The sequence below is a fragment of the Aphelocoma coerulescens genome, chromosome 5 (genome assembly GCF_041296385.1).
Source record: "Aphelocoma coerulescens isolate FSJ_1873_10779 chromosome 5, UR_Acoe_1.0, whole genome shotgun sequence".
NCBI lineage: Eukaryota > Metazoa > Chordata > Aves > Passeriformes > Corvidae > Aphelocoma > Aphelocoma coerulescens.
In genome coordinates this window covers 60033294-60177472 of record NC_091019.1, presented here as the reverse complement: position 1 = coordinate 60177472, position 144179 = coordinate 60033294, and the positions used below count along the sequence as shown (strand labels likewise).

At 41.8% G+C, this 144179-nt stretch overlaps 1 protein-coding gene and 1 long non-coding RNA gene across 2 annotated transcripts; both read left to right on the top strand.

Annotated features, from left to right (window-relative positions):
- The first annotated feature begins 47744 nt into the window (after positions 1 to 47744).
- On the top strand, positions 47745 to 51313 carry LOC138110886 (uncharacterized). Its single transcript, XR_011151142.1, has 2 exons — positions 47745 to 48121; positions 49461 to 51313. It is a non-coding gene; the product is annotated as an uncharacterized lncRNA (long non-coding RNA).
- A 27677-nt stretch (positions 51314 to 78990) lies between these two features.
- NUDT14 (nudix hydrolase 14) lies at positions 78991 to 139970 on the top strand. Its single transcript, XM_069018456.1, has 5 exons — positions 78991 to 79318; positions 107665 to 107708; positions 121990 to 122054; positions 126849 to 127086; positions 137934 to 139970. The coding sequence occupies exons 1-5, from the start codon at positions 79238 to 79240 to the stop codon at positions 138172 to 138174; spliced, it is 669 nt and encodes a 222-aa protein (XP_068874557.1). The 5' UTR covers positions 78991 to 79237; the 3' UTR covers positions 138175 to 139970.
- Positions 139971 to 144179: the final 4209 nt, after the last annotated feature.

Below are 144179 nucleotides of genomic sequence, written 5' to 3'. Positions count from 1 at the left end.
AAACACTGAAGAGGAAGGAAATTGCTATTTATTGAAGGAGGCAAATGAGGCATGGTGCAGCTGACTGACCCCCCATTAGTGATACCACCTGCCTAGGAAGGATCCAAAGATAAGATATGAAAGTGTTTTGCTAAAACAAACACACAGGGCCATGTGGCTTCCAGCTGTTCAGTAAAGTACCCAGTTTGGTGCTGGGAAGGACAACAGGCTGGTACCTAGTGAAATTAATGCTTCATTATAACAATGAAAACAGTAAAGCTTCCTTTCTAATAGGAGGGGACCCTGTTGTGTCCAGTTTCACAACGTTTGGCTGCTTAATCTCTGTTGGACTCTTTGAGCTTTGTGATCCTTTCTGTAAGTACAAAGCTGTAGCCTTGGCTTCGTCCCCCTTTCCCTGGTAATGGCAGGAAGAAGAGCATTTCTCCTTCCCAAGCAGCCCTGCACCAGCCCCAGAGTGTTTGCTCTACTCTGGGCCAAGGCAAGAGGCTGCTGCCCTCTCAGCCCAGCCCAGGCAGTGCTCAGCCACATGTCCTCCCATCAGATGCTATTTTGGAGCCTGCCATTAACAGCTGGCTTTACCCACTTCTCACTCTCTGTGGCCAGCCTCATGCTGAGGGGGTTTGTCAGCCCTAAAGGATCAAGATGTTCCCCATTTCCTCTGGAGCTGGAAGGAAAGGACAGATAATCTGGCCCAGCCTTTGTGATGCAGCTTTTAAATGTACAGGAACCTCACACATCCCAAATTTTTCACAGTCTGTGGTGAGGCCTGGTTCTGCTCTCAGGCAAACCTGTTGTCCCTTTGAAGTGAATGAACTGGCTCCAGATTCACACTGGCATGTGATGCTTCTGGGTAAAAACAAAGGGAAAGCACTGCAAGGTGTTCCACAAGACAATTTAATCTGAGCATCTCAATGAAAAGAAATCCCATGCCAGGCAAAATCCAGTAATGCTTGGGCAAAGCACTTGGCTCCCCACAGCTCTGCCCAGCTGGGCAGATGCAGCATCTTGAGCAGTGTGTGAATATCAGTGGAGAACAGCATCCCCTTCTCTTTTCCTCTTTAGCTGCTCTGCCAGCATCCTCCCTCTCTGGAGCTGTGAGCTGGAGGAGAAGGAGGCTGTCCCTGTCAGGAGCTGCAGGGATTGGGGAGTGCAGGGCAGCAGGGCAGGAACTGTGTAGGCAGCTCATGACCCCGCGCTCTGCCTCTCGTTTCCCGAGCAGGGAACTGGGGAATGGAGGGCAAGGAGCAAATGGGACTGAGGCCAAAGGCTTCAGCAAAGGAGTTGCCTTCCTCTTACAGACCAATTCAATTAGAAGCACCTTTATGGAAACCTGTTTCATAGCTCCCACTCAGCCAGGCAGGACTAAAGGACATACAGGACTTGCTGCCACATTACAAGTCAGGGGTCTTCACCCTGGTCCCCAGAGTTCTCCAAGCAAAAGAAAGAAAAAAAAAAGCACAATAAATGGACTGCTGCTAAAGGGCAGGTTTAGTAACTCATCTGAAGAGACAGCAAACCTTTGCTCTGACCTGGCATACCTTCTAACCCCAATTCTACTCTGTCCTTAATAACAGAACTAATTGAAATATCAGGAGATGATCAGAGCTCTGTCAGATAACATAGCAAAAATGCCCCTGCTTTCAGATGCTAACTTCTTCTGCCCCTGTGTACATCAGCAAAGAAATATATACATGTTTGTGAGCTTTGGACAGTGTATGCTTTTCTGTGCTTAAAGCCCTACAGAAATACTGCAGTCAAGATGAGGAATGCCTTGGAGAAATGGGCGGTTTTTTGTCTTTTGAATATATTCTTGTGTTTTTCCCAAAAGATCTTATTTGGCCTTAATATAAAAAAAAAACAAAAAACCAAACAAAAACAAAACAAATGCTAAACAGCTTAAGGTTGTTTGATAGCAAGCAAAGACATGCAAGAGCTGAGGAAACTGTCTTGTCCAAACTTTTTTCACCCTTTTCCAGACAAATGGCTTCCTTGTACTCTGTACAGTGCTTGCAGACAAAGTTGCAGTATTATTAGTAAGGTTTATTATAGCATCTAGCCTTGAATAGCAGCAGCAGGGGAATCCCCACTGGGTGACCCGGGGTGCAGATGAGTGTAGGAGCTCTGTGATTCATTGTATGCAGCTCAGTGTGAAATATTCACAGCAAACTGTTTGGCTGGGGAAGAACTGGGCCGCTTTCTGTCTTAGGGCAGCTAAGACAGAGAGCCTCTGATCTAGCTGGCATTTCCCAGGGTTAAACTGTGCTTCATGACCCTGCTTCCCAAACACATTTTTACCTTTCAGAAGTGTGTGTACAGTGAGACTGCCTACCACCCCAACCTTTCAACTGAAGTGCTTAAAAGGGAAGATAGGTCAGGTAGTGCTATTTCTGTTCCTCAGCTGCGCAATCAAGTACTTCTAGGACATGGAGTATATAGAATAATGGAACCATAGAATGGTTTTGAGTTGGAAGGAGCCTTTAAGGTCATTTCATTCCACCCCCCTGCCATGGGCAGGGACACATCCACCAGACCACATTGCTCAAAGCCCTGTTCAACCTGGCTTTGAACACTCCCAGGGATGGGGCATCCACGGCTTCTCTGGGCAACGTCTAGAGCATTCATTCATGTGAATAAATTCTGAAATAATTTTCTGACAATATTAAGTTTTTTCCTTTTGTTGTGTCTTCAGGAGTGATTTCAAAGTGGGTTGACTGTACTTTGACAGACAGAGCTTGCACCAAATCTGCTGCATTCAGTCAGTGCTAAAGTCAGTCATTTCATTGCTTAAAAAGTCAGTGATTACTTGATCACTAAGTTGATGTATCAGTGGACTCTAACTGTTATTACTTGAGTTTAACAACAGAAGGCCCAGGTAAGGGTAGACAACAATCTGACCAGTCTTGTCAAAGCTGAGGTGCCTCTGAGTATGCCACAAGAATGAGATTTAAGCACCTGTGAAATCTTAGTGTCCAAACCAACAGTGTTAGGTTTTAGTAGGACAGGTACTTCCAAACAACATCACCAAGAAGAAAGGATTTTCAAGATCCAGTTTTGATCTTATTGGCACTAGTTCCAGAGTTAGCTTCTCAGTCCTCCTCTGAACATGGCAACAAGAACCTTTCCAATGGAATTGTGTGCACTTTAGAGCTGATCCTAAAACATGTCTGAAGAACTGAGCATGCATGGGTAGGAATTCCCAGTGAGGGAGGGGAAAGGAAAATAGAAAGGAGCACTTTTGAAGAAAAATGTAACAAGGCAAAAAAATATGATGGAAAGGAAGGTCTTTCCAAGGTCCTGCCTTTCACAAAGCTTACCTGGGAAAGGTTATCAGAGGTTGGAGAAAAACAGATTATTACAGCCAGCTATGCAAGGCAGGGCCTGTGAGGGATGCACACGTCAGTTTGAGAGGATCTGTCCCTACATTGTGTGTTGTCTGTAAGGAATTAAGAGAGGTCTGGGAGTCACTGGTGCTTTATCACTGTGGTTGAGATGTTGGAACCTGCCCAGGAGCTCACAGGCTGGCTGGAAGGAGGAGGGAAGAAAGAATACCTGTGGCAGAGTAGTTGAGGGAAGGATCTCAGCCAGTTGTGAGAACCAGAACACAGTGATTATGTGGATGATTATGATTAGGTTTATTGCCAATACAGTATTTAAATATTGCCATTTCTGTACATAAATAACAACTCTGTTATCTATTACAATGGATTGTCATATAATCAGGTCATGGTGCTTCCTGTTGATCTTCAGTAAGACCTTGTTCTCTGAGCTTCCCAGAGAAGTCTTAGTGCAGCTTGGTGCCTTTAGTCTCACATTTGGTCAATATCTTTGTCTAAAAGGTTCAAATATAAGCAGGTTTGGCTAGAAAAACACATGCTCGCAGCTTTTCCCTTGGAGAATTACCAATTTCAAAGCACCTATGGAGGTACTTTGGAATTTTCTCTCTGTGTTTTACTAGATCTTTGCATTTTTACTCAGTGGTATATGGTATGGGAGGGAGGGTGGAGTGGGATGGGATCCACCCCAAAGCTGTCTGCAACCTTTCGAGACCAGTTTCCCCAGCTGACCCAGTCTCCAGCAGCATTTTATCCCCCTTTACAGGCCAATATGCACCCAAGTCAATCACAAACAGCTCAACTTCCCCTCCTCTGGAATTCATTAATTATGTGAGCATCCTGACACTTCCTCCTGCAATACCCACCTGGTGCTCTCACCTTAGGACAAACCACATGGCCAATCAGAGACTTTGGAAAGGAAGAAGAGTGTGTGTGTGTGGGTGGGGGTGTGGGGGTGTGTGTGTGTGTGGTGTGTGTGAGGGGAATCATGCATGAGAAGAAAGATTGGACTGTTTCACTGCCATCATAATATCTCAGAAGACAAGATGAGGAAAGTAGGCTGGATGTAAGTGGGACAAGGTGTTGGTGATGTGGGGTGGTACCTGTCCACTGAGGGCTTTTTGTGTCACTGATAATCTCAGGCTTTAAGGTGAAAAAGTAGGCTTTTTGTGTCACTGATAATCTCAGGCTTTAAGGTGAAAAAGTAAAGGAAAGGTTTGCTTAGCATGGGACGGCCCCCTTTGCAATGGCTTCTGTTTAAGTGACACCTCTGCATCCTGCCACCTGTAATAGGAAAGGATGCACCAAGGATTGTGAGGTAGCACTACCCCATCCTAAAAAAACACTAGAGGCAAGCCCAGGGGCATTAATGATTAAGAAATACTCTCCTGGACTCACCTACAACCACCTATCAGTACACACTGCAATGTCCTGAACACACAGCACAGCACCCTGGAGACATCCAGTCTGTGGAAGGACCCTTCTCCTAAAGTGGCCTTATCTGTGTCAGCCCAAGGGGCTAAATTCTGGGGTCTTAGAGATGCTCCTGATCAAACTGTATTCAAGATGTATGGACCAGACTCCTGCTATCTCTGTGAGGGACACCAGCAGGAACAACACCACACCCACCACATTCCTTTCCTTTATGGAGACAGGGATGCCCAAGTTGCCCATAATTCCCATGTAGGCAGTTTAGTCATTGCAGCAGTTGTTTTCCTCTTCTATCAGGTAAGAACACATAAAATTAGTTATATTTCCCCATAATAAAAATCCTTAAAGAATGAGGCCAAAGCAAGAATGACATCCCGTTGGCAGAGGAGAACACCCAGACAGTCCTTTCCTTTTCTCTGTGACCCCCCTGTCTGCTGTACTGCAAATACTTGTCTCAGGTTGAAGTGCTCCATTTCCTTCCTAAAATCTCTTTATTGTACTAGTAATCAGGACAATATAAAATGTTCCTTTTAGACCATCTGGAAGCCACAGGAAACATCAATTAACTGCATATATTTGAATCATAAGTACATTAGGCTAGAAATTTCTACATATTCTAAAAATGAAATCCTATAAAGATTTTAAGCTGTGCAATATTTAATGAAGTGGTGGCCCCAGATTGTGGGGAGCAGAATCATGTCCCTGGGCCATGGAGCAGGGTTTGCCACAAACCCACACAAGCCAGTCCCCATCAGCAGTGCAGCTATAAAGTTTCTTTCAGCTAGTGAGCTCCCTGTGTAGCTGGCGAAGCCACATCAGAAGTATCTCATGTATAGCCTCTTTTGAAATGCAGATGATTCTTTTGGGTGGCTCCAGCTGAGCTGCTGAAAAATAAAGGAAGTGTGCTCCCTACTGTCTGGAAAAGCTCTCAGTGGAGCCTGCCAGTTTGATTCAAGCACACTGGTCTAAAATACCGGTAACAGTTTAAAACTTAGGCCAAGCCCTTTCTTTGTACGCCTGCAACACGTGAGGATGTCTGTGTGCATCAGAGCCCAGCTCTCAGCTGCAGCCAACCCAGCCAGCAGCCAGCAGCAGCCCTTGCGTGGCCTCATGCTGCAGTGGGAAGGTGAAGAAGAAGGAAGTATGCCATTCCCACCCTTCCTGTAGGGAGCATTGCCTTTGGCTTTGCTTGGTGACCTCGAGCCAGTCACTGCGCCTCTCTTTGCCCTTCCTTGTGGCCAAAGCAGGATTTGAATGCTGTCACTTGAGCACAATTCCGTGACCACTCCTGGAGCTCTGACTGTGAGCTGGCTGCTCTACAGGAGCAAAGAGGTTTCCCTGCCAGCCAGGGCAGCACAGGACCCAGCACAGGAGTTACTGGTTGCAGCATTCCCTGGCTCTCTGGAGAGCGGGAGGGAGCTGCAAGCAAAGGGCTGACCACTCCACCACCACTTCCCTGGCAAAGCCTTCAGAGCTCTGCTCTGTGCAGTGAAATGGATAATGAAAAGACACTAAAGTGGAGACTGGATTTGCTGTGTTCTGCCCAATTCACCTGACACTGCCCTGTTCAAAAGCAGGGTGAAAAGTCACCCCTTTTTGGATTTCATTTCACTTGGGAGCAAGCCACAGGAAACTCAAACTACTATTATGGAAACTGTATGGTGGAACAGGAGTGGCTAAGGGGATATGGCAATGGTTGATGTTAAGGTGAGAAACATGTCAGAGAACAGTTGTTGATAGAGATCATCAGAGGTGACAATGACTAATATTTGCATTAGTGAACTCAAATAAAAATTAAGGGCATTATTAATGGCATCTGTTGATGACACAAAGATAAGAGGCATCATCCATGGAGAAAAGAATTAGGGATGCAGTATGAGAAAAACTGAGTGAGTTTAAGAAACTGGAGTATTAATAAAAATACTACAAAATTCACAGTACATAATTCACAGTACAATGTTCAGGGTCTTGCAATAAGGAACTGATGACAAAGCCTTTTCTATACGCCGGGAACTCATCTGCTAGAATTGAGCGAAGCAGATAAAGACCTGTGCATATGAGGTGATTATGGGATGATTACATGCTGCCAATGTGATGTAGCTGTGTAAAAAGAAAATGTGGTCTTAAGCGGTGTCAGGAGAGACACTGACTGTTGTACAAACTGACAGTAAAACGTCACCCCTGTGGTATGCGACAGACCCTGATGGAGACAGATGAACTGCGCTGGGAAAGAGGCAGCGCTCGAGGGGGAGGAAAGTGCGTTCTAAAGGGAGGCTCTGAGCATTTTCCCTCGCACAGCCGGGTGCAATGACGGGAATGCGGCTCTATCTGCACATAACCCAGGCTCCCCACACCAGCGGCGGAGGGGACCTATTTAGGTCCACGCACAATGTTGTTCCAAGGGGGAACGGGTGCAAAACCAGTAGTAAAGTGAAGCTGGAAGTCAGGGGGTCAGAGCTGTGCGGATGAGCGGCTCCCTCAGATGCGTACGTGGCAGCAGGAGAGGAAAGGCGATGCTGGAGTGCCATCGTCTGTCCCTTTACAGCATTGCCGTGATCTCGGGAGCAGGATCGGCGCTGCGAGAATCAGACAGGACTTCTTACTCGATCGGCTAAGAAAGAATCCGTGTGTGCTGTGTTTTGTACCAAAGCAGGGCAGCAGGTCCTGACTCTCACCTGGAAGCGCAGCTGGATGTGCAGCTGTCCCAGGAGGACACCCAGAGGGACAGCACAAGAGGGACTCCTGCAGCTGGCCTCTGCTGATGGCTGAAGAATCTGTATCATGTTCTGAATGAAATCAGCAGAGAGAAATAATAGCTAAATACCTACAACATCTGTGGGGAAGAAAAGGAAAAGGAAAAGGAAAAGGAAAAGGAAAAGGAAAAGGAAAAGGAAAAGGAAAAGGAAAAGGAAAAGGAAAAGGAAAAGGAAAAGGAAAAGGAAAAGGAAAAGGGAAGGGAGGGGAGGGGAGGGGAGGGGAGGGGAGGGGAGGGGAGGGGAGGGGAGGGGAGGGGAGGGGAGGGGAGGGGAGGGAAGAGGAGAGGAGAGGAGAGGAGAGGAGAGGAGAGGAGAGGAGAGGAGAGGAGAGGAGAGGAGAGGAGAGGAGAGGAGAGGAGAGGAGAGGAGAGGAGAGGAGAGGAGAGGAGAGGAGAGGAGAGGAGAGGAGAGGAGAGGAGAGGAGAGGAGAGGAGAGGAGAGGAGAGGAGAGGAGAGGAGAGGAGAGGAGAGGAGAGGAGAGGAGAGGAGAGGAGAGGAGAGGAGAGGAGAGGAGAGGAGAGGAGAGGAGGTGAATAAGCCCAACTCAGTTCATGTCTTTAACATTGACTTCACCATGCAGTGTCTGAGCTGACTGGTTCACAGCAGACCCTCACACACCAGACTGTGTCACCTTTTGCTCTGATACCAGGGGTAGCACAGAATGAGTGTCTTTCTGCCACTCATCTCTTTGATTGTTATCTTACACGAGACTTCGTGTTAAAGAAAAACTGCAAACATTTTTACTTGAAGTACATGCTTTGGCTCATTAATCCTCAATGCATTGATTTTCTGTTGTGTTTTTTTCAGTTAATTGTTCCAAATGGAGAGGAGCTGCCAAGGCTGCAGTGCTGATATATATCCCCCCCAACCACACACCTCAGGAGAGGATGGAAGGTCCATTTTTTAGCTGCTAAGTGTAGCTGTAACAGAACTCATAACCAGCTGTCTCTGTTTTGCATTTGCAAATGTTTTTCAATGTAGGTTGATGTTAGGGCCTGCCAGCATCTGCAGCAATGCTGCCAGCAGCTTATTAACAGGCCAATTGCCAATTGCTCAACATTGTCATATTACATCAGAGCCTGAAAGTCTCTGCAGTCAGAGCATCCATTTTCAACATCCTTTGCATATATTTATAATATTTTCTTCTTATAAAGTGCCCTGCTATGCCTCTGTTAAATACTCCATCAACCATTTGGTGAAGAAAAGCATTAAGAATAAAGAGAACTGTCACTCAGTACCACATTTCTGAAAGCAAACCTGTATGTGATGGATCCTTACTCAGCACTGTCACCGAGTTGGTGCGGCAGGAGTGCCCATCCCAGGAAGAGCTTTGTGGGGTGTGCCAGGCGAGGAGATCAAACCCCCTGAGACCCCAGATCCTGTCACACTGCTACAGCACTGACAGCCCTGGGAAGGATAAAGTGCAAGAGCGGGGGAATATGACCCTCCTTGCAAAGATCTTTGGAAGCCTGGAATGCAAAAAAGCTCCCAACAGCATGCAGGACCGGGCCAAAAAAGGCTGGTGTGTGAGGCTGTCCTGCAGTGAGCAGTCAGCTGGCAGGAGCAGTGGCAGTGCTGGGACACATCAGGGTGCTTTTGGTACGCTGAGTGCCCAGCCCTCTCTGCAGTTGGTTGAGTGAGTGCTGTTTTTCAGAGCAGAAATGCTGTCCAGCAGGAGAGAAGGGACAGCATTTCTCAGTTTTTGCTCTGCATTCATGGCCAGGGCTGGTGTTGGAGGTTTCTGGCTCCCTCAGAGTACAGCCAGTGCCTCTTCTGCCTGTCCACCATCCCTGACACTGCTCCTCCTGACCTCTGCAGCCCCTCCTGCCCTGCCCACTGGGACAAACACTGCACAAGCTCCTGGGCGGAGTTATGGTGCTCATGTCAAAAAGTGCCATTTGGAAAAAAAAATCCACAAAACCAAAGACCCCATGAAGCAGCCACCTCATGCTGACAGCACTAAACTCCCTGAGTGTGGGAGGACACCCAGGCCACTCAGTGTGTCATCACAGCATGGCATCCTTAATGGCAAACCCCCATCCATGCAGGATCATCCCATGGCACCATGCCCATCTCTGCACCGTGAGGTGAGGGAGAGCAGCCCTGGTGACCTGAGGGGAGGAAGGCCTGGATGTCTCCAGGAGAACAGCTCTGATGACCTGACAGGAGGGAGGGCTGCATGTCTCCAGGAGTAGCACGTGCCTCCCTTAGACATTAATTAAACATTGCCTCCTGTGCTGTATGCCACAGATAATTGCCCTTAATTTCACATACTTATGTAAAGGAGAAGTAATAACTCCAGTGCCTTTGTTACCTGCCAAGGGCCTCATTACTGTCAGGGGATGCAGCCCTGGACGGGTGGCTGTGGTGCACCATGGCAGTACACCCTGCTGGGCTCCACTCTGCACACCCTCCCCTTCCCCCAGGGCTGTTGGGAGCCTGTGGGGACTGATGGTGTCAAATCATCCCCCATGGGGGCCCTGAGCTCCTACTGGGACATCAGCTCTGGAAAGAAGGCAAGAATTTGCCAGTAGGCCTCTGGCTGGAACCACCAGTGTCAGAGTGGGATGTTTTCAGTCAGTGAGCAGAGAGCTTTCTCCAAAGCATCCAAACAGAACCACCTTGGTGGTGAGGGGAAGAGGGCTGTAGGACATCCCTTCCAAGGATGCATGCCAAGTCCACAGGAAAAGGGCTTCACACATTTGTTCACAGTGTTGAAAGTGTAAGAGACCACACAGCGACCCCCTTATCTCACCTGAGTGAAAACACCTCACAGACATGGATCTAAGACATCAGCACTGCTCCACACGCCTCACCCTTCTGGGTCCCACATAAGAGGGTTTATACACCCCAGCAAAACCAGAAACTGGACAAATTCAGATTATCCACGCTCCTTAAATCCTTTTCTCTGTCTTTTACTCACTTTTTACACCCAACAATCCTCTCCACCCTACCAGGCATTCCTGTTGATCCCTTCCCTTCACAGCAGCCCCATGCTCTCTTCCAGCTCTTACTGCTTTGCCTGTTAATCTGCTTTCTGGTCTCTCATCTCTTCATCCATGACCATGCAGGTCATGACATCCATGAACAAAAGGTGTGAACCTTGAATTATGCTCTAGCCTCAGAATGGGTCAGAAAACAGAGAGATGTTCCACAGGTAGTTTTCTCAAGCTTAGTATCTCTGCCTAAGCTAGAACAACCATTCATTACTATACTCCTGGCTGATATGAATGACATCTCAAGCACACAGAGATCCTTCCCTGGAGACTATCCTACTCCCCTCTTGCTTGTGATGGCTCGGGAAGTTCCTGAGCCAGAGGTGGCTTCTTTGTGATAGGACTCATCTACCAGGCACTGTCACTTTTTTGCTAAGGCTGTGAGAGAGCAGGCAAAGAGGTTAAAAATACAGTTAATACTCTTTAATAGGATTTTTTACTATCTTTTTTTCTGAAGGTGTATCATGTTATGCATGTTAGGAGATAATTGGGTCTTAGCTGCCACAGGTAACAGAGCAAAAATCTCAATCACGAATAACAGAGCAAGGTGAAATACACAGAAACTGGCAACAAGACATGCTTACTACAGAAGGGATCCAGTACTGTAATATCTGGTCAAAGGATTGGGATCTTTCTGCAGCCCATGTTTACAGCTCAGCTCAAGCTGCTGAGATCTGTGGCTGTGATCCAACAAAGCACATATTTATCTCTCAGTATGCAACTAATCCCATTCACTTCGTTTGTACCACTTATGCACCTCAAGATAAACAAATATTTGTGTGACTTGTCGGATGTGGCTCTCACTGAGCCAGAAGGAAAGAGAGAGAGGTGATTATGCAGTTCCATGGGGAAGAATGTTTTGAGATGTTTTTGGCTTCTTCATCCTTGCAAAGGATGCTGTATGAATTAGAACCCCAGTAAATGCTCAGTTAGTGTTCATAGTTACTGCCACTGAGTCTGTTTTGGCTGATAGTGACAGGAGTCTTTAGGGATTGCTTTTTTTAAAAAAAAAATGTTTGCAGTGTTAGGTTTCTTTTAGTTAAATAGATCTCAAGACTGGAAGAAGTCTTCATGGCTGCTTTTCCTAGTGTTCTGTCACTCCTATAACTAAGTAAGACCCCTTCTTGAGCCCTATAAGAGCATGCTGAGCTGGTCCTTGCAAAATGGGGATTTTTTTAATGCATTAATATAGGTGCCAGTGTTCACACAGCTGTAGCTGGTGTGTGTGTGTGCTTATGCAGATAAGTATTTTGTGCTGGGAGAAGCCTCTGTTGGCTGCACACTTGATCTCCCTGCTGAAATGAATGACATGAAGTGCTGTGAGACACATTATTCCCATTCTTGCCCCAGACTGAGCTTGCCAATGTTCACATTACAGGGAGACCACTTGACCCATCTCCACTTACGACGTGTACACAAAATACACTTCATGATTTTACTACAGAGTATATGATTTGCCTCCATGGGCCAGCCTATCATCTTTCATAAATTCCAAAAACACCTTCTGGGCAGCAGCCAAAATAAGGACTGCTGGGGAATCTGATATTTGTTTCATGTTTATATCAGGAGGAGTCAAGCAGTGATAGATCTCCTATCACTTCACTCAAGTTTCTTGCTCTAGGTTATGGGATGAGAAGAGAGTTTCTCCAAACAAAGTTGTGTAAACTTGTAGAAAGCAGTAAACTCAGAACACAGTAGAATATAAAGAATTATTAAAAATCTCCTTTCTTGATTGGTCTTTGTGCTTAAAACGGAACATTATCTCTTTTACTTTCCCATTTTCTTATTTCAGGGAAAACAAAAAAACACATAAAACCAGATTTTGATATATTTTGTATTCACTTTGTGTGACAAAGTTCATTGTAGCCACTTGTTGGGATCTCCTGACTTCTCTTTCTTCTGGAAAGGCTCTTTACACTCTTTGCAATTTAGTTTTTCTCCATAGCTACATGATTTCTTGGTGTTTGCCCTAAAGACCAAGGAAGAATGCAAGACAGCTACATCCTGATAATAGCTTTGCTATCTACTGCAGCTGCAGCTGGCATAATAAGAAGTGATTTCTTCTGGGGTACATAAGTTAATTTTTCTCCAAGAGCTCAACGATGTACAATTAAATTTGTGGTTTAATGAGACAGAGAAATGTCATATCATTGCCATGAATTAGAAAGGTATAAAGCACTTCCCAGTGGGCCAAGTCAGACTTATCAAATTTTAAATTAGCCATCATTATAGTTCAGAAATTATCACAGATTGTTCTTCCAAGACCTTTTAAAATGAAGATTTAAAAGATCACATAAATAATACCATGTGCACATTTTAACCCCCAAACTGTAGGCCAGTAAAAGACCCTGGATGAAGTCTAATTAGGCACATGGGCCATAAGTGAAATGCAAAACCCCAATCACTGTCAATGGAGCCAAAATTCCAGCTAAAAACTCTGACACTTTGATCCTTATAACAAAACTCTCATTTTAACCACATTTTTTTTCATTCATTTATGGTCCAGTCTAAGTGTCTTATATAACCTGGGCTGCTCTCTTACTCAAACATGACTAATTGCCCTAATCATGCCAAGTTCCTGATTCAAGAATGTCTGGTACAGTAAGTACCACAGGCCAATCCTACAGTACATGAAAGCTATTTTTACCAACCTGAGACTTCTGACCAAATGAAATTTTTCTTATAAAGTACCTTCTGTGTCAAAAAAAAAGTTGACTGTCTACATAGAAAGCATAATTGGCATGTTAACTGCCAAAGTGGGTAAGAAGAATGGTCATTTCATAGAAATTTGTTTGCATTACTCATACTTTAATTTCTCTTCCATTTCTTCTAACTAGTCTATTAATCTATTGTTACTCCTCAGATGTCTTAAACACTCTTTGCAATGCTTTTGTTCAAAGGCAGACCAACATCAGTATAATTCAGTTTACCCTATTGCCAACAAGTAGACAATATTCATTTTTAGTTCTTTTCATAGCTGGATAGATATCTTCATCTTACACGTTGAAAAACTAAGTCTCTGGTATTTCTTTTTGTCTGCTTTGCTTTGCTTTAATCTACTATGTTTTCACACGTACAATCTGGGTTTTAGCTGCCAAAACCATAATTATTCCAGGAACAGTGAGAGTTAAATAGTGAGTATTACAAGAGGAAATTTAACCTAGAGCTTTCTTCCTTGACATCCCACCAGCCTCCGCTTTTCACATGAACTTTTCTCCTATTATCCCAACATTACCCATGTCTGACCTGTTCCCCACCCCAGACTCCCTCAGCAGGTAGTTTCCACCACGACATGGGCAATTTGCAGGCTGTGCAACCACCCCATGAAGGAGAGAGTGAGTCAGCCTAGAAGTATCTGAGGGAAAATTAATCTTCAAGATATGGCACTTTAAAAAGGATAGATATGGGTTATCTGAATCGTAGGTCATACATATAAAAATATGGCATCAAAGAAGCTCCCTTAACAAACATTCTCTCCACCTCTGCTTGCACCCCTTATCTGACTGAGGAGCAAATTAAGCTGCAGCAGCAGGAACAAGCAGGAGAGCTGTTAGTACCACACTGAGCACCTCTGAACCACCGAAACCCCCGGGGACCACCGCAGTGTGAATGCTCAACAGCAAATTCCAGATCAGATGTGCTCTGTTGCCCTTTCAGAGTCTGCACAGATCTTCAATACTCTCTTCAGATCTCTTGGATAGCAAATTCCCCAGACCAGATCTGTACTGGTGTTGTGTGGATCAGCTTTCTTCACGTTAATGGGGATTAGGCACATAGGAATAACCAAACCTCCTAGGTTACTTATTCCATTCCCTTGCCATTGCTACTAACCTTGCCATCCAATCACCAACACAATCTGTTGTAAGAGCACTTATCTCATTTGTGAGAATATTCCAATACTTTAAACAAACTAGGTTTTTTTAAATTTTATTTTGTAAATTTCCACTATCTCAGTTTTTCCCTCCTGAGACATCCTGTACATGCAGATTATGATTTCTCAAAATGCTTTCCAATGACTTTCCTTTCTTTTTTTTTTTTTTTTAATTTAGGAAACATTATCCCTAGCCCTTTAATTAACCACGCTGCCCATCTGCTCCAAGCTCTCATCAAATAACACCACTCTTGTGGCCGTGCTCTTCATCTAGTGTTCATAGCTCTCCCACTGTCTGGCCTCCACGATAGCCAGCCTGCTGTTCCAGGCCAAGGAATCATCTCTGCTTCCATTCCCACGGCTGTGTTACTCGCAGGCACCTTGCTATTAAAAGCTGCTTTCTCCAGTGAATCATTACCCCGATTGTGAGCGCAGGCAGGATGCAGCCTGGTCCTGAGGACCCTTCCGAGGAGCAGGGACAGGCACTATCAGTGTGAGCAGTAGATGGCTCTGTTACAAGCCACTGCAGCAGGTTTTGGGTCTGTGTGCGTCTGTGTGGGGTGATCTTGCAGTCCTGCACCTTTCTTTTTGCAAAGTGGGTTCATATCCAAATCCATTTCTCCTCTGAATGTGTCCACTGTAGATAAACTGTGCAAAGAATAGAGCCCATCAAACCCAAAGCAAACCAAATATTTCAAAACATGACAATCCCCATATACTCTGTGTACAAATGCTAAGAGAAAGTGCTGTGACACCCCTGAGTATTAGGTCATCAGAATGACAAAATTAATTTCCTCCATCTTCCCTCAGTTTGTCCTTGCTGATGTTGCCTGGAGTTTGAAGGTGCTCAGAGAGGTCACAGCCTTCTAGTATCACACTAGAGACACTGTCCTTTGTTGCACAGTATAATTTTTAATTGCACTTAACTATAAGAACGGCCATACTGGATTAGATTAGTTAGTGTTTCCAACAGCAACTAACAGGGAATGCCTAAGGAGGACTATAGGAATGTCAAGGACCTATGAGATACTCTGAGTAATTGCAGCCCTCAGCCATTCCTGCTCCAAGGATATTCTAAATTGGAGTAGTCTTTACCTAATCAATAACCTTCAACAGATTTTTCTTGCCTGACCTTGTGCAGATTCCTCTTGCCCCCATTTAAGGCTCTTCTATCAACAACATCCCACACCAAGAAGTTCCACAGCTCATCTACACCATCTGTAGTGTGCCTCCTTTCATTTGTTCAGAGCCTTTCCCTGCCATCTTCGTATGCCATCCCTAGCTCCTGGATTAGAAGTCTGAGGGAACAGGCAGGCTCTGCTCCCCTTCCTTGTGTACCTCCTCATGTAAAAGATTTGTGCTGCATTTTGTTCAGTCCATGTACTTTCTGCCCACGTCCCCATCACACGGCCAGTATTAGGACTGGAGATGTACCCTGGCCAGGTAATTCACATCCCTGGGTGCCTTGCTCACTTCCCACAGCTCAAAAATCAGTGTATTCTACAGCTGTGCCAAGAGACTGAGAGGACCTGTGGTACAGACATGGCTTAGAAACCCATTGCTGCCAGCAGCACGGCCCTGTCTAGCCCTAATAATGCTTTTTCCCCCCCATTTTCTGCCTTGGGCACCTGTTCAATTTGATTTTGTCCCATCAGCAAGAGTAAGTCTCACCACAAACTGGAACTAGGTCTTAGACTGTGCTTCTTGTCAGGCCAAAATGACATTCAGTGTCATTAAAAGGCCATTTTAATGGTAGTTCCTGCTGAGTAATCATGGACACCAGGCACCTTGTACTTTTGGAAATGTCTCACTAATGGTAACCTGGGGGAGGAAGGAAGAGCGTTCCCTGTGGAGCCTGACACATCACTGATTCAAGTATGATTAAGTCTGCCTGTCCATCAGAGCCCTGTTCCCTGCACTGTGTCCTCCTCACTCCTCTGGCTTTGCCTGTTCCTTCTCTTCTCCAGGTTTGTGCCTGACTCTGCTCCTTGTTGTGGTTCTGTCCTTTGAGAAACATGCATCTTTCCTCAGGCCCTCTGGATTTCTTTGTATAGTGTATTGATAAATTACCAACTCACTATCCTAGGTCTGCCTTTAGCAAGTGAAATACTAAAGTTCCCAAATCTAATCTTCTGCATGGTAAAAAAGTCTGATCCAGAGAGATATGGTTACTCCAAAATCCCTCTGTGAAGTGCTCAAACTAATATTTAAATACCTGGAAGGAGGGGGAAGTGGCACTGGGCACGCTGCAGATATTTCAGTCCTTGTCTTTCATATGAGAAACATGCAAAAGCTAGCAAGAGACCTTTACTAAAAAGTGGTTCAGCTCCTCTGGCTGTTTTGCACTGTGGACAGGCTGTAAGGCTTTGTGCTGAACTGCAATAAACAGGAAGCATTAACAATAGCTCTGAGACAAGAAGGCTCCCCTGAAAGCCTGTGGCCCAGATATTTGGCTGGTGCTAATCAGAGCCATTCAACTGGGCTTGGGGACCTGCATTGATTACATCAGAACTAGTCCCAGCTCACATGTCTCTCGTGGAAAGCACAGGTGACAGCAACAGAAGGTGGTGGGGAAACGTTTTATTGCCCGGCTGGATGTTCCTCATAGGTCAGAAATGAGCTCGCTTTCCACCCTCATTTCAATCTATGCAGTAAATATCTGCTGTTTTGTTGGCATTTTTGAATCACCCAGAGGAGATGATGGCCTGGTGCATCCTCTGGAAGGTTGGATCCCTCAATTAATCATTTCACCACAGGAAAATTATTCTTTTCTGTGTTAATTCCCAGGCAGCATCTGATTCATAGTCTGCAAAACAAGCCAAAGGGGGCCTGGTACCCATGGACAGCTTTGGAAAGAGTACGAGTGCAAAAAGTGCAAGGCAGGAAAAGTCCTAATTACTGAAGTAAGTAAATAAACACACATTTCCACTTCCCATGGGTCAGCTTGCTCAGCTCAGCCACCACTTGTCCCCACAACAGCCTTTTATCTTTCATCTACTTCATCTAGAGGCAAGGGATTTTTTTATCTTCAGGTAGATGCTGGTGCCGATCGCAGCGCGGCTCAGGCTCTTGTCTGCCCTTAGGTGCCGCTACAGCACAAATAAATACAGCAGGGTTCAGCTTGGTCGCTCTCATGTGTGGAACCCAGCCCTTGCCCAGGCTTTCCTGCATGTCAGAGTCACGGGCAAAAAGCACCGAGTCCCTCACAATTACACCAAGCAAGAGTCATAAAACTCTCACGGCTCCCCGTGAAAGACGCTGCTGGTTTTTTGTTTTTTTTTTTAATTCCAAAAATTGTTAAATTCAAGTGGCCTGATCATTCCCAAGCTATTCCTTTACTATGTGCTTTTTCCATACTTAACATGTTTGGGTCGTGTCTCCTTCCTAGAAATGGGGCATTGCAGTTCAGCTGTCGTGTCCCTTGTGTGGGCAGCCCCACAGGTGTCCAGCTGCTTGATCAAACACTTCCCTACCTCCAGCCTTGCAGGTGCTTGCAGGGGCTTCAACTTATTCCTTCAGGGAAGTGACAAAGTTACTCCAGACTTTACAAAATGTGCTAAAAGCAGTGATCCTTCACTCTCACCAGTGCAAGAACCGTAAAGATTGATGTGAAATGGTAGAAGAGCAGGATGGAGCTTCATGCTGAAGTTCACCACTCTTGAGACTTTAGTAGGTGTTGGTCAGTGTCCCGAGGTGGCCCTCACTGCTGCTCCTGGCTTTTCCCATGGATCATGGATCTCAGTTTCTCCATGCTATGCAGCCAGTTTCTCTGATCCCCTGCTGTGAAAACAGCTCTTTTGCTATAAAAGCTTACCCTCCTGTTTCTCTCTTCTGCCCCAGTTTCTTCTCCCCCTTTACATTTTCTTAAAGTGAGAACATCCTGGTTTCTTTTTTTCCCCGAGTATTCTCCCTTTCTCTTTGGACTGCAGAGTTTCAAATCTCAGGCCGGATTCAATCTCTGAATCTCTGGCATTCAAGCAGAGCCTGGAATGAGAGCCTTTTTCATTACTGCATAGCATTTTGCAGTGATATGGACAGGAAGAGTGAAAATGTCTCAAGGATACATCCAGGCTGCAACAGGCTCAAACACAACATTCAGTAATGCAGCAATTTCATGAAAATAACCCAAATTCATCAGTTATGCAAAGCCTCTCCACAGCACCCCAGTGAGTACATTAACCAGTTTAAACCCAGTGAGGTCAAACCAGAACAAAACTCTGTCCCTGGGATAGGCAGTGACTTGCCCACAGGCCCGGAAAGAACAAGAGTGAGATTTGTTTTGTGCCCACGGATATACAGTTTCTGCTCTTGAAATCATTTCCTCGAAGGAAAGGGATGAATTAGAGGCCCTGCTTCCCTCTCACGATGGGGAAAACTCTGATGTTGTTTTGCCCGAGGCGTGTCATGAGCTAGGTTGGAATTGTTTATGTGGGCATCTCCTGCTCACCTGTAGGACCAGTCCAGATCGTAGGTGCTGCCAGGGGACACCTGGGCAGCAGCAGTGGCCAGACCCAGACACACCAGCCCATGAGCACATGCCAAGCAGGTGTGGCAGAAACCAATCCTGTGGAACACTTCTTTCTGTGAGTTCAGCCCTCTGGGTGCATCCCCGAGGATGTGATGCCAGAACCAAGGCAATGGGGCCTGTGGATATGGAGGGAGCCTCTCTCAAGAACCAAGTGCAAGTATTGGGCTTAATGTTGTGCACCCAGCTCTGTAAACTGTGGCCAAAGCATTTTAACTAGGCTGGGTAAGGGCTTGCTTCTCATATTGCTTCCTGTGCTTTTGTGCATTGTTACTTCGCAAGTTATTCAAAACATCTAAAGGAGGCTAAAGCAATTACACTGCAACTAAAATAAAATCCTAATTTTGTAATCCACTTCCCCCCTCACCCACACAGAAAAAATCCACAATGAAATATAGTGCATGAGAAAATACAGAATATTCCACCCACCCTTCAACAGAGCATGTATGAGCACAACCCTATCACAGCCAGCACCAGGCTAGAGAGTTTTTCATTAATTCAGAATATATATGGACAGAAGCTTGATAAGCAAATAGCAGTGTTCCCAGCACACCAGCCAAGCCCCAATGAAAACTAAAAACAATAAATTTATTGAAAGCTTTTTCAAAATAGGAGGAAATTATTACTCATTTGAATTCTGTTCATGTTAAGGTCAATGGTCTTTTTTTCAAATTCTGATTGTTAATATTAGATGAAAGGACATTTCCTTTACATTGTATTTATGAACTCTAGTGGCACAAGGAGGATAACAGCCACATACATTGCACACCAGAAACATTTCTCAATTTTGCATTGTTTAAGAATTAGTTCATTACTCATTTTCCTTTGACCTTTAAGTTAAAGCCAGGGTTATTTAAATACATTGGGCCTGATTCTGGTTCTAGAATTTGTGTATGTGTGTGTGGATACATGATTTGCATTCAGCCAATGCAACTTGGACTGTAAACTTGGATAAGACTATGGTTTGAAAAACACTGGTCTGAGGGGGTTCAGTTTCTCATATTCTGTCTGATGGAGACATAAATCCCAAGAGGTTGTAGGATGTCACGTGTCTTCTGTTGAGTTTGACAGAACAAGCCCTGTTTATACCCCTAAGGTTGAACACCACAGCATTCAGCTGAATAAGCCTGGCTTTGCATGCTACAAGTTGCCTGCATTGCATAATACTGTGGGTATTCAGGAGGAAATTTTTGATTGCTCAGGTGAGAGCTTCCACAATGCTGCACGAGCACAAAATTATGGTCTTAGATTTGCTGCGGCTTTCTGCTAACAGCAGACATAATTTGACAACTGAAGGCAGCCCCAGAGCCTTTTCTGTGGTCTGTACCATGAAATAATTATCCATAAAACAATATAGTCCTGGTGACACCTCCATTGCCCCCAAAATTGCCTCCTTTCCCTTAGCTGGTGTTACTGTCATTTCACAGAACGACAGTGACACTAGTCAGAAGCTTTCTGTTCCTGTGGCAGAAAAAAAGGAGCAAAACTTTCTCAGATTTGCCTGTGTTTAGGTGCTGGATATTGCTCGAGGTACATCCTTGCACTCGGTGATTGCTAACAGGGACCAAAGAAATATCAACATTGTCAAACTTTCACTCAGCAGTGGAGCCATGTCAGATCTGCCCTGATGTCTGCGAGAACCAGGTCTGGCTGTGGGTTTTCCCTCCCTTTACATCAGCTGCCCACTGTGTATTTTTGACAGCCAGACAAGAGAACTGTGTGCTGAGCTCAAGCACTGCTGGCAGCTCTGCGACTTCCACCAAACACCTGTGAGCAGTGGCTTCCTCCTCACGTGGCTGCTGAGACACTGCTCTCATTTTTCTGGTGAGAGTCACACCAGAGTATGTCCTTTTCCTCCTGAAGGCATCACAGCCTGTGAGCAGCATGGCTGAAACACCATAACATTTTAGTCCAAATCCTTTCCCCCCATCTTTTCCTTTTCCTTTAATGATAGGGTGAATGTGGCCTTCTCTTGCCATGTCCTCTTGCACGCGCCTCCATCCCAGCTTTGGCAGTTCTGAAGGAAATGGAAAGTATGTTGACACTTGTGAGTGGCTTGGAATGATTTAGAAGTCTCAGAACCATTCTCCATCACAACTGATACCAACACAGCAACAGTTCAGTCTGTGTCCTGCAGTAATTTTTAAAGGCTTCTAGAAAACGCATGAAATTAGTAAAGGCATTTTCTGGTTTGATTCAAAAAACTCTTGTGTTCTCAGATTCAGAATTCAGCAATAAACTCTATGTTTGGGTATCACTGAGAAATGTTAAAATATAGAAAAAAAATTATCAGCATTCTAACAGAATGAGGCAGGCAGCCTTCTCCTTCCACTTTCTAATCTCCTGTGCTCACACATGATGCACAACAGCAAAGCTGCACAGAATATTTTGAACAATTCTAGTTTGTGAAGAACTCCACTAAAATTTTAGTCTCAAGTAAAGTTTTAGGGCCTCATTCATATTTCAGAGTTTTGGCCTAAAGAAAACACAGGTTGCTAAATTATTGGTAATGATCTGGATAGCCACAGCTCATTTCAAATTTGCAATAATATTGCCTTTGTGATGAACAGTCATAAATTTTATGTGAAAATTTGCAAAAAAGGCATGTGGGGGATGCTTTGCAGCCTTTTGAAACAGGGCAAAGAACACTGTTTTTCCCATTAGCCTTCCAAACTCACATGTCTAAGGGCAGATTAAAGTGAAAGACACAGTGAGGGTGTCCCGAGGCCGCCCCCGCTCCAAAATAACAATAATACACAAATAGTTCCGCTATTGAATAGCTTTGGGTAATCCTTTGTACTTTTAGTATTCCACCATCTGCCATGTCTAAAAAGAAGTACATGTAGCCAGGAGCACTGTGAAAGACAGGCAGGCGAGGGATCATGACCCCTGCTTTTGACCTTGATGCTGAGAACTCCCATCTCAAAAGAGATCTAGGGCTGCAAACCTGTCACTAGTCCTGCCCTTCGGAGCCAGACAATTGGCAGGGCAGATTCGTCTCTAAAAAAGAGAAACTGTTGTGGGGGGCTTAAGGGGAGGAGAACACCAGAGAACAACTGCATTTCAAATAACCTCACTTATTCCTCTCAGCCCTCCTATCAGCATTTCCCTTCTCTCATTTCCATACCGAAGGCAGATATAAAGCTGTGAAAGATGTTCAAGATGTGGCACCCATTTGGAAACCTCCCAGGCAGCTGTACTGACATGTTTTTAAAGACTGCCTGTAGGTCTTTCATCTGGATTAGCTGCACATTCTTCCTTTGGCTTCTTTTCTGTACTGAAGAGCTCCCTCACTTTTATCCACTGCAGGACAAAGTTCCCCTTAAATCCCCACCTTAGAACTTGCTAATTTACACAATAGAAGAGACTTGCTTACCACCACTTTGCATCTGTATTTACACACGAGGGGCACCTGGATCCCAGTGAAGTTCCTTTTGGGGATTGACTTCCCTTTGCAAATCAGTACATTCCAGAGCTTCACTCACTTTAAGTTCACACCAAATATGCAAGTTCAGCTGGCTTGTTCTTGAGAGTAAGGCAAGCAAGAGCTGGCCTCCGACTCGACCTCACATATGACCAAGGCCTGTCTTTCCTTTTCTATAGGTTTTTCTTGAGTGCCAGAAGTAAGCAGAAGTTTCTACTTCTGGAAAGGAAGGACTGGTGGATACAACACACTGATCTTGCTGTCCTGGTCTACTTCTCTTTCATTGGGTTGTTTTTTTATTACTGTAGAGGAAAATAACATAGAAAAAAAAATCAGGAAGGTCTATGCCAGACACATAAAGCTGAGGTGTTCATGTTTTGCAAATTGTTTCTTCTCCTGCCTACTCATAGATAATGGAGTTTTTGACATTGAGCCACAGAAAAACAGAAAAAAATGTTGCTTGCCTTGGCCAATCTATTGAAAGAAATCATCTCCTCTTTCCAGTTTGTTTCCATTCCCCTCATTAATCCTTCTTTCCTGCCCAGCTTAACTCTCCCATTCTGTTATCTTTGCTCCAAGACAAGGCTGATGCCTACCATAACAAATTCCTCTGAGAGACCTGGCAAAAAGAGAACATGACAAGAATCTGCAGGCAGATAGAAACCTGAATGGCTACCCTTAAGCTATATTGATATTTCTGTAGTGATATATACAGGGACTGCAGTAAAAACCTAGAGCTTTGGCTCACTAGGGCCAGTTACTTGTTTTTAGATGTGGCTGCTAATTGGTCTTTCAAAGGAAAATGAAAAGTCCCAGTATTACACCGAGCTCTGGTGTACTGCTATAAAGAGGAATTTTTTCTTGACCTTACAAATCAGCAAGATATGTCATGTTATTCTGATATTCTGGTATCCAAATACCTACAAATATTATCAATCAATATCAAATAAGAGAGTCCTACTCAAAACCCAGTGTAACAAATATGTGTATGAGACTATGTAATTGGGTCATATGTTGTCCTTTAAAAATGTTGTTTTCCCTTCATTTTGGAAAGGTTGAAATAAATGATCTGTCTCTGACCTAGCAAAGGGAAATGAAATAAGAACAGCTGGGTAGGTCAAGAAGGAGATGAGTCATGTTACAGTCAACTCATCAGGAAGGGCCAGAAATCTGGACTACAGGAATTAGGACAGCTGAGTGGGAGTAAAGCAATTGCAAGTGTATGAGACTCTTATCCAAATCCCTTAAAATGGCCTTTGGTTCTCGCAAAGTCAGCAGAAAACTGGCAATACATTTTTGGAAATGCTTGACAAAAGTGGAAAAGAAATTGCTTTTAACACAATGCTCAGTGGAAAATGTCAGTGCTTCATTTGAAAATATGGGCTGCTGTCTTAAAATCTGGAAGGTTTTAGCAGAGAAATTGTTGCGGCAAAATATAAATTAATTTAGGTGAAATCAACAATCTATCAGAAATGTCAGAAGATTTCTCAACCTGACTTGATGTAGACTTTTCGGATTTCTAATCCCTGAAATATATTGTGCAGTCCTAAATCAATACGCTGAAATACTGGCAAGCATCACCAACAATACATATGCTTTCATTTTACTATTAGTGGCATTAATGTTAGAAAGAGCAAACTTTCTCTTTTATATGTATCTGATTACTTCCATTTACAAATATGGATTTGCTCTAATAGTGTTCTTGTAGAACAGGGCACACCCTGCAATGCTTCACACTTTTCCCCCTATAAATCATGCCTAAACTCCTTCCCAAGGCCAAAACTGACTGTATAACTTTTAATCACTTCCACTATTTCTGCTTCTTATCCACTCACTTGATTCCACAGTGTCCCGAGGTTATGAATGTCCTAGTGATGTCTCAAACCCAAACCAAGCCACTGTGGATGAGTCAAAAAAGCTCTGAGTCCCCAAGACCACAGATAATGCTCTAAATACAACTGTGAAGCAAGACAGTAAAAGAACTGAAAACTTTTTTTAGGTCAATGAAGATCAGGTAAAATTGGAGGCAAGCAAAGACAGGCAAACAGTTTTTGGATTAAGCACATGGGTTTTTTGCTCTATGATTTTGCCTCAGGTTCATTTTGAAGTTTATAAGTTTTTATTTTTTTTAATTATAGCACCAGTGTTTGAGGTTTGATTGGAATTTGGGGGGTTCTTTTCCTTTTTTTTTTTTTCCCTGGGTAAAAAGAATATCAAAATAGGATAAGTGCTCAGACAAACTGGCAGGAAATATTTTCTGAAACCAAGTGGAGCAAAGATGAAGATGAAAGTACCAGCTATTCACATTGTCCTTACTAGTCACTCCAGTGCTGAGGGTAGATGTTTTTTCATGAGGAACAGGAAGGAATGCAAATTCTCTGCAGCACCAAGGACTGGCACTGTGTTGCCCAGTACAAGAACTCCCAGTAGCTCACTGCTAAATAGCTGCATGGTGGGATGTATTCAGGCATCCCACGGCATCAAGAGAGCAATGAGTGCTTCAGAGAGCGACTGTGGAGTCTTCATCCTTGGAGGCACTCCAGACTCAGCCAGGTATGATCCTGAGCAACCTGATTTGGCTTTGAAGTTGCATCTGACTTTGAAGTTGGCTGTGCTGTGAGTGGGCGTGTGACCAGGTGACACTGAGAGGTCCCTTCCACTCTAAGATGTTCTGTGATTCTCTCTAAAGCTGCTCAAATTAGTTCCCTGTGCAGCCAGGGGGACACAAAGCAAGACGGTGATAATGCTTTAGCACAGACTCTGTAGCAGCAACACCAGTAGTGTCTCTCTTTCCAAGGGTGAAGACAAGATGTGAGCATTGCTGAAGTAATGATGATCTAACGACATAAACAAGGCAGTTGTTTGGAAGGTGAGATAGCATCTCTTTATTAAGACAGCTGATAACAGTGGAAAAACAAAGATAAGGTTTGGGGAATGTGAGCTTTTTTCAGGTCTGTTTTTTTCATGTCAGGTCATCTTCAGTTGATCTTGTAAATAATCATAATTACTGCATTGCTGAACTATGGAGAGATGGTGATTCTATGCATATAATTACTTGAGAAAGTGAGGAATGTGAGATTAGGCTTTAAAGTGTGCATTAAGGAGACATACAGACTGATGGAAAAGGAAATTTGAGTTTGTTTTGAAATAAAATACAGTGTAAAGGGAAATTGTAAAAGGTGGATTTTTAACTTAATTTCAAAAGTAATTTTAATTTTCATGTCCTTGGGATACTCCAGTTTGCACAGAGTGCAAAACTACAGTTCAGTTCATTGGAAATGGTGGTATCTGGTGAAGAGAACCTCTTGTCTGGGACAGCAGAGGACATTTCAGGTCAGAACTAACAAGTTCTTTGCTAGCAGTGGTGGCCTTCAAAGAGCTCCCGAGAGATGCACTTGCCTCATGTCAGCCCTGTGAGTCACTCTTTTACACAAGTAATAAATGTATCCAGATTATATACACTTAATGCAAGAAGCCAGGCTTTATATCTTGTTTTGTTAGAGATGTCTTATTTCCTCAACTGTTAAACATGAAGACATCTCCCCAGTGCTGCGTGGCAGCCATGTGTATCCTGCATTCAGAGAGCTGTCTGACCCAGTCAGGGCAGGTCTGTAGTTCAGACAGATCCAAACCTCCCATAGTTTTGCCCTTAGATAACCCCCTAGATTATTTGTGAAAAAGTCCCTGCCATTCAGCAGCAGAATAAATTATTTGTTTAGTGTTTGAGGAGAACCCCAAAGCTTCCTTTCCCCTCGTTCCATGCAGCTCAGCACCTCTCTTCTGCTGCCTCTCATTCTGTGTGGATTAACTGAGGGTGAAGTTATCTTGACAGGGTCCTGGGGGACCTCATGGGCCTTGTTTCCACGTGTTGGTATTTTTAAAGAATCCAAGGTTATGTGAGGGGTGGGCTACGTATGTCCAAAATAAGGCAGGGATTCTGAGAAAAATCGAGGTGTGATGGTTGGAAAAGGCACAAAGGACCCACATCCAAAGCCCAGCGGATCAATGGAAGGATGTGCAACGCCCTAATCTGATGGAGCACAGGGCAATGAGATGCTCAGAAGCTGAAGCCTTTGATACCTGAGCCCTGTAGCAAAGATTCCCTGGATGCCACGAAGGTGAATTGAGGTTAGCAGGGAGCAGATAAATACAGGAGGGCGCAGACTTCCATGCACCTGATGAGGGAGCACAGTTTGCTTTCATCTAAGCGGGGCCCTGTGTTTTCTAAACACTTCAGATGCTGCGTTCTTGTTTTGGTTTGGTTTCCATTATTAAAAACGCAGCAAATGAAACCCCCAGAGAAGAAGCTGGAGGGAGAGCTGCTCCCACATTTTCACCTCTAGGTGGATTGCTTGACCCTGCCCACAGTCCCACCTCTAGGGAGTAGCAAAAACATAAATCCCAGTGGGACATGGGAAGATACGGGTTTTACGTACCAGCAGAGTGTGCCTCAGGAAAAGGCATGAAATCATTGCCAAAGAATTCCAGCGTTTATGTGCAGCTCCAAAGTAATCATCTTCTGTTTATTGCCTGGGTAAAACCCTTTCTTTCTTGGGGGCTGCATATTTGAGTTCCTACCTATCACAGACAAAACAGGCATTTTGTCTTGCAGCTGCACTCTATATACTCAGAAGTGCCCTGTGCTCTCTCAGATTTTCCCTTATTTTCTCTTTATTGGCATAATTTCCCTCACTGAAGAACTATGGCAACATATTTTTTGCACAGGAAACAATGACATGTACCAGGGCTACCATGAACATCCTGTTATCTGTAAGCAATGCTCCCTATGCTTATTTTTCACTAAGAATATTTCCAAATTTTCAGACCAAAATGGCTTGAAAACTCATTAGTTTACACGAAGCTGTCCAGACTTATCAGGCCTGATGTTTCTCTGAGTATAAGCCTCTGAAATCCATCCTCAGTGAATTATGTCTGCAGGGCATCAAAGGCCCTGTAGGGAGGGATGAAAGTTCCCTATAACTCTCAGCTCATGATTTAGGCAATGACACCAGTGCCAGGTGCCCTGCCTGAGGAGAGCAGAGTCAGCAGCACAAAGCACTCTATTCCCTGTGTACATCTATTACATGTCCCAGTAATGCACCAGGTGCACGTTTTCTGCAAAGCAACAGCTGATGGAGAACATCTTTTTGACACCTCCACAGACTCCAAATCTTTAAGAACATGGTCCCTTCAGTATGGGATGAGAAGCAGCATCTCAACTGACACGTGATTTGTGACTATCTAGCCTAGCTTGTGACTGTCAGCCCTTGGGTTCCAAGGCAAGGAACACTCAGGCTAGGAGCGTTGTTCATGTCCTAGACACAGACACCCTCAGTCCTAGCAATGGCAAATTAAATGAGTTGAGGATGTTACAGACAGAAAATCTGTTCCTGGGTGCCACAGCATACCTGATCCAGGGTCAGCACAAAACACAATTGACTGGAGAGATTTACTTGAGCAAGAAACCCTGGTATTTCTTATCACAAGCAAGTTGTTCTCGGATAGAACTTTAAAAAATTCAAATCCATCTATGTGGTTAGTGCCTCCTGCACAGCCACAGTATAGTCCATCCCCACATGGGCTCGTGCACACCATTGGAATGACTCAAGCTGTCCGAGAAGTTTGCTGATTAATCTCTGCATGCCAGCTAATGAGAAGCCACTGGCTGGGTGCAGGTGGTGGGTGCATTGGCTCAGACCACAGCACTCAGGATGACTTGGATCACCTTTTCAGCAGTGTGCTACGATGGGAACCCTGTAAAACACTTTGGCAAACATGAGTGTGCACTGTGTGAATGTTACAGCCACCAAACCTGTTGTGGGTCCCTGTGACTAACCAGAGCTCTACTAAGATTTTAGTAGGGATTTAATTTTGTAGTATCTCCTAGGGGCATGTGGGAAAGGCATCTTTCCTATAATTCCTTAGACCTTGGGGGAAACTGAGACCTGTATAAGTATTAATCCTACGTAGTTATTGTATAGGATTTTGCTAGAAGAAGGTACAGAGGTTTCATACTTGAGCACTCTAGAGCTAAGGAGAGCTGAGCTAAATATCCAATCTTCCATAGATGCTGACTCACAGGTTCTAAAGATGTGCTGGGGACTGCTGAATGGCACCATCTCTTCTCTGGTTATACCCAGGAGTCTGTCAGGAATGACATGGCATCCCCTGTCTGCCCTTCTCCGCCTTCTCCTTCATCCTTCACCTTCCCAGCCCAGTGCTTGCATCCTGCAGCTGGCAGTCCCAGGAGCTGGGGCACAGCCTCCATGCTTCATGGCTGGACTCCTGGACATGCTCCTGCTTTTAGGGAGCTGCAAAAGGCTGCTGTACCAAATTCATGTCTCTTGCAGTCTCACTCTTCAGCTGTGCCGCTTCCGAAGCACAAAGAAAGGTTTGTTAACACAGCACCAGCTACTGTGATTTTCAAAAATCACACCTTTTGCCTTGTGCTGGGAAATCTGTGGGCATTGGGGCGAGATATATACACACATACACATGTACTGTGTGTGTGCATGTTATAGAGGTTCTGCATATCTATGTATATATGGATCTGTGTCAACTTACATGTATGTGTACATGCACAGGTTAAGCCTTATCTGTAGAACAGGGTAATATGCCCTCTTTTTTTTTGAAAACCAAACATTTATTGCTGACTTGTCAAGCATATTCCTTTTTGTTGTTTTTTTAACTTGGCCAGTTCTTAGAGTACAATAGTACATTGGCCATCTGTGCAGAGGAGAAGAGGGGTTTAATGAATAGACAAAGCAGGGAATGATTGACTGATTGGGACTGTTTCCCAGTCTCATTCATACCAGCCATACAATGGAATCACTCCCCATTTACACTGCCAGAAGTGAAAGGAGAATCACGTCTGTTTTGAGTTCATTCCTCAGAAGCTCAGATCATCCTCCTGGGCAAAAGACTTTAAAGCACGTGCTGCTGAAGCCAGGCTATCTGGTTTATTCAGAACATGCCCCAGCCTTTTATATGTGCTAGTAAAATTAGCTTCTCCTCGGCCCCTCTGATGGTGTCACGCAGCAGACGTGGCCTTTGTATAGGGCTAGGACAGTTTGTGTCCGGACAAACTTGTTTATGCAACCCAGTATGCCCCTTCCTTTTTTTGTCCCCATGTATAATGACAAAGTTCTAGGCATGTGGGCAGATCACTTACTTTCCCCTTTTGTCAGAGTACAAATTTACAACAGCCTGTTTGCATACCGTGCTCTGGATTTTAATCAAGTTCACTGTAAGGAGAGATAATAAAAATGAGAACCATGATTACTTCACAGTTGATTTCATTTGAATAAAGAGCTGCTCAATGACAGATGGTTTCTAGAGCTGCTCTATATGTGAGCTGCCATGATGTTGAATAGTAAGGAGAACAAGAAAGTATGCTGCTGTGGTCTTTGGGTCCTTACTTTGTCTTATCTATATTCATGTTTTATTCAGAGAGGAAATTAGACTCCACACCATTTTTTATTCAGAAGAGAAGGTTGGAAAGGGATAATACACAGTATGCAAACCTGCCAGCTTCTCTCGGATCAGGTCCACATCCCTCTACTGTGCCAATACAGCTTTAACAGTATTCTCCACCAGCAAAATGCCTTATTGTGAGTGTAGCTCATATCAGGGGAACTGCGCTTTTGGCAGTGTGACTTGTTCCACCCACAGCCCAGAGCCAAATGTGTTATCCCAGAACAGCAAAGCACGGGGTTTTGTTTGTAAAGACCTGTGTGAGGAAGGGGTGTCTCTGTGCACTGCCTGATGTGGCTACACCAGTGACTGCAGCACAGAGAGCTGAGAGTCTGTTTCCACTGGCTTTGAATTTGGCTACTTCGGTGGGTTACTTTTGCCATATGTAGTACAGTGTTTCACAAAACTGCTGAGGACTTTGTTCTCAGAGTTTTACTCTGTGGCAGAAATGCCCCTCTGGCATATATTAAGGGAGTAGATATAGCCTGTACAAACCAAAGATGCTCGATGACATATCCTTGTACGAATGAGTGGTCTTTCATCAGCAATTTACAGCAATTTTAATCCCTCCCTCATTGCATGCTTACCTGATCCCACCTGCATTATTCTGAGCTGAAATGGAAAATTATTGACTTGATGAATTAAAATGCTAAGATTGCTTTGCATTTGGAACAAGTTTTCCAGAAAAGACAAAAATCTACAGTTTCTAGGAACCAATGAATAGCTAGGAATGTCAAAATTTGTCAGGAGCAGGAATAGCTTTTCTTAGACCACCTGCTGTGCTTGGAAGGGTTGGACAAGTTTTTAAGGACACCACTGAGTTTCAGAAAGTTCCAATCTTCAAAAACAGGAGAAGGGTTGAAAAGTACTGCTTTGAAATCTGTTAATACACCAGGAAGAGATACTGCTTGAGATGAAAGGTAGCTGGTGCCTGTGGCTTGTTGGTGTCAGAAGGGACTGCTACTAAAAGTGGATTCCCAAAGGGCATTAGCCCATGTGGTTCAGAGGGAAAGAAGCAGGTAATTTATCACCTCAGGAACACAGAGGTATTTGCTGAGAATAGTTACTGAGGGATTAGAACATGCCATAAAACCACCGTCTTTACTGCATCCACAAATTTTGCATCCAATAATGATTAAAGCCAAGAGGTAAATATTTCAGCTCCTCGGGCCTCATTAATGGGAGTCTTTCCAGTGGCTTTTAAATGCTTTGAATTGTGCTCACATAGAGCACATTCATCTTGTAAGCTTTTGGACTAAACTTTTTTGGCTGTTGAGTCATGGGTTCAGCTAGTGACCACCTGTGACTCTTGAGATCACTGTGATTATTAGCTTAGGCAAATGCACTTGTCTTCCATTCCTCCTTCCTGTCTCCATTTATCCTACCGGGGTATTCACCTGTTGTGTACTGTCTAAATCCTTGATTAGGAGGTCTCTGGGTCAGGGCTTGTCTTTGTTTCCTTTGTTAGATCTCTTCTACATTAATCCCTTTCACATTGGCAGTATATGAAAGGTGGATTCCTCACAAATTCTTATGAAGTGCCCAATTAATAAGAGCAAGAGCATGTTAAGAGCACAGCATGGAGACAATGCTCCATTCAGATGCTGCATGAAATCTTGATGCTGATACTGTCACTTGAGTGAAGTCTGTCTAGGGCTGGGAAGAATCCCATTATAAGCACTAGGAAAGGATTATTAACAGAGCTGGACATATTTTATTTATTTACTTGGAATCTGGTGGGTGTGTGTATAATAAAATAAAAACAATAACTGCTTTCTTTGTTTTTCACTATGCACCATTTTTACAGATTTTAGAAATTCAGACACAAATTGATCCTGGGTAAAAAAAAGAAAAATTGGTCTAAACATTAGCCCATGAACTTGAGCATAATCTGGGGCTTCATTCTGCTTTACACCTTCTCTAGAAACATACCACAACACATAATTCTATGGTCATTTGGAGAAACAAGCATCCTCTCCTGGGATAGCTCTGTATTTCTAAGGGACTCATCAGTTCCCATGTGCCAAAGGATTAGTGAAGTTTGGACATCAGACCCAAAACGTGAGTAGAACAGAATATCTAAGAGGATCAGTGATCTAGTGAATAGCAACCTAGGAAACAACATCCCTGCCCACAGCAGTGGGGTTGGAACTAGATGATCTTCCAACTCAAAGCATTCCATGACTCTGACAAGGAAGAATATTGTGGCAGACAGGCACTAAATAAAAGAGGGTTGTATTAGGCTGAGAGATGAGCTGGGAGCAAGATGGCTCTTTGGGGCCAGTGACAACAGGGAATTGGCAAGGGCGAACTGACCATGAGGACAAGCAAGATGAAGGAGAAGGTTCTGGTATTCCTAGTTGAGAGAAAAACCTGGGTTTTACATGAAATGCCAAATTAAATAAGGTGCTGAGCTACAATATTTGCTTTTACAACAGATGGCTACAAATTCCCAGAACAAGGCTCACATCTGGTGGTCCGGTGGGCCCTTACTGAGAGGGCTGAGAAACCCGGCTCTGCTTCCAGGATGCTTCCCCTTGCAGGGCTCCAGGCTTCCTTCTTCCCTCGCTCCACATCACACACACAAAGGTCAGAAAGCACAGCCACACATGGAGTGCCTTGAGTTTCTGACTCTGCCATGGCAGTGCCTCAAACAAACATTCCCACGGTGCACCTCCGGCTGTGGATGCGAGGTGATGAAGGCATGCCTCTGTGCACTCCCAAAAGGGCTCCCAAAGATACTGGGTGCTCCTTTTGCCATTCATTGCCCTATAGAGCAGCCTTTAGGCCGCTCTGAATGGTAACAGGTGCTTCTGGCCCCATTGTGCCGTCCCAGCTGTCAGGGATTTCTGGGGACCAGTGAGTGAGATTGTGTAGGAGTTGCTTTAGTGGCTCTTTGCCATTCAGGAATTCTTTTTCGCCAAGGGAATCCTCCAACAGCTGTTTGGGCTGGCTTGGTGACAGCTTTGTGCTGCCGGAGCTGGGCAAAGCGGCCCCAGCTGGGCCAACTATCTGGCTCCTTGCGTGTAACTTGCTTATTTAGGCCTGTCGCCCTGTTTTGTAGGTAATTGCTGCTACTGGTGGTGAATGCAGCAAGCTGCTGAAGCCGGTGGCCTTTGCCAAGGAGCAAAATACCGACTGATGTAATTGGAATGTGAGATCTGCAACGCTTGAAAATTCTGCCAGAAAGCAGTTAAATGGAGATGGCATCTCATTAAAGGGAAGAATGGGGTCTCTGTGCATGTGTTCTCTCCTTAGACTGGGCAATGGATCCCCAGCAAGTTTCCACTGCAAAAGATAAGCATTTGAAAGAGAGGATGGGAAAGAACTGGATCTGTGGGTGCATTGGGTAGGTGCAGAGCTACTGTATTCAAGGATGGGACATCCAGGTGCAGCAAATGAAGGCCTGGCTGAAGGCTTACGAACAAAGATAAGCTTTGCCATGCCATGGTTTTGGTTGTGCATGTGACCTGAATGTCTGTCCTCATGCCTTTGTGCTACTGCCTATTCAGGAGCCACGAGGAGCAAATCATAAGGGCAGCTAGCGACTGTCTCCATATCTACTGAGTCACGATTGGCAACGCACGCCCCGAGGATCAGCTGTTTGATTATCCAGAGAGCATGTGGCTTTACTCAGCTGCTCCAGGCAAAAAAAGCCAAGAAGGACAACTGACTGATTGTCAAGGAGTGTGGACAATGAGGCAGGAGCGGGAATCCATGTGACTGGTTCCTGAGTACGGTCCTTCAGCACCCAGTCAAAACAGAATGGGCCTGAGCTGGCTGATGAGCTGCATATGTAAAAATATTTGTCCTTATTCAAAACGGAGTGGGACAACATATACTGTGAATGGAACAATGCATGCAAGCATTTGGAAATCCAAGATGTGCCTTGCAGCTAAATCATATGAAATGACATTATCTCCCCCAGTGTATTGTTGGTTGGGTAATCAGGTCCCAACAAAGCTGCAAAGAAAATAAAAGTGGCACAGAACAAACTCCTTGCTAATGAGCAAGCAATTTGTCTGCTGCTAAATATGTAAATACTGGAGCAGATTAAGCAACAGTAGCTTAAAAATAGGTATTTTTCTGTTCATTTATCTGTATTTTGTAGCCTAATGGATTAAAGCGTAAAGCTGACAGGCTGCTTTAAAGAGATGTTCCTTGGGGGACATTAAAAAGTCTTTATGCATGACACTAGACAAAACACCCACAGCACTGTCTTTGAGTGAAAAATCAGCAGTTTTTGTCTGCTTTTTATAACCAGCTGTTAAAGAATACTCTTTATTTTGGTAACTAGACAAAGAAAGGATGTACAAGAGAGTTAGACATCACCTAGAAATTACAGTATTTGCCATTATTTGAAATACATTTCCCTCAGGACCATTCACTTCCCTCACCTCTGTTGCAAACACCGTTACAGAATTATTTGGCCTGGGTTCATCCAAAATAATGCCTTGAAGGGACTTTCCCAAGGGAGGAGCAGTAAATGTGATCCCAGACTGCTCAGCTATTCCCTTCTGGACCTTAGTGAAGGCACTGCCTGCAGTTGGTGCTCCTGAGGGATGCCAGGCTGGATGGGCCAAGCAGGTCTGGACAGCGTTCCAAAGCTTATCTAGAAAAGAATGGAGCCCCAACACATCTCCATGTCTGGTGGGGAGCAGGAGGAGGCATGTGGTGTCCAGCCTGTGTGGACTGTTCCGTCCAGCTTCCCACAGGAGGGGAGAGAGGCTGGCTGGGTTTGGAGCCTGGGCTTGCAGCTATTCCAATGCAGGGGTAAACTTCGTTTGCCCCCAGAGGCAGCACATGGTGGGGTTGGAGGGAGGGAGGATGGGCTCTCCCTGAGGTGATATCCTCCCTGCAAGGGACTCTCCAGGGTTCTTAAGCGTAGGCTGCAGAAATCTTTTTTATTCGTAGATACATATTGCTCTTCCTTAAAAGAGAACAACTGCCTTTTTTATTTTTCCCCTCTCCCTCCCTCCCTACTTTAAAACCTTCTTCTCCCATGAAGACTTTATCCAAAGATAAAAGATTCCTCATTTTATTAAAAGAGCCCCTCTGGGTATGAGCCATTGCACCAAATTAAAAACAAACCTGGAAAATATTGGCAATAATAATAATAAAGAGCCTGTATGGTGTGAGAAAACACTCTCTGAACATATTAAAATAAGAAAGTAAGGGAGAGCTTTCCTAAAATGGATCTGCAAGGATCTCTTTGGGCAAAGCCTGAGCATTGCTGGCCCAGCTCCTGCTCCTCCAGTCCTACTCCAGTGCTGTACAGAGTCCTCCCACATCTCCTGGCTCTTCCCCATCACACAGGGACTCCTTTGCCACATGAACTGGCGTGCCAGACCCATCCCATTGCCCCCACACCAGGAAATGTGGTGGTTCTGTGCATTTACCCTGCTCCAAAGCTAGAGCATAGCGCAGATTAGGAAGAACAGCTCCACACTCCTCTGAAAGTCTGTGTCATCACAAGCTGCTACTGAAGGGAGAGGGACAGCTATCTGTTAACTTTTTGCAGTGCTTTTTGTCAGCTTGAGCATGAGTAATGTCAGCTCACTGATACTTTTCATGCTTTAATAAAACGCATCCAACACTTGTGGGAACAGCATGCATCTACATTTTTTTCCTTCAGTCTCAACCACCCTAAAGATCAGCAGTACCAAACACTAGGCAGTTACCACGACCAACCTACAGTCACTGGTGATGATGGACCTAATAGGAGAGAGAGAATATTGTTTTCTCAACACCGCTTTTGTCTCACACTTTAAACCCCCATCAAAGAATTTCATACATACTTCTCTACATATTTCAACTTGTTGTAGGGGCTGGACTTGGATTGCCTCTTTAGTTAATTGCTACTTCACTTTATATTTTATCTAAAATACACCAGTTCTAAGAAGTTCTACTAGTACTTTGTCTCAGGTACTGCACAAATGTCAGCTATGTTTTCATTTGCTCCTTTACTTCCTTTTTTTTTGTTAGGATTTTCCTCCAGGCCATTCCTTCTTGAGGTTCAGAATCCTCGAACCTCTGTTCCAGCTCCTTCACTTTCCAGCTCAGCATCCTACTCTCATTCATGATGCAGTTCCAAAATGCACACATTCCTTACAGCTGAGATAAGAATCGCTGGGGTTTTCTTTGAGGAGCTCGTCTACCTTTGGCCTCACAGGAAAATGCTGCCCTTCATAGGAAATAAATTTGCACCACTTTGATTCACAAATTCATCTCCCCTGTCCTTGTGGACCTAATCCTGTAATTGGATCCAGACACAGAAGCTACATGTACACTGGTAAATTAAACATGGACAGCAGCACTCCCGGGCACTACAGCCAGTGGGAAAAGGCAGTGCCTGTGCTAGTGAACTGCCTGGTTAAAGCTGTTCACATGGCAACCACTCACTGGAAGTCCAGACCCTGGACTGGTCTAAGTGCTGTGCCTGAGAACAGAGTTAGAATGGGCAAATGGCCAGAGAAGCCGTGGATGCCCCATCCCTGGGAGTGTTCAAGGCCAGGCTGGATGTGGTTTTGAGAAACCTGGTCTGTTGGAAGGTGTCCCTGCCCATGGCATGAGATGATCTTTAAGGTCCCTTCCAACCCAAACCATTCTAGGGTTCTATGAAATTCATGTCAGGAATGCTCTAACAGTCTGCTAGTACAGGCACAGCCCAGCACTGCCATGCCATATGTGAATTTACAAGTGCTGCTGCCTGAGTCTCTTGCTACAGAGCCCGTGCTGTGTGAGCAGCCCATAATGACCAGCTCACTACTTTATCTGAGTGAGTGGTAGTATTGTGGTGCAAACCACGTCTGCTGGATATTACAGCACACCACTGGTGTCTCAACTGCATGTGAAGGTGTCTTAAGTATTGTAAGCTACACCATGAAGCTTAAACCATTGCTAAGCCACACATATTATCTGGATGCATAGGTAGGCAGGTAGGCAGGTATGCAGATAGCTAGATAGATTGATAGATCAGGATTCTTCATCCTTTGGCTCTTCTCCAAAGTCTAATTAGAGAAGATGATGTGGAAGGGACTTCAAAGGGATCTCAGTCTCACTGCAGAGCATTGACATAACCCTTACACAAGGCTCCCCATGAGGCCAGGTGCCCCAGGACCTTCTCTCTGACAGTGACCTGCAGTAGGTTTGTAGAGTCCAAAGCAGGGCACGATGCAGTAATCCTCCTGTGGGCATGGCCTCCTCACAGCTTTTGGCAACCAACAACTCCCTCAACTTCTGCATTAGTAGACTCTTAAAGGAATTTTTCATCGTGAATGTTTCTGTTCCTTTTCTGAAACCAGTTATATTCTTGGCCTCCGTAACACCCTCGGCAAGGAGTTCCACCAATCCATTAGATGTGGTATGAAGCAGTATTTCTTCTTACTTGAGTTTGCTGCTTGATCATTTCTTTGCATGTGTCTCAGTTCTTCTATTGTAAGAACAGCTGTCTTTATTTACCTTTTCTATGCCATTTGGGATGTAAAACATTTTTTTCTCAGATGTTGCCTTTCATCATCACTTTTTTCCCCCATAAGGTAGATTCCTTTCTACTTGTTCAGCCTTTGCATTGAAGTTATTTCTCCATAAATATCACACCATATTCTGTCACAGTTACAGATGTAATACAGTTCTGCTCTGCGCTGTTGAGATGGGGGAACCAGACTATTTGAATGTACTTGGATTGGAGTAATGGCTTAATAACATCCTTTTTTTTCCCCTCTATTCTCTTTCCTGTAATTACCAACATCCCATTTGCCTTTTTGATCGCTACTGAGCACTCACTGGTGGTGTGATAATCTCATAGTACTGTCCCCAGTGACCCCAGTTTCCCTTTCCTGATTGGTAATTGGTATATTAGAAGCCCTCATTACCTATGTAATATTCAGATTGTTTTTCTCTGCAGTGCATTACCTTGCTTTTTCCAACACTGAATTCCATTTCTGTTTTATCATCTGGCCACTCAGTAACACCAACTTCTTCTGCAATTTTTTGCTGCCAGCAGTAGTTTTGACAGGCAGGACCTACCAGATTTGGTGGAAACACCCAAAGCAGACTCTTTATGGCACCGTTAATTCCTCTCTTTTAAAAAAAGTCAGTTCACAGAGGAGCCCTCCATTTCTCTGCAGACTCTCTCCAACCTACACGCCATTGCTGTTGTCCTAATAGAAATCTTGACGTTGACTTGCCATTCCTCTCCAGTTGAGGTTGAGCTAATGGATTAAATCTCTTACACAAGTTGCTGGGAATGGGACTGGACTTCTCCTACTCCTGAAGCCGTGTTCCATCGGCCCCCTGCAGCAGTTTTCATTTCCACACATCAAAGTACTTGCAAAGATGGGGGAGTATCAATGTCTCCAGGTGACAGCCAGGGAAACTGATACCCCTTTTAGCAGTAACAGTATGCAGTGTTCTAGAGTGGCCTGAATGCTATTTGTTGAATAAATTAGTTAATGAGTAACAGCAATAGTTGCTAATTAACATACTCAATGAATATTTATACTGGCACCTTGCCAGTTGTACATCTTATACAATGTGTCTTTCACTCTCACTTTCCCCTTATTTATTTCATACCGTGAGCTCCCATCGGAAACGACCTATCCTGGCTCTGCCTCCCCAGCATCTGTCACAAGGAAAGTCAACGTCTTGCCACCCTGCAATGGCCAATTACAACCAAATGTAAGCCTCAAAAATCATCCCCAGACTCACTCTTTCCCTTCTCCCCATTGCAGCAGTCCAGTCGATCAACGGCTCCTCCACAGCACCCCTAGGATTTAAAGAGTCAAATTGTACGGAGGAAAGAAGACCCCAGCTCATGAAATGAGGCAGAACCAACAAGTGACCTGAGGGATAAATTAGGTGTTGGTGTCACCTCTCCTTTTTAGATGTCCAACACACTTTTGGTCCTGCAAAGAGCATCCTACAGGCACAAAACCCAAAGCCTAATGGCTTTTATCCAGTACTTTCCTTAAGGATGAGACCCTAACTATTAGCTCTGTATTAATCTTGCCCAGTTGCTAAAAAGTGAAGGCAGACTTTGAACAGCAAAACAACTAATGCTGGTTGTGAAGAGTCACAGAAAATCTTGCTCTACCAGTGACTGTGATCTGACATTAGCAAATGATGAAATAGCAAATAAAAGCTTCATGATAACAAATGCTAACTCACAGGGAAAAAACCTCACCCTAATAATGTCTATATAGTAATGGACATTACATTAGTTACTTCCCCTCAGGAAAGACACTGCAATCAGTGTGGATAGTGCTGCTAAGTACATAATTCAGGGTCTAGCAGCACTCAGAAAGCAAAACTGAGCATCAGGAACTATCAGGAAAGAAAGAGAGGAAAAAAAAAAAAAGACACCTGTTCTCATCCCTGTGTTGCTGTGTACATTGATGGTGTGTACCCCTGCAGGCAGGGCTGCTCTCTGTACCCAGAAAAAACAGAGCAGGGCCAGAAATGTTCACAGGAGATCAAGAGGGGCGATCAAAGCTATGGAAAGTCTTCAAAATAAAGAAGCATCAAATGGGCTGGGACTTCTCAGCTGGGAAAGAGACCACTGGGACAGCACATGAGAGAGGTGTGTGAAACCAGAAATGGTCTGGAGAATGTGATAAAAATGTATCTCTCATAGTGTGAGGACTGGGGAGACTTTACATGATTGAGTGTCAGGTTTAAAGCAAACACACCCAATGCATCAGCACTTTGTGACACCCTTTGCCACAGGACGTCATGGAGGCCAAAGATATAAGTGGGTTCAAAAAGCAATTAGAAAATTCTTGAAAGAAAAGTCCATCAAAGGGCCCTAGATTGCAGAGATGAAGATACAGCTCTGGATCAGGAAGTCCCTAAACTCCAGACCGCCAGAAGTTGGAAGGATGAAGTGGAGGAAATATCTCTGCACTTGCCCTGCTCCTGTGCTCTTTTGCTGAGCATTCGCTACAGGCTGGTCAGAGACAGGATACAGTCTAGGTGACCCCTCAGCCTGACTCAGCACTGCCCCTACTGCAGCCTGGCTCCTTTCCAGCTGGGCTAATTCACATGAGGGCTGCTCAGAGGCTGCATTTCTTTGTGTCCTGCTGTCCTGTGTAACTTGGGTGTCCTGGGTTGCAGTGTATTCTATTACCATCCTCATGAGCTGTGGAAATCAGGTGGGGCAGTGTTTCCTTGCCTCCTCCCCCCAGACTATCTTGCTGTTAATGGCCCATCAGTGTCCTGCTGCATGACTCAGAGATAACTCCCTCCGGACTATCTTCTGTTAATGAGCCTAATCAACACTTGGCCTCATGATCTTTACCCCATTGTGAGATGCTCCACCCAGAGGGAGGAACCAAGCATCCCATCGCGGATATAATCTGGGACTCTGAGCACCAGAGAGAACCCTTTCCACTGGATTCCCAGAGGACAGGAGCTACACAGGCACACTGGACCTTCTGAGGAAGAGCAGACCATTTCTGCAGGACCACTGCTTCAGGAGGACTGCAGCCACCATTTTATCAGACTGCTACCACCACCCTGACTAACAGGGTGTCAGGTTGTATCTACACTCTGTCAGTTTGAACCAGTGTTTTCTATCTTTCACCCCCCCCCACCATTAAATTGTTATTCTGACTTGGTACCTTCCCCTGGTTTGCTTTCAAACTAGTACATTGGGTTTTCCAGAACACAGAATTTTCTCTACCAGCTGAGACAGACCCTCACTGGGATCAAGGCAAAGGGACACAAGTTTTCAGACACAATGATCAGAGCTGAGAAACTTGGTACTATGATGTCAAGGGTTGTGATGGAGCTGCAAAAGAAAAGCAGTGACAAAGAGCTAAAACAGGCCTGCCACAACCTGACCAGCATTCTGGCAGGACCTCATCAGGGCATGGGAAACCGCACTCAGAATCATTTCTTCTGAGACAGCCCCCATCACAAACCAGTGCCATATGGAGTGGGAATATGGATGTGTAAGGGATTTTGGATCCATGCCATGCCCAGAACTTAAACAGTTTCTGCCAACTTCGGGTATAACAGGGTGTATATATATATAACAGGTATAACTACCAGGGTATAACAGCTCTGGGTTTTGCACTGGAGTTCCTCACTAAACAAAGGAGGGGGCGAGTGTTGCTCCAGGCTCTCACCAGGTCCTTCTCTGAGACTTCCCAGCCTTCCCATGGCAGATGCATAGGGCTGCAGGAGGTTCAGATAAGGCCTCACTCCAAAATTAAAAAAAAAGAAAAACACAAAAACCCACCAAAAAACCAAACTGCTTGAGTACCCAGGTAATGAGCAGCACCTGTGCACCTCAAGGCACACAGCATTTCCCAGCCAAGCACACAGAGCTGCTCCCCATGCTGGAGATGGAGGTGATGCCTGCATTTCAGCATTTTGCAGTATCAGGGTGTAAAATAATGCAGAAAATCCCTCCTTTGGCTCACTTTGCAAAGCTACAGCGTTTGGGAACACCGTGCTGCAGATAAGTAGTTTAAGTGCATTGTAGCAGGGCGGCTGTTTTTGAATTACTAAAAATCTCAGCACACAAGCTTTGTCTGTGATAAGCCTAATCTTCTCATCATTATCATCCTAGAAATCACGCTGGAGGCCTCTATAATCTGACTTCATTTTGCATTAACCATAATTGTGAGAACTCGCTTTCTGTGTGCATGTTTGGGCAGAGACTGTTTGCCAATGACTTTATACAATTATTTTACTCCCAGAAGTATGCCAGAATTAATTTCTTTTCCTTGATTTAAAAAAAAAAAAAAAAAGGAATGATCCCAGAGGAAAAAAGAAAATAAGATGAGAAGAAAGTCCTTTCTGTACAGCATGACTCTGAAGTGTACAGCAGTGGCAGAAATTGCAAAGTTAGAGATACCAAATAACCAGGCTTCACAGTCAGCTCGGTGTGCGCTGCTTCAGTGCCCATTGCTGTGACAGCTGAGGTCCCCACACACTCTGCAGACTCTCAGGAGCTTTCCTTACCTCTAGGGACTGATCTTACTCCTTTCAAACCAACATGAGACCACGTAGGAGGGGTGGGCCAGTGGCAGGGTCTGGGTTGGGAGCTGCAGGGGAAGCTCTCTGGAGTCAGTCAGGAGCTACAGGGATCAAAGAACAGAGCCAGTATTTGCAGCTGCAAAGCAGACCTGATGCTGATCCCAAACCTTTTAGATCCCAGTCTGATATGAGAAAATAAATTTTCATAGTCTTTCCATTAAGCACCTTATCAGCAATGTTAAAGAATCTGGAGTGACGGGGTGCTAAGGAGGAGAGACTCATCAGGAGGGGTTTATAAAGAGGAACACCTAAGAACATGAAACCAAAGGTATTATTATGGCTAATGAAACAAAGGCATTTGATTAATTACTGACATTGCAGAAGTACATTTTTGAAAGTGATTACTATAACTAGAGATGTCGAACGTGATAAGATGCCCTAAACAACTTACAATAGGGCAGGGGAAGATTTATGAGATTCCCCCGCACCTTGACTGCAACAAAGTTCATCAAATCCCAGGAGTTCACAGGAAGAGACCTGAAGAGCTGTGAATCTTCTGCAAGCCCCTGGAGAGCCACATTAACTAACCAGGACTGTCAGTGACCCTGATAAAATACTGGGAGTCAGCTAGAAAGTGCCACTGGGCTGGTGGTCTGTTCCCAGTACAGGGGGTATGGTGGTTTGGCCCTGACCAGAATGTCCAGGGAATTTTCTAACAGGGGGCACGTGAAGAAATCGTGGTGCTCAGGCTTTGATGTGCCACTTTTTCCTGGCAGCCCTCATGGAGCAGTTTGGAGGTGGCAGGGGCATTCTGCCATGGAGGGGTAAAACTGGGTTTTCCTGAAGGGCTTCACCATGGGAGGAATTCCAGCAGACATGAACTTTTCTGCTGGTGCTTTCAACCATCCTGGCCATGTTGGAGTCATAAAGCTTCCCTCTCCTTTTACTTTGCCTTCCAGCACTTGGCCCTGGACAGTTTCCTTGGGGAACACAATTATTCATGAGTCTCTTCCTCTGCAGGGGAGGGAGTACATCCCACCTCCATTTTCCACTGCAACCCCAAGGAGATGGGGACAAACTGGCCCAGGGAGGGGAAGCCCTCTGAAGACGGGCTCTTGTAGCCTTCTGCTTCTAGATCAGGATGTCTCCAAGAGCTGGAGCTACTTGCATTATAGAGACAGGTGACGGAAAATAGGGAATTTTTCATCAACACCTTATACGTTGTCAGTCACTGCACCTGGGTCAGATTAGTCACTGGTGGCTGGCAGAGCAGGCTGGGGATTATCTGCTCTCTGCTGCCCTGCTGTTATCCTCTTCCTCAGACACAAGCCCCTGGCTGCTCTCTGAGAGCACCAACACAGCCAAAACTCAGGTTACACATTGCATGTTAATTTGTAAGCTAATTTTGCTCTCTGGGCTCTGTTCGTGCTCTGGCTCCAAGTTGCTGCTCACAGTCAGAACTAGCCATGCATATTTAGACAGTGACGGTAAGGAGGGCAGAGCTCAGGACAGGCAGGCAGCTGGGACTTTAACATTTCCACCTGCACTGGGTTGAGGATATTACCTAGAAACACTGCTCCTCTCTGCATTCTGCATGGAAATATGACTTCATTGATTACAGGGGTGCAAACAGTCCCTGAAATGGCAAACAAATGGTGATCACAGAAAGAAAGACTAGTTACATAAAATAAAAAAAAATAAGAGTCAGATATAAGAAGGCAAGTTGCAACAGTGAACACTGGGGACTTGTCCAAGGGCCAAGAACTAACCCAGTGTTCGTAGGTGCTCTTGGACTATTGTAATGTAAAGATTTGGAGCCAGATTCTCTGTCAGGGTAAGGAAGCAATGAAGTAAATTGCACTATTGTGATTTACAGCAACAGAGACTCTGCCACTAAAAGCACAGATCCCTCCAGAAGAGCAAGGGGCATCTTTGATGAGTCGCTGCATGACAGCAACTCCTTACACACTGGAAAAATATCTCAGTGATTTCACTGGCAGATACATGCCCAAAGGGATGTTTCAAAAGGTGAAAAAAAAAATAACAATATCCTTAAGCTACCTATAACAATTGCTAATTTCCAGCTACTTTCTCTTTTAATCATCGAGACTGGTGTATGTTGACATTGCTCTATCATTGCTGTTAATCAGATTTGACTATCTCTGTTTAACTACCACCTTCATACGCCCCATGGCACTTTCTTGCATTTGTATGACAGCTCCATTACCTTACCCGTGTTGCCCCGCACTGACATCGAGGGTAATTGAACACCTCCAGATAAAGGTGCTAATAAAAAAAACCCCATTTGCAGATGGCCTGAACGCGGCGGTGTGGGAGGGAGGGAGATCCCGGGTCCTGCCCTTGCCAGCAGAGGTCACTGCAGAATGGGAGTGTGAACACTCACCCGGGAACCATTTCAAGCCAAATTACCTAAAAGAGTTTCTCTATTCCCAGGTAGAACCCACACGCATTCGGTATTAAAAAAAAAAGAAAAGGAAAAAAAAAAAAAAAAAAAAAAAGGCTTGTGGAGATCTGAATCCAAACAGTGCCAAAGCCTCCAAGTAGCTCAATGGATCTCCCTGAGCTCAAGTGACCAGACAGAATGTTTTTCCAACCCTCACTTCTCCCAGTCGGCCAGATCACACTGGTTTTAGGTGAGGGATTCCCACTATAACCAAAAATGGTACATTTTCTGAACATAGCAATACATTTTAATATCTTTGCTAGCAGGTTGGCTACTGTTGATAGCAGATATATTGTGTGAAAATAAAAGGGGGCTATTTCTTTTACTTATTCTTGTTCTTTATCTCAGTTTTGGAGGCACTGACATTGAATGCTGTAATCTCAGTGAGATTGAATCCTGATTACCCAGTATGGAAATATTTCTCCCATTCATGCCTCTCGGGTACATAAACACAATGTGAATATGGATTATATGGATTTCCCAGTGCACCCAGGGTCACAAAAGGGTTGCCAGAGTAAGGACTGAAGGCCCTTGGCATGGAAGATCAACTCTGCTGTTCATTCAGTTTTGTGATGGGAGCTTTCATGATGGTCATCTGAACTGCTGTATAACCCTGATACAAAATCATCTCCCACAAGCTCCTCTCCATCTTCAGATGTTGCACGGGAGATTTCAGGAAGTCATCCACTCTAGATTTAAAGGAGAAACTGAGAATCCAACTTTACTCTACTAAGTGGCAGGTAATTACCTTCAATTTTTTACTTGCCTTCTGTTCTGGATGTATCTAGCATCAACAACCAACCACTAGATTTTATTATGGGTTTATTTTCTGCTTGGAACATCTGTTGTATTTTCCCCATGCTCATACTTGTAGACCACAAGCAAGTCACCCCTCAGCCTTCCTTCAAACAGAAGAATTCCACTGAGTTCTCAGTCTCCTACCATAAAGTTTTCCAGATCTCAGGCTGCTCATGTACCTTTCCCTGATGCCCTTCCAACCTGTCAACATCTCTTTTGAAGTGAGGACTTGAAACCAGGGCAGAGAGTTCCCCTGGTTGCCCGGTGCTGTTGTGCACAGAAATAAATCCAGGTCGTGGCTCCTCCTGTGCATATTCAGGACATTCTGCACAGCAGCATCACACGAGGAGATGACATTCACCTGGTTGCTGACCGTCACCCCTACATCTTTCCAGCTCCCCTGTGGTGCAATGGATGGAGTCCTCTCCCAAGGGATCTTTGACCTCCCAGCACTGTAATGAAAGGCCAGCCCGGAGCTCAGGGAAGAAAATGGCTCCCCTGATCCTTGGACCATTTGGCTTAGGACCAACCCCAGGTTTAAGTTAGAGCCTCAAGGGAGACTCCCCAGCTGCAGCAGCACAAAAAGGATGGAGCTGGGAGCAAGGGTGGAGCCTGCATTCCTCAATCTAAAAGGAGACTTTTAGTCTATTCCTCACCTCCCTTTCTTTGAAATGTCTCTCAAGAGATGGTTAGAGAACAAAGGCAAGGAATGAATAAAACACACATTATCAGTAGTTTGCATGAGTCCTGCAGGGAAAGGTGGCAAGCTCCCTCCTTTTCTCCTCCCTTTCTAGTTCCTTGCTCACCACAGTGACTCTCCCAGCTCTGGCTTGGAGTGGCTCTCTGGCTTGGCATCCTCCTTGCCATTCTTTGCAGATCTCTCCTCGGAGACACCGGAGATGCTGGCTCCCTCCCCAGAGGGCCTCACTCCTTTGCTGCTGCCTATTGACATCCCAGTTAAAATTGCCCCCATTGGAACGACACAAATGGCAGTAGCAGAGGAAAACACACAAGAATGGGGACAAAATGCTGCACAATGATAAATGAAAAGCCATAACTGCTGTGGGGTGGTGCACACCACTGACTCACTGGGGAGCAAAGTAGAGCCCTATCACTCACTGCCATCAGGAAAACCTGGAAGGACTAATGTTATACCTTAGAACAATGACATTTTAGAAATGAATATATTCTTTCTTTTCTGTCTCTTGAAGCATATTTTTGAAAACTACATTGTACAGTGCTGCGCCATAATCCTTTTTTTTAATAGAATTTTAATGGAAATTACTTCCTTTCCAACCCATCGAGCTTTACACACAGTTTCTCCAAGTATTACACCATTACTGCCATGCAATGGAAAACCAAGCCCTACAGATTGTACAAATTGCTCAGAGTTACTTGGATAGGCCAGCAAATCTTTCAAATGCATTCTTTTGTTAGCTATTAGGGGGGTTGTGCCTTTTCCAAGCAAGTTCTACAGAAGATGAGCATTTGCAGTCTGCAATACGTCATCATAGCTTCATGAATGATGTAAAGCCAAATCTGAATAATGCCATTGCTGTTAATTTGCATGGCTGCTTAATGTCATCACAGAAAAGCTGGATAGGGATGGACTGTCAATTGTCTTTTGTGGTGCATGAACTGGGTTCCAAACAAGAAGTGGTAGTTTTGCATGCAATAGCTAGCAGATCTATGGAATTGCTTGCCAAAGGATGTTGAGGATGATAAAAGTTTGTAAGGGTTCAACCAGTGACTGGACAAGTTCACAGCAGAGAAATGCACTGAGGTTACTAAAGAGAGAAAACACATCTTGCTCAGGGAGCTCCTGACCTGAGAACAGCTGATGCTAGTAGGGGAATGTATCTTAAGAGGTTTTGCTCTTCCTTCCTCTTCCCAAGGCATCTCTTTATGATAGCAGTCCAAAGCTGGATGCCAGGCTAGATGGACCTGGACATGACCTGGTACAGCTGCTCTCCTGGTCTTATGTTTGTGGTACAGACACTGCTGACAAGGAGGCTGTAGCTCATGGAATCAGAGAATGGTTTGGGTTGGAAAGGACCTAAAGGATCACCTCGTTCCAAACATCCTGCTGTGGGCAGGGACACCTTCAACTAGACCAGGTCAGCCAAACCCATTTCCTGAAGTGTTTAGCTTTTAAGAGAAAAATGACCTGGATATTTGTATTTATTTCGACCATTGCAGTATGCTTTGGGTTATACATGGCTTTCAAGAAGCAGTTATGGCACTTTTACTTATATTTTCTGTGGATAAGTTGTGTCTTCTTTATTCACATTCTCACAAGAAAATCAAGACAGTTAAAAAAATTTAAAAATAAAGAAATCAAGTACACGTGTTATTTTGACCCAAAACAAGTCCATGACAGCTTAGTACACACAGACATTTCAACAGGCATGTTGGCTTTATAATCCCTTTTTTTTGGCGTCAGCATAAGTGATGAAAGGTAGCCATGTGTCCAGATAACTCCATATGAGTGATTAGAAAACCTGGTCATTTTTCCCATGGCACAGGCCCCTACCTGCATTTTCAAAGACAGCTTTCATCCCAGATGCTTGATGAATGCCAGCTTGTTGCAGTATTAGCAGTAATGTCATATACCTGTGAATGTGCAGCCCAGCCCTGCAAGAAGCAAGTGCCAGGGAAGAGGATGAAAAGCAGACCCTAAAAGCCTGAGTACTCCAGATGGGCAGGCTGTCCCCAGGGAATAGCTCTCCTCTTGTTTCTATCAGCAAGCAGAGGGAAACAGTTAAAAGAAACAGGCCTTGTTTTCATTAATATTTAGAGTGTTTTGCCCAAAATGTAGCTAAATAATGAATCTGAAGGTACTAAACACTGTTGTGTGAAGCTGGAGCTCAGAGGAAACAGAGGAAGAGAAGTGGCAGGAAGGCATCTTGGGGAAGCAGAGACTCTACTTGGCCCTGTGTGCCATCAAGATCTTTCTGGAGGATTCCACAGAGATCAGACTGTGACACCATGACAAACCTGACAGCAACCTCAGGAGGAAACACTGATGCCAAATTAAGAGCCTCTGGAGAACTTTCAGTGAAGCAGGTAAGGGCTGCAGCTCAGCTCAGCAAGGGCTTGTCTATCCAGCAAGCCAGAATCATGTGCTGAACCAACCACTGAAAGCAGGAAAGGCATCACTTCCCTGAAGGGATGGACATCACCTGGACTTCCCTAACACTGCTCAACAGGACAGTGGAGGGATAGGCTCTAAATCAACACCACTGTATGGGATGTTCAAACTGCAGGTGGAGAAATGAGCTCCAGAGCTACTGACAAGATGTTGCTGGGGGTGGGAAGCAGCGATTCTCACTGAGCAGCCACAGATTAGATCTAGATGCAGACGCAGATATTGTTGGTTTATTAATGCGCCTGCTCTCAAACTGGGTGGCAAGTCCCCCGGGGGGCTGGAGTGCAGAAGGTTGAATAGTTTACCTCTGTGAGGGAGAAAGCAAGGCTGAGGCAAATCCCCCGCACTGCTTCCCTCTGTGTTACAGCTTGGATCAACCAGAGTGGCTCTTCCAGGATGCCAAGCCCCACAGGCCACATCCGATGCCCACATGGAGCCCCTGGCTCTGCACGGCCTGTCCTTCCCCAGCCAGGGACATGCCCAGCTGCTCCCACCATGGCCCTGGAATTGGCCTGGCTACATTCCCAACCCTGTGCCAAACAATCCACAGCTATTCCTCCTGCTCTCCCAAATTAGGGTATTTTCCCTGAGGACTGCTGTGTGACTGTCAGTTTTTTCAAGCTGAGGCTATGCAAGCTTTGCATTTCCTCTTCTTTCCTCATACACCAACCCAAGCTTTGTCGGTAGGAAGCTTTCTCTCCTAAAAGCACCTGGTGAATATCCTAGTATTCCTAGGCTTCCAGGCTAGGGCTCAGGCTGGTGGCAGCCATTATACCTGACGAAATCATCAGGCATGCCAGTGCCAGCTGACAGACTGCAATATCAGGGCACAATAGCAATTTATAGTAATGAATAATGTATGAAAACTGACCAAAGATTAAGGTTCCATGTCTGATGCACAGGTGTTCCCACTGCAGAGAAAAGTGGTCTACACTAATAAGCAATCCTGATCCTCCTGATTCTCTGTCACATGTTTTATTTCTGTTCATGCAAGTATTTGAGTTCGTTCCTCTGGTGAAAGAGGTGGGTTGGGGCTCTTGCTCAGGAGGGTGTGCTGCCACAGCAGTGTCCTTGTCTGTGCCCAGGGCAGAGGCAGAGAACCAGTCTTTGCCACCTGGGCACTTCTGGATGAGGAGCATGGACACCCATTTGTCAATGGTGTCCCAATCCTCCTTCAATTTCTGGATCATCTGGGAGAGCATCAGTGCAGAAGAGGTGTGAGAGTGGGTCAGAATAAAGGTTTTTTTTTGGTTCCAGTGACTGGATGCTGGCTGAGGTCCTGCCAGAGCCCATGGGTCTTCTATCACAGCCAAATGATTGGGCAGGAGGTGCCACTGAGATTATCTGATGGGAAACTGAGGCCAGAGGTGGGTTTAGTGACCAAGGAAGAGCCCAGTTCACCAGGGGCACAGCACTGGAAGCACGTAAGTCCTATAATAAGAAAGATCACCCAATGATGGGGGAAAGGGAGGAAGATATTCTGCTTTAGCTTCTCCTGAAGATCACCACAAGTTTGAGTCCTGAGTGTAGGCTGGAAGAAGGCTCCTCATTTTGTGATGAGGAATGCAGAGTGGATTTGATGCTGGAGAACTCACCACTGGAAAGCTGACGACTTTCCATAAACAACCCCAATCAGCCGAGCCTGACGCCGCTTCACAAAGAACTGAATTTCATTCTAAGCAGATATATTTGTTTTGGAAAGGTGTCTGTAAAGCTGAATGTGGTGCAAGTATGCTGCTGGCGGTGAATTTTCTGGCACAGTCCCTCTTGGCATGCAGCAAAGTTACCAGTCCAGCCCCCCATTCATGCTGGGCCTGAATCACCAGCATGTTGCTGCAGCTTTGTGCTGGTACCATTCCAGAAAAATGAGTGAGAGGCTCCAGAGAGTTCCTGAGCAATGCCATGTCCTGCCTGCATGGCAAAGTCTGTGGCAAAGCTGCCTGCCAGTGGCTGGCTCTTTGCAGGAATATTGCTGCAGCCATGTCAGCATCGTCTCAGTGTCATTTGCCACCTGTCTGCCGGTGCCTCATTTCCTCTCCTGGTCCTAACACCAGGCTGGCTGGGCAGGGAGCAGACAGTGAAAGGGATAAGTGGCTCCTGTGCTTTCTCCACAAAGCAAGAACTGTGTTCCAGCTGTGCTGCAGAGTGGTGATGACAGGGAGGCCACAGTGGAAATCGAGGAGAGCCACAGAATCCTGATAAGGTTGGCATCTGACCTGTGCTCAAGGTTAGCAGAGCCCTGCCTTGCTAGAGGAAAGAGTCAAGTGGCTTCGAGTCAGAGGTGTGCCTTGTACACACAGGCAAAGAATCATTTTGAAACTAAAACCCTCAAAAAAGGCTTGTAATACTGGGATTTAGTTCTCAGCACTGTCACAACTCCCACGTGTCACCCAAAAATGTGATTTCTCCATGTTTCAGTTCCTTCCCTGTGGAATGGAGAAATCTTCCATCTCCTGCCCTTTGCTGCTCCTGCCTATTTAAACTACAACTTGTTCAGGCCAAGCATCATTTCTCACAAGGTGTACACACAACAACATATTCCAGTGCATATTACATACATCTAGGAATAAAAACAGAAACTTAGGACTCCTGTGAAACTGACAAGTCTGGATAAGGGATATGCTCACCCTGCAGGCTGTGTCTACCAAGTGGCTGCATATGTGGCCAGTGCTTTGAGAGACATTAACGTGATGTTTCCTTATGCCCTCAGTCTCTTGGACTTCGTGTGCTGCCAGACATCCATGGCTACAGCAAGTCTCCCTAATCACTGGCTGCTGGCAAATACACAATCAGTCACCAGCCACTTTTGAAGTGTGCCAGACACATCGTGGAATATGTGCTCCTCTCAACCCATCTGCACAACAGGCTACAGATGCCAGCTGCTTTTCTTGGAGTGACATGGATGGGAGAGAAAGAAGGGGAAAGGAGAAAACAGAGTAACTGAAAACCACATTCTCCACACTTCTTTTAACCCATTTCCCTCTTGCCTGCATACTACTTGCAAATTGTTGTCCCAATTTTTCTGTCCTTTTCATTTTTCCATTGATTAATTACGCTGTCATTGAGTCAATGAGGTTTTAATCATATGACAATAAATGTTCCTAAACTGACACTGCAGTTTTCTTTGGGAATATTCCCAATTTAAACAAGGATAAGAGAGAAAAGAGCACTGGGGATAATAAGCTTAACCTTCTCGTCCCTTATACTTTCCCATCACTGCTCTGACTTCACTGATCATGATGACAGTACTATCCTGTTGCAACACTTTTAACAGGGTGATGATTTCACCAGGATTCTTGTGCAGGACCATGCATATTTTGTGCCAAAATTTTAGAAAGGAAATTTTCTGAAAATTTTTATCCTCCTGGTGAAAATCTACATGCAAATCCTCTTTTAAAAGAAATGTAGCTGGGTATGATTCTGAACATGAAGGCACGTGAGCATGGCTGAATCACCGGAATGAATCCCAGTTCAATGGGATTGAACTAATAATGCTACACAAAGTGCATTGGAACACTTGGATATAGGAAAAAAAGAGGAAAGAGTTCTCACTGTGTGCAACTTTTCCTTTTGAAAATAAAATGAATGAAAGCAAGCAAAGGTTAATTATTCCATGTGCCTTCAGATGAAAGGTGCTTGATGAGCACAAGAAGTCATCCTGGGAATTTGGTATTTTTTAGAGCACAACTGTTTGTGAAATTCTCAGTTTGGGCAGCATCTCCCACATTAAGCTCCCCAGCTTATCTGGGGGCCCTGCAGACCCTCCCCTCATGTGTAATGAATAAATCAGGATTGCGAACAGCAGAAGCCACATTTCTTCTAAGTAAAGTCTGTCTGCACAGACACACCATATGAATGGAACCATTTTCAATTCACAACTCTTATTAATTTGGTGACAGAGGGGCAGAACACAAGACTGCTGGGTACAATGAGCTAATTGGATAAAAGGCATGTGAAAACACCATACCTATAATGTACCTTGTTAGCATATGCAAATGACATAATTATACAGGCTGATAGCAGTTAGGCACAGTAATACATAGTCCATGTGAACTGTCCACAAATACTTTTGAGATCAAGAAATAAAAGTAAATTCTTTAAACATCCTAATTGGTTGCCAAAAGGAAATTCATTCCAACTAGAACTTAATTCAGTGTAAAGTAACGTAACTCATTTGATCTCAACAAAGATCAAAAAACACGTATCCAGACAATCTTGGATTACAGCACGTTGTTTGTATATATTTACTACATAAAGTTATTATGCAAAAAACAATCTTAGTGAGATGAAGGCTCCGTGAAATCATTCATTACTATTTCTTATGTGTTATTTGTGAGTCAAACATTGTCCTGTTCGTGCAAGAAGACACAATGTCTTCCTAAAATCTGGGTTTGCATGCGGGATTTCTGCCAGCCAAACGGATAGTCAGATGTTTCTCATTCCCTCAATTGCACTCAGTGATTTTGCACTTCAAATTTAGGCCAGCCTCTCACCTCTGAAACTATTAATGTACCTCAGAGACATTTTCTAGGGAATTATTTAGGTAGACAACATTTTTTCTACTTGGTTTGCTATGAAATGACAAGCACTGTTAAACCAAAGGTTAATCATTGATTGAGTTTAATGACACTAAAAGAAACAGGTCATGTGAGAAAGCAATTGCACTTTCATTTTTGCTGTCACAGGTCATTTATAGCTTTTGATTCAAATTCCACCCCACGCAAAGAGTTGCTAACAACATCCTACTTCAAATTCTAATGTACTACAACTGCAGAGCAAGCATGTGAGCTGGCAGTAATCAGGTCATTTGTAAAGCATACACAGATTCTTTCATTCATCCTGGCCATTAAACTGCTTGAAAGATTATTTTATTGTTCCACATTAAGAGGCAGTGCTTTTGACAACTTGTTTTACAGAGAAGCGCCCCTTTTTATTTGTGTGCAAGAGTGTTCTGCCATTTTTGTGTATTTAAGAACCTCATACTCATCATCACCTCCAATTCTTCCCAATTTGGTGCAGACACAAAACAAAACAAAGCAAAACAACAACAAAAAAAACCAAAATGACAACAAAAAAGGAAAATAGCTTGAAAATAGATCATTTGCTTTCTCTGTGAGCAATAGCTCTTGTGCGCCAAAATACAGAAGGAGCTGAAAAGTCAACTGTAAGAATTTTTGGCTCTTCCAAGGATGGCTACATCAGCAGGGAGCTGCCCAGACAGTAACAGAAACTCCTGATCTCATCCTCCTTTGTACCCTGCCATATCCATTTGGTTCCAGGTCATGACTCTTCCTTTACACCACCACCAAGCAGATCAGAATCAAATCTTCCACCTGCTGAGGGAGAGTTAATGGGCATTGTTAATCCAATATTCATCTATGCTTTGGCCCACTAGACAAAATAATTAGCCTTCTAATGAAAAGAGGACCCTTTAAAAACTTAGATATGGGCAGGAAATAAGCAATAGAAATAGACCATGCAGCTTTATAAATCCTCTGTACCCTTTCTTTTCTTCTTTTTCATCCATGTAATAAGAAAAAGAAGGGCCTAGTTCTCTAAATTTTTGGGCATTTACATCAGAACCCACATACCTGATGCATAAATAGTTTTATGATGCATAAAGATAATTTTATGATACATAAAGAATTTTCAAAACTGACCTTGTTTGAAAGAAGAAAACCATAAAGACAGTGATATAAGCTTGACTTAAAAAGCCAGGATTTTTGTTACAAAAAGCACTTACAGGCAAAGGGGAACTGTACTTTCAAAAAGCTAATGGTGGGACAAAAGACATGAGATTGCCTTTATCTGTAGATTGTACATGAATTCAGGGGTGAGTCTTGCTCTTTGGAACTAGGCTGTTGCCAGATGCAAAGCTGCAGAGAACAGTTTGTCTCTGAGGCATAGCACTGCTTCTTCCTGCAATGGGCAAACGACTCCAGGTGTGATTTGATGAAAACGGGCTGTTGGTATAGACCAGCTCCAGAGTATCACCAGAACTCATACCAAAAAATTGGCTTTAAAATGGTAGTAGAAGTGATACAACAAAAGGAATGCCTTGAAGCATTGAAGTATTTCTCTTTTCAAAGAATGCTGCGAGGATTTTTCAAATCTATAAAACATGAGGAGAGTGCTTGTTCTGCAATAGCGACAAGATTTTTTTTCCCTTTAAATCTGGTTCAGGAATGACCATAAAAGTGTGCATTAAAAATTCTCATTTTCAGTGTGGCAGAGCTGGACCATTGCCATGGACTTTTTGAAGAGTCACTTCACATCCACATCTATTTTCACCCTTTCAACCCAATTCTACATTGTTACTGCTGAGTGGTGGAGCTGCCTTTGAAAACATACAAAGCAGGTGATTTTCAATTGTGTAAAGCCATGTTTGACTTTAGGCATTTGAATTCATGGGAATAGCCTTTCAAAGTGCCTAGTCCAAAGCATAGTGAAGTCAGTGGAAAATCTCCAGGTGACTTAACTGGACCTTGGATCTGGTCCAAACCGTGGAGCCTCGAAGTCTGGAAGTCTCAACTGGGCTTGAAGTTAACCCTGACTGTTCAAAAAGGGAATAAGAATTTTGCTAGGTCAACCTCCTCCACACATGCTGTGTCCTATTTTGCAATGGCTTGAGAGTCTCCTTGACGGCTGCAGGCATTCAGGACCTTGGAAAATGACCCCCCATCTTAGGATAAACCTTCTCACAAAAGCCACTGCAGTAGGTGTGCAGTGGATTCATTACATTGTCTCAATCCATCTCTGCCAAAATTCATCCAGCTGTGCAGTCTAGTCATCTTTAGCCACAAGTTGTGGTTGCAACTCATCTGCTAAACTTAGCAAGCCACATGGAAATTCACTTCTAGGAGACTATTCCCTCCAGGGATTGGCTATGAAAAAGAAAGGAATAAATACAAAAATACAAAAATTTAAATTAAAAATGTGATCTGACTTCCAAAACAATTCTTTATCCATAAAGTTCCCACCCAAGGAACCAGTTAAATGTTTCAAGGGACTATATTGTTTAAAGAAACTGTAAATGCCACACAGTTAAAAGAGAGAGATGCAGCTAGATTTAGTTAAACAATTGACTAATAACTCAGTCAACATTATTCTTACCCTAGGTAGTAGTTATCAGCTTAGACAGCTGTTACAGTCTTTCACTGTAATACTTAAAAGGCAAACCACTAAATTCAATACCATATTGTTTGTGTAGTAGTGTTTGTTTAAAGGTAAATCACTCATAAAAGTGTAATTTCCTGCTGATACATAATGGTGGATAGCGGCAGGAAGCCAGTCGGAGCAGACAGACCCTGAGATATGCAGTGCTAAATCTCCAGCAGTAGCTACCCCAGCTCTGAAATTACTGTGTTTTTATACCCAGTCACACCTAAATTAGCATCAGCATATTAGGCCTTCTTGCAGATGCCTCTTTTGTCTTTGTGCAACAGCACATGATAAAAAAAAGTGCTACAACTGACACAATAAAGTCATGTTTCTCCAAGTAAAGATTCCCTTCCTGTCGGGGAGACCCTGCTGGGCAAAATTCCCTCCCCAGTCTGTTTTTCTTACCGATTTTCTACAGAATCATGCTTATACTTTGGGAATCCTTCTGCTTGCTTTCGGCTGATGCACTACCTCACAGGATTCCATCACTTTTGGAACTGCTAATTGAAACTTCCAAATCCACAGCGTTTTGCCCTCTGACTTCTGAGTGTCAGTGGCGCAGAGAGAGAACAACTGCTACAGGCTTTGGGAGAGCTGCTCTAGATTCATGCCAGTATAACCAACACCCCAATTAACTTGCCAGCATGTGCTGAGCCTTCACCCACTGGCCCCTCAGCCTGTATAGGGCCTGGCAGTATGAAAGGCATGGGGATGCTCCCAGCGATTAAGCCTGAGACACTGACACTGTATCAATCATGGGATATGAAACGTGCCCCGGGAGAAATCACTTTTTGTTTCCATCTTGGTCCTTGGAGCTGAATGCTTTTTGTCCAAGTTCATATGCCTAAATCTCAGGTTGCTGAGTCCAAGCTCAGAATATGATTAAATTATAATCAATGATTAGAGAGACAGAAGGTAACTCATGCTGTGCACTCCCTGTACCTTTTTTTGGCAGAATGAATCAGCATCCATCTTTCCGATAGTCCCTAGTGCCCAGTGTGGGTGGATATGTATTTTACTTTCCTGCATTTCTCTAAAGAGATTTCCTGGGATGCCATCAGTATGCCTTGATGGCCTGCTGCCAGAGCACTCCCCATGTGCCATAAGAATGCACTGGATAAAATCTCACAGCCTGTAGCTCAAGCCCACGCAGAGTGGGGAAGAAAGGACTCTCACTGCCTCTCACCCTTTCTCTGCCAAAGCCTAATTGCCCAGAGAGATTAAGAGAAGAAGAACAACGTGTGTCCTCTGCTCACTCTTGCCCATCTATACCTGAAAACCTGGACCCAGACAAACCTGGATCCAAGCCATAGCATTCAGAGGAAGTTTTGACAGAGTGAGGATGTTGAGCCTCATTTTGCAGGAAGGGCAATTGCTGTGCAATTTGTACCAAAACTTTCTTGTTCCTTTGGATGGGAGAGACTTTTGATACGTATATACACAGATATTTTTACAGAATTCCTTTCAGCACTCCATAGAAAGGAAATAGGAGTCCTGCAAAGATTACAGAAGAGTGAATTACTATGCTAAATTTAAATTCATAAAACATTAATAGAAGGCTAAATTGGAAATCAGTTCCATCTTCCTCCATCTGCCAAGCTCTACTTTCTCAGCAGCAAAGCACGTAGCTCAGGGAAATTCTCCCATCTCCCTCCATTAGGGTTTGATGTTATCAGCATTTTCCTGTCATATACAAAAAAATTATCTTTAATTAGCTCAGCTTACAGCTACACTACCCAGACTTGGAAACTTGTTTTGGGATATGAGGAACTAGTTGTCTTCTCAAGTGTCTTATGAATCATCAGCAGCAATAAATACATCAAAGTCCTGTCGCTCAGGACTGTTGTCTGGCATAACTGAGGTCAATGCTTATCTCTGGAGATGGAGCTTCAGTGCCCATGCCATGCCCACAGTCCCTCATCCAGTCCACTTCAGCCATTCCTTCCCCATGGCTATCATCACTGAGAGGAACAAGAACAAAAAGCTACCTTGCCTTCCAGTGGCACCAAGTGTATCCCAAATTACCACCCAGATAGAAGAACTGCTTGCCTAAAAATGCTGCTTTTTTCGCCTGCTTTTAGTTTGGGTTTTTCTTTGTTTTGTTTTGTTTTGTTTTGTTTTAAAACTCAAATGCATTTAGGAACATGAGTTTCCAGTGCAGTGTGAGCTGCTCCCATTCCCTGAAGTTCAAGTTGTTAGAAATGAAGAGGGATTCATTTCCTGGTAAGCTGGATAAAATCCCTTTGCAGGTTGCATTAGTTCACAACTAAATATAGCACTTGTCAATGCTTTCCTCACCCAGAGGAAGAGAAGATTGTCTATTGGTTTCCTCTTCATTAAACAGTGGCTAAAATAAAATGTCTTTGTTTAATTGAATGCCTCTGCAGACCTACTCAGGGTCCACTCCTGTTTCTTCAAACAAAAAGATAACAAAGGAAACATGGATCTGCCATATAACCTCGTCATTTTCTTGGAGGGGAGGAAGAGCTACATGCCAGTCACAGGCTTCCCTCAGTGCTTCAAGGACAGAAGGAGCAGCTGCCAGTCTGGGGGCAGCAGGATGGAGGAGGTTCACACACTCTATAATAGCAGAACAGCATTTGAAGAGAAATTGCCATCAGCAGGGGAATGATTTGGAAAAGGCTGTGAGTGGCACAATTCTGTCATGGCAATTCTCTTTGCTGGACCATCAGGTTTCTGCTGTGGTAGGTGGTTCATCACCAAAAAATTTATCTTGGAACCAAGAGAGATTTTACAATGACCCCAGTGTTTGTGAAGACACCATAATTTGGCATCACTTGAGCAAAATGTACCTATTTGACATAAGGATTGAGCTACTGACCTGAGTAAAGGATGGAGTAAATGTTTGTTCTTTCAAAAACAAATATTATTTCTTATAATAATATTGCAGGTTTGTACTGAAAACCCTGAGCGAGAACAAGACCTCTTCATACTTACAGAGGCAGACCCTGCCCCTCCAAACTTGCATTTGAAATCAATGAGAGAGGTGTTGTATAGCAAAAATAACAGAAATGGAAAGGGAAGGATTAGGTTGTCACAAATCACACTAGAGGTCAGTGGCTGTGCCTGAATGCTGATTTTAGGATGCTAATGATAGAAGGTAGGAATATGGGGAAACAGTTAAAGAAATCCCCCAGGTATTAATAGTTAATGAAATTCAGGGTTTCTGAATAACACTGTGTTATTCATAATAACAGAATTCAGAATTAGACACTCTGAACAATAACATACATAGAGCCATGGTTTTGCAGTCTGTACTCCAAAAAGCACAGGAATCTCAGACTTTTATTATTTTTAATTGATCGTGAATTTTTTCTCCCTTCAGTTACGTTTGGGTCTACTTTGTGGGAAGCCACTGAGTTATACAAGAATGGAACTCAGAAGAGAGCAGACCAACAGCAACTCCCCTGCCATGCAGTTGCAGTGAGACTCTGCCTGCTTTGCTGCTGTGACATTTGCCAGCCTGTAAACTACTTCAATGGGAGCCTGAATCTCCTCATCCCTTTCTCCCCACCTTGAACGGGACAGCACAGGCAAAGCCCCATGCTGATCTCTGGCTATGGCAGCCCATGCACTCACAGCTCATGATCTCGTGATCATTCAGTCTGACCTTTGGAGTAACCCAAGTTGAAGAAATTCATGCAGAAGTTCCTGCTCAACACTGTGGTCTCAATTTGTGGTTGCCGGTGGTTTAAAAAGTATGGCTTGCTCCAGTCTCCTGATGATGGAGAATCACCACATCCCTGTCCAGGTATTGCTGTTATTTGCTGCACTCAGTGAGTCAATTTAACACAAATCCTCTCAAGCCTCACAGGCCTCCTATTCACTTGCAAACCTGGAAATCAAGACATCTTGCAAACTCTGTTTTAATACAATACAAATAAAAATCTCATGTATTATTCAGCCTAAAGCATCCACCAGAATATGTGGATATTCTCTAAAAAGTGTCACTGAAGACAAGAAAACCTACTTTCTACCTCCATCACAAATTTACAAGTTGATATATTAGCCAACCCAGATGTTGTTTAAGCCAGTCTTGGCCTCAGAGAGATGGTCTAACTTTGCTAAGAGGCTCCTAAGGACATTGAAACTGAATTTCTTTTCCTATTTGAAAACATCTCTCATTGAAACACTCTTTGAGGGAAATCACAAACGCAGGAAACATCAGCTACAGTGCTGCATGTTTGTCTGTATAGAAGGAATGTGATGATATCATTTTGGAATGTGCTTTCTTTCTCAGGTTTTTGTTTTGGTGGTAGGAATGTCACTTTCTTAAAAAGTAAAGCACATTCTTGGCCGTTGTCTCCCTCCCCCTCCTTCTGAATTTTGCCTACGAATCAATATTCCCATCTCCTGCCATGTGTTTTTCCCAACCTGTCAGATACCGTTCTCATGTTAGTAGTACAACCATCTGATGTCAGGCATCCCAACAGGCAATTATAAATAGTAATTTACTATTAGCTTAGAAGGTTTATTTCCACAGATATAAGCTTCAAGATGTTTTTTGCTATTTTAACTTGAAAGCGCTATGTATTTGCATTTGGCAGAGAGGATGTGACCATTTAAAATATGTCCATTTTCAATGTGCTGTAGTAAAACCCCAAGACAAACCTTTGCTGTCTGAAATGATCTGTAAACACCTCATTCTATCAATTTTCAGAGGAGCCCAAAGGCACATGTCTGCAAGTCTGACTGGGTATCTCTGACAGGTCTGCCTGAGAGTGCCCATATCCCAGTGGATATTTCCTTATAGCCAGAGTTAGCGCAGATGAAGCTGGCCAAGTATGATGATCTACTTTGCTATGATTTTCTGTGGAACTGCCTCATTTTCCCCCGTTTATACCTAATCCGTGTGCTACGTACTGCTATGACATCCCCTGTTACATCATGATTTTAAACTTCTACTTCCAATTGTTGTTAAGACTAACTTAAGGATAAGCAAGATCCTAAACCATTTCCTCAATGCCCCCAAGGGATTGAGATGCTGGAGAACACACCTGCACTTCCAAGAGGCAAACCCTGCCTCATCGTGCCAGATTGCTGTCCTTCCATCTCATGGAGCAATGAAAATTCAAAATTAACCAGGAAACAAACCATCAGACAGGAAAATCTGAGTGTTTAACACTATTCTTCTCACCTGAAGAGGTCTCTCATTGTGGATTTCAGTGTGCTTTGCAGGTGATCGGGAAAGGAATGATTCTTTCAGCAAACAACACAGGGGAAACTCTGCGTGGTTGGAAGGTTCCCTTGTCCACAAAGCCATGATGGGAACAGCTTTCTGAGAAGACAAGTCTTCTGCCTCAGGAGTTTGTCCTGCAGGAGTTCCAGACCTCTTCAAGCAGCAAGGGGATCCTTGCTGGTTGGAAGGACAAAATGAACTTCCTGTCCACCCCAGCAGCCAGACATACAGTATTTAAATTTTGATATTGAGAAGGGCAATACATATCAAAGCAGTGAATTGCAAGAATCCTACTGATCCCAAAAACCAACATGTTTTCTGAAAAAGTGTGTGCTTCAGCAATGAACATCTGGTAAAGAATACAGTAGAAGAACAGCATGGCATTGCCAACATGGCAGGGAATTCAAAAGCAAAAGTGTTGCATCCCGTGTAAATGAAGCTGATTCCAGAAAGCTGTCTTGGAATCTTCTTGTCCTAGCATCTCATGTCTCAGAGATGACATGGTGTGATTTCTGGGTCTTTATTCTCAGAGAATAGCAACGTTAACCTCAGTCACACTGCAATTTCTGATCAGGATCATAATGTTAATAGCAATGAAGCAGTTTTAGTGAAACCCAGCTCACTCATCTAATGTTCTGTCTGATCTCCAGGGTCATTTGCAGTGAACGCTACTGTGGTTTTTTTATCACAGAAGTCCTTTTATTGAAGAATGTTTGACAAAATGCTAAGGGTCTGTAATTTGCCAGAGAATCAAAATTATCTGTATAATCAAGGACACTGCAAGATCAAATACTGACTGCATAAGCAAAGTCATCGCTACAAAAGAATTAAGAAACCTGGCTGGGCAGATGTAATCATGCAAGCATCAGCCAATACATTTTTGTAAGTCTCTATACTGGCTACAAAATGCTTATGCAAAACCAGAGGCTTCCTACTGACTTAAATCAGGATTGTGTGTGGGTGTAAGGGTGTGCCTTTGCTGGAGCAGCTTAGATGTCAGAGGCCAGAAACCCAACTCAACAAGTCTCTGTATTCTTTAACAATTAGATAAACCAGTAATAAGCTCATAATTGCAATTCCACAAGGTAATTTCATGTGCCTGGGAGATGACAATATGCATACAATTAAAAGAAGAAAGCTTTTCATCCCTGCAAACCATATTGCTGAATTCTGAGATCTTTGCTATTTGCAGCACACAGAAGAAGGGAGGGCAGGGGTCGCCCTGCACAGGGTGGAGGTACCAGGAGAGGAAGAGGGAATCCCCAAGGCTGTACATTCAGTGAGTTCAGTTCAACAGAAAATATGGAAATGTAGATCTCTCCTATGCTACCTCTTCTTAGCAATTTTCATCTTTCTGGTTGTATGCAAGAGGAAATGTCCTGGGATTTGGTTCTTAGATCTAGTATAACAAATAGGGTATGAAAAATCCCCTTTACTCTGACCATCTTTGAAATAACAAAGCAGCTCAATTTCTGAATTATTATATTTAAGCTGTCTTTCAACTTTCCTTTTTCCCCTGACAGCTTTAAATCTCTCTGTGGGTGGAGGTCTAATGTCAGCACATGCAATTCTATACTTTAATCATTTTTTAACTACAAGATCAAAGCAAGTAGGTTTTTATTACTCCAGTGTCCGATACTTCAACTTAACTATGGAGTATCAGGCAACAGCTCTTCTCAATGCACCACATTAAAATCAATCTTTTCAGCTACACTTCCACCAAGAAAAGTATTAAAGAAAAAAAATACCTTATTAATCATATGAAAATAACAAACTTGTTTCTACGTTTACTCTGGGGGTGTGCAAGCAGCATACTGCCTAAGAAGAAACCCCATGGCAAACATCATTAATATTCTCATCTTATTTTCATTTCTAACACTTTTCTTCACTTTCCCTGCTTCCACACAGGAACCCAGAGAAATTAATACCTGGCCCGTGGCCAGCCTGTCTGGGCGAGCAGTCCCCTGGGGTATTATTCCTCTGGCTGTGGCAGTGCAGAGCCAACCACACGAGAAGAATGAAGGCATCTTTCACCCCCCTGGTGTCAACCCCTCCCTAATTGTGGCCAAATGCCATCTATGGTCTCTCTCCACTACCCTCTCTGTGGGAACTCTTCCCATTCATTTGCTGGTGTCTCACTCTCATGGCTGGGTATCACGGGAATAGTTTTCTACACTGGCCGCACACTTTGTCCTCCCGTTGATACCGCCGGCTTTGCATTTGGGACACTAACTTCAAGACAAGGCAGAAAGTTGATAATTCCCTCATACTTCTGGAGAAAAGGTGTCACTCACAGTTATACATGACTTATTAAAGTACTCCCTACTGCTCACAGGGGAGCGACATACTCCTGTTTAGCCCAGAGGAATCTTAACAGTGTCTGACTGTGATTACGACAGAAGCTCTGAGCCAACCTTTCTGCACATGAACCACTTTGGGCACCTGGGCAGCCCCACTGACCCTCACCATTCATCTGCTCTGCACGGACATGGATCTGCCAGCCAGCATTTCCAACAGAGCCACGCACACACAATGCCTGCACTTTGTTATCCTTCCAAATACTTCTCTGTCACAAGCTGTTCCAATTAAGAAGGCATGCAATAATATCCCTAATTACGTTTTACTTTGATGAGAGATCTAGGCATTTTTTGGAAAATGCATGTTGTATAGGGTTAGGAGAATCTTCATTTCAATTCTTTGCATATCTTGGCATGAGCTGTGTCTCCGCCCTCGGCGGGCTCCAGGCCCTGCGGGGCACGTGCATCCCTTCTGCTCCTGCAGTCCAGGCTCTGGATGCCAGACACCAGCAGAGCAACACGGGGCTAGTTTTTGCTGACTAACCCAAACACTACATCTGTGAGCTCCGACAGCTCCAACACAAGAATTCAAAAAGACCCTGAGCAGTCTGGGGGTCTGGATGGAAGAGTCCAGCTGAAAAATGCTTCCTTTGAGCTGTCAGGCTCAAGCAAGTGCTTGGAAGGAGATTTATATTTTGTTGATTACAATGGTAATAAGCCACAAACACAAATTCAAAGAGTAAGAGTGAACCAAACCCATGTTTTCTTTGAGTGAGATAAAATCTCTACCTTTTACACGCCTATCTATTGATGTGTTCCTGGATAAAATGGGTAATTTTAATCAACTGAAAGTACCTGCCTTTTATATTGGACTTGGTGCTAAAAACAAAGAAAATCAGACAGCAAAAATGGCATGCTGGCTGAGTGCATTTTTCTTCTTTGCTGAGGAATTGGTGTTTGCACTGCTTGCCTCTCAATCAATACACATTAGTGTGTAATTGGTGACTATAAAAATATTCCCCCTCAAGGTGTTCAGTGTCAATTAGCATCACTTGGCTAATTCTCTTGCCAAACAGGTACAAGCATTTATACATTCTGCTTCTCTGATGCATGCTCCATAGGTAAATTTCTTTCTATTAGTGAAGCAGCTACAGGGAGTGTAATTATCCCTAAAATTAGGAAGGAAAAGAAGAAAGCCTAAAAACAAATGTGTTGATACAGAACTAAAGTTAAGCACAAGGAAATTAGATTCTTTACTGTAATTGTTTAATACTATTCTAGTATGAAATATTTGTTATTTCAACTATTATGTCAAAACCATGTCCATTTAACACACATATTTGTAAGTATGGATGGAGGTATATATATTGTATTTGTCTGTGAATACCTCAAGAGTGCATGTTTTTGCTGGCTCTTAGGATTATTTGGTCAGCTCAGGTCCCTTGATCGTACTAAAGAAGAATTTTAGGTCAAGAATTTATATTTACAGTGAACCAAATATCTGAGCAAATGGGTGTTTCATTAGAGCTAACTTTTAATCTCCATCCAGGCCCAAGTTTCAAACACTCCTTCCTGGATATCCTCTCTGCCCAAGGGTTTTGCCATCTCACTCTCTCTTTCAACACCACCCTGTTGTTTGGCTAGCGAGACACGTCGTTTCTCTATCTCGACCAAGGATGTTGCCAAGTCCTGTTGCTTCCACTTCTGTAGCATATTTAGAATTCCTCCAGCCCTCTCTAACTCAAAATTCTTGGCCCTGCACAACTGTTTTATTTTGGCTGCTAGAAGCCCAAACTAACCTCACCAGATTTTGGCTGGTAACACAAATCTTTTTAACCATGTCTGTTTTTCCCTGGGCACATCCTTGTTTACTGAGTCTGGTGGTGGTGGAACCAGTACAGTAAAACTCAGCACTCAAAGGCACCGAGGAAAATCCATGCTGAATCTTTAAAACAAATAGAAGTGCCACAAAACAGAGCTGAGGACATGGCTTAGCCTAAGTCTCAAATTTACTTTGTTGGGGTTTTTATTTTTGAGGATAGGTGTATATTTCTACTGACTACAGCTTCTTTTTAATGTTTCCAAATTGCAAGCATACAATGCACAGTTTTCATTTCTTCTGCCCAGTTTGCACACAGGTGATTGCCCACAAGCAACTCTCTCTGGATAAGGGCAAACATGATGGAGAGACTCTGTGATTCTCTCACTACATCTGACTGAACTGGGCTATTACAGCTAATAATGTCTGTTAATGTATTAGTGGACTGCTGGCTAATGTACACTGGTAGATAAATGCAGATGTCAGCATTGGTGATGGCAGTGATAAAATGCAACAGTACAAACACAGTCTTCTGCTGCAAATCACTTTTTCCTTTATTACCTTTCCCAAGCAAAATTCAGCTTTGATTCTAGTAGCAAACTTTTAAGCAAAGCTCAGATAACATTTATCCCAGACCATTTTTATCACTATTATCTTCCTTTTCTGGTCGGTTAGATAGAGCACCAACTTCAACAGTTTTCCTATATACAAGGTGCACAAGGTTGCCATTGTTGAAGAGTTGCACCAGTGCCTTACTAAAAGACAGAGTTCATCTTTCACTTTTTTTTTTTATTTTTTAGAGCTTTTTATAAAACCCATTTTCACTGCACTTGGAAAATGTGACTGTACAATGGGAAAGGGCAGGCCCTCCTTTTTTTTTTCTTGCCTGAACACAATGGCAGGATAAGGGAGGCACCGCTCATTACAAGGAATACACTTTAATCAAGTTGCCCAGCACCAAGTGTTTGTCTTCCAGCACTTTAGATGCCAATGTTTATTTTCTCTCTGGGAGAAGATACAGACAACACTTTAATTTTAATAAAAATATTTCAGAATGAAGAAAACAGATGACCTAATTTGGAGGACCTACTTCTTTGCTTGGGTTGCAAATAAAGGCAAAGTTGACTGACAGGCTCCCATACAGCATTGCTGGAGGAGATTTAACACTTTCCTGCTCAGTTTGTTAGCTGGGAAGTGTGAGATGGATTGCAAAGCTGTTTGATTCCACTTTCCCTGCTCTAGCAACAGTGTCATTACTATCACATCCTGCTTGGCTTGAGTGGGAACTGCAAAATATGCTGCTGTGACTATTTCCACTTGGAAAGGTGGAAATCTGATTTTATTAAACACATGTGGACGCCTGTTAAAATTACTTCTGCAGCTAAAGCCAAGACTTCAGTTTCACAACAGTCTCATTCTCTGGTATGAATCCATTGTTTCCAGGTTTAAGGATATCAAAGCAAATCTTCTGACATGTTTCTTTAACCTACAGTACTGGGTGTCTAAGTAGACAAAGACAACAAATCATAATCATAAGAAAGACCCATCTTTCACCTAAATAATTCATTTCAAGCCTCCAAGTTTGTGAAGAAAAACACAAAATCATTAAAGACTCCTAGTGCAGGGCAACTAAAATGTTTATTCATTGTGAATCCTCATGGCCAATTTCTAGGACTTGGAACTCAAATGCTACATTTTTCATGTTGTTGGCTAACAGCAGATAACAACATTTGAGGGCTTCAAGCATCTTGTCCTGTCTGGATGTAGCATCCAGTAACAGCAGAAACTTACTTTATTCTCTGTGACCAGGTAGAAATAACAGCCTAAGACTCCGTTCTGTTCTAGGATTCATCTCCTTCAAAGCCAGGTCTCCCACTCTTTTCTCCCAGCAGCACTGAACTCCCAAATTCAAGGGAGGGAAGGACAAAAGGAAGGGTGAAGATGCAGAAACATGAAGCTTAAGTCCTCTTTTCCCTACATCACCTTGAATACCAAGGGAGCAGCCCTGTTGTCACAGAGCCGCAGGCACAAATGGTGCCAGTTCTGCAGTTTGTCCTCCTGAGGCTCCCTGCTGGGAACACAGGAGGGACACCAGGAAACAGGAGAGAGTGGAGGACTGGAACCAGTGTATTTTCTGCTATGCACTTCTCCCCAGATAAATCCCTACTTGCCTTGCTCACAGTCTGTAACAGATGAAACTTGGTTGAATCTATCAACTTGTCTACGAACTACCAGAAAATAGCATATTAACCATCAGCAACCATGCGATGGTTTCCCTTGGAACTTGTGCTCCCATGGTGAATGATGCCCACTGTTGGAAACACACTTCTTAGTTTTCATTTAAGCTTGCCTTACTGTGGCTTCTTACTGCAAATTCTGGCTATTGCAATGCCATACAGCATCTCCCTGCAAGAGTGAATTGGGCAAAACCGAGGCACTCCATGATATTGGGTTTTTTTGTTTGTTTTAAATTTTGTGAGAAGATCCTGGGACCTGCTCTTCTGCCTGCCTGCACTAGAGCATACAGAGCATACTGACAGCAAAGAGCTGCTTTGGAGGACCAGGATACTGTGCAATGCAGCTAATGTACAAAAATAAATGGTCTGTTGTAAGGATCTTGCAGTGATATCTGGCTGGACACTAAACACCTTGAGGGGGAGCATTGACTGATGACAAGCATGGGACTCCATCTTTGTCCCAGATCCATCCATGAATGGATCAGTCCTAATTTTTGCAGAATCATTGTTTATTCTACTGGCCCACTAATTGCTACTATCAAAGCAAATGGTACCATGTATGGTCTTGCAGAGTATCAACACCTCCAGCTGCCCAGCACTTAGGTGTGTAGCAAGGTGCTGCATGCAAACACCTCCACCCAGAAGACAGGCATTTCTTTAGTTATTGCTCTGCTTTACCTTTGCCATCTCTTAGGGCAGTTCCCCTCCATGGGCACTATCCATAGATACCAGCTGCCTTCCTGTTTTAGCCAGCAGCTGCTGCCAGCTCTGTGCTATTCATTTGGCAGAGCTCTCCCTCCTGAGCAGGTTGTTACAGTTTATGGACATTTTCCTGTGTTGGAAGGACCAGGAATGAAGGTGCTTTCATGTGCTTTTGGCCCACATCACCTCTGTGTCACATGGAATATCCAGTTCCCTGAAACCACATCCCCTGTTTGCTGCTGACATTGGGGAACCATCTGGATTCCAGGGTACAAGATGTGATTTGCTATGCACTTTTCCTCCCAGACACTGTAAACTACCTTGGGGTTTATTTCACCATTTATTTTAGTATTACCAAGAGGATGTTGGATTAATATTATCTCTACCAAAACCAGCAACACTGTCAGCAGAGAGTTTGTCCCATAAACTGGATGGGAGCCTGACATGCAGGACTCCTGCATGAACAATGGATTGTTCTGGAGCATAATCTGTAGAAATCCTGCTATATCTCACTCACAGAGAGGTGTCAGGGATCCCAATCTGGGGCTAAGGAGTAACTGCTGGCACCCAGGATAGATTCCTGAAGACTTCACTACACACAAAGCAGCCACTAGGCTTATCAACTCCAGCATAAGGGTTTCATATAGAACAAAACAGTTCAAAGCAAACATCTCGCCATTCATCAGTCATGCTCTTTTCTCTTTTTTTTTTTCTTGTTGTGAGAAAATGAGCAGAAAACAAGTGGAGAAATATAAATTTATTGTCCATAGACTGGAAATCTTTTTTTCCGGTCAGCTCCATTCCTGAGTCAGCTATCCATGTACACTGCCAAAGGAAGTAATGGAAGTTGTCTATACAAAAGAAAGGGAGCACAAATCAACCAGAGAGAAAATTGGGTTTATCTTGAGCCACTGGCAAAAACAAAGCTATCAACCATGTGAAACAAGACAGGGCTCACTGCAGAACTGCAGAGCCCCTGTACTGTATTGATGATATCTAAGTTGCACGACTGCTTTGCAGCTCTTTTGCCTTTAATCCAAATAGTGTCAGCCTTCAGATTGCTTCTCAGCCTATCTGTCTGCCTGCAGACACTACTGCACTGATTTCCATCTGGTGCATGTTTTAAAAGTTTTCCTCACAACCTTAAGGATTAACTGCCTTTTTTTTTTTTTTTTTTTTACCGAACTTCAGATCCTGAAGCATGCTGAGGAAAACAATCACAGCAAAGAAGCCCCAAATCTCCTGCAAACTCTCCCCTGATCAGTGGGCATTCAAAGATCTACCAGCAGCTGTTAATGTTGCGTTATGGATGATTAGCAGGACTTCCTGTATCTAATGAACATGGCTCTTTCAGTGAGGAGACACAGTACAATGCTGTCCCAGGAACATAAAAATGATGTAACATTCAGTCAGGAATGCATTTACTACACGGCCCAGAATGGTGAATTGATCTCATGCTTCTGTAACAAAGATCTCATCTGTAGTCCCCATGCACTGCCAGCACTGGCACAGCTTCAGAACGAGCCCGATGATCCTGCTCCCAAAAGGAACTGATTAGGAGGGATGTTCTAGGAGCTATTTGATACAGGCAGCACAATTCAGAATGCCATTTATAGAGCAAAAATAAAATAATACAGCAATCTTTAAGTATTTTTAAATCTAAGTATGCCAACAGCGTCTTCTAACTGATAGTGAAAATAAGTTTTAAGCACCCCTATAACCATGGTGTTCCTGGATTTGAAGCAGGTAGAGTGGATGAACAGATGTTCTGGTGTGAGCATGGCACATAACAGATAAATATTCAGTTTGGCTTTTGCTGTTCTCCTCTTGATTTTAACTGGAAATTTAAATGTAGATCCATTTAAAATCCCACTGCTCATATCTCTACATCTTGTTGCACACACCAGGGACCCAGGACACCCAGGTATATGTGAAATAAAATGTAAAGTTGTGAGATGACCTATATGGTGAAGGGAACAAGGATGATGTAAATAACACAGGCAACTTGTAAGAAAGGCTTTCAGAATCTTTTGCCAAATATCCAACTTGTGGCAACAGTGCAAGCAAGGGGGAGAAAATGTACTTGGAGTTTTGCTTCGTCAATGCTATAAAATAAACCCAAGTTAAAATGGGTGTTGTCCAATCCAATTGTCAAACATTGTTGCTGCAATAAAAAGACAAATGTTTATTGGCTTAACTTTGAAACTGCAGTAAATGCTCTTCTATTCAATTAGATAAACAAATAGAGGACAGAGTATATAGCAGGGCCCTTTCAAGTAAATTATGCTTTCTAAGTCACGTGTAAAAGAAAAATGACTTTAATGTTTATATTTCTGTAAAATATAAAACCATCAAGGCTCTCCTTCTGCTATATTCTAAATATAAAAAAATAAAGAATGTTTAAATGATGTCCATTTTATCACAAAGTCAGCAAAGCAAAGAAACATAGCCAGGCTGACAATCCAGCTTTTCTTCTCACCATTACAAGATAGAAAGAGAAAAAAAAATCTCTATTCTGTTCTCATTTACGGTAGCACAAATCCCCAGGAACTGCACTGACTTCAGTATGTTATTCTGGATTTACGGCACACTGAAAGAGATTAGAATTCAGTCACACATGAATGAAGAACAGAACATCCACATTCATTCTAAACATATTTTCCTTTCTTGTGTACACAGAGCAGCAATGCTGTCCTTAGCAATGACAGATTATGTGCTACTGGTTTACCTGCTTGCCCAGAGGTATTTATATAAGTACCAGGCAGGATGCCTTCATGAAGGAAGCACTTTGTTCATATCCTCTCCAGCAAATGCATCCCAATTTATGTCCAGAGAGAACTGCCTCCTCTACAGCATCAGGGCATCAGGCAAGGGGCTAAAACATACAGCATTATGCATCCAGTGATGAAAACCACCTGTTTGTGAGTCTGTTATACTGTCTCTGCCAAACACTGGCTCTAAGTCCTGACAATTTTGCATGCAGATACATTAGCATACGTGTACTGTCTATCTTTAAAATACAAGTAGAAAACTGTAGTAGTTGTTGGAGAGCACTGTGGTTAAAACAATATATAATTCCTGATCTTGATTGAGGAGGGCATTTTCTCCCTACAGGTTGCTTAGTTATGAGAATCTCAGATCTAGTCTCAGCAAAAAGACAACACAGTGAATAGATCCCATCAGTTTAAAAGCAGTGATATCCCCTGCACAGCACAAGCCAACTTCACACCCTAACACCCCATGCCCTGTCCGTCATGTTCAGCCAAAGTGCAAACTCCTCACACACGAGCAGGGAGCCAGACAAACACTGCCTTTCCTTTGGGCTTGACACCTGTCAACATTAAACACATCCACCTCTCCTGCTCTGCAGGCTTTCTAATGAAGTGGCTGCAGGCAAGGAAGAGGCATTAAGAGAGGGAGCATTGCAAAAGTAAAATGAAAATAGGCTGCTCTGGGAGATTGACAGAGATTAGGGTTGGATATCCCTGGGCTCAGCTTGACTGTGAGCATAGTAATGCCCACATCTCAGCATAGTAATGCCCACATCTCCAACTGAAAAGCTCTGGAAACCTTCTCTGCAGCCTCCAAGAACACAGTGCAAAATAATAATTCCAGCAAGATAGTCACAAATAGGAAAGAGGAGGAAGGGTTGCTTTTTGTGGTTGTTTTTTTTTCTGAATTATAACTAAAGAATTGAAAAATATGCAGAACATTTATTAAAAATAAATTGTCAAGGTTTCAAAGTCAGACACTTTGAGAAGTTAGGGAAGATCAGAGCCAACAGTTTTGAGAGTCCAGTATAAAATGCCTAGGATTTTGTTTTTCAGCACTTTGATTTTTATGGAGATCCAATCTCTTCCAGACCCAATCTAATCAAATTCTAACTTTCCAGCTAGCCCTCAACAACAAATCAGCTCAACTATCTGCAGGTTACTTGCTAAATCATTTCAACTCACTCAGTCCAACCCTTATACTGCTTCCTGACTTCAAGTCAAGAATGAAATCTTGCTGCTCCGTATCTCCAGCCCACATCCCATGCTGCCACAGCACTCCCAGAATCTTTGTCTGTGCTGTCCTTCAACCACACATTTTTTGAAGAAAAGTTACAACTCCTTGAATTAAGTTGTGGGGTGCTTACCCTGTCCTTCCTCTGAGCTCTTCTCCAACTCACTTCCAACCACAAGAATCTCACTAGAGCATTTAGGCTGTTTTTGTTCTGTGATTTGATACCAATGAGCACAATAAAGCTCTGGCTTCCTAAGCACTGGCACAATAGAAATAAACATGAAAATAATATAATATACCTAACGAAGAGAAGGCAGGAAAATGGCCAGCTGTGTCTCTTTACTCTTCTATCACATAAAACACATATACATATATTTATTTATATTTAAATATGTCGAAATAGAAACCAGGTACCTGCTCCTTACATCTGGTGAAAAAAAACCTCTCTGACTATATTTTTATTTTGGAATGTCTCAATTTACCAAACAGAAACATTTCATCCAGACAAGTATTCAATTAAATTCCTTTGAAAAACAGGCAAGCTTCCACTGGAGCTATGCCAGCCCCAGCTTCTGAGCAGCCCAGATGGTAGTTTCCTGAGGACCAGGGCTTCCAGCTTCCTCAGTTTCAACAAATCTTGCTAGACAAATTGCCTAAAGATTGAAGACCCATGGGCTTATAATGCCCCCAGTCTAGGGCAGAGTACCAGGCACAGCACAGTGTCGTGGTGACTGGGGAGCCCAGAGACACCAGGGTCATAGCTACAGCCATGGCCAACACTCCAGTATCCAACAACTCCGGCTCCAGTCCTTTTTACAGGCAATTTCAAACTGCTGGAACAACAAGATTCCCTCAGAAATCAAAATACTTTTCTCCTTCCAGCTCTATTGCATACATATGTGGCAAACAAAAGAAGACTCTTCTTCAGCTTTTGCTCTACTTCAGCTGCTCCTTATTACTGTACGTTCATCTTGTTTGTTCTTTTGTGCAAATTATTTTCCTGCTTTTTAGTGAAAGATGCCATTTTTCTACCTGTATTTGAACAGTTTCCAGCATAATGAGATCCAGATATTGGCTGTATATGGTTCTGTAATACAAACAATATGGTGTTATCATTTTCTTTTTTCTCTCATTAGAGAGAAGTTTATTGAAAAATCAAAGCCTTCCCTCTAATCATTTTCACTCTGTTAGCTGTAGGCAACATTTCTTGGGTAGTAATTAAAATAATATAAAAGTATCTAAATTTTGCATGCATATTGTTTCTTATTTTTTCACAGACTGTGTTTGTTCTTCCCCCAGCTGAAAAGCTAAAAATGAGAATTTACTTCCCAAGTTCTCACCTCTCCTCCTCTACTTTATACCATATTGCAACTTGTCATATTATATTGTGAATAACTTAAGAACTATTTGACATATTAGTTACACATTTATGTTGAAGAGCTTTTTTCCTTCACTATTTTTAGAGAGACCAATTTTACATGTCATGATATCCATATCTATATTTATCCTGAATATGTTTAAATTTTTTTTCTTACCATATTTAGTTCAAGGCTTTTACTGATGACAGGCACTAAAAAAAGAGCTACTTATCAGACCTTCATTTCTCAAGGCAGATGGACAAATTTCAGCTCTTCTGGGAAATCACACTATTCTAACTAGACACAGGTGAGTTTCCTACTACCATGAGACAGTTCTTGACTTTGCAAAGTAAAGACCAAGATGGTTGTTCTCACTAAGAGAGATACTCTTTTTCTGAAAACAAGGTGGAGCTAATCAAAACATCTAAGGGAAACAAACTGAAATATTCCTCTAACTCGCTGCGGTGCACATCAGCAATACCACACACCATGCCTGTCTTGATCATGCTGTCAGTCCTTACAAACCAAATTCAGGAATAATTTCTCCAAGTTCTTCAGACTGAGGGTATTCATGGATTAAAGCAGCCCTGAACCAATTGACTGTGAATAAAATTGTTGGAACATAATGTTACGTACTGCAGTGCGGACCTCTAATTTTATATTTTGTAATTGAAAAAAAAAGTTGTCTCAGAAAAGTTACTACTCAAAACAAATTTCTCTAGGACTCTATTTACAATGCCAAAAGAATTGCATAAGCACGATCCCTGACTTTCATGAATGTAACCAGGGTGGTTATGCCCCAGAACCGAATAATAATTAAAAGTTAGATATTGGCAGCTTCAGGCTTGCTTTTCCCCAGGAGCCTAAGGGGTAAGCTTTAGAAGGCAAACTTCACAACAGCCACTTCATTACAGAAAGAACATGCATCTGATCCCCAGAAAGGTACTCAAAACTCACGTCTCTGTGGCCATGCAAGGATGGCCCACATGAAGAGAATACGATTTCATGCTGTCAACCATAAGGATTCCCAACATGAGTTTACAAAATACACTTCATTTTGGACACTTTCATCCATCCTTCTCACTAAGCCTGTACAACAAAGGTGTCCAATTCTCTTAATACCCCTATGTGACCTTAACAAAAACTGCATGTGGCCCAGGGAGCTGAGGAGGAGGAGGAACTTCTGGGAGCAGTTTCTAGGCAGAAGACAACGGCTTTGAAGGCGTCCCAGCTGGATGGGGCTGATGTGGGTAAACAGCTGGATCCTGGGTCAGCCAGCACCTCTTGGCTTCAGCAGCCTCTGCCAGCATTCTTCTGCCCAGAGCTGGGGATTCAGGTTACCTGTCACCCCAACAGCAAAGCCTTTCTACCAAACATGTGGCATCATCTCAGCACCTCGGTTTAACAGCTCACAAACCATTACGTTTGCCATCATTTACATTTCCATCATTTAGATTTCCTGGCTTTTTTCCCTGCAACCATGAGGATTAGAAATATTCTTTTAAAAATGAAATTTGAGAACTGCAAGTCAACATACCTCTAGTTGTTGAGGCTTTCATACTTGTAGTATCTTAGTAACTACTGTACTCACAAGTATCAAAACCAATGCTACTCCACAATATATTAAGGAGTCCTCTGGAGATGAAAGGCTCAGGACCTGATGATTTTTTGTTCATGAGCCATGGCACGTCAAAGAACAAAGTGAGCCTGGCAGGGATTGACGGAGATTAAAAGTACACGCAGACACGTACACACACAAAAATCATGATGGAAAACGTGCTGCCTAACTCTGCATGAGTGAACCCAACAGCTCCAGCACCTTGCTAAGCTCCAGTGGGAAGAGGGAAGTACTGCAAGGGACATTCCTGGGTGTCCACTCATCATAAGCCTGCAAGCAAGCGGAGTGAGAGGATGTGCTTGGCTCCCAGAGCCACCGCGAGCAGAAGGGCAGCAGCATCGGGCTTGCGACTGAAACACGTCCCAAAGCAAGCAGCAATAAAACAAACTGCTAATGAGGATGCAACCTGACCCTCTGCAGAGTGCATGCCCAAGGACCACGTGGCTGTAAGGGGAAGGGAAGGACAGCATCGGCAGAAACTTCAAGCTCAAGGGGATTTTTTAAAAGAACAACAACAAAAAAATGTTTGGGTACTTTGCTGGTAATAAAGGTTACTCACGAAGTAACACAGAGCAAACACTGCTTTGAAGGAAAGATAAGTCTGTGGAACAAAGAACTTTACCCTGCAGAAAGAATTCCTTTTTAACACTAATGTTAACATTTCATTTTTTGTAAGAAATGCCAGTGAATCTTCCCTTAAGACTCTTCAGCTCTAGACAGAACACTTCTCTTTTTTTTTCCCTCTCTGCCTGCTAACATACTCTTCTGTCCAGGAAAGAAACAAATTTCTATTCACACTTTCTGCTTTTCTTTATTAGATTGTTTATCACACTCTTACACAAACCGTTCTCAGAGCTATTTATTACATCCTAGGGAGAAAACATCTAGATTTTACTATTTTACTGCAGGAGACCAGCAGCTCCAGGAGACTGAAAGACCCATAAGCAAACTACTCATGACAGCATTCACAACCTTGTATCTGTTTCTTTTCTTTTAAATAACAAGAAAACAATCCAGAAGCCACTGCTAAGGGAGAAAAATGAAGGTATTTAATGTAGTGAAAGGCAAACTGTCATTCTGACACATTCTTGGTTTTCTGGAAGTCAAATTAACAGTCATACTTGGCAAGGAAGATGTGATGGCATAAGGCACTTGGTTTGTGGAAGGACATCAGCGGTAGCTATTTCGACTAGAAGTGCAATGATAAACCTGGATAGTAGTCTGCAAAAAAACTGTGACAGACAAGAGTAATCCAGGATGTAAGAAGTTGGGAACTGAGGAACTAGGGAGAGGATTGTAGAAATGTAAATGACACTTACTGGAATAGTGCTAATCATACCTAAAAGATTCTGCAGGCAGTTAAACATGGGCTTAAACTTAAGCACTGGAACCATCTCATTGAAGGTAATAGGCATGAACACAGTCCTTTAATATGCTGGAATTATGGATGTCTGTTTTCCCAAGTTTCTGGAGGAATACCACCACTAGCATTTCTGCTTTAAAAAGGAGCAAATACACAGGGATGCAAAGTAACACACAACAGAGTAGCTGGGGCAGTTTACTGAGCAAACATGCCATGTCCTTTGGAACCAAGATGGGAACAGAGCTCTCCTGACCCCTGAGCTGAGGGGCTGAGTGATGCCTTTTCCTGGTCTTAAAATCAAGAGTCAAACACGGTTAGAAGGGGAAAAGGGATTTTACCTTGGTATTTATTTTAAGGATCCTTAGGCGTACACGTCCAGGTCATATGCATCAAGATGCACCCCGCCGAGTCTATCTATGTCTCTCTGTTTCTCCCCAACATTGGGTATAACATTATAGGTTCTACTAATTAGCATATCTATCAAAGATTCCCCAATGAGAGGCTCAAGTGAGCCCCCCTCCCCAAGGAACCTTCCCCTGGAGGGTTCTATCTTGGTTTACAGAATGTGTTCTGGAGAGGACCTTGGGGTCTGGGGCACACTGATCTCTGGCTACGAAGCTTCTAAAATGTTTTATCTCTTAGCTTAACAAACAAGTCCAAGAATGTAGGCAAAAGCACTAGGAATACAGAAGTTGTAAAAAGGTACAACAGGGGTATAAAAGAAAAGGCAAAAATCTTCATGGCATCATGAGCAGCATCTCTGCATTGTATCATCTCCTACTTCTTGCTGTGAATTCAGTGCACTTAGCACCAGGTTGGTGTCACTGTGCCAGTCTGCCACAAAGGCAGTGAAAGGGAATGGGAAAGCAGGAGTGTGTTTCAGCCATACAAAAGTAAGTTGTTTCCCTTCGTTATTGTCCCTTTGAATAAATGGCAGTTGAGAGAAATTTCCTTCTTGGGATTGTTCCTGGACTAGCAAATGCAAAGCCACTTGCTGCACAGGGTATCTAAGCCTTAATAAAGAATTGTAATGAAATTCAAGTCCAAGTGCTGAACGATAGTCCCACTATGCAGGACATATTTTTCCTATTTATTTTCTTGCTTGGATTTCACCTGTAAAATGGGAACACTAAGGCAGCTCTTCAATCTCAGCCTGTTAAATCCTCAGTTCAGCTGGCATACTCACAAAGAAGATTTTCCAACAAAAGAATCAACAGCTTTCCATTGCAGTTGCAACACCAGAGCATCCCGAAATGTGTTTTCCTGTGACACTGTGCTCAACTGCTCCAGCTGCATTAACGACATCGGGTCTGTCACATATCACAATCCCAAAAGCTTCCCACCTAAGCCTAGGAATGGAATAAGCAATCCATCACCAGTATGACACGTTCCCCAAAACACACACACACTCAAAACCTGAAAGTGGTGTCAGAATGTTTATTGAAGAGGGCAATCTGACTGGCTGAACCGACCTGGGTAGCCGGTAACTTTTAATATAAGCAAACAGAGATACTGTAAACCTGCTGTGCATGGAAACTGTGTTTATACTTAAATTGGACTTGGAAGACTGAAATAACTTACTAGAAAAATATAGCTTAAGTTCCCAGGAGCTCTGAACGACCTTGAGATCACTCTGAAAAAACCAGAAATATGTAGACATATACAGTGATGCAAACAGAGTTACACAAATATTTTCAAAGTCAGCTAATAAAATGCATTTCCTTGCCTACTTTTTATGATAGCTTTGCAAACATACTTTTAAAACCACACTTTTCAGCCCCACCAAGCATTTTTTTTTGCCACTTGCATTATCAGAACTGATGGTAAGCATTCTGCAACGTACATGCTGCCTCATTTACTTCTTAGTGAGTTTTGTAATTGCTGTATTTGTTCCTTTTAGCTAGACTGCTAAAATTCTTACTACTGCATGACAAGACAACAAACTTTCTTAGTAAAGCAGTGGAAGTACAGAGCAAGACAAAAAGAGAAACAGATACATGAAATTTCAGATTATTCTCAGTGCAGTCAATATATTGACAAAATAATTTGATTTATACAGCAACTAAAATAGCTGTACACAGGCACATCTGCATGGAAAGTGACCACAAATCACAGAGGTAACAACCACCACAAATTGTGAGCTCTGTTGCTCATAAATGTAGAAAATCATTATTAGGAGTATTAAAGCACCCAGGGGAATGTAACCTAATAACTGCATAACTGTCATCAAACTCCAATGAAAATCAAGAAATGGCTAAATCTGGTAGTGTTTTGCTTAAAAAAATAATGGAGTAAAAGGGGAGAGGACAACTATTTTGTAAAGCCAGGGGAGTCTAACTGAGCTGTGTTTATTCTCCTGCCATGCGCCGGGTGCGTGGCCAGTACTGGAAGCTGACCCTCAAAAGAAAAGTTAGAGAAGCATCAAGTAATGGACTGCAGGTTATCCATGAATCTGTATTTGTACCTGCATTTTCCACACCACTCACACAATCCCCATGCACCACGCATACAGGCAGAGGGGACTGTGTTTTTCACAGCAAGGTGCTCATTCTGTAAAGCCTGATGATGCCCAGGAATGGCATAAGCTGGGAGCACATAGATTGCATCGAGGCTTTAGAGGAGGGGGCAGGTTTCAGTTCAGTGCCGGCATACCCCATAAATTTTGGTGTGAAGTGTGGGAATAACACCCTCTGAGAACATCCACCAAGCTCCTGAGAAAACAGGATCGCAAATAGGTGTTTCTTGAGAATAATTCTACTCCCTGACGGGAGGTTGTAGTGAGTGGGGGCCGGTCTCTTCTGTCGTGCCTGCAGTGAGAGAAAAAGAAAAAAATGGCCTTAAGATCAGAGAGCAGACATTCAGAAAATATATTAGAAACACTTTTTCACTGTTAGAATGGTCAGGCATTGGAACAGGCTGCCCAGGGAGATGGTGAAGGCACCAGTTCAAGAAGTGTCTGGATCTGGCACCGGGCTATGTGGTTTAGTGGTTTAAGGGTTACAGGGGCAGTGCTGGGTGGACGCTTGAACCGGATCGTCTTAAAGGTCTCTTCCGACCGTGGTGATTCTGCGAAATAAAGGCGGCGAGGCTCCTGTGTCCCCGTTTCGGGGGTGAAACGCAGCACTCCGTGATTCCGGCTCCCTCTGAGGGGCAGAGGCCGCAGGAGCCGTCAGCTCCGGAGCCGCTCCCGGCCCGTCCGCCGGCGGCTGCGCGCGCCTCTCCCCTTCCTCCTCCTCCTCCTCCTCCTACTGCGGTCGCTGCCCCCCCGGCAGGGATGGAGGCTATCGAGGAGCTGGCGGTCCAGCCCTGCACCTCCTCCCTCTACCTGCGGCCTTTCCGCCTCTCTTACCGGCAGGTGAGTGGCGCCGCCGGCCCGCCCGCCCGCCGTGCCCCGTCCCTCCGGGGCCCGTCACCCCCCGCCTGCGCCATTTTGGGGCAGCGCCGGTGTCGCCTCATGGCGCGGCCCGCCCCGCTCCGCCCGCAGCGCCCCTGGGCCGGCCGCGCTGCCCCTGGCAGCCCCTCGGCCCGCCCCTTGAGGTGGTGCTCGAGGGGGGCAGTGCAGGCGGCCCGACAGGCTGTGGGGTCACTGCCTTGGGGTGCTGCCGGTTCCCTGCGTCCCCGTGGGTGTCCCCTGTGCCTGCCGCCCACGCGGGGCTGGAGCTGTCGCTTTCAGCCCGTGCTGGTCTTTGGGGTCACCTCTGGATTTGGGCCTTGCTTTGGTGTGGATTGGTCACATCTCGAGGCCTTTGCTGGCCAGACCTCAGCAGGCCATGACTTAACATCCACGAAAGTTTTAGGGGTGTGGGGCATCTCTCTTACTAGGAGAGACTGTGGGAGCTGGCCAGTTCAGTCTAGGGAAGAGAAGACTGAGAGGGGATCTCATTAATGTATATAAATATCTCAAACGTGGGTGTCAAAGAGGATGGTGTCAGACTCTTCTCAGTGATGCCCAGTGACAGGATGAGGAGCAGTGGCCATAAACTAAAACACAAGTTTCATTTCAACATAAGGAAGAACTTTACGCTGAGGAGCAGAAACAGGCTGCCCGGGGAGGTCACGGAGTCTCCCTCTCTGGAGACATTCCAAACCCACCTGGACTCATTGCTGTGATACCTGCTCCAGGTGACCCTGCCATGAGAGGGGGTTTGGGCTGGGTGATCTCCAGAGGTCCCTTCCCACCCTGACTATTCTGTGATTCTCTGAATAGCCTCAACGCCTGCAGGTGGGAAGCGGGGAAGGACATCCTGTCCCTTATCATGTTTATATCAACATGAGTCACCTTTCACAGGATCACTGAGAACTGGTACCTCCAACAGTGGCAGGAATGCAAGCTGTGAAAGGAAAGTCACTTCTCGCAGCGCAGAGCATTGCATGTTCCTTGGATGGTTTCCTTGGGCCTGGTTGGTGGCTGGTCCAGGGTGAGCTTTTACCCAGGCACAGTGGTGGAAGGGGAAATGAAGGAGAGTTTGGACAGACCTAGAAATGGATGCTGCAAAACACATCTCATTCCTTCTTTGCTTTGCTTCTAAACACATCAGTTGGAAAGGCAGAAGAAGATCTATTGAGTGCCAACAGTGAGATAAAGTACAGAAAATGAAAAGCAAGGGCTCGAATAAGTTTCATCAAAGCAGATAAGCTGATTTTTAACATTTTTTAAAATGCATTTTGTACATGGTTTTTCTAAGGAAAGCTCTCATCTCATTCGTTGGGATAAATAAACCATTTTGATTCATGAACAGCTGAGAGCTTTACACTGAATTATGTCTTTCTAGGTATCAGAAATAAATCTGAAAAACATTATTTCATGTTTTGAATTTTTGCTGCTTTAGCTTACAAGTGATGGGTCTTGCTACTTCATTTCATTTCATTTCTGAGTCATGTTCTGTTTACATGAAAAACGAGATTTAATTAAAATGTACAAAACGGTATTGCAAAATTACATTTAATTGAATAGATGTGCCTTAGATGTGATGAGTATTGTAAAGAAGAAATAAGGGTATGTTTGGTCATGTGCTGTGAATTGACAGAGACCAGCATTGCCACCAGATGAAGTAGACTTGCCCTTCTTCCTACTTCCCCTCCTTGCACAAGTGTCTGCAGCAACTGAGTGAGCTGGACCAGGGTCAAACCTAATCTAGCCAAAAAAAGACAGTTTTAACCTAAACAAGATCAGTGATTCAATTCATTATGCTGACGGAAGGGAGGTGGTAATGTGGTAGTTAGGGATGAGTGTTTGGGGCCTGGTGAGGGCAGAGATTGTTTCTCTTGGCTGCAGCACTATCTTAAAATGAACTTGAAAATGTAGTTTCTATGGCATCTGTGCAGAGGCTGGCTTGGGTCCAGCCTGCTGAGAGCACGAGCTCAATGTGAGCACGACTGTCTGTACCTGACCTGAGAGACAGGCCCTACGTTTATTAAAACACATTTTGCATTTAAAAACTGACTTACTAACCAGAGGAAATACTAAATATTTTCAGTCATTTGACTAATTGTTTCAAAAGCATTTAGGTCTGCTGAAAACCCCATTAAACAGTCAAGTCTGTAATATCCAAGAGAGCCAGATGCCTGTTCTGCTTAAGAATTTTTGAAAATTCCACCACTCCTCTAAAACTGACAATTGTTTCCAAAATCTAGCCCTTGATCTTAATGCTTTTATGCTGAGTAGGTCTTCCCTTGTCCAACTATTTTAATTCACTAGCTGGAAAAAGAAAAGAAACTTTTCTTCTTCCCTGTTCCTAATTGCTGTATCTTACAGTAACATTAATTTCCCCCTTCCATGAATTCCCTGCACTTGCTTGCTGAACTTGACCCAAATCTAATAAAAAAGTCTTTCTGAATAACAGAATAATCTAATGGGGAAAACTTGAATAATGGCATTTTTTGCACTGTGAAAACTGAAACTAGTTTGGATACTTAAATTATGCAATATGTGGCATTATGCTGCAATTGGAAGGCTTGGGGTGGTCTTACAGGTACATTTTGTGATGCTGTGACACATCTTCTCTAATTCATTGTAGTCCAAAGAAGATTCACTGATGCATTTTTTGGTGTTTATATAACATTAATGAAGGATAATTGGGGCCTTGAAGACTGAGAGTTTGAAATCTGTTTTCAAAGAGGTATATTCCTGAAATAGGCATTGATTGTTTAACATATATCCTCTGTCCAAAGACATATAGAGAGTTTTTTTTAATTCATTTGGGTTTTTTCCCAACTACTACTTTTCTGTACAGATAGGAAATTGAAAAAAAATTTACATACAGCATAGGATTTTGAGATTATTTCTAAGCATTCATGAATGGTTAAGCAACAGCATTGATTTCTAGACATTTAATATCAAAAGTATGCTACTTGTGTGGAGATAATTTGAATCCCACTACTATAGCTAATACAGTAAGGTCTTTAACATAAATATAAATTTAGATAAATTTAGATAGGTGATTTACATCTCAGTGTACTCTGCTAGCCTGATTTTATCCATTCAAACTGCACCCCACTGGGTTGTAAACCACTGTTGTTCTAGCAGCTTTACAGACCATTCAAAATCTGCAAGACATCAGAAGAGGATCCATTTGGGGGCTGAAATCTAAACAAAATGTTGAGTAGATTAGCTCAATTGGTCAGAGCATGGTGCTAATAACACCAAGGCCACAGGCTCAATCCTTGTATAGGCCATTCACTCGAGTTGGATCAATGGTCCCTTCCAGCTCAGGATATTCTGTGATTCTGGGAATGCTCTTGTAAACCCACACAGGTTACACATCTTGAGAAGGCTGTCATCATGAGCCTGATGAAGAGTGGAGCCACAGACTCAGGTCATTGTCTACCTGCTCTTAGAGGCATTTACACATTTACAGTTGCAGGCCCAAGGATTGGATTAATGTTTTGGCCAACTGAATATTCTCCTTGAACATACTGAGTATGTTTTCCCCACACTGGGAGCTGTGGACAAACACAAGAACAGAGTTGTGTGTATGTAGAATCCAGTCAGGCAGTTACTGTCATGTTAGAGAGATCCCCAGCAGTGTCCTTGTAGGTTTGTGCTTGAGTGCCAAGTTCCCTTGTGTTGTAAGAGCTTGACTCATCCTTTAAATTTTATTTGGTTCCATATAGAAATACTCTTCTAAAAGATCATGAGAAAAATCTCCGTTTCTGGCTCTTCAGCTGAAGTGATGATTGTTAGAAATCACGGCAGTTCCTGAAGTTACAGCAGTTTATGCCTATGGTAGATTCTCTTCTTCCCAGAGGGGGTCATGAGATCTTTTCATATGAGGTCTTTCATCATCTTCTCCTTCTTCCCACCTGTATTTTAAGTGAAAGCGATGATCTCTGAATTTCTCCTCTAGAGCATAAAAGTAGATGTATACCCTTCTGAAAGACTTCCAAATTTCGAACCTTGCCAATTGAGGCACCCTGCAGCTTGGTGTTGGGCATCCAAGCTGTGGAGAATAGCCTGGCTTGCTGGACAAATCACTGTACCAGTCACTCATTTAAATGATTACTTCTGTCTTTGTGTAATGTAAAGATAGAAATGGAAGTGCAGCCAAGGAAGTGTGGAATTCAGGAAGCTGTAGTCAGATTTTGGTGAGGGCCAATGTGGAGGGGTAAGGTGCAGATTACAATTACATTCTTCCAAATAAGCATCTGACAGAACCTCAAAAGAGGCCTCAGCTTCTGCTTGGGATTTTCAGCTGTCAGCCCTGCTCCAGGTGGGGCCCTCAGTCAAATAAGCCATGTTTGAAGTGAGGTAGTCTGGAGTTGAGAGATGGACAAGGTACCTCACTTAGCCTAAGGAATATTCTCTTCGTCAGTAGCAGCCCAGTGTTCCGATATATTTTGGTTCTGCTTGATACTGAGAGAAGAAAATTAGTTTTTCTCACATATAGGGTAGCATCTGTCTAGCTTTTATGTGTACTTGCCCCCAAAGTGCAAATTGATTTGTTATCTAAATTGGCTTTTTTTTAAACATATATCACCTCCTGAAGAATTGGCCTCTTTACCAGGAACTCCATGGTAAATCTCTTTTCACTTTTTCCTATTGAAGTTTTTCTGCTTTTCATAAATAATTTATTCAAGAGACCAGAGGGATGGCTAATGAGAGATTAACTCAATGCCCAAGGGCTAGGGCATTTCCCTGGGATGTGGTAGAGTCAGGCTGCAAGATCTCACTTCAATTAATATTGCTTCCCACATCACAGGAGAGTGTGCTCACTGCTGGGAAACACATTTGTGTGTAAATCTTCAGCTCTCTTTTGTGTATGCTAGCCAGGCACTATCCAATATATTAGACAAAAAAAAAAACACCCAAGAAAACAAGTTTAAGAACTCTGCTGAGGCTCCCAAGTCATGAAGTCGACTCTGAGTAGTAACAGTTAAGGAGAGTCATCAGGATTTTGAGCAGCATTAAGTATCCAAAAGGGATTTGGCTACAACGAAATCTTCTTAATCAGCACCTGAGCAGGGAGGGATTTCAGTGGTTCTGCACGTTGGATTTGGACCTGTTCACAGGATTTTGACAGAGCTATGGTGGATCTTTCTGTAGCAATTTAAGAAGTTACTGCCTGCAATTTTTTTCACTGTGCTAGTGGTTCTTACCCCCTGGGAATCAGCAGAAGATGGCTTTGCTCCAGCTCTCACTCTGTTGTTCCAATTCAATCCCACTGCCATCAGCCCTTTAAGCCAAATCACTGAGCTTTATACAGAACTAAGTGAATTGCCTTTGCATATTGTTTTTGGTGACCTCTGTGCTAGAGACAGCACCCTTCAAAGGGGAGGCAGAACATCCATCAGCTGGGGGGAAGCATCTAGCTGGGGGAATAATACCTTGAGCTGTTACAGAAACTTTTGTCCAGAGTTCACATATCAAAGCCTTTGTGGATCTCGCCCAGACTCCTATAGCTTTGTTTTTGAAGGTTGTTCTGGCAGGGGAGCTCTTGCCACTGTTTCCTTGCATTGTATAAACATATATGTGCATTCTGCCCAGGAACTTTTAGAAGTTTGCCACCAGACTAGAACCAACTGTCAGTAATTTTCCCAATGTGTTTGTATGTGAGTGAGTTTGTGTTTTGAATCTGTGGAGTGGTGAATGGGCATCTGTTTCAATGATGCGGGTGGGATAAACCTCAAAAACTCCATGCATATCGACTGAACCATGCAGTCAGCAGTGGTAAGTAGGAACTATTTGCTCTTTTCTGAGCTTCACATTCCTTCCACATTTCAGAGTAGGTCAATGCCTTAGCATCACATTTCCTCTATTGATTTAATGCTTAGAATAATTTATTTTAAAGTTAAACATGAAAAAGGTTCCCTTCAAGTTCATTTTAATGCATGATGTTTTTCATTCACTGTTAGGGGAATTAAATTATTATATCTTTCAGTTTTGCAGTCATTCTAAAGCCATTTTCAAGGCTGCTGTAGATTTTAACACCTCTTGAACTTTGTAATGGGTAGAAAATGTGCTTCATGAGCAGGGTGCAATTCATCAGTGAAGAAGGAATTTCTTATTTCTAATCTCAGATTTGCTACTACTTTCTTTTGTGACCATGAGCAACCACTGTGTCATAATTTTAACTGTCTTGGAGATGTCATCAAGATTAAAATATTTGTATACATGGAGAAAGAAGTGAGGCCTGCATCATTAATGTCATGAAAACTTTGAAGATGAAAAAGCAAAGCAGGGCAGTGTAACAATAATATTAACAATCTTACTTTGCATTTAGAAATTTTTTTATATGGTAATAGCAACATGAATGTGCCCAGCTGCCTGAAATACTCTCTGGAACTTCCGTCTGCTTTTTTATAGACATAAAACATTCTTTTCTGTTTTGACAGTTAAAAATTATGCTGTTGAGGGAGTAAACAGATTTTTAAGTTACCTGTTCAAACAAGTAAGTCTTCTGTTGAATCTTCAAAAGGTTCCAGTAGTAGGAAATATGTTACCAAGTAACACATTTATTTGCAGTTCATTTTTTTCAAGCAGTAGTGCAGTGAAAGGAGATGCCATTTTTTCCTGCGAAGTTTGTCTCATTTTCTTCAGCTTGTCAAGTCTGTTATGTCAGTGTTGAGTATTAATCTTAAATGGAAACATACTGCTTCTAGCTCAGGGAGTCCCTGAGCTGCAAATTGCAGGAGTCTGAGAGTATTTTAACAATATATTCTTCCTTGGGCATCTTGCCTTCTGTCAGAGGTAGATCCTGGATGAGACTGATTTTTGATGTGACTGCTGCTGTTAACAGTGAATGCAGTTGAGGTGCAGTATAATTCTTTCATATGGGTGAAAGAAAAGAAAGAAAAGCTTTTGCAGAGACAGCATTAGGGAGTTAAGTACGGAGGGAACATAATTTCCTCTGAGAGAAATGGTGTTCTCTGCAATTAGAGCACAGATTTAAGAAAAGGAACTAAGGAATCTAGGCATATCTGTTTCTGGCTCTGCCGTATGCTTTGAATTCAACTCTGAAAATTTGTACAAGTTATTTTTGTATAAGACATTTATGAATTACTGAAGGGGGAAATGAGAAGCATTAGTTAATAAGAGCAGTAGTTGAAAAGAACACTAGTACTTGTTTTTGTTTCAGTGAAATTATGTTGCGTTGGTCTTAATTTCTTTATCCAGCGTGCTTTGACAAGTGAATGTAAGCTTTGAAGTAAATGCATGAAAAGTAGTTGACAGTGACAAAACTTCGTATTTTTAGGTCAGTCATATTACAATTTAACACACTTGTGACAGCAAATGTCACTTAGGGAAAGAATAAGGCCTTATTGAGCACCTCTTGTAGCTGAAATGGGTCTGCACTTGCATAAACGATCAGTAAAATCTCATTTAATGCCATCAGGCTCCTTGGGTTACTGCACAGTAACTGTGAAGTTAAGACTGAGTGTGGGAGGAGGTACGTAAACTGTAGTGAGCTTAAACCAGTACTTCTCAAGTTCTGATATGCAGCTCACTGAGGGCCACTGGAATACTTGCAGGTCATCCATATGTGGCAACTAAGAAAAGCAGATCAATTATCAGCAGGCTTAATGTGCTACCAAGGCCTGCAGCTTCACTGGAAGATGTTTCCAGGTCTGCAGATGAAGAAGTTGAAAACCATCAGCTCTGACAATACCACTCCAGTAGCCTCATCTGCAAGGACTTGTCTACACAGGACTTTCCTGATTAACTCCATGTCTCATTCTACAACAAAGAGTCTGGGTCTGTTTACGTTAAACCATTTTCAAAGTACGATTGCACTTTGAATTCATACCCTACCTTAATCCATGTTAACTTTCCAGTGCGTGCCCTAAGGGAGCAGTAAACTAAACAGGATGACTGTGTCCACACAGGGGTTTAATGGAGTTTAAGTAGCAGAATTCAAGTTCATCAAGGTATTTATTTCAGATTAATTTTCTTGATGTCCTGGTATAGACAAGCCCTAAGAATAAAAGTGGTTTAGTTCTAAGTGAATGAAGCATGTTATAAAATTCATCACTGAGGTTTTATTATACTTCTGTGTGTGAAATACAACTACCGTAGGGTATAAAGTAGGCTTTTTTTGTCTTGTTTGGTACCATCTTTTTTGTAGTAATTGCAGTTAGATCTTAGAAATAAAATAGTGCTCATGTTCTTCCAACAATTAAATGCTGTATTTGTTTTTCAGTTTGGATCAAAATTCACATGATTGCTTAAATAGCAGAAACTTTTCCCCATACAAAAAATCTGTCATCTGAATCACGATCTCAGCTATGACATTATGTGTATTTGATATGTCTTAAAGCAGATGAACACTAAAATTTTAAGTGTTTATAGCAAATCTGAGTATCATGGAAATTAGACATTTTCTGTAAATGGCAGTATTCTTTAAAATGTCAGGGTTTGATGTTCTGTAGGGGATGAAACTATCTTACTCTATTCCCGAAAATAAGTGTATTTTAAATAATTTTATCTCAACTGCTGCCATATTTAAAATAAGTTTGTATTTTCAGCTGTAACTCATAAAAGGTCAGCTCCCATGCTTTGAAAACTCTATACAAGTTGATACTGCATAAATAAGCATGTTTTACACAGCAGGCATACAATGTTATCTGCCCCTCTGACTTGCATTCAGATTAATTATTCTTCATTATTTTAAACTAAAGAATTTAGCTTTTTGGCACTGTCCTTCAGACATTGATCAAAATCTTGTTAATACAGTAACACTAAAGTTTACTGAAGTTTAAACAAAGTAAAGCTCAGTTTTTCTTAGTGGTCAGCTCATGTCACACTAAAGCCCTGATCACTGATCAAAACAGCATTAATTATTTGTTTCACGTTGCAGTTGCTGTGTCAAAATCCTTTAAATACCTCTTGGAGCAGAGAGGGAATCTTACGGCCTGTGACAGAGCAGCTGGTGTGGACATGGGCTGATGCCCCAGTTGACAGGTTGTTGGATTAGAAAGAATATCAAAGGCAGTGAGTAAGATTAGGGATAAGTGAACATCTGACAGCAGTTTGCAGCAGGGGAGAACAGATGATAAACAATGGGAGCGGGGTGCGTGGGGGGGGTGAGAGGTGAGAAGGCCATGGGAAAAGTGTGGCGGCAATCACTAAAGCTCCAGGTTGCTGGGCCTCATGAATAGAACAGGAAATGGGATTTGCTGGGGCAGATGTGCTGAGTGGTGATGAATACATTATAGGGAAATGAGGCTAAACTCCTGAAGGTGAGACATGTTCTTTCTCTGAAAATAGAAAATATGGGAAAAGAAAAGTTTGCGCCTCTGGAGAAGTAAACCTTCTTGAAAATGAATACAGAAAGAAGTAATGCTAATGCTAATTTTAATTAAATTATTATTCCACAGGGAGTGTTCACGATGTACTTCCAGTATAACAATCTTACAGTACTATTGCATTATAGGATTGAAAATATTTATTTTAGTCATAAGATTGCACAAATGTTGGAATAGTTTGAATGATGGAACAGCCTGGAATGGAGGCTCTGACTGGGTAATGCTTAGAAGCATATTCTGTATCTGGCATGTATTATATAGCACTCACATAGCATATGTTTGATCCTGCCACCGTTAAGAGACTTGTACTGACTGATCTTGTGAGGTCCTTCCAGCATTAACATTTTTTCTATTCTGTAAAGTGATTGAATGCTTGTAGAAAATCATACATAACTCTTCCTGTTCCTTAGGGTATTGTTTCTTTACTTCTTGGACTTCCTTAGTTTATATACTTGATGGATCCTTTTCCAATATTTATGATATAATTATGTCAGAAAGCCAACAGAAACTTTTTGTATGTTTACTTACAGGGCTGTATGTCAGTTCTCTGACTTAGAATTTCTTATGAGATTTTTTTTCCAAATTTTTAAAAGAAAAACTCGTTAAAAAACATCTCGCACTAACATTTTAATAGTGTATTACTTTAGCTGAACAGAGGGAATGCAGAAAGTATCATTATTAATGTTCAGAGAAAGTACCAATAAGGTTTGTTTACAAGACATCTAGAAATTTATTCCACAATGTATTCTCACAGTTTGAGTTACAAATACAAGTTTGGTAAAATAATGTAGAAACACAAACTGTGAGAGTCACCAACTGAAAACATAAAGCTCAATGTTGTAAGGACAAAGGTGACTTAGCTGTAATGGGAATGCCCACCATCTGTCCTTCCTGACCTCAAATCCCTCATATGTGCTGCCCCTGTCCTCAAGTTGAGGAGACATGAGGCTGGCCTCCTTTAGTTCCTGTTTGCTCCCAGCCATGTGTACTGCAACTGTAGCTCTCGTTTTTAAAAGAACAAGGGATTGTAACTAGAATCTGGGGTTAATATGTCACATAGCCCTGCTTCATGGAATTAGCTGTTCATGTTTGAGAAATCCTATGTTCGCTATCTTGACCACAGTGACATCACTTGAATCCAGCAGCTGAAGAGTCTGTAGAGCTCTGGAATTACAGATGCTCCACAAAATTAGTGATCAGTGAAATTTGTCCTTCAGTTGGCCATAATCAAAGAAACAAAATTATGGTGAGCTCAGCAAAACAGAGACAAAAAATCTGCTCTACTGATTCTGATTAGCTTAAATACTGTCCTTATACTGTTTGTTTTCCATAAAATTGTGATTTCTGCATTTTCAGGAAACTATAACCAAAGAATTTATCAATTGTTACAGGCAGTTCTCATTTTAAAGATCATTTACTGTTGGCTTGCATAGTTCTTTACTTTATATCCCGGTATTGAAACTGTTACAGGGTCACTGTCATGAAGGTTTTAGAAATACTGCAGTAACACATAGAACTGTATATAAATCACTAATCAATTAGTCACCAATTAATTCCATTAACTGAATACCGGTAGTATATGGTATTTAAGTAACAGGTGCATTTCTCTCTAGTAGTGCTGTCTATTAGAATGGATGACAGATTAGAAGGTGTTCACAAGTTACTTGAATCTTTCTGTGTATTACTTTTTCCCAATGGGAAGATGATGACTGCATTTATGGGAATCAGTTTTCAGTTGAGTCTATCAAAATAGAGAGGTAAAAGTGAAATTAAGAAAAGAGCAGAATCTGGAGCTAGTTGCATCTGTCACTTTGAACTGATTTTTGGGAGGGGGTGGGAAGAAAGGAGAGGATGAAAAGGCCTGAGGATCTTTGTGAGGAGGGTCTGTGAGAAAGTCTTAGGAGAAAAATCTAAAGATTGTTCCTAAGCCTTGGCTTCTGTTAGCCCCCTGCTGCTGTTCTTCATCAAGTTGTTTTAATGGCTTTCAAAGCAAGTGAGTGGAAAATGGTTTCTCTGGAACTTTAAGGAGACTGAACTGAAAACTGTCATTGCTGTATGAGTAAAACACATCAAAGATTGATGGAAGAATTGCTTGTTAAACACATTGTAGGTTTAATTAAAAAAATGGGTGATATCATAAAAGAGACATCAGATCATCATAGCTACCTAAAGGTGAAAGTTTAATGGCTTGTCATCTGCTCAGGAACCTGTGTTAAGCATCTCTTTCATGGCTTTTGTGACCCCCTATATGTCTGCAAGATTTTTTTTCTAGGAGTGTTGTGGTTTTTTTCATAATGTACAGATGGAAAAGTACCAAAGCATAAAAATGTAGGTGGTCGTAACTGTGCTTTTTAATTTTCTGTCTGTCTTTAGGGATGCCTTTTTCTGGTATTTTTAATTAACAAGTGCTTCAAATTCTTACCTATTTCTGAAATAGTTGTTTTTCTTTGTGCTGCAGTGCATAATATTTATTCTGTGTGTTCTGTGTGTGCAAAGTGCATTTGTGTATCATCTAGTAATTGCATGTTTCTTCTGGAACCTGGTCTCTCATTTTCTTCTCCTCTCCCCACTGTCATTTTCCTCCAGAGCCCTCCCAGTCAGTAAATAGTGTGTTATTTCCTGTTGTGTTGTAGATCTAATACAAAAAAGCGAAGAAAAAAAAATGTGCAGTGAAAACAGCATTTCCACTGAGACTATGAGCCTCATTCTTTTAAACCAAGTGCTTTTTCTGATCTCATGCTGCATATGATCAAGGTGCACATTTAGTAAGCAAATACAAACCATTCTTTTTAAAGACTAGAAGAATTCCTCAGTAAGTTGATAAAGCACAATATCCATCTTCAGATTTCAAAAATATTCAGTGTTGTTGTTCCAATTTTAATTCACCAGCTCTTTCCAGAGTAAAACAGCTACATCTATGCTTGATTCTGACTCTAGATCTGATTCTATGAAATGTAGAAATTTGTTTTTCCCAAGAGCCTAACGTGTGATGACTGCAATTACTGGATTTTCTGCAAATGATGAGGCTTAGAAATGGTATGTTTCATCAAAAAGCATGACATTATTTGAGTGAAATCTCTTAAGATTTTCATGATGTACGAGATCATTTAAATAGAGAGTAAGAATATTGACTATCCAATCAAGTACATAGAATTTGGTCACTTGATGTTATCGTTTTAAGGATTCTTTTCAATGATAGTTGTCATTTTAGATCATGTTTTAATTAGCTGCAATGGTTATTTGTGAACTTAGAACAAATGTAGCATTTTGGTTTGCTGCATAACAAGATTCTAGCCAATAAGTGGGTCTGGCCAGATATTAAGATCCTTGGCATGAATTTTTATAAATTTCTGAAATTCCAACCTTGCTGAATAAAATGGTATTTTAGCTCCTCTCGTTGATGAGGCCAGGTCATCCCTTACATGGCTTCTGTTCAGTCCTAGTTTAAGCAAATTTGAAAGCAATTTGAGTAACTTGTTTTTTTTACTTAGTAGGTAAAGTGATTGGAGTAGCAGCAGTTCAGTGCTTTTTAACCAGAAATTATATATTTCTGGTTAAAAAGAGCTGGAAGTCAAGATGTGGAAGAAATAGGGGAAAACAGTAAATTTGTATATTGACTATAATATTATAAATAATTTTTAAAAATTTAGGCTATGGTGCTATATAGCTCTTGTATATATTCTTATCCAGAACTGCTGAAATAAACTATCACAGTTGGCTTTGTTTAGTTTCATTTTGGCTTCAAGACCTACCTTTGTTATCATTATGCCACTTAAACTTGTTGAGCTTTTGAAGCAGCAGGATTAGAAGAAAAATTGGCTTTCAAAAATCAAATCTTCTGGCAAATCTGTTTTAGGATTTCATATGTGTGTCTGCACTTAGTACTCTGCTTTCACCATTTCTGACACTTGAAAATATTGGACACAGGCAATTTCTGGCTTACTTTGCAAAGCTGTGTTTCTCTTCAGAGTGACATTACCATAGCACTGCAGTTTGTTCAGCTTAAAATTTTATCTGTAACTCATCTGATTTGTACTGTTCAGATAAATTAACAAACAATGTGAGATTAATTCATGTAGTGATAGGACAAGGGAGAGTGGCCTTAAACTGAAAGAAGATAGATTTAGATTAGCTATTAGGAGGAAACTCTTGGCTGTGAGAGTGGTGAGGCACTGACACAGGTTTCCCAGAGAAGTTGTGGGTGGATGCCCCATCCCTGGAAATGTTCAAGGCCAGGGTGGATGGTGCTTTGAGCAGCCTGGTCTGGTGGAAGGTGTCCCAGCCCATGGCAGACGTTTTGGAACTTGATGAACTTGAAGGTCTCTTCCAGCCCAAGTCATTCTGTGAATATTGGCCTCCTATTCAGTGAAACCAATCACTAATAATTAGTACAGAAATTACTACTGTAGTATTTTACAGGATAGTTCCCCCAAATTTGAAATGTAAATGTCTCTCTGATTGTTTCAGTAAACCACCCTTATTTCTTGTCAAGGAGAGGTCTTGTCTGGAGAACCCTGTTTCTTTTTATCTTACTGCTTTCTCTTTGATCTGTCTAGGAGTTCAAACCTCTTGGCAGAACTCTCACAGGACTCATGGGAACATACGAGCCTCCCTAGAGCACTACAGTACACTCCATAGAGAAAGATTAATTTGTTAAAATAATAATATAAATGTCACGATTTAAGTGTAAGAATTACGTTGGGGGGTGGAAGAGTAGAGATGTAATCACACCCAGGGGCTGAAAAAAGTCAGGAAAGCTATTTCACTAAACGGAAAAACTGTTGGTATATTTGCTTTTGAAGTATTTCTCAAAAAACTTAGCTGAATGCCAGTTGGCATTATGTTTTCCCTGCCCTCTGTCTGTACATTTCTTCTGCAGCCCATAGGATAAAGCAGTGTCATGCCTTCCAGTCCTGCAGTAAGTGGGATGACAAACCACACCCAACAGCTGTGCCTTGGGGAGAGCATGAAAGGGAAGAGAAACAACTTTCTGCAGTGGTATGTTTTGTATACTTTTAAGGGAGAAAAGTGTGTCTTGCTCTTGCAAGGGAGGGTGTGTAATTGGCCTGTAGTAGTTGTGGATGTTGCATCTTCATTCTCAGACCAGCCCTGCTGACCCTGTGAAGCGAACCTGTGACCTTCATTCTTTGTCTAAGATTCAGGCTCTTCTGTATATGCTGGGTTCGTGCCATTGCATGCCCAGAATAAAGTCTTAGAGCTTAAAATGTCTTGCTGTTCTATTGAAGGAGCCAACAGAAGTGGCCAGTAAATAGTTTTAACATGCTCACAGTATTCAGAACTGCTGAGGAGACATGCTCAAAACCCTGGGACCCTGTCTATGAACATACTTGGAGGAAGTGGTAACTCTGAGTTCCTGTGAGATTTGGTGTATAGGATGTGTCCTTCCCTGCTCTTACTTCACCATGGAGACACGGCAGTGCTACACCTGGCTTTCTTCCCAACTTTGATGAAACTCAGGGTGTCCCAAGTGCTCCCTACTAACCTTGGTCAATCTTGTTAATGCTGGTTCTTTGTTGGCAGGTACCAGCCTGGAGTGTGAGGCAAGGTGTACAGTTCATTGAGCTGTATTTTCTGCATTGATTTGATTGCAGAAGTATTTTGTCCTTTGTAAGTTATATATACAAATGAATAGATTTATTAACAATTTTAAAATCATACTCACGTGATCTTTGATACTGCTTATCAGGTGCTTTAGGAAAACCAAGTAACTTTGCAGTTATGCATGATGGATTGTTTTTTGTGTTGTTTGGGGTTTTTTTAAATCCAGTTTTAATGATACAACAGTCTATGGACAGGGTTTTTCTTATCAGCCTTCTGCTTCAGGTGACACTTCAGTCAGTAGTTGGATTGGTTTTTTTTGATTAGAACAGCGTTCATCAACTGCATAGTTTTTGAATGCAGATCTATTATCTATTTAAATATGGAGTAGACCAGTTTTGTGGTGGAAGAGGGATAGTTTTATTTTCCTGCTGGCTCTTTGTCAGCCAGAAAAGATTTTAATCAGATCCTATATAAGTTGCAGTGGATTGTTAGAATGACTAAAGAGGTAATGAGAAATATTAGACAATTGATAGTGGTGATGAGCTTTTGGCTGAAATACCAGTGGCAACTTAAACTGTGGTTTTATGGTGGTGTTAGTGTTGTTTTCCTGAATGACATAGCAAAATTAATGATGAAAGGACAGTTTCTTTCCTTCCTCTCTTGGATGAGGGTCATGACCTAGGGTAGCAAAGGAGAAGAAATTATGCTTGTAGGCGTAGTGGTTGCCTTGGGACTGATGATTTTAAGATTCATTTTCTCCTTCTACCTACTATACTTGTGTTTGCTTCTCTCCTTGCTGTGCCTGCAGAGATGAGGTAAAAGCCCTAAATCCCAGCAAAGTCAGGGGGTGAATCTCTCTCTGAGTCAGAGATCCTACATGAGGCTGTGCTATACCAATAACTGGCCAGGGAATCATGAGTTGTGGGAATGTGATGTGGACCAAAGCAGTGTTTGTCCTGTGTGTAGCATTTTGAGAGTCCTCTTCCTAAAGGGTTGAAAGGTTATTTTGACTAATGAGTGCACAGGATGAGTGCAGGAAGGGGCTCAAGAATATTCAGTGAGATTTCTCATCTACTGTGGGGTCTCGAACTTGCAATGGGTACTTTATATTGAATTTCACTCTGTCTTGAAGCAGCTACTACAGACAGACATGATTGATCTAGGTATGTTATGATGAGTGCAGAATTATTGCCCCTGCCTGTCATTAAATATCACTAGTCTGAAATTTCATCAGGCCCTTTATCTTGGTAACTCATCAAAAGAAGCAGCTGAAAACAGGTTTCCTGGAGATGTTTTTGATTTTTTTGGTATCTCTGGAAAAAAAATTATTTTTCTTATGTGTGTCTTAGTAAAATTTAGAAGTTTGGAAAATGTTGTCTTTAATAACTTAGGAGTTTAAGTGTCATTTTCTAAAGGAATTTTCAGAAATCAGTCTCACTTAATTTCACCATTGCTCCGTCAGGTAGTAGAACAGAACTAATTCTGTAATCCTAGACAAATATTGCAGTTTAAGTCCCACTACAGAAATTATATTATTCAGTAAAAATGTTTAGATGCAACTGGGGGGTTCTGGCATTTGGCTGAAATTGCAGTGGTCCAGAGTAAAGTCTAAATTAAATTCTTACATCATTCTAGTGAGGGTCTTAAAGGTGAAGGTTATTGAATGCTAAAAAGTGCTTTCTTAAATCTCATCTTTTCAAGTTATTCATGAATTACTATAAACTGGGAGTAGGGCTATGAACCCATGTCTGTGTTCCTGAGATTCATTTATTACTGAACTACAAAGGCCATGCTTGCTTGTTTGTTTGTTTGTTTGTTTGTTTCCAACTAAATGAATATGCAACAATTTATACAAATAGGGAAAACTCCAGAAAAAGAAATGAAACACAGAACACCCAGGAGTTCTTAGCAGCCTTTGGTTGAGGTATTGCCTTGGCTTTTATTCTCTGAGCTGGAGCCAGCAGATCTGCTTTCTGGATCTACAGTTTCTCAGCCTCCTATTACAGTTACTGCAAATTGTGTGAGAGTTTTTCTTAAACAGTAACAGAAAAGTACTGGTGAAAGATTAGCGAAAAGGCCTTTCCTGGGGAGGTTTTCAGCAAGTATGGGTACAAGTGTGAGATGTGCAGCACATCTGTTTGAAGGTACAGCACTTATTTACAGTAAAGTATTTTGCTGTCACATTGGCTGAAGGCACAGTTTCCAAATTATATTATCTCTGTTAAAACTTATTTTGTTATTAGGAATATATTTTTATCTATGTCCAGATAAAGCTTCAGGTTTTATGTTTTACTACAATGTTCTGGAAAAAGTAGTGAAAGTAATTTTGTAAATATTGAAGGTGTATGTTCCTTTTATTCCTGCAAAATAAGAAAGTGTGTCAGAGACTTCAAAGGGAAAGCACAGTTTACTGAAAATGGCAAAATATATGCAACAAAATTCAATCATATAACAGGAATTTATGTAAAAGAACAGTTGAATATTCACTTTAAATTTTATCATTTGTATGCAATGACAGAGGAGTCTGGAGACTCTCCTGTTAGCAATTGGTTCCTTTGTACAGAACTGGATTTAAGTTAATACTAGGAAATCCCCTCATCTGTATCTCAACTTATAACCTTAAATTATATACTGACTTGGCAGTAAAATGATGTGAGAAAAGTCGTAAATTTGACCTTTGTGCATATTATGTTTCTTCATGTCCTTATTCTTTGTAGTATAGATTTCAGTGCACTGCTGTGGATTTGCCTTGGAATAAAGCATGTTTGATCTGTACATGCAATTGTTCTTGATAATGATGTGTATTAAAAACAGAAAAACGAGGTGAGAAAGGAGATTTGATTTAATTTAATGTACTTATATGTGCTTAATTCTAGTGTTTTATAAATTTCATTCAAAGGTAAGCGATCTTAATGATAGCTGAATGCCAAGGTAAACTGCAACAACTCCATTGTTGAAAAGTACACACAAAAAAACAAACTGTGACCTGAAAAGTAAACTTCCAGAGGATTATAGGAGAAAGTTTACTTACACATCAGGTATCTTAGTTGTAATTGTTCTGGCAGTTGATGTACATAAAATGAACAAAGTGGCTTGGCCCAGTATTGCATTAACAGTTGAATAAATTAATACATTCTCCATTGTTTATTTTACCTCCCAAAGTGTGAAAAAATTGCACCTTTGAACAGTAAACTCTATTGCTGTAACCATCTGTTTGCAGTTTCATTACACACTCCTACCAGAATAACCCTCTCTTTGAAGAGAAAATTGATATGGGTTGTAAAAATTACAGTCTATGACCTTAGGTTTTATGTCTCTTGAGGTATCCCTGGTGTGGTCTCCACTGGTATATGTTAAGGTTCCTTCAAGAAGTACCTTTATGTCTTCCAGCTAATTTCAGATAAGAAGCCCATGCATCCAAGAGTTGGCTGTCACACAGAGCTGAGCTCTCCAGTCTCTTGCTCAAGCCTTAAAATGAGTGTAGTGAGACCACAGCAACTTCGTCCTGCCCTGCCCAGAACTGCTGTGTCAGCTGGGGCTGGCATGATGTCCTTTATTGTAAAGGATGTTTTGTCCCCATGGACTTCACTAGCTCAGTCTTACTTCTGAAACTGCTAATATTGTCAGTTAAAGCCAATTAGCAGCACTACTATTTTGCTTCAGGTAGAATGTTCACTTTTAATACTGTTAAAAAGTCATCAGTTTGTGTATTTTTGGATGCATGTTCCACAAAGGCACTAAAGTCAGTCATTTCTAACTGAAATACTTGAATAGGGAAGTTAAAAACTGAAAAATGCCATTATTTGTAATCATGATGCTTTTAAAATAAACACTCTGGATAGTTTAGTAATGAAATATTACCAGCTTTGTTTAAAAAGCAAACACTCCCCCCCTTCCTCTTGAGCTTAAACAGTGGCTTGTTTAAAAAACCCAGTAAAATTCCATAACACTTAAACTCTTTTGAAGTAGTTTTTCAACATCAGCAAGTAATTCTGCAAATTGCTTTTGAAGATGAGGCTTCATTTACTCCAGCGTGTGCAGTCTGATGGAGTGGATTAGTGGGTGTGGACTGAAATGGTAATTTAGGCTTTTTTGTGTGCATGTTTCTCTCTGTAGAACACTCCCTATCAGACACATCTCTGTCCTCTTGGAGTAGTTGTGAGTAGACCAAGGCTGTTCTGTTTAATAGTCACTGCTGAGAACTTGCAATCTGAAAATGACATTACATTCATGTTGACTAATAATTTTTCATTATTAATTTTTCACTTTCATTCTACTAAATAATTTTTTCATCAGGTTTTGTTTTTTTTTTCTAGAGCAAAAAATACCCTTTTTCAATTAGGTCAATTCCCAGAATCAGCCCACACAAATCTCAGTGGTGGGGTAAGGGTAGAGCAAAGATGTGCAGCTTGAGTAGGAAAAGGGGCAGCCTGGGTTTTGTTTGACTTACACTGTTTTGGGACTGCACCCCAGGACACAGTGACTTCAACTTTGCATTTGAATTAGTAGTTAATGTGATAAGATAGCCCAGCATAAAACAGTTCTCTAATACTGATGTATACATTCAAAAGGAAAAAAAAACATTGCTCAACTAATGCAAATTGAAATTATTTTATCGATTTTAATGGGTTTTTTTAACTGAGTTGCTTGGTTTTATGCCAGCTGAAAGTGCTTGCTTTCACTTTGAAAGATAATGTGGAACTTTCTAAGAAGGCTGTAATTATGTAAAAAGAAGACAGTATTCTCCTTACTTGCTACAAATCAAACCTTTCAAGTAGACAAAAAAAATTATGATAAGTCATTATTTCAAACAGATTTCAGATGCAAAGTAGTCTATTCAGGACAGGGTTTTTCTTTTAGATGAAAAAGCTGAATATTAAATGTTCTTGAATTTTTGACTGTTCATTTGCATTGTTTTTTTTTTTTTTTTGTGGATGAAGATTTTTAGATACAGCATGGCATTTCTTTAGCTTCTATAAACAAAAATCCACCCCACTGACTCATTAATCCAAAAATTTTTTTCAACAGGAAACAATGAAACTTTTAAAGTGTATTGAATAGGTGTTTTATTATCATTTGGAAAACTTCAGAAGTCCAAACTTGCTTTTTAGCTGTCTGTCTCAGTTTGATTTCTGTTCTTCATACAGATTTCACAGCCTTGTGATTACTACCAATGCTTTATTTCTTTAAAAAAATTCCAAACTGTATTTTGGGGGTGATTTTTTTTTTAATTAATTCACATAATTTCTGGCATGTGCTGAAAATACTGTGAAAAATGTTGACAGTGCAAGGTAATTTGGTGTCTAATTGTCTCTGATAGTGAAGTGAAAAGAATGAAGTCCTGAGTTTGTCCTGGATGTGCAGTTTTTGTGGGCACATCATTGTGGGCACTGAAAACATTTGTATTGATTCTATAGAACAGTGAGTTCCAGCATCAATAATTTAGCTGACAAGAAATGGTTTACATTAGGTTATCAATCCTTGTGTGTTGCCACTGAAAACTGCTACAGATGTGACATCAGGTTCCATTAGGCTAAAAAAAGAAATGTAACAAGGAAACCTCAACTGATAGCAGCACTTCTTCAGTAGTGAGTGGAGAAAGGAAGGGAAAGGTTCGTGTACAGAGGGATGAGGACATAACTTTTATGACTTTACCATAGGGGAAGTCCACTCTCTTTAGCCCGGGATCTGTGACTTGAGAAGCAGCAGATAATACACATCTTTGCTGTTGTAGAACCATATATTTTCATAAAGCAAAAAATTCTGAATTACTGAGTTGCTTTTATTGCAGATTTATCCCTTGACAGCTTTCACTATTCATAAAAAGGTGAATATGGCTGAAAAGCATTAAGCTGAGACCACTTAAGGAAATAAAGGTGGCAGGAGGCAGCAGGAGCTGGTTGTTTTGGTGCAGATTTTTGTCTTCATGAGTCAGTTACTTGACTTTCCAGGCACACTGCTCATCTGGATTAACCTGACAAAAGCCCATCTGATAAAATGACGAGTTCAGTGTTCTCTTGCTATGAAGATCTGGGCAACAAGTAGATGCTTCAACAGGAGAATGAATGGTGAATTTCCAGATAGAGGCATTGCTCTGCACATTGATACTAAACTGTGTGAATACATTTGTAGATTGATTGAATGTGAAAATAAGTGCAATAGAAAAACAAGCTTTACTTTTTTTGAAAGAAAAGCATAACCCTCAAACCTTTAAAAAAGTTTTTTGAGTGCAGAAAAAAAAGCAAAAAATTGATTATTCCTCCAGGGAGTTTTACTGCTTTGGTCCATGTAAATCATTAAACAGGGACCTCACACTTGCTTGGCTTTGCTGACTCTGGTTTAAGACCGTTATTTGCCAATTAATTCTTTTACCTGTTTTTCTGTACCTGTAGTATAGTTATTTTATTACATGAAGAATGCTCATTATCCCTTTGCATTAAGGACATTAACTGCTTTTGTGTCTTAGGAGTGTGGAAACAGAGTAAATGGAGCAATAAGGACAGAGTTATTTTTATAATTGCTTCAACTTCTCCACTTGGATTTTTTCACAAATATGGAACATTTGCTTCTTGGGTGACTGCTTTAAACCCAGTCCAACTGGTAGAGACTGGGGAATCATGACTGTTGTTTGTCATTTTAACCCTCATAACTTGTGCAGGTAGCTTATCTAAATCATAATGTATTTGTAATTTTTCTTAACTGCCTCTGTTTGTTTACATCAACTTTTGTCTGAGCTCTAACTGAATTGTAAGATCATTGAACAGGAACTGCTCCCACTACATGTGTTTAGTGCCTTTCACAATGGGTCGCCAAACCTCATGTTGTCTCTCCTGTAATGTAAACAAAAAGAAGTTAATCATTGTCATGGACAGATTTTTTTTCTTTCTCTTTTAGTGGTATATGTGAAGTTAGTTTGCTTATTTTGGACATATGTCTCCTGCATTATAAGTGGTCTGCCTGCACGGCGTGTTACCTTTCTCCTCAAAAATATGTACTACAAGGTACTAAACCCTTTTGCTGAGGTGGTTTTGGTGTAACTTTACAGTTCTTGGCCACTTAGACTTTTTCTGTCCAAGCAGAAGTTTTCTGTCAATAAATATGGGAGATGACATAAGGCAGTGCCTTTAATTTGGTCACTTTTAAAATTATTGAATACTTGTGTAAGGCAAATAATATAGGAGAAGCTTTAAGTAGATTTTGGGTAAAGATTGTTTCTCCTTCAGTCATGTGTTGTCTGTCCAGAGCTCATTTCAAGGAGTCATTAAATAAGTGACAATCCAATGTAAATTTTGTTTTGTGGAATTATCTGAACTCCCAAAAGAGTAACTACGGGAAATCTGTTACTGTAAACCTGTGTGTGGAGGATTTATTTTATACGCCCTTGTGGGACGTTGTGAAAAAATCTTTATGCAGAGTTAAAGAAAACATTTAAAGCTGTTTTGTGAGTGTTCTTTCACTTGCTACACCAACAGGTTTTCTGTTTACTCTTCAGAATGAAACTTTTAATAAAATCTAAGAAGAATAAGCCTTTAACTGCACATGTTTAAAACATACATGTAATGCAGTTTGTATGTAGCTCTTTCAGAAGCTCTCAGTTAATTATTTTATACATAAGCAAGGCAAACCTCTCTGTGCAGCTGCAGGACTTGAGCACTGGTTCATTGAGAGGAGACAGATCAGTGTGCGGAAAAACCTCAGCCTTTTTCCCAGGTAGCCAGCTATGTCATAGTGCTTCTGTATTAAGAGAAACAGTGAATATTTGTTTCACATTCACCATCTCTGTGTCGTTCATGGTTTTACAGACTTCTGCAGTGTCAGCCCTGTGCTAGTTTGAAAACAAACCAGGGGGAGGCACCAAGTCAGAATAACAATTTAATGGAAATTAAAGAAAAGGAAAAGAAAGTAAAAGAAAACACTGACAGAGTCAAGATACAACCTGAGTCCCTGTTAGGCAGGGTGGTGGTAGCAGTCCTCTGAAGTGGTGATCCTGTAGTAGAAGGGGTCTGCTCTTCCTCAGAAAGTCCAGTGGTGGCTGTGGGGCTCCTGTCCTCTGGAAATCCAGTGGGAAGAGTGTCTCTGGTGCTCAGAGTCCCAGATTATATCCACGATGGGATGCTTGGTTCCTCCCTCTGGGTGGAGCATCTCACAATAGGGTAATGAGTCATGAGGCCAAGTGTTAATTAGGCTCATTAACAGAAGATAGTCCGGAGGGAGTTATCTCTGAGTCATGGGGCAGGACAATGATGGGCCATTAACAGCAAGATAGTCTGGGGGAAGGAGGCAAGGAAACACTGCCCCACCTGATTTCCACTGCTCATGAGGATGGTAATAGAATACACTGCAACCCAGGACAGCCCTTAGCGTGGGTGGCACCGTACCGAGGTTACCATAAGCTGCGTGCCATGGACTGCAGCACCACTGTCCTTTCTCTTCCTCACCTTGAAACTCAGTAGCATCTTATAACTGGGGTACCACAGCTCTAATTCAATGAAATTATTTATAAAAAGGAACTCGTTCTTGGAATGATCCTTGAGGAAAGACCTACATCTCTCTCTCTAAAATTGTGTTTAAGTACTTATTCCTTTCTTTCGAAAAAGCTGCATCTACAGGGAAATTGTGAGTCCCAGGAGGGCTGTACACCACAGCCAGACTGAGGGGGTTGGTTTGTTTGGGTTGGGGGTTTTTTGAAAGGCCAGGATGGTATCAGTCTAGCAGTGATGAGTACTGGTACCTGTGCAGACACATTACCTCATGTGAGAGCTGGTTCAAGAGCTTCTCAGGTGGCAGACTGCATATGGGCACTGCCCTCAGGGAAAAGAAGGAGGAAGGCGTTCAAGCTGCCCCAAATGAAACGTAGCAACTCCCAGTGACTTGTGTCAGAGCCTGTCCAGGGTCTGTCACATGTGGAGCATACCCAGTGTCACCATACAGTCAGTGCCCGTGAATGTTTCTTTCTACATCATTAGCACAGCAAGACCGTTTTCTTTATTGGCCTGACTGGGCTAAGTCTTAGGCGAGTTCCTCTAGCAAGCAAGAGTTATCCTTTAGGTATTCTGGCAGTGATTTGACCTTGTTGTTCAGATATTATATTGCCTCAGGTGGTGGAGGAAAGCAAAGGACAGCAGTATCCATGGCACAGTCATCCTTAAGGCATTTTAGCCAGAGGGTATGTGGGAAAAAGAATGGTATTTTGATAGGCTGCAGACAAGTCCAACTTAACCATACCAGACAGTGTGAAGAGACTCCTGCCTGTAATTATGGCACTGAGCAGGTGCAGGAAGAGTCTTAGGAAAATGATTTCAAGGATGGTAGCAGGACAGAGAATGTGAAGATCAAGTATGGGTGACATAAACAGCTCTGCAGAGGTAGGAGTCACATCTGCTGAACTTGCATCCACTGTCAACACTTGTCTAGCAGAGAGCATCTGGCAGTGCCTGGTTGTCCTAGAATCACTTGTACCGAAACACATTGAGTCTCCTTGTGCAGACTGTCAAGTTGGGGGTGAGCTGCTGTTATTCTGATTGAGTTATCAATGCCATTACCAAGTCAGTCCTACAGATGAGATGGTCTTGTGACACACTGTGCATTCAGGTAGTTACAGAAATGGCTATTTGCACTTGCTTTTTGGAGTTGGGGGAGGATCGTGTTCAATTTGGATGCCTTTTTGAGGCACTGTCTTTTGCCACCCTTCAGCTGCCTTTTGTCAAAGGCTTAGAAGACTGTTCTGGGGAAGCACTGCTGTGTGCTTTCTCTGTTCTTGAATTTTATAGACAGGTTGCCAGGCAAGATGGACATCTTGTCTGACCTGATATGGCTTTCTTATGCAATTAGTACTTATGTAAGTGATCTGTCTTCTGTGTAATGTGAAACGGAGTTGTCTCACATGCTGCCTCTCCTGGAATACAGCTTTATTAATTTACACATACTATATGCACTAGTTGAGTGTTGCAACATCACAGAACTTGATCACTGAGCACAGAACTAGAGTGTGATTACTTTGTGATTAAAGATTTACCAAATCGATTATGTGTTACACTAGGTTGTTGCAGTATCAGAACTACGATTCTGAACAGATTAATACTAGTATAAAATACTTCTGACATATTTGTCTTTATAAACATCACAGGACACATCTCCTGTTTGAAGAATAATTTTTTTAATCTTTCTCAAATGTCATAATATAATCCTTTCTCCTTCCTGTCATCAGTGTTTAGATCTCCCAGCAATCAGTTACATTCAGTTCTTACTTCATTGAGAGATACTGTGATTGTTCCTTATTAGACATTTGAGAATGTACTACTTATAATAATGCAATTACATATGCTTATTAAAATGAAAAAATGTTAAGGGTTTGAGAGAGCCTCTGTGTTTCTCAAAGATACTTCTCTTTTGTGGGAGTCATGTTGACCATTGATACCTTTAATATTCCAGCTATCTGTAACTGTGGTGATAGCAGAGCTTTGTCAAAGACCAGGATATATAGACTGGAGCAGTTTAACAAGTAATCATAGCCACTTGGCTTTTAAAAGCATGAATCTTGATCAGTTCAGCAAGTAATACTTTTGTCTTAAAGATAAGATAGAGATACTACATACAGCTTGATATAGTTGGTTAGAAGCTGGCTGGAATTAATGTTCTGTAAAGTATGTAAAGCAGCATAAGAACCATTGGCAACTGTTTACATGCTATTAATAATTAGCAACCTTCCTACCAGTCTGTTAGGAAAGAACCATGCATTGGGCACAATAGAAACCCAACTGTATACGGTTGGGTTCAAATTACATTTGACTTCGACAGTAGGGCATGAATGGGGCTCATTTGAGTTTCTGCCACTGTAAACAAAGAGATGTTGGAATGTTTCATTGGTTTATTGATTTATTTATTTGGACAGGTGCAACTTGATCATATGAAATAGTTTTTTTTATTCAAATACAGGCAGAAAATATCTTAATAAGCATTGTCCAGTCAGAGCATATGATACTAACCAATGTCTTGACTCAAATTATTTTAGCCTGTGGCTGGTTTTGAATTTGAGTCTTAGACTAATCAAATCATGTTCTAGATAAAGTGCTTTATCTGGGCTTATAAAACAGAAAATACAGATTTTATTTTCTGATTAATTTCTTTTTAGGTACTAAGTTCCTTCTTTTACTTTCTGCTAAAAATTATGTGCATGTCTGTGGGGTAGATTCTGTTAATGGTAGTGGAGCTCATCCTTGGGAAGAGGTCATTCAGTTCTGATGGATCCCGTCTGTATGAGGATGATTCTCTAGGGTGTAATTTTCCTCAGCTATTTGAAACCCTCTCTTAAGTGCTCCAAAGCAATCAGGTTCTATAATTTGCAAAATGATGGAAGAGGAAAGAGGCAGGAAGATTGTTGGTGGGATGGTATGTTAGAGTGCAGTATCACAGTACTAACAGCCTAAATTAATGCAAGGAAAGACTTGATTCAGGCTTTTTTGCCATCTCCATCAGCTGGACACCCACACTTCTGCAGAGTGGACATTAAAAAGGGAGAATGGATGATGGTAGCACATCTTACAATTTGGAGCAGGGGAAGGTTGAGACTAGAGAAACAATACGAAGTTACATGCAGAAGACATTACCCTTGGTCCTCAGTTTTCCAACTCTTTTGTGTTAAATGGAAAATTGCTCAGCAATCTGCTAACAAATCCCACATATACCTTGCTTACAGGTAGAAATAAACCTACAAAAAGATTGAGCTGACCTTGCACATTTAATACCTTAAATCATCTTACCATACAACACAGCCCATGTTGCGGCTGTGTTTTGTATCATAGTCCTATCTAAGTTGTTCCTCTGTCTCTCACCAGGTGGAATGAATTGGATATACACTCAGCTTTGGAAGCTGTGGCTTTGATATTTCAGTTCACACTGAGATTTTGCTGTCTTTATTTCTCTTTCAACATTATATTGCATTTAAACAATATCAGGACTTCTCCTGTAATGCACACATTCGATTCCTGTCAGTGCTAACAGAAGGCATGTGCATACACCAATGGAAGCACGGATTAGAGTTTCTCTTGAGGTGAACAACTGTTTATAATTAGAGTTGTGGGAATGAAGAAAAACCCAGCTAGCAAGCAAACAGTCCCTCTTCCAAAAAGCTTGGTAAACTCATAAAGCTCAGGGGCTTAATCTCTGAACCAGAGTGCTTGTTATCTAATCCCCACCAGCTGTTGTGTACTTGGTAGCCATGACATCTGTAATAGAGCTGAAGTGCCTGTCTATATTGGTTGGCACCTTTACCCACCAACTGAACTTGATTCTTCTCTCATTGCTCACATTTACCTGCTTTAAATCATTAACCAGTTGCTCAGGGTTTGATCATCCATTTAACCATACTTTATAATAGAAGTCAAGTGCTGCTTTTCACATTAAGCATATTTTAGGTATGTAGCTCTTCAACAGGTCTCGTTTTTGTGTTGCTAATAAGAAAAAGTTATCAACCACAAGAATTTCCTCTGGTTTCATACTGATTCCTAACGTAGACTTAAAACTGACCTGGGAGTGAAATCTCTTGAGTTGTATTTGAGCTGAAAAATACCATCACACTTCCAGTAAACAGAGTAAAGAATTATATGCATCTCCATTAACTGGTGTGTATGAATTGCTATAGGTAACTATAGACCATAGAATGAAAATGTAAGCAAGTGTATACGTGCTCATTATAACTGCAAAAGAATGCTTGTTTTCAGAGATCACTGTCAGATGTGCTGTAGTGGATACTGTTCTTTTTAAACTGGCAGAGGACAGGAATTGGCCCAGCTTGAGAAAATCAGCCATTTTATGTCTCCCAGTTCTTGAATGAGTGCTGTGACTCAAGCCTGCTGCGAGACAGTGCCCTCAGCACCACTAGCAATGCAGAGGAACAGCTGCTGTGTAGAGTGGAGTGTGACCCCCTTCATGTTAGGTGTGGATAAAACTCCTATTTTGAGCCTTGTGAGGGGTTAGAGGGAAGGTGTCTTGTTCCTGGATCCCACATGAGTTTAGTTAGGAGGTAAGTGCTGAACTGTTCTCAAGGTAAGACCATTTCTGGACATGGAAGAACATATCTGTGGGTTATTTTACTGATTAAAACATAGCTGTTTATAGCTTCCTGGTACCTTGAATGGGCAGCTGAAGTTGATGCTGGGCCTGAAGACTACAATAAACTTATGTTAGCTGTCATCATAATATTGTGGGTCTAAGATTTTAAACTGTCCTAAGACAGTTCTCAGTGTCTGTGATACTGTCAAAGTCCAGAATACTGGCATCTTCAATAAAACCAGCTATGCTAAATTTTCAAAGAAATACGTCTTAAGTTTTGTTAAATTCCATTAAAGTAATTTTTCACTTGGAGTTGATTTGACTGATTTTTAATTTTTTTCCCCCCAGAATGGCACTAAGAAGTTCTGGGATTTTATGAGGACACATGACAGGTAACAATGGCATCACATTATTTCCCACTGTCTTCGTGTTCTGTTTTATATTGTATTCGCTTTCATTGGTCAGGTGGTGTTGATGTTCTCTTTCCTCCAGTTTCCTCTTCAGTTCTCACTTCTTGTGTAATATTTGCAGGTAGTTGTCTACTGTTTTAGATGGAATTAGCAGAAATTTTAAAATCTCCTTGTGGTTTATTATGTTTTCAGTAAGTTTCGTCTGTGCTTGACTATTCAGATATTAAGAGTTATAACACATAATTTATTGTACATTTTAATGATTACATAGAAGATGTAATCTTCTGAAAGTTTGGATTGTATGAAATCCGCTTTTTTGAGTGGGAATATATTACCTGAAGGAAGGGCTTTCTTCTGTCTTTCCAAATGTATTTCTCTGATCAGGAAAGAAAAGCAATTAACTCCCAACTTCAAAGATCAGTTCATACAAGATTATAACAAATAAGGTATATATTAAACCGACCAAGTCTCAGTGTTATTACAAACTAAAATATTTATGGGTCTTTCAAAAAGCATTAATATTTAATCTGTTTGCTGAAAATTCAGGTACTAGAAGACAAAAATAAAAAGCAAGGGTGACAATACTTTTCCAAGAAAAAGCTTTTCTAAATCTGTTAAATGTAAAAAATGTAGCAAGACACTAAACTAAATTGTGACATAACCATAGCCACATCAAGAGATGTGTTTTTTGTGTGCATTAAATAACTAAAATCAGTTAAATTTAGGGAAATTCTTCTCTGTTGGAACCCTCTAAGTCCTTACTTGAGTCTTTTTGTGACATGAGTCTTTAGATGTGTGTGGGTACCTGGGAGGAATATAAAATTCTAGCAACACTTTTTATCTATATAAAGATTATGAAGGTAAAATTTTCAGGAAGACTGGGAAAGTATTAGATTAAAAATGCCTGTACTGCTTGAGAATGAGGACAGAAGAGGGAGTGATATTTCAATACTGCACTTCACACTTGCTTTTGGAATTTGCCTGGAAGACAGTTCTGTCTTTGCACTTTGTCTGTCCATATGGGCGTGTGCCTGAATTTATGATAGCAGATACAAAGGCTGAAATCATAATTGATTGCTGGAAATTTAATATATGCCCATTCAAGCAAGTGAATCCAGCCTCAAGTCACAGTGCTGAGAAGATGACTTCCAGATGAATTTGTATGACTATTTTTGTTTAAACTTTAGTTTATCACTTTGTGATAATGTGTGAATATATGCAACTAACTGAGTGGGGTAAGTATCAAAGGATCAGTTTTCCATGAACTTCTTGGGAACAGTATTTCTGAACGACTTTTGTGGACATTTTTAAAATAGTTGAGAACATAACTTTATAAAAAGGCTATGGCCACATGTCATGCCAGTCATCTCTGGTCACATAACATTTGTTAGCTTCAGATGTACAACAGCTGCCACCCGAACTTATTAGTGACTACTGTTGAACTGCAGAATGTCTAACACTCTTTCACAAGGAAATTCATTGCAGCTTCTGACACCAAAGGTAGTAATGTGAATTTTCTGCATAGGAAATCCATGGGTTTACGTAAATTTTATTTGTGACTAGGAAGGCGATTATTATCCAATACATTAGTCAGATTCAAAATCCCTTATAATTCATTAAAGCCCTACATTTTGCTGTATATTAATAGCTGTGATGCTTGTTATATGGAAAAGTCATGTTAACTAGTTGTTGAAGATTATAGAGGAATTCATACTGAGAGAGCTCTTAGTGGTTCATTACTGTTAATGAAGGATAAATATTGAAGGAGAGGAGAGGTTTCTGGGACATATGTTCTGTTGGTCAGGATTTCCTGGTGTGTATGTCTGCTTGAGGAAGATTGTAGATGTTTTCCAGAATTAAGATCCCTTTTCCATAACACTTTTCCATAAGTGTTCATAACTTACTACTTATGAAAATGCTGTGAGACTGTTAAATGCTCCAAGATTTTATAATAGGTCTGTTTACCTGAACTGAGCATGTTGGAATTCCAGATCAGTAAAGAACACATGTATATATATTTACATAGAATTGATATGTATAATAAATTCAGTGATGATTAATAGAAAACCAACTGTGTAATCATACAAAACCAGACATTGTGTCTAACCCATGTCTTTATTTGTCATCCTCTTTCAGCAGCACAAGTAAACATGCTTAAGATTGACTTCCTTGCTGCATGATAGTGAACTGACAGCTTGTGTGTTGGGTTCCTTTGGGACCCCAGTGTTCTGTCTCATTTCAAATTAGGTCAATATAAGCCAATATGTAATAGATTTGTATCAGAAGTTACAGGAAAATATTTACCAAGAGAGATGAAGTTATTGTTGTATAAATGTACCCTTTCCAACTGTTTGGATGAACAGCTGATTAAAGTATACAAAGACAAAAACACAAGGACTGCAGTAGTCACTTCATTTGCCTTGGGTGTGAGTCATCTTTTAAAATCTCACTATATGTTGCAGTAGGGCAAGATCATTTAACCATATGCAGGCTGGTGTAACTCTAGCACAAGTTAAAATAGCAGAATTGGTATTACTTTTCCTTTCCATTCCATTATTGCATATCTGGGCATGAGTCTACAGTATGTGGTTCCTGAGCTTTCTTAAGATCAAGATCATTTAGAACTAGAGTTACCAGTCCTGAAGTCACCTCTGTAATTTATGTTGAACAAGTAATTGCTTATTCCAAATCCCTCCCAGCCACTTAAAGATCAAAATAGTTATGTGCAATTTATTACTAGTCACACAATAAACTGTGGCCAAGGCAAACCTTCAGAACCTTTGCTGTCAAAAGTCAACTGAGTGTCAGGATAGACAAAAGAGGCAGCATTTCTTACAATATTTAGGTTTAAATTGTAACAGCAGGAAGATCCAGGACACAAGGACATACCCATGGACAGTAGTTTGGTCCTGGAATGATTCGCCCAGAGAGACTGAGGAATCTCCATCTTTAGAGAAGTCCAAACCTTGACTGGACAAGGCTCTGAGAAATCAGGCCTAACTTAGAGGTTAGCGTGACTTTTAACAGGAGATTGGATCAGATGATCTCTAAAATTCACTTACATCCTGAAGGTTTCTATGATTTTACAAGCATATTAAATGCTTAATGAGTGTTACAGTTCCCATCTGAAAACTGTCAAAAATTTGCAAATTTGTCAAGAAATCTGTCAATTTCTAAGCCATTTTTCTGTTGGAAAATAATGAGCTTACTATTGTTCTTATCCTATGGAGTTAGATTTAAGTTAATCTTTCTCTGAAACATGCAGATGGACATTATCAGAGCTCACTGGAAGGTCTTATTATGTCATTAGAAACAACAGTGAAGTTTACTAGAAATGAATGAAGAGAAGTAAAAATCCTTGATTACCTCTTCTCCATGGTAATTATTGAACAAGTTTATTGAGGTGGTGCTCCTAAGTGCTACATAATTCTGGTCTGTTGTGTTAGGCACACAGCAAAAGATGCTTTCTGCAGTTCTGCACTGCTTACTTTTCTAATTAAGTATAATTTTCCCTTTAATACACAAATGATGTGTTTGGTCACACATATCCTGATGAAAATCAAGCAGAGTGCAAGCAATGGAAATTTAGATGCAAGGTGTATTTCAAGATTCTTTTTAGACTTGGGTCTGTCAGAACTGGTTAGCAATTTGTGGGGGTGTTATTTGCGGGCTGAAGAGCTGTTAATTTTTTTTAAGGACTTGGCTTTTAAAAATAAAGGTCTTTATCAGAACATTTTCCTTCTGCAAATTTGTGGTGATTTTCTGTTAGAAATAGAAACATACTAAATTTTACAGAGTAACCATCGATACCTGTAACAAAAAATTATTCTCTAAAACCAGACTCAGGTTACAGTTATATTCTCCCTCATCCTAATTTTGCTATATTTAGTACAGTAAGAGCCTGAAATGTAATACTTAAGTTCTACATTCATCTACTTTATAAAGCAATAGACCACGTTCGTTTCAGGTTTCAGCAGCTCCCCTTAAACAGATTCAAGGCTTTTAAAAGGCATAATTTGGGAACAGATGAAGGTCAGTGTACAGTCATGTGCTCTCTTCTGTGCTTTGAGTAACAACGCTTGAGAACAGGGACACAACTGTACCTTTTCCTAGTTGACAAAACAATTTTATGTCTACTTCTCTATTTGAAAGTATGAAAAATGCACTGTAAAATTCACTACATTTAAAGGAAAACAAATTTGAGGTGACTGAATTGTGTGCAAGATAGTTGAGTTCCTCTCAATTCTGAAAATATCATGTGATGAGTAAAAAGCATTTGGACTAAAAAACTTGCAGCTCTACATGTGCATCATACCCCATTCATGCTGTGTTTTTACCCTCAAAAACATGTCACAGTGACTCAGCAATAGTTCCTGACTTAAAAATTGTTCATGAAAAAAACATTAGGTTTATTCTTATATTCCTGCTTTGCAAGATTTGCCTTTTTTTTTTTTTTTTTAAGTAGAGAGATTAATTTGTTTCACATTTAAAAGAAATTAATTCCTAATCTAATTTGCTTCCTTGGAAAAAATGACTTTACAATTTATCTATTACAAAGACAACTGAAAAATGTATTTTTCTATCAGGAGTTTACAGGGTGAAGGAAACCAAGGCAATCTACACCTCAGCTTGTTCTATCCTGCAGGTACCAGTCCTGGGGGCAAACAGGAGGAGGCTCTCAAGGCAGGTTAAAAATGAGCATAACTTCGAAGGAGGAGATGAAGGTATCCAGGCTCTGTGCTCTGCAGTTACCTGGCCGAGGGCAGAAATCCCTGGCTGAGGGGAGTAAGGAATGCAGCCCAACAGCTGCGCCAGGAGGCGGCTGCATCCCGGCTCTGGCCACGGGAGCCGGCCAGAGATGAGTCACCAGAGCCGGGCGAGTGGCCTGCAGGAGCCACGGTTGCTATTCTGGCTCGGTGGCTGTAGCAGGCAGCTATGGAGACAGAGTGGAAGTCATGTGCCCTGACCACATTATAGGAGTGGATTAAATTCCTTCTCCTATTTCATATGCCAGATCATTTGGGCTTTATGGAAACTTAATCCTGTATGTATTTTTCTGGTTTATGTCCTAGTGTATTATAAGACACCATGAAATTTAACTCAGATGCTTCCTTTGCACAAGAATTATCACAGTAGCTTTAAAATACAGCTTTTTAACATCCTTATAGGTAAAAAAAAAAAAGGTTTTCTTGGGTGGCATCTTGGGTGGCATATGCCTTTTGCTTGCAATGATGTGCTGTTGTTCTGCAAACCTTGTCTATCTTTGTAATGTCTCCTCCAGGGTGTCGATGATGTGGAATTTTCTTGATTATCTTCAAAGATAGTGTGGAGGATAATGCAGTGTTTAAAATCAACTGGAGATAGTTAAACAAACAAAAATGATGAAAAGTTTAGGGAAATAACAGCTGAGAGAAGGTAATGAGGGCTGGGCATGTTCATGCAGAGGGTAGCACAACTGAGGAGAGAAATTACCACTTATCACAAAATGTAAAGGAACGTTACAGAGCAGGCCAGAATCATTTAATTTCATCAGTAATCAATGGCAGAATGAGAAATTATGTGTGGTGGGGAAAGTATTTTTAAAATTAAACACTAAGAAACTGTTTTTACCAATAAGCAATAAGACAATCCAGGAAGGCATGTTTTGTAATCACTGTCATTGAAAACGCTCAGGTCTAGGCTTGATATCTGTCTATCAAGGATGCTATCAGGATAATGATAATTTTCCTGGTATTAGAAGGAAAAAATGTAGTAGCCTATTAGTTTTCTTCAACCCAAGTAATTACAATATTTGTTTGCATACGATATTTGCAAATAAAATGCACTTAATGGTGTGTTTTTCGTTGTTCATTTTTGGCGTTTTTTGAAGTGAAGACTTGACAGATCCTCTGCTTTTGTGCCAGGAATTCTGCAGGCATATTTACTGTCTTTTAAAATGAGTTACTCTGTTGTTACCTTAGGATCCAATCTAAATAAAACCTAGGAATGAGAGAAACGTTAATGTATTTGATGCTGTAAAGTCGTCAGAGAGAAACATGAAATCATAAGTCAAATTTTCAGATTCTCATTTCATCTTTTTAATGTGATATGAAAGCACCCTATAGCATATAATCTCTTCTCTGCTGTATCACTGAAACAGGGTAAAATGGCAATAAAATCTTTATTGAGGGCATCATTCATTGGGAACTTAAATATTTGCCTAATTCTAAGAATAGAATCCTTGAAAATTCTTATAGCTGAGCAGGTACACAAGAATTTTGGCTGGTTAGTCATAAATTTCTGAATAAAGGTTTCTGGTATCCAGATTAGAAGCATCTTGAGTTTTTTACAAGTTTAGGGATTTAATTTTCTAGTGTTTCCAATAATATGCAAAATAAATGAATGTGTTTATTCTCTTCTAGTCTCTGAAATCAGAGTCTTCCCTCTGCTTTCGTGTGATTTTGAAATAAACCTGTTCTTTGTGAAGGGTGCCAAGAGTTTGTACATGGGTTAGAGACAGTAGCATGATCATGGCCTGCATTTAGGATTGGTAAAAATAATCTTAGGAAAGGTAGGAAATGTTCTGCAATTGGAGTGTCTGTATTTTATTATTTTAGCTGAAAATATCTCTTGCAAAAGTGGAAATTATTTAAACATTATTCTAGAAGTGGGAAAATCTGGGAAAATGTGAACAGCTACCAGTTTCTCACTGATGGTAGTGAGACTGTGCAGTTATACCTGGCAAAAGGTTGTGTTAAGCACATCATACTTGGATTTTGATGGATAATAAACAAAGCTGCTGGTTTTCCTTACCTTAGTGCAGAACACTTGAACTGTTTGTTTTGTGAGCTGTCCTTGAAACCTGATGTTGTTTTAAAACTTTGACTTTTGCCATTTCAGAATGGAATGGAGTCATACTTAGTCCTTTTAGGTGGATTATTTATTGGTCTTACTATGTGACAGTGTTTATAAATGGCAGTTTCACAAATAATTAGGAATTGGAACAAAAGCCCATCAGGCTCTGACATCTGTTGCACATAATGCCCATAAAGCTGTATTCAATCAAATAAGTTAGCATAAAACCTGAATTTATTTATTAAAATATTTTGTTGAAAGAATCCCATTGAGATGCAATGTGTCATTTCCAAGGGTATCCTGGGATACTGGCCAAGATATGACACTTAAGGAATGTTATTGAGAGCAGCATGCTTTGATGTCTCATTTATTTTGCAGTTGAATTTTCTTTTTATTTTTTTCTTTGTTATACGAAAATAGGTTGCTGAGAGAATTGTTTATTCCAGAGAAGTTGTCCTGATAATATTCTCTGGTTGGCAGTACAAATTGCTACTTTACAAGTAGGTATAAATTGTGTTTTAAAAGTGCATGTATATGGGTTTACTACCACTTCTTAGTCCATTTTTACGCTGGTCTGATGATTAACCAAACATATGCTTCCTGCTTTATGGTGTCGTGAACAACTTCCTGCTGCAGTTCAGTTTACTGAAACCAACCTTCCTTTTGATTTTTTCCAAAGTAACATTTATTTTCTTAGGCATACGTGGCTCACCACTTTTTTCTGGGTTTATTTAGTAGTAAATATTTACGTTGTATTGGAGAAAGCATTCAAATTTCATCAGAATACAGAAGTCTTCTAGACATCTCTAATTATCTATTGCCAAATCCACTTTATCTGTGATTAGTATGAAAGGGTGAATGTTTTTGTCAGGAGCTTATAGCTTTGCTTTTGTAATAGGCTGCATTTTAAGCAGCCAATTGGATTGGTGTTGGCTTTTGAAAGATGCAAAATGCTTTGAAGGAAGACTTAAATGAACCAGTAAAGATTGTGCATGCATTTAATCTCAGGACTATCTGCATTGTAGTTAAAGCTCTGGGAAACTAAAGGAATTGCTCTGGAGAATAATCAAAGGGCACAGCTTTATTACATCTCTGTTCCGAAAACGAAGGGGCTGTTTTCTCTGGCTTAAGGACCTGGGTGCTGTGCTGATAAAAGGAAGAACACAGCGCTTTGGACACCACATCAGAAGTTTTCAGGATGTGTCCAGCTGTGAAATGGATGGTTAATTTGAATACAGAAGTGACACAGGAGCTATATACAATTTTTTCTTATGGACATCAAAAATAATTTTGAAATAAGATGAAGTAGGCCCTCCTGAAAGAATTGCTCCCAAAGAATTGCTTTTGAGTGTTGGCTCTCAAACAAGTTTAGGTGGGTTTTGATTATCACTTTAAAATTGAAAGCACAGTCATTTTAGATTCAAACAAGAAAAGGACATGTGTTTACAAACGTGAACGTGGTTTTGTGGAGACCTTACAGCACCTTCCAGGATCTGAAGGGGGCCCAAAAGAAGCCAGAGAGAGACTCTCTGTCAGGAGCTGTAGTGATAGGACAAGGAGTAATGGGTACAGATTGAAAGAGGGAAAATTTAGGTTAGATATTAGGAAGAAATTTTTTACTGTGAGCGTGGTGAGACACTGGAACAGGTTGCCCAGGGAGGTTATAGGTGCCCCAACCCTGGAAGTGTTCAAAGCCAGGTTGGATAATACCTTCAGCAACCTGGTCTGGTGAGACGTGTCCCTGCCCATGGCAAAGGGGGCTGGGAGTAGAGGATCTTTAAGGCCCATTCCAACCCCTTAGTATTTTATGGACGTACTTTAATCCTGATCTGGGGTGTTTCTCAAACATAATAGTTTAAAAAGACTAGATGGAATTATAGTCTTGACATGGCAAACTATGAATAATCAATTTGTCAACCCTTTATGAACAAAGAAAGCCAAATTAATATAAGATCAAGAAGAAAAATTTATACTTCAAAGCTAAAACAATTATGGGACTTCTAAATATTTATATATTTTCTTACTAACTTTTCATCTAGTATGATTCATAAATCTTGTCATTTTCTCCTTTATGAGCATTGTGGGCAAAAATATGAAATGTGTGTTTTATATTCACATGCTCTCCAGCAGAGATGAATATATCTCTAAATACTTCTGTGGTTGCACACTACATTTGATTATTTTCTTCTGATTGTATCAAAGGGATTTTTAAAACCAAGTATCTGTTGAGAGTCAAGGGGATTGATTAAATCACTTACTTGCTTTTACTCCTGCATGCTGTTTTTGTGTCTCCTTTTGGAATCTGCCATTTCTTTGTCTTCTTTGAGAATGAAAACTGAAATACTGCAGGTTCTGTATTAGTGGTATTGAAGGGGTTTTGATAGTTTGTTTTGGTTTGTTTATTGTGGTTTTTTAAAAATCATACATCATTAGTTCCTGAAGTCTCCCCCATGGAGCTGAGATTATTGTTTGTAGGCAGCACTTACTAGTATTACAGGCTTTAAACTAATTTTGAGATACTTTTTAACCTTTAAAAGTATGTGAAAGTGGCTGAGGTTAGTAGCTGAGAAGTCCTGGCTTTCAACATTAATGTCAGTCTTTTTTTAGGTGCTTTATCTTCCATTATTCATTTCTGATCACAGTTTGTGTGTGTCACACATATGCCCATGCTTGACACAAGCAGCTCCTGAGTTGCTCTTACAAGGATTTAAGAAAGGTCAATTTCTTTGCCTGTGTTACCTCATCAATTACTTAACGTAGTAGCATTTTAGTTATTAGTACAAGATTGTCATTAAAAGTCCTCATCTCCAGCCTTGAGAGTCTTAGCTCACTGACAGAAGTACAGGAGAGCCTTGTCCTTGTCTTTGTGATTGCTATACTGTGAGGATTTTCTAAAATTATTTTTTAGTTTTACAAATTCACATTTGTAAAGTCAGCATTAAAGCCACCTCTAAGAATAAAGAAAGACTGAATCAATCTTTATTTATTAAAGGATTTTGAAAATTTGTCTCATAAAAAGCAATTAGTAAGTGTCAGCAGTTGCATGTGGATTAACTATAGCCCAGGTTAACCACTGTCAAATCATGAAGACAGATTACCAAACTGATGACTACAAGGCGAAATTGCATGACTACCTGAAAAAAATAAACTATAACAAAAAGCAAAAAAACCCCAAACCTTCGGACAAAAAAAATAACCCCAAAAAAACCACCAAAAAAAATCAACAAAGCCCCCTAATCCCCAAAAGTTTCTTTCAAGTATTGGAGCTCTAGAAGTACATACTTAAGAAGCTGTGGCAAAGTTTATTTGCTGATCTCAGTTGCTAGGATGTATTTCAAAAGAATTGACTTTACGTGGTCCATATGTGTGTGTGCACATTTTAACAGGATGTCAGTTTTCATCTGTCCCCTACCTCAGAACTGCTGTGGTCAAATGCTGCATGTCTTGCATTGCTCCATGAAACACCACCTTCCTTTCTCAGGTTTGAGAGTGTGAAGTTGTAGTATTTCTAACTAAATGTCTGCTGAGCTGGAATATCACAAAGCATCAGTTACTGTGATTTCAATAAATACAAGGCTGTACTGTGTTGGGGGAAGGAAAAATGTGGAAGTAGTTTTCTATGGCACACAATGGAGTCATTTTCTGAACTCTTCTAATAGGTGTGTTCAGCTGTAAAGGTTGTATTCAGGTGCATATTTTCTCTTTTGATAAGGGTCTTAAAGGTGGAGGAGGAATTAAGGTTCTGCACTCTTTATGTTGCAGTATCCTTGGGTCAGCTGTCTGTAATTTCTGCACATTGACTTAGACAGTTTAGGGAAGTCAAATATCCATCAGAGGATCCTAATACCTATTTCAGTCAGGGCTTTTTTGAAGTTTAAATGGTTAAATGCTACATGACAGCCTTGACTGAATAGTTGGAATCCCTTTCAGAAAACATCGTGTTATGGGCCAAGACCAGACACACTTCAACTGCAAACTTGAGTACAACAACAGCTTAAGTACAGGTTAAATGCTCTTTGTATGTGACATTTTAGGTTCGTATCTTTCTTAAAATATTTTAAAGCTACTCTAATTGTTCCTGTATTTATAGAAAGAACAATATTCTACGTCATTGCACAGTAAGCTGTTTACATGCATGATTTCTTTGGGAAAAACTACTGTAATTATAGTAGTGATTTATTTCATGTATAAAGGGAGTGGGAGCTACTGCAGTGGGAAGTTGAGCATGAGGCTGGGCTGAAGGTTGAGTAGGTCTGTGGTCTTCACCAGCCCTGAGAGACACTGCACACACCCTGTCATCTCTTAGTAAGTTCTTTTTCTGTTTGGTTGTTGTCCCTAATGCAGCTACTGGCAGACGTGTGGAGGAGCCAAGTCTCCTTCATTAGTCAGTGGCGTTTACATTCCTGACCTCTCCTTTTACACCTCTGATTTCCCTCAGAGTCAGCTGCGGGAGGATTAGCCAGCAAAGATACACACCTGTGGAATATGGTAAAAGTGGTAATCTGCCACACAAAATGTAAAGATTAGCAGGTCTAAGCTGAGACAGTGTTTCCTTAGTGCAGAGGTGTTATAGCTTGTTTTAAGGCACAGATGGAAGCTTGGGATTTATCATGATCCTTTTATATCAGGGTATTATTTTCCTTTGTAAAATATAACAAAAAAGTGGTCTTGTGCTGCTGTTTGAGACATGGGTGCGTGAAGCCTTTTGCTGCATTAGGACCTTTGATATCCATTTTAGGTTAAATTCTTGTCTAGGATTACTACCTTCTTTTAGGAAATGTGGCTGAGCTTTTTTTTTTCTTTTCTAGTGCTTCTAATATGTTTTTTCCCAAATGTGCAGCTTTGGCTTAATTTCTTTTCTGTATCTTTTAGTTGTGGAGATTCTCATGAAAGTCCTTGTGGATGTTTTAATTTTTTATGTTATGTGTTTACTCCTCACTTTAAAGCTGTGTATATAATACCCTAAAATAGGTCTGGTTGTAATCTTTTGAAGGGAGTTGCCTTGAAACATCAAATACCTCTGTAATACCCCATAGTATGGTACCACTGAAAGATGTACTTGGACCTACTAATGGATTTGTAGTAGTTCTTTTTGGTAGCCTGTATCATCCATAAAAATAGCAATCTCAAACTAATTTTGTAGTGAATTCTTTGTATGGTGGTTTAAAACTCCGGAAGATAAGTACTTTCCTTATAGACCAGACCAAACATCTGAACCCACACATTTGGGTCATTATAAGGAAACCCATTGAAAATGGGAGTGAAGCTCCTCCACTTAGCTCAGTTGAACTGTCTTGCTCTAATTTTGTGTAATACTCAAATAACTGTCCTGAAGGCAGCCTTCAATGGGTTTTCAGAAGTTACAGAGCCGGTGACCTGTGGAAATATTTCGTGTTATGTTGTTTCTTGTGAACAAAGAAACAGCAAATGGCATTCCCAATGTTACACCCCTCCTAAGAAGGTATAATTCTGAACTTTCTCCTCCATGACTCTCCAGCTCTGACAGGAAATAATAGAACTTGTGTGTTGTGGTTTGTTAAAAAATGTAAATTTCTGTTCAAAATTGTTTGTCAGTCTCTCAGAAAATTAGAAGTAATTAAATAGAAAGTTCTACAGATTTGTGCCATTTCTGTACCCTCTCATCTCAAGATGGTGTGAGAAGCAGACAATTGTAATAACTTGCTGCTACTCCTTTCCAGCTAATTTGATCTTGTTCCTTAATTCTGACAGATTGTTTTTAATTTTCCCATCTGTTCCATAAAAATCTCAAGTGATTGACTCCTAGGAAAAAATAATGTCTAATAGCTGAGCCATTTTTAATGAGTTAGTATGAGTTATTTAATGAGACGTGCTGAAGAAGGCAAGCCAAAGGAAAGATTGGGCCTGGGGTGGTGGATGTAAAGAAAGGTAAAGGGCAACCATCTGCTTCAGGAAGCTTCCACTCTTCTCTTCATCAGCAGTTTTAGGCTGCTGCTCTCTCCAGTTTCAGGCAGTGCCCATGGACAAAACAACCAAGGTTCAGTAGCAGTAATTCCTTTTTCCCTTTTATTTAGTGCAGTGTCTGCCCTCAGACAGTACCGCTTTGGGGAGAGGAACAGTCATGAAAAGGAAAAAAAACTCAAAGAATAAAAGAATAATATTTAAGTAACCTTAAAAATGTTATGGTCTGTGGTTTAACTTCATTTCTTCCAGCAACCTACACAAACTCCCAGGTATTTCAGAAAGAGCCCCAGTGCCAGTAAACAGAGTGAATGTTCTCCTCCGGCCTCTCCGAAGGCTAAAACCTTTGCTTTAAAATTGCCTGCAAATGGCATATCCCAGGGCAGGAAGCCATCAATATGCAGTACAGGTCTTTGAGAATAGCAACCATGAATATAAATGCTAACATCTGGACTTCTCCCGTCTGTTTTGGTTTTTATATATTATTATAATAAACATTAACATTATTTTTAATAATCATCAGATAGCATTTTCTTTGGCAGCTTGAGACTTCATTATTAAATCAAATAGTGAAAATAAATATACAGTTCTTTTACAAGGAAAGTTGAAAGTTTGACTCAATCCTGCAAATATGCCATTGTGAGTCTAATCTATTGTAGAGTTCATAGAATAATGAATTAACGTCTCGATTGCAGACAGTGAGGCAGAACAAATGAGAGAATGCTGCCATGGTAATGAGCAAAATATACACTTGGGGTTTTTTTGGCAGTGGGCTACCAGCTAAGGAGGAAAACTTTTGTCTGCATTTTCTTAAACTAGTAAAACCTGAGAGTGTGTTAAGCAAGCAGAGAACATCAGTACTCTACACGTCCAGAGCATGTCCAAATACTCAGGCTGTCAGGTGTCCCCATGACATTTATTGCAAGCAACCACGAACCACTGAATGTAGCAGTTGAAGTTACTAGTTTAAATTTGTACAAAATCGTACTTGGATGGTGTCTGTTTTGAAACCTGAGCTCAGCAAGTAGCTACAGATAGGAGATGCTCTGTGCTTATGCAGAACTCACTGGCTCTGATTGAGCCTAAACTGTGCCTGAGGTTTTGACTATCCTAATTTGAGACTGATATAAGGGAACATATGTTTTCATTTGCAAGGGTTTTTTGCTATCTAGTACCGATGTTCTTAGACTGAAAGAGAGGGTGGTGATGGTGTTCCTGTTGGGAAGAAGGAATTGATTGGTGCTTATTTTCATGCCACAAGACAAAAGTGACTTAATTTTGGGTAAATTCTCATGGGCTTTGGGAACATGACCCATTATCTATCCCTCTAGATGGATTTTGGACAAGGACCTTGTTGTGTTGGGGCTTTAGTAATAAATCTTACATGTATTTATATAGTTGAAATTAAATTCACAAGATGTAAGTTTAATAGTCCTGCATTAATCCTTCATAAAGTGTTGATCTTTTGGTTTTTTATTTTCCTCCTCAGTGTGTCAATCCTGATCTTTAATACTTCTCGGCAGTGCTTTGTTGTGGTGAAGCAGTTCCGCCCAGGTAATCCTCTTTTTTAGATTTACTTTTGCTCTCTAGTGAAGCAAGCTTTTAAGGGTTTAGCAGTTAAAAGTTGGTGCATCTGTGGTGATAAAATCTTTGTTCTATATTCTGTTTCTTTGTATGATAGCCCATCCTTTTCAGTCGGTCAGAATTTCTAACCAGGGAAATTTCCATTACAGATGAAACAAATGATCAGGGTAGTCTTACATTTTGCTTTTGGGCTGGTTATTGTCCTCTTTTGGATGAAATTACAAACAGCTCTACAATGATCGTGCAAGAAATTGCTTTAATTTGGAGTTCCTTCTTGACCTACTTGTACAGAAGCACAGTATTTTTCTTTTTGTTTTGTCTGAAGTATTCTTTTTATTTTTACTGTCTTGTTGTGCATTATATAGTTGGAAATTTAAAATGAGGGAGATTCAGGACTGTATGCTTTTTCATCAGTATGTGGACAGTTTCATTTTACCAGTTATTATTATTAATTTAGGTTAATACACTTACTTAGTTTTTTTCTGAGTTTTTGTATCAGTTATTTTAACTCAAAGCAGTATTTACTTTCTGGAAGTTAAAAAGGAAATGCATATTCTCTGCATGTTAATTAAAAGAAATCAGAAGGTATTTCACTGACTGTTGCTAAGAGACCATTTCAAGACTGCTCGTGGTAGACTTTAGAGGAAACTTTGTAGGGTAGTGTCACACTGCCCCTTCTTACTGACAGTGATTACAGCCTCTGCAGTGCTGTGCAGCAGTGTTACACTGACAGTGCAGCCTTCTCATGAAGTGCTAATTGCCTTGTATAAAGTGTTTGTTTATCTGTTCAGCACTAATCCACTGTCTTTTATTTGCCAGCGAATAAAGGGCTCCTGTAGCTGTTGCTCTCTTTGAGGCAGTTTTCGGGAGAAGCCTTCATATGTGTACATATATATATTCATTTATATATACATGTGCTGAGCAGCAACACATTCACTGCATTATCTGTATGGAAGTGTCAAATCAGCCTCAAAAGAGTGGCCTGTTTGTGGAGTTAAGCCATTCCAGAGGCTGGAGCTGCTCAGGCACCTGGCCTTAGGCACAGTGGTCAGTCAGACACCCCACAGCAGCTCAGTCATCACAATCATGCCCTGACATTATTCACGTCCCTATATTTATAATTATATCTCCATTCCATGGTTATTGTCTGCCCTGGTGGCTGTTCCACAAAGCAAAGACAAAGGCTGAGGCTTTTCTCATTGCCAGATCCTACCAGGATCCCACCAGGAAGGCGATCACTCGTTGCTGTGAGTGAACAGCTGCCGCTCGCTCTCCAGGCACGTCCCCTGCACGTGTGCTGGTGCCATGTGTGCTCGTCTCTCCCTAGGCTGTGCTGTCAGGAGCAGCTTTTCCCACTGATGTCTGTGGTGCTTGTAAAGGCACTCATCCCTCCCTGTCCTTACATTCCCACCCCATTCCCTTTGGCAGCAGCAGCCCTTATGCAGCCACAGCAGAATGGCTGCAGACAGGAGGTCTGAGGATCAGGCAGCTGAAGGAGTTCATGCTGATTTGAGGGGTGGCAGGAACACACAACCAGTGAGGCAGTGTGCTCTGGGCTTAGATCATCTTGAATGATCATGAAATCACACATTTGGGAAGAGCAGAGAGGAGAAAGTTAAACATGTATCTCTGTATATGTTCCTCACCCATGACTAATTTGCAAAGGTATTGGTCAATGCTTATTTTGGTAGGCAATTGACCACACATTTTCAAATATAATAAAATGATATTTTCCTGGGAAGGGCTGGAATTAGGACCTATGAGCATGTACTCTGGTTTATTCTCTGTAAGTATAATGACCTTTCAATGGATTGTGATGTTTGTTTTTCCACTGACTTAAAATAAACAGTATCAAAGATTTGAATCATAAGCCATGTTCTGTTTCAGGACGTATGAAACACCAGTGCAGTCAGAAGTTTAGAGAGGAGCCAGCACCTTCCCCAGACAGCCAAACCCCATTGGCTCCTTAGTTCCTACTGCTGTTTTCTTCTGTTTAGGGGTAGCAAACAAGTCCCTATATGTATCACCCACAAAGGCTGCTTTGAATAACATTAGTGATCTTATTTGCTCAGTTTGGTTGAGCCATCTATCCTTTGTCCCACCTTCCAGAAAGGAAGGTGAGAACATCAATTCTACTGGAGTTTCCCCTCTGAGGCTTCTTACAGCTGAGTGGCTCCAGGGTAATTAGTTCAGATGTGGATTCCACCACTTCCTTGGGAAGCCTTTTCCAATGCCTGCCAACCCTTTCTGTTGTCCTTCCTGATGTGCAACCAGAAGCTCCTCTGGGCACAGGTTGATTCCTTACCATGCTGCCTCTCATGGCCGTGTCCATCTGGCGATGAAGGAGATTGCCCAGCAATGAGGAAGTGGCAGTTCCTGGCCAAGGAAGCATTGGAAGACAAGGGAACAGTGGGACAAGTGGCTGGGTGACTGTGCTGGAGCTTCTGGATTCTGCTTTCCAAACTCTTTTTGGATTTGCAGCCAGATGACAACCTGTGATGAGGAAGAGGAGAGGTTTCCCTCTGAAGAGTGTGCATTAGCCAGTAGGTCACACACTGCTTTTCCATCTGGTTTTTTATCACCCAGTGCATCACTTGTGCAGTCAGATTTGCACCTTCAAGAGAGGTATGGGAGACTCTCTGTTCCCTGATATTAGCAGGCAGCTTGGCTTTCTAGGCTTTGCTTATCTTAGAGAGATAAATTGAGTTTGAACCTTTGCAAGCCAGGTGATATTAAATTCATAATCAGACTCCTTGGTGAATGCTCTAATACTTGGGGTTCTTAAAGAAGTGGCTGGTACTGTTTCTTTTCTTCCTTATCTACAGAGAAAAGCTGTTCCTGGGCTTGAAGTGTGGGCATATCACAGGACTTTGCTCTGAAGAGGACTGCTGGATTAGGTCCTTCCGGGAGTGTAGGTTTTGGTCTACATAGAGCCCAGTTGTGCTGAGGGAGAAGGAGAATGGCAGGTGCCTGATGGAATGACAGGATGGGTTTCAGGGATACAAAAGACTTTTAACACTTTTAGGTCACATATTTCATATTTCTGTACCCCATACTCTTACCTGCATTCTGTTTTAATGCCCAAAGCCTTTAATGAGATGTATGTGTTGTCCCTTTTTTTAATTATCTGATACGGGTATGTCAGTACTGAAAAAGAAATAAAACTTTCAGAGGATTTGGCTCGTCTCAGAGAAATCTTGGATGTGGTTGTCATTTATGGTAATTTTCCTAGCTTTTAGAAGTTTTTGGAATAATGACAATAGACACCCTTCAAGGAGCTGTCCCTTAGAGCTGGCAGGGAATAATTTTTTTTCTGGCTTCATGCTGTGCTTTAAAAAGAAAACTGAGCTCTCAGCCATGTCTCTCAAGTAAGAAATGGAAACTCCTATCTGTACCTGTTTGAATCTCAAAGACCTGGATGTAACCTAAGACAAGCAGCTTTGAAAGTTTTGACTTCTGGGGAAAGATTAGATTTTGAATGTTGGACTGATCTGACATCTCCCTTTCAAGAGCTGGTCTTGCTATTCTACACTTCTGAGGTGTCAAAACAAGCATTGCAGAAGGAGCCCAGGCACAGATTTCTGGGGTGTAGACTCTGCCTCAGAGACCAAGTGCTTAAAAAGTCACTGTGGTACTTCACTGTTATGCAACATTTCTCTAGAGACCTTTTTTTAAGAAATACCAAGCTAAATCCAGTACCTGGAAGGACAAAAAGTTGCCTATTAAACCTGAGTTCTTTTATATCAATTCTGCAAGATTTAGAATGGGAAATAAAAGAGAAATTAATTTGAAAACCATGTTATGTTTATGTGAAATATGCATGTAAAATATTTTAATGGAATAAAAACAGGTTCAAAGTTTAAAATAGTTTCATTCAAGATGGTTTATAACACTCTCTTGGAAAACTTTCATGAAAAGCAAGGGGACAGACATAAGGAAATTTCAAGGAACAAACGAGTGGAATTATACCTGTATAATAAATTTACAATTATCTGGAGTTGTCTGTCAGTAGGGATTCTTCGTGTGTTGACATCCAGTCCTGCAGTTCTCACTCAGGCAAAACTTCTGTTGACATCAGTGAGAGGTTTTGCTTAAATAAGGACTAAAATCTGACATTGGCACTTTCTTTAGGAGTGCATTACAGTGGCAGCTGTTTGTAGATTAATTCAAGAAGTCTTTTTCAGACTCCACACAGGAATCTGTGCAAGGAACTATACGTTCAAAAGAGGATTTTTTTTTTTTTTCCAAACAAACATACATGCTTTTCATACCCTTTTTAAATAACAGCTGAGTTGACAGGCTGAAAGACTCATCATTGTGCACATGGTACTTTATGTGCAACCCAACTTTCATGCAAGATAACTGCATAGTTTAAATTAAGTCCCGATATCCGCATTTCCCAACAAAAGGAAGCTGTATGGTACTTCTGGCACTTAAATTTCTTGGATGAACTAGCTCCCCTTTTCAATTTTTATTTATTATAAGGTGTGCATGAATTCATTTCAGATGATGTAAGTACCAATAAGAGTTTAGAGAATAATTTTATGGACACGGCAAGAGAACCTTTGTTCTTTAAAATGCCAGTTTTGTGTGTCATTATTTTAACAGATAACACAGCTGAATTCCTCGTTACTCTCAAGTACTCTCATGGTTGTTAATTTCCAGGCAAAATTTGTCTACCACCCTTTATTCTACTTAATATGAATAAACTAACATACTGCCCCTTGTATCTTTTTCTTTTGTGTTTTGGGGGGTTTTTTTCAGCTGTTTACATGTGTGAAGTAGAAAGGCATCATCCTCAAGTCTTTCAGAATCAGGACAAGGAGAGCTTCACTTCCCTGGAGAATCCCTTACCTGCTGCGGCTGGAGTCACCTATGAACTCTGTGCTGGCATTGTGGACAAGCCAGGCCTTTCTTTAGAAGAAATTGCTTGTGAGGAAGTCTTGGAAGAGTGTGGCTATCGTGTTTCCATTGCAGACCTCAGGAGGATCACTTCGTACAGGTAAATAGCAGCAAGTTAAAACACCTTGCATTTCATTGTTGCACAGATTGCTGAAGTGGCCTGAATGTTCCTTCTTCCCTAATTTAAGCAGTGTGTTGGAGGAACATGGACATCTGAAGGTACAAGAAAGGTATAATTTTTAGCAAGTGAGAGGAGTATTTACAGAAATTAAGGAGTTTTAAATATCATATAATCAGTATGCTAATTATGGGATTGAATTTCCAGGAAGAATCATACTATTGTGACTTATTCCAAAGACTATTAGAGCAGGGAAAAGTTGCTGTGGGCTCTTCAGAGCAGTTTGTTACAGCACTAGAAAACAGCCCATCCTAACTATGTTAGGTGTTTTCCATCTCTGATTCTTATTATTCAGATTAACAGTAGAAACTGCCCAAGATGCTCTCTGATTAACATGATTTTGCAGAAGCATGAGAACCTGTGCCATTACATCTCTTCGTAGTATTTGGTGTGTAATTAAACGTTCTTTGAATTGGACAGTAATTACTGTTATATATGAAGATTTTGCTGATTTGACTGAGAAAATTATTACATTGTATTTTTGCAGGGTTTCAAATAGTTATTGAAATAGTTTTTAACATGTTTTAAAATATTCATTAGGAGTAAAGGGAAAAATTAATATGTAAGTGGAAAAATACAAAATGTGAGTTGTTGGTGAAAAAAAAAAACCCTCAACAGAAACTTTGCACACAGCTTTAATCCTATTATATCTCATTCCCCCCTTTTAGTATTGTTATCCAAAATGTATGTATGTTTGTATTTTACAGAGAAAGCAGCAGGTTTTTTACTTTCTTTATTTTACTTGACATCTCCATTGAACTAGGCCCTGTCATTGGTTTTTAATTTGGGAATTGAATACAAATCCACAGCTGTCAATCCTGGCAAATGTTATTTCCTGCTGGATTAACAGGCAGTGCTTCTGTTGAGGGGAGGGGGTGAATCACAGGAGCTGTCTTTTACAACTCATTGAAACCAGATTAAGGGTTTGTTCTATTGAAAGAAAAAGTGTCTTCCAGATTTATGAGCAAAAGCTGTCTGTAGAATTTCATAGGCTGGGTGACACTGACAGGCTGCTGCATGCAGATATATACATATGTATATGTATGTATGTATGTGCATACACATGCAAAACAGGAAAAGTAGAATATAGTTTCTGTAGCTGTAGAAGGTTGTAACTTCAGTGTAGAAGTTTAACTCAATATTAATGATTTTTATCTGCCTAAAACTGTTATGTTGTGGTGTTGATAAATGTCTTTGTATGTTACAGGTGGTTGTTCATTCCATTGCCTTTTTTTTTTTAATTGCACTGACTTGTGAAGAGTGTATACAATTCAGGTTTTCTTTGCTGAGACCCTTGCAAAGGGCTCGTAATCCTCCATTGTCCATGTGGACACAGCTTTCTGCCCGTGGAGATCCATACTGAAATCAGAAGGGCCTGTATAATATTTGCATTTTTAAGTTAATGTGAAAGGTTGAAGCCTCAAAGATGATATTTTACAGTTTTTTGTTCAATTTCCCATACTCTATATTAGGATTTTTTCTCAATGTTTTGGTATTCACATTAGGAGTGTCCTGTTCTTTCTCCCACCAAGGATTGGCATATCTTTCTGATTCTTGAGGATTTGATGCAAAGACAGGAAGTAATCGGTTGCTTTATGGTCTCCTAAGGACATTTTTTCTGTAATGGCTTTATTACATATAAGAATTCCTGGGCATTTTCCAAGTGTAGCAGGTTTTTCCAAATGGTCAATGCTGCTGTTTCATGCTGTGACTGTCAATACAAAGCACAGGCATAAAGCATTGCATTAATGCATATGCATGCCATTACAATTACAGTGCATCCTGCACTGCTACTTTTACCTGCCATCCCAGCAATCTGTGTAATAGTTGCTCTGAATTATTTATTGACCCAGTGCCTCAGGTCAGAGTTTTGGGGGGCTCTCTCTAGATGGCTCCTCTTCCAAAGATCAGCCTGAGCTGGACTGACACCAGTTGTGACAAATGTGCAACTGTGCTTTCTCTCAAATCTGATCATTCCATGGCGTGTCTTGGAGGGTTTTGGCATTCTGTCTGAAGTATCTTACCTGTCTGTACCACAAGCAACTTTTCCCTCATGTCTTGCCTAAATTTCCCTTTCTCTACTTCAAGACTGATACTTACTACTCTGTCCCCAGTGGACATGAAGTACTTCTGCACCTTCCACCTATTTGTTAAAACATGTTCCCTTTATTTTTTTTTTTGCCTGTGCAAAACTATTTTAGTTGATTTAGTCTTTCTCTTTAGATCATGTTTTCTAGATATCTGATCATTCCTTCTGTTGTCCTCTGCCTTCTCTCCATCTGGTCTGCATATTTCTTAAAAACTTAGTGCCCAAAGTGGAGCACAGTACTTTAGTGGGGGCTTTCCTAGGTAGAGTGGAAGCATTATCTCCCCTAATCTCACAGATCGTTCTTTATACTCTGGAGTTTGTTGTTTGTCTTTTTTGCAGAGGCATTACATTACTAATATAATTTATCATCCACAGTGCCTCCCCTATCTCAGAACTAGGAGTTGAACTTGATGATCCTTGTGGGTCCCTTCCAACTCGGAATATTCTCTGATTCTGCATTGTCATTCACCTCCCGTCCATATTCTGTGTCATCATAGCCTTTGATTTGAAAGCAGGGAGTTGTCTTGTATTCCTAGTGACACCCCTTTCTGGAATCATGGTCATGAGAAGGAAACTGCCTGCCTGGAATAAAAGCAGGAGTTGAGCTAGACCTGACAGAAGGACACGAAAAACTGAAAACACATCAAATGTAAAGGGAGAGATGGTTTTGGCTGGGGTGGTCAGTACAGTTCTGTGCCTAATGGATTAAGAAAGATAGCAGATAGACAATTCATAGGGAGAACTTAGACTATGGGGAAAAAATGGAATAGAAAAACCTTGAGTGGAAAAAGAGGAAGAAGAGATGAAGGAACAATGCAGAGAAAAATCATAGACTGGGAACTAAATGGACCTGGGGAAAGTACATTCATTGTGGTGGAGAATAATTCTCTGTAAGGAAATGAGGAAAGTACTTAGACTATATTCAACTTTGCTCTGTTCTCAAGCAGTGGGAACTGTAAGGGTTAGAGGCAATCTGAAGATACCAGGGGCTTTCCTCATTTATTATCAGGGCCTGTAGCAGTGGTTTTGGGGGATTTTTTAGTGTTTCTCACCTAATCTGGAAAGTGTGAGCCCAGTCCTGCCACGGGTAATTCCTACTCATGCAGGTAACCCACTGGACCCCATTATTAAGCCCTGTCGAAGCTCCAGTGACTTAATACTCATCACATAGAAGTCAGGCACTGAATTAAGCAGATTTTAGACTTAATTACCTTGAATGATCCACAGAGGAGCTGTGGAGTCAATGAGGAATCAGGAAGGAAGGCAGGAGCTGGGGAATTTACGCCATTTGAGTAAGAATTTTGGAACAAGTTGTTCCCGCAGCAGGAGGACAGTACAGTGTGGTGAGAGAAGGAGGCTAGACTGGGGGCAGGTAACGAGAAACACAAACATATTTAGAGGGACTTGACTGGAGGAGGACAGAGGAATCACACTTCGAAAATCAGAAATATCTGTTCCTATTATAGAAAAATGCCAGACAGGAGGTGAATTGAAATGCAGATGGTTCATGTTGCTGTGTACATAGAGGAGGGATCATTCTGAAAAGAATCTGTATTGTTTGCAGCCTGTGTGGTGGGTTTCTTCTCATCATCACTACACAAATTTCTACTTTTGTGCTCGGCATTCAGTAACTTCATTTTGGTATTGCAAAAAAGTTTGGTTTAAATCATGACAGCAGCTAATTTACTTTTGGAGGCTTCCAGAAATTTTGGTGGACACTGGTGTCTTGAGTTCTCGTCAGTTGTATGTATGGCATCAGTCAAAAATAGCATAGGTGGTAGATGTGAGGGGTGTAAAGGAATCACTTTGCTCAATAATAAAATAACAAAATGAAGCTAATCCTATCGTATTATAATTATAAACTGAGGGTTCATGAAGGCTGAAGGGTGCCAGTTAAATTGTCCATTAGTAAAAGCTCTAAAAGAAATCTGTGAGCTTCCCTTAATGTTTGGGGGTTTTTTCACAAATGCAAAATTTTTAGGTAAACAATTTACCTTGGACTTATTCATGTATCAGATATAACAATTTTTCTATCTGCCATGATCTCCCAGCAGTTTTCAGATTGAATCCCATGTGCTGAAATTCATCTGTGAGTTAGTTTCTTAGGATTAAGTACTTCCAGCTATCTTCTTTGAGACTTGTTTTCTTACAAGATACAGGCAGGGAAATAAGTTGTTGTTGATGATGATGATGTTATTGCTATTGCAAAGTATTTTCTTTTAGTTCTTGAAATTGTTGGTTTTCCTGAAGAATAATTGGACTTCAGTAACACCTCAGAACATCAGAGTTTCTGGTTCAACTTCCTTTTCCCTTCATTACATCCTTTTATCCCAGAGACTGCAAAAATCTCTTGGCTCTGACCCGGATACAATAGGAGCTGTAGGTTCTCAGCCCTGCTGCAAAGAAATCAGATGGATTAGTTTAAAGGCCTGGCTGTATTAAAATAGGTACTTACTTTAATCTTCCTACATTTGATTTTTTTCCCAAAGTGTACAAGAAGAGCATTCAGAGAATTAATATTGGATGTTCCAATTACTGTGCCATGGCTTTTAGCCTCTGTGCAATGAGGTAAAAATGGTTTGTATTCACAGGTTTTTATGTAGAAGGAATAATAGCCCTGAAAATGTTGGAGTACATTATAATTAGAAAGATCACCTGCTAGTACACCTGTTGGGTGATGGCATAATGTAATATAATTTTATGTTAATTACTTCTGTGCTTTTTTCCCTGCACCTGCTGCTTATGATGTCAGAACTGTACAAAGGTCCTAAGGAGTGACAATAGGAGCTGCATGTCACTGATCATCAGTTTACATGTTGCATGCCCAACTGGATCTTGATTTAAGCATAAATAACAGAGATTTGTGTCACATTTATTTGTAAACATGAATTATGTATTCACTCTGTACCCAAATTCTGCATCCAGATGGCTTATGTCTTATAAAAGGATATGTTGCTTTCAGGAATTTGCACATTAACTATGTAAGATTAAAACAAAAAAATACATATATTTCTGTGTTGATAGGAATGCTGATTGTTTATTTCTTTAGATTGTGTATTTCTTTAATATTAACACATTACAAGAAATTAGCCTTTAATTGCTTTCTGTCAGATGTCTGAACTAAAGTAATAAGTCTTCACAAGGATAAGTCAATTTATTTGTTACCCATGTTGCAGCAGAGGAGTAGAATATAAAATATTGTTTCTTTTCTCATACATGCTTGTTTCTTCAAATTAGAAGTTTAATATTTATGAACATGATACTTATGAATGAGATAATTGGCTGGCATAGGCAAGCACCCAGACACGAGAAAAAGGCAAAGCTAATCTGAAATGCAAGATTTGAATTTTGACTCTGATTACCAACATGTTTGTGTGTGGACATGCACACGTGTGTGCACACTCAGTGTGAAGAAAAAACTCACTGACTGTTGGCAAGCTCAATCTCACTTGTGGCTTCAGACACTACTAAACCTTTTTTTAAGCCATAAGATGCTGTTTCTCCACCTCTGATAAAAAATGTATGTACTGTATCTTTATGCTTGTGAACTTAGGACAAGTGAAAAGTCCCATTTTGTGAGCTGGATTTCATGTGCTTTGTACTTCCTCATGCATTTGATAAAAGGGAAGAGTTAAAGGCTTTTTGGTAGCTGCTATAGCCATTTTCAAAACCAGATTGGAGTGACAGTCTGTCTCCTGTGTTTCCCCTGGTCTGAGAAGGAAGTAGATGGAAATACTGTAATTAAAACCTGGTGCTGCAAGCCAGTCCCACCCCTGGGCGGGAGGTGAGACGTGCTTCACAGTCATTCTGCAGAAGCTCCTTCTCTGGTGTGATGTTGCCTAAAAGTGTGTTGCCCAAGGCTTTAAAAGCCATACCATGATTTAATCTCACTGTTTGAGTGTTTTATTCAAAATGAAATATGAAAAGGCAGCATACAATCTTCTTTTGATGTATTAAACTTACATATAAGTTACTGTTGTGATGAAAACCATACGGCTTTGGTATCCTTACTTTGACATGCTTACATTCCTAGACGTGCTGTTGTCAAAGGTAATGGAGGTTTCTAACTGTCTGAAGCAATGCAGAAAGTTCAGTGCTAATAGTGTTTCAGGGTTTAAAATCTCTCTGTTGAAATTACAGGCCTTGTGAGCTTAAGCCCTAATGACTTGACAAGGAATATTTGTCAGCCATGTAGCTGTTAATTGGAGCAGCCATAAACTCCTCGGAGGAAACTGATCCTCACGATAAAGAGGCAAGGAAAACCGAGCTGTGTTTTGTGCAGATCATTTGCATTTGTCCCACAGTGGCAAATAAGTCAAGCACCGTGCAGACACATCAGAATACAGCTGGAACAGTCAGCTAGGTCAAGCCAGGCTTAGTAGGTCTGGGTCAGTGTGAGCCGTGATATGCCGGGTTTGGGCAGCACGATGCTAAACCCTGGACTGACACTGAAGCCTGAAGTCTCACCATGGACTGGTGCTGAGTTCAGACCTGCTCACCCTCCCCCCACCCAAGCCTCTCTTATCCCAGGAAGGCACCTTTATCAGGAAGGTGGCTTTCCCAGGGTGAAACTCATCACTTGCAGCTCGGGTGTGCTGACCCCTGTGATTTCCACAGATGCAAAGCTAATGAATATAGCTGTAATCTGTTAATAGGTGACTCATTTCAGACCATGGCAAAAGTGTTTATTTGTAGTGGGAAATACTGGGGTAAGGAAAAGCGTATGTTACAGATGTGGGACAGAGGAAGATGGTAGCAAGAAGAGGAGTATAAATATGAGTAAAGGCACATCAAAATTCCTTAAGCATCATACTCAGAAAGTGCAGGTAATTATGAAAAAGCACAGGAAATTCCTAGTGACAGATAAACCTGAAAGCACGCTGCAAACATAATATTTCCTGTAGCCTATGCACCAGTCAGACCCACCTTCCCCCTCTCTGCTCTCTTCCTCCTCTGCACCAGTACCCAAAATCATTGCAATGTACAATGTTTTGCAAGGTTATATGGAAAAATATATTTATTACTTCAACCAGAACAGCTTCAAAGCAACAAACCTAACTTTTGATTTCTATAAAAGCCAAAGGTACTAAGACAGACAAAATGTGAATAGCATTGATTTTTGTGCAATTTTCTGAGGACAAGCAGGATACATTAGCAGTCTGGAAATGTCGTGAAAGACAGCAGTAAGCAATACTGGAGAATATTTAATTTAGTAAAGGGCAGTCCATGTGGATCTATGCAAAAATGATCAACTGTCAGTGTAAGCCAGAACATTTAGAGAATGAAATACTAAGTGAAAAAAGGTACGATATTTGCCTCTTGCAAGAATTAAAGTATATTTCTGTATCTTTCAACTTCTTTCTGAAACCATTGAAATGGTCTTTTAGAATCACAGACTAGTAGAATATACTGAGCTGGAAGGGACCTACATGGATCATGGAGTACAGCTCCTGACCCTGCACAGGACACTCCAAGGGTTGCACCATGTACCCGAGAGTGTTGTCCAAAGGCTTGAGCCCTGTCAGGCTTGGGGCTGTGACCACTGCTCTGGGGTGCGTGTTCCAGTGCTCCACCACCCTCTGGATGAAGAACATTTTTCTAACATCCAACCTAAACCTCTCCTGACTCAGCTTCATGCTGTTTCCTCAGGTCCTGTCACTGACCATGAGAGTGAAGAGATCACTGTCTGTCCCTCTGCTGCCCCTTGTGAGGATGTTGAAGACCCCACTGAGGTCTCCCCTCAGTCTTCTCCAGGCTGAACAGACCAAGTGACCTCAGCTGCTCCTCATAAGGATTCCCCACCAGACCCTTCACTATTCTTGTGGTGTCCTCTGGATGCTCTCTAATAGCTCAACATCTTTATAATATTGTAGCACCCAAAACTGCCCCCAGCACTTGAGGTGAGGCTGCCCCAGAGCAGAGCAGAGCGGGACAATCCCCTCCCTTGCCTGGCTGGTGATGCTGTGTCTGATGCACCCCAGGACAGGGATGTCCTTCCTGGCTGCCAGGGCACTGCTGACTCATGTTCAACTTGCCATTAACCAGGGCTTCCCTTCCCACAGTGCTGCTCTCCAGCCTCTCATTCCCCAGTCTGTCCATACATCCAGGGTTGCCCCATTCCAGGTGCAAAATCCAGCTCTTGGCCTTGTTGAACTTCGTATGGTTGGTGATTGCCGATTTTTAATTTGTTGAGGTCTCTCTGCAGGGCCTCTCCACCCTTGAGGGAGTCAACAGCTCCTCCCAGTTTAGTATCATCAAATCGGGAGGAACTGTCAACGCCCTTGAGGGAGATTAGTTAGACAACAAATTAAAGCAGTGAAGATGTTTATAAATAACGTCCTGCAACAGTCTGCAAAGTCACCATCTAAATAGTGAAGGGATTCTAGGTAGGCTTAGAAATGTTAGATTTGCTGGTTTGGGGAGAAAAGAGTAGAACAGAATATTGCGAGTAGTAATACCAGCATTCTTTAATTTTAAAGAAGTTTTTGGAAGTTGGAAGTTTGGATTGTTTTTATTACTTTGTAACTAATATCTTGAGGCAAAGTTGCACCAGAGAAGAGTAAATTAGGTAATCAAGTAACAGAGAATGATCATATGGGTGTGTCCTCTTTTGAATATATATTGTTACAACTTTTGTTGGTTTGTGTGGCTAATTATAAGCCAATAGATGTGAAGAAATGCCCTAACTTTGGACATTGTAACAAAGGAACGGCATTGTATCCAGGGCTTTCATCTTTTCAAGGATATTCGGTGTAGTAGCTACTCTTGATATATTTAGTTCATAAGAACAGAGTATCATATGAGTAAGTACAATGAAATGGAAACCACTCCCTGCTGCTTGAGCTGTGGTGGCAAGAACCTAAATCTTACGGTGTAGCACCTTGGAAATTGGTTTTCTTTTACTTTAGAGAAAAGATGTGTGAACTCCTAATTTCCACGGCTGTAGTTTTTCATAAGTAAATGGGCACAGGTGCTGTAGAAGATTATGCTGTAAATAATCAAGCCAGAACTTCTCATAGAAGGGCTTCTTAAGTAAAGTCTCTGTTTTTGTATGTAACCTTTAAAAAATATCAAGTAGACATGGAAATACTCAGGATCATTTTCATTCTCCACGCGGGGCACCCCAGGTGAAGGTGTCGGACTTGACACTCATCATAACTAACAAGACATTAAATATATTATACACAGCCCTGTGTTTTTCCTGAAACCTGTGATGACCAGCAAACTGCATTCTTTTTCTTGAAAATTTTACAGTTGGTATGTATCAAAAACCCCTGACACTGGAATAAAGTGATGAGCACAGAACAAAATAGGTCCAATATCAGCCTTTCGAGTTCCTGAAAATGCCAAAGATGGTTAAGTTTCTTTTCACAGATGTACAGGAATGATCCTGAAGGGGTGAAGTGTCTTGTCCAAACTCACAGAATGTATCAGAAGTAATTTTAGGAAAAGAATTCACTGGTTTGCTCCCTATTCAGTATTTTTAAAAAGTCTGTATTGATGTAAGAAACCAACTTCAATAGTCACTATTAGAAACAAACTTCAGTAGTCACTATTAATTCCCCAAACAAAATAATTGCCACTGTTCTTAGAAAATTGAGAGACAAATGATTAATTCCTGCTATGGGGTGTGATGTGTGCTGGATTAACTGAAAGATTTAGTTGCCTAATGGTTGGGTAAATCTGGATATACACTCTAAGATCATAACACTGCGACAAATCTGAGAATCCTCTGTATGTGTAATAATATGAAAGCTAATTTTTCATCTTGCCCTAATGCCTCATTCATAGTTTCAGTGAACTTTGGATCCAGATTTAATGTGAAAAATCGCCTGTAATCATGTGAAATGAAGAAATTGCGATTACAATGTGAATATTTTCTTGGAAGGACTAAATGAGTGGATTATGTACTTATCCCTTATTTAATAATACTTAAATTAAATAGTCCTAAGGAAATAGAGGATTAACAAATAAGAAGTATAATACACAGCAAGCAGTCTAGCTGAAGAAAGACTACATAATCTGAAATATCCTCAACTAAATCCACTGGAGCAAATTTAGCAGGGAGACTGAATTACTTTGGACATGTGCGTGCTTACAGTGGTCCATTTGGGTCAAGGCTAAAGTTCAGGAAGGATAGAGAGTGAGTCTCAGACTGCCTTTCTCTTCTTTACCTATCCAGTCCATGAGTGGAGGACTCCAGCTGTGAGTGGACATAATCCTCTTAAGAGTAAAAAATCTAAATATTTGTGTAAAAACAAGCAAACAAATGTAGCACGAAAGCACACAGATACACTGGGGAGCTTCTTCCTGTTGTTTGTGCATCTCTGTGAGTCATCCTGCACTTCTGCTCTGCCTGAGGTCAGCTGAAAGAACTTCTGTTGACTTCAGTGTATGTAGAACAACAGTTCACCCATACAAAACCTTTTTTCTTTTTGTATTTTCTCCCAAACTCACTTTTTTCCAAAGCTGCAGAATATCTTTGAAGATGGATCTATTTTATGTGGAACTGTATTCAAAAGTGTTGGTATTTCTGCATGAAAGTTGCAATCATTTTCTGTCTCAATAATTCTGTCTCAATCTATTTCTGTCTTGCACATTAAGGACCCAGGGTTCCATTCCTAGCTCCTTGCTGCCTTCTGTCTATCTAAAACAGTGTTTTCTCTCTGCTTTCTTCTAGGTCTGGAGTTGGCTTGACAGGTTCTAGGCAGACATTGTTTTATGCAGAAGTAAACGACCAGATGAGAACCAGTGGAGGAGGAGGCCAGCCAGAAGAAGGAGAGCTGATTGAAGTTGTGGAAATACCTTTAGAAGAATCCATGAAGTTTGCTTATGATGAGACTTTCCCGAAGACAATGGGTGTCATCTTCAGCTTCATGTGGTTCCACAACAACATAGCACCTAAACTACCCAAAAAGTAAAGCACCATGATTAAAGGAAAGCTTTTCTGCTGGTACTGTGCGTGCAGAAAGCTGTAAATCTGCCTGCCTCAATCAATTCAACTTCTCACAGAGCAAATGTTTCTTTAAATAAATTTGGAAGTAAAATCTGAGTTTAAATCTTTACACAATTTCCATTATTAACAAAACACTTACTGGCATCACTGGGGACAGGATTTGACTTGGAGAGGCAAATGTTGATTCATGTGCAAAGGTTGAGTGTGTCCAGTTCTCCTTTTTCACAGCACTGTGTTGAAGAGCTGCCCAGGCCCTCAGTGCAGCTGCCTCAGGAGCCTGGTCTGTACCTACTAGCAACTGTGTATTCATTGTAATTTTTGATATTTTTTTGAAGAAAGCAGCAAACCTTAACATTCACAGATACCTTATCAATGTTCCTGAGTTCAGCACAGCTTTCAGAGAGCAGCTTTCTGTGGTGTGTGGCTCCTGTGCAGAGGAGGTGTTTGCATTTCTGAACATGCAAACCTTTATTTTATAAGCAAACAGGTCTGTAAATCCTTCTGCTAACATGTCACTTTGACAATGGAGCAGCTGTAAGATTATATGCTCCTGTTTGTTGCCATTACAATGCTGGGCAGCAGTGATGGTGATGGAGGGGTGAAGGATGGGGGCTTCTGCTGGAACACATACTTCTTTGTTTGCTTTATGGGCAATACTTGATAAATCAGATCAAACTTTGTCCTCTAGAACAGGACCAGAGAGGCCGAATTCTTTTAATTTGACTGTGAGGTGACTAACACAAGGGATTTCTCTGAGGTTTTCTGTGGTCTAAGTTTCCTTATCACCCAAATGGGAGTAATGGGACTTACCCCTCAGGTAACACTTCATGGAATCTAATAATTGGAAGTGCTTTATTGTGATTTTATCATGATTTATGCAGTTTACATGGAAGCCTGGGCAACCTGCATAGATGTACTGAGCAACACAATTTGATTTAATAAAGTGGTCTAATTAGGACGTATAGTACTTGTTCTATCAGCGTAGTTTGGATGTGGACTGTTTTGTCATGTGAAGCTATTAAGAGCATGAATGAAAGAGAATCAAGTCTGGCAATTTAATTATGCAGTGGGTTATGTTATTCACTGACTTAATCGACATGCCCCCATTATATGTGCCTCCAGGAGTACTGAGGTGCTAAGTGTGTTTAGAAGAGGACTGCAAATATGCAAACTTGAACTTAACAGCTGGAATAAGTGCAGCAGAGGTGTCTGATGGTGTCCAGTGGCTGATTTTAAAGCACTGCATATCTAAATAGGTGTATAAATGAAACAGGTTTTTTAAAAAAAGCCTTTAGAATTGCTGCTTGCTGGTTCTCCTACTGATAGGGAGGAAAGGTCCTTGGAAAGCCTCTGTCTGTGGAGTCAGACTTTGTGAAAGTTCAGACGCAGCTGTGTTGAGCTGGGCCTGGTCCATGGTGAGTCAAGGGCTGAGTTATTGTGAGAAGCAAATAAATTCTGTCTGTCTGATGTATTTACATTGGAAGGTGTTTTAAGGTGGGGTCTCCACTGCTCTGTCTAGTACAGTGTATCCTGATTGCTGCTGAGGCCTTTATGAACTACTACAGTCCATAGAATAAATAATGCCTTTTATTCCAGGCTGTAGTTACCAAATTTTCTATTTGATTCCGTCAAAATTACTGGTCACACAGCGGCTTGTTATCTGTTAGAGTCAAGCTAATAAATGTGTGTGCATACATGTCAAAAGCCTTTTCTCTGTATAATGCAGTAATTGGGAAAAATAAAATATTTTGCCCCTTTCAAGGTGCTGTGACTGTGCCTCTTAACGTACCAAACTTCCTCAAGGGCAGTTCCAGGCTTGCCAAAATCTGGCCCCAGCTCCTGGTGCTGGTCGGCACGAGGCTGTTTCCCATTGCCCACCAGGGTGGGGGACTTGCAGGAGGTGTCTGCTGGGGCTGTGCAGGGTGACACCGAGGAGCCACCGCCACCAGAGCAGCAGCAGAGGCTTCTCAGGGGTGGGGTGTGAGCTGGAGGACACGGTGTGGGAAGAGGGGGACGCGTGGTGGTGCGGAGGGAGTGTGGGAAGGGACTCCACAGGGATGGCAGGGTGGCATCAGTACTCTGCTTGCTCTGAGGTGACCTCACCAACGCAACCTACAGGCTTCAGAGTGTTTTAGGCAGTTGATACCCGTGGATAATGATGATGGAGGGCAGTGGCAGTAGCTGAGCAGTCCCTCAGCACTTCTCCATGATCTAGGCAGCCAGACAAGAAGCATTGTCCCCACATCCCAGTCTGCTTCTCCCCAGGGGTCTACTGGGCACACACCTACAAACCCCGGGGGATGCCGTGGCTCTGAGGCCTTTACACTCCAAGGGGTGCTGGATTTCATCCTCCCTGTGCTCTGCCTCACCATCCTCACAGTGTGCAATTCTCAAACACGCAGAACTGTCACAGGACTACTTTTTCTTCCACAGTTTGGGACTTTTCCACAGAAACAGCAGTATAGTGAAAGCTGTGCATAAAGTAGTGGGGAATCTGGTGTTTGATTTTGTAATATTAGATATAAATGTGTCTTCAACCTTCTACTATGTTGATTTTGGTGGGAGTTTTTATAAGCAATTACGAAGGTTTGAAAATGCAGGACAAAGGGCTTGACTGTGTTGGGGTTTTTTTTACAAAACTGTAGATGATTCATATTTATAAAAATAAAGCTAGAACAATTCAGATGTCACTTCACTCATCAGGGCTCATGTCAGAGATCATAAGTAGAGCAAATCCAATATACATCAGCCAAGCCAGGCAGGAAAAAAGTTCTAATGGAATCTTGAAGCCACATCTGCGTTTTAGATGAATCCTTTGGACGTGCCACCACACATACATCCATAGAGGGTGGGCAGTTAGCATAAAGTACCGTCCTCATTTGCTGCTAATGAATACTGGCTCCAGCCTGCAGAACTCTGATCTGATCTCATCCCACCATCCCCATGAGATCAGCATCTTTTATTGAGTACAATTGAGTGGTCCACATTTATAACACAAGTCTTAGAATCTCTGCCTTCTTTACGATTTGACTTTGAGATGTAGAAATAATCTAATGAACCTGAAGTTATGACTCAGACTTCTAATGAAGCCTGGAATGATAAAATCTTCAATGCGGTGTCGCTGTCGGGCTCACTATCGGGTGGCATAAGAGAAGGCACCAGCACCTCGCAAGTCCACGGACCTCGTCTGCTACTGCTCTTCTTACCCTATTTGTAAAGTGGCTGCAAGCCCTGAACTACTCCCAGCTCTCAAGAGCAGTGATATGATTAAAACCTCTTCTCCAAAAGGCTGTCAGTGTAAATAAGCGAGCTGAATGACCCCGTGGGGCTGGTGGGGTGCGGGATTCCCTGGGCGCGGGGATGCTCCCGCGCCGCTGGAAGCGCTCCCTGGCCGGCGGCCGCTCGCCTTTCCCCCTCCCTCATTACCATCCCTCGCCGCCAGCCATAAAAGCAGCGCTCCCGACTCCCCGCAGGGCCAGGGCCGGGCCCGGGCCAAGGGCAACCGAGATAATTGCTCCTGAAATACACGTGCCGACCGCGCAGGGCGGCCCGCTGGACAAATAGGGTTTTTGCTAAATTAGGACAATTGCCGAGCACGCTCCATCCCCTCGCCGGGGCTCTATACATAGATGAAAGGCACACCCAGTTGTGCAATCTGTTGCAATGGCACACCTGGTGCTGTCTGCAAGTCTATTCACAACCGTCAGCAGGTGCGACGTGGCCTTTGTGGCCATAAAAGTCTGTCTGGGCCGCCCCTGCTGTGTTCCCCGCGCTCTGGCAGGGGAGGCTGTCACAGATTAATGCGGTTGTTTGAAGCTGTTGGGAGCCACCGCCTGAAGCTTGGAGAGGCTTCAGGGGGATCAGAGCAAGGCCTGTGCACACAGGATGGATTTGCAGCTTCTGTCTTGGTGGCTGCGCCGGAGTGGAGGTAACAGGCAGGGCAGTGCTGCTGCCTGAGCAGGGACAGGGGACAAGAGCAACCTGATCAGAGGGGAGCTGTCCCTGCCCATGGCAGGGGGGTTGGAATCAGGTGATCTTTAAGGTCTCTTCCAACACAATGATTCTATGATACAGCAGATTCCCGGTTCTGCTCCCCTAGGAGCTGCCCAGTGGCCCTGGCATCGGGTACCAATGATGTGCAATTGAGCCCCTATTTGGGCTCAGCCTCTCCAAAAAGGGTTTTGCTTGCTTTGCTTTGGGATGCCACATCTCACACAGCACAGCATTAAGGTGGAGCTCTGAGACCCCAGCCCCAGTCCAGACTTGACTTTAATTTAAGGAAGGATGCCATGGACTTTGAAGTAGGTTTTAAGCAGGAGTTTTCATTCCCCCTGGGTCATGCAGGATTTTGCTAGATACGAACAAAAAAAAAAGATGCTCAAATCCCACCCTGCTGCAAAAGGTACTTCTCAATTTGTCTAATCCTTCAGAGCCACTCTCACTTTTTAATTGGCAATGCATTTTTACGAGGACTTAAATGCTCTCGAGATGAATCATGAGGGAAGAGAGGAGAATTCATAGCAGCTAAATGGCCCAGATTTGTGGCTCTTGGAGCTCTCTGGCCTGCCTCAGGACTGGCTTCAGTGCATTTCTCGTAATTGGAAATACAATCGGATACATATTAAACCCTGCCAACCACGCTCTGTATTGCTCTGCTGCTGAAGTGCTCAATATCCTGTGCTGGCTTCAGTCTCTAATAAAACATTCAAAAGCAGTGACGCTCAGAGAAACCCCTTTCGGACCCTTGGTTACGAGGAAAATGGGCTGGGAATGGGCAATGTGGGAATGTCTGTCAACCATCATTAACAGTGGCCCTCGTGCCCCAGCCTCGTTAACAGAAAAATCCCTGGGCTCCTCCTGTGCCCACCTGTGCGTCAGTTCTCAGGGTCTGGGTTGATGGGTAGAGCATTCAACAGTAAGATAGCCATGATTTGATTCTTTTTATGACAGCAAAATGTTGCTGTGTGTGGGAAACCCCTGGGGTTGAAGCCCCACCTGTGAGAGACTGACCCCTCCAAATGATGCCATCTGAGTGCATGTCCATGATGCAATGAACACAGCCTGGTTTTAACCCTGTTGCCTGAGACTTGCAGAGAGGGGCTTGGAAAAAAAAAAGATCAGTTTGTTAATAACCTGACAATAACCCCAGAAGGACATCTCACCTGGCCCAAGGTGCCATGGAAACATGTCTGATGAGCCTTACCCCAGTGCTTTGGGGTGTTTGGCACAGCACCAAAGTCCTCAAGAGGTGATGGTGGGCACAGATGATGCTGCGCTCTGTCTGTGGCACAGATCCGGCCACCTCCTGTGGCCACCTCCTCCGAAGTCCCCCCAGGGGCTGCGGGCAGGGGCTGGGGCCATGAGAATCACTGTGCTCTAGCCTGCTGGTCCTCTCCAGCGCTCCAGCTGCTCCAGCTGCTCCCATGGGCCTGGGGATGAGGACAGCTTTGGGACCAGAGTCACTAAGCGGGTTTCCAATGTGCCTGGCCAGTGGAGGTGGTGGTAAATAAAAGGTGCCTCAATCTCCTGCCCAGCGTGTGGGTCCCTCCAGAGCCCTGCCCTGTTTTGTGGGGAGGGGCTGTTGGGGTAACACTTGCTCATGCAGCAATTGCTAAAATAACTGTTCAAGGCACAGTCACGCTCTTGAGAGTGCTAGAAACAATTTAAGAAATGTTCTTGGGACGAGCGGCGGGTGCTGTGCAAACAGCTCCCCAGGGTTTGTGCGAGGGGCCCCGGCTGCTGGCCCGCCTGGCCCCGCAGGAATGCACTCACACCGATAACCCACACACTCCTTTTGTAACCTCCTTCCTTTGGTCCTTCAGGCTCCCCCCGCTCCCACCCTGGTGTTTGGTTGTCCTCCTTTTGCAATAAAATCAGGACAACAAAACCAGAGTTATTGCAAGCCCATGCCATGTTCTCTCCAGCGCCTCTTTTCTTGTCACTATGAGAGTGAGAGACTTCAGGAGGACT

What these genes read in the sequence shown, in the direction of transcription:
- NUDT14 (XM_069018456.1), top strand. Translation starts at nt 79,238, where the DNA reads ATGGAGGCTATCGAGGAGCTGGCGGTCCAGCCCTGCACCTCCTCCCTC. An exon ending in TTTATGAGGACACATGACAG is followed by an intron (nt 107,709 to 121,989) that starts GTAACAATGGCA and finishes TTTCCTCCTCAG; the next exon opens with TGTGTCAATCCTGATCTTTA. An exon ending in AGGAGGATCACTTCGTACAG is followed by an intron (nt 127,087 to 137,933) that starts GTAAATAGCAGC and finishes GCTTTCTTCTAG; the next exon opens with GTCTGGAGTTGGCTTGACAG.